The 144,179-nt window shown below is 36.7% G+C and overlaps 1 protein-coding gene across 1 annotated transcript; it reads right to left on the bottom strand.

Annotated features, from left to right (window-relative positions):
* Window positions 1-29,030: 29,030 nt before the first annotated feature.
* LOC145674170 (uncharacterized) lies at window positions 29,031-142,397 on the bottom strand. The gene is made up of 7 exons (XM_081744001.1): window positions 142,331-142,397; window positions 141,051-141,300; window positions 97,109-97,352; window positions 51,544-51,609; window positions 43,668-43,724; window positions 42,843-42,876; window positions 29,031-29,189 (listed from the first exon to the last, which is right to left on the bottom strand). The coding sequence occupies exons 1-7, from the start codon at window positions 142,395-142,397 to the stop codon at window positions 29,161-29,163; spliced, it is 747 nt and encodes a 248-aa protein (XP_081600127.1). The 3' UTR covers window positions 29,031-29,160.
* Window positions 142,398-144,179: the final 1,782 nt, after the last annotated feature.

The raw sequence follows: 144,179 nt of genomic DNA, 5'->3' as shown, positions 1-144,179 counted from the left end.
TCAGTTAGCATTACATGTAATTGCTATGCATTTATGTTATAAAGTACTATGTGGCAATCTGTCAATTATGTGCTTAATAGTTCAAAAGGATAATGCTTTTCACTAGCTGTGGTGCTTTGTATCTAAAATAAATAAATAAATAACAATATTTCAGGAATCATCTGTCAATCCTAATATTCTAAATCAATTAATTCTTATTATTAAAGCAATACATATCAATATATCTCTCAAGATCATAATAATTCATAATCGTAGCATTTCTTAGTAAAAACTATAATTCCAAGGATATAATAAGTCTCTACCGTACATTTTCACTGATATCAACTCAAAAAAACATTCTCCAGTGGATCATAATATTGGTCATAGTTAAGACTATTACTTTAGTTGATTCCAGTCAAACAAATCTAAATGACATTAATAAACATACCATTTATAAATTATTAAAAGAGTCGGTATCATCAATATTTGTAAATAATGTACTTCTATCTGCTAATTGCAATACTAATAAATTAAAGTTATATAAATAGAGTATCTCCAATCCAGTATAATAGCTGTCACTATTGTACAAATCAATTGTTCTTGCTCTTAAAACATAGTAACCACCTACTTCTTAAAAGTCTAGTAATTTCAAACCTACAAAGTATAGTGTGAACTTGTGTTCCTAGTAAACTGTAATTAGTATTAGTTATCAATAGTTCATACTTAATATTGTGTCATATTTCAATATAAAATAAATTCTAATCTTACTGTAATATCTACAAATAGTCATAAAAAACTAATTTATCCTAAAATGTATGTAATATGTAAACAGTAAAGTAGTAAATTAGTGGTGGTACCATAACACATAATTAAGGTTCTAATCAGTATAATAAGTAAATATTATTCATCGTTAAATTCAAGCATAGTTCTTTGTCTTCAATCTTATGTCAAATATAGTTACCAATTTTGATAAATAGTTTCTAATATGGCCTAATGTGATATTACAAACTAATTTGTAGTTATTTCTGGTAATGTCACATGAATATAATACATTAAACAGGTTTCAAGTTTGAATAGTGTAATTATAACTCAACAAATTTAAATCAACATCCATAAATAAACCAAATAACATCAACAAAGTTCTATCTTGCAATCTGAAATTCCAAAATCTTAATGGACACAAGTTTCCGTGAATTCTTTTCTAGAAACCAATAACCCGTATATCTAATATCCGAACAATAAAGTATCAATCATTTTCACCGTCATACATTAATAGCGTGTAGTTAATTTGTATCTCTATACAAAACTAATCTCGTAAAGGACCTAGTTCAGCAAAATATAAAGTGTAATCAATCAAATCTTCATATGATGATTCTGTAGGGTAATCTTTTACCACAATACAACTTACGTCAAATTCTAATATTATCGTGCATTGTAAATTTAAATATATCTACACTATACTAAATATCAATGTGCCATATATGCGTCACATGTCAATTTGTGAATCTCTGATTCCCAACTTCAATTAAAACCTATGTCAAATACTATGTCAATAACAATATATTCTAGTCTTAGATATAATTCAAACGCTGCAACAGGATTTCTAAGTAAATTCAACTATAAAGTTTCCCATTATAAAGAAAAAAATCTAATCTCAAAGCATAATTCAAATAAGTCCAATGTAAATCAAACCGCTAATATTAATTTCATGCAAACAAAACAGTTTAAAACCATTGCAAGTTCTAGTAAAATTCACATATACTCCATAAAATATTTTTTACGGTAAGCAACCAAAAACACAGCATAAAATTTCGAAACAAAAACAATTTTTACCTATAATAATTCTGTCAGTGATTTAAATGTATATAAAATGAGTCAAATAAAGCATATACATTAAAATATTGTTGTGCAGCATAGAAAATAAATAATCACCTACCACATCCAAGTGTTAACCAAAAGGCTTGTGAATCAAGCCCACTTGTAAGTACAAGATTAAATATCCGTAGTATATTTCCTTCAAAGTATAATAATACAGTCCTCAGCAAGCTTAAACTAAAAAAAACTCCCTATAAAAGGCATCAACTATAATCTTCGCCTAATCAATAGTCCCGGTACTGTATTCATTATAAGTCCACATAATATATAAATAGTTCTGCAACACTATCTATCACATAAAGTGAATAATTTTTACCCCTCATCAATTTCCCATTAAATTCGCTTCAAACAATGGAATACCTTCTATTCTTACTTATAGTGAACACACTTCGTAGTTAATATCGTCAATATTCTTAGTTCAATTCTGGACCATGTATGTTTGTAATGGACAAACATCATACATATGGAATTTTCTCATGGTTCTACCGTTTCCTCCTACTTTCTCATTCCATCGTTTCATTCATCTTAAAAGGGAAAGTCACCACAAAGTGTTCTAATACAAGTTATCTTAACATGCATAATCGTATAACGATAAACTTAAAATTATTTAGTGTTCGATTGTAACCTCTGGAGCGTAAAAATGTTTTGTTCAATTTCTGATAATACTATCAAAATCAAATATTTCTGTAATCATATCTTCATTCAGCAAACAAATATTCATTTCACCTACAAAAACAATAACTATCATGCTATAAACGTATATACCATTCAAACGCTGCAACAGGATTTCTAAGTAAATTCAACTATAAAGTTTCCCATTATAAAAAAATCTAATCTCAAAGCTTAATTCAAATAACTCCAATATAAATCAAACCGCTAATATTAATTTCATGCAAACAAAACAGCTTAAAACCATTGCAACTTCTAGTAAAATTAGTGCCATACATAGTAATTATAGTTTAATTAGTAAAATTCACGTTTGACTTGAAAATCCATAATGTCACCATTATTTTGAATACAAGCTGTATTAAATTAGTAATAAAATTATTAAATTCGGGTCTTATATCCCAAATGTCTATGCATTAATATTATAAATAAAAATGTAGCACCCTAAATAAAAGAATAAGTATCTAACAAAACAAAAAAATGGGTATCCTTAAAATCCACCCTCCAAAACATCTAAAAATACAATTTCAGTTTCAAGCTATGTATGGAATGTCTATTCTTATGCATATATAATATGAAAATCTAAACAGCACAAAATTAGGTTGTTAAACAAGACTTCTACACATTTTCAAATTGTTTGTTTGATCTTGCCGATTACATAACTGGTAGGATACACACACTAAACATTATAATCTGAATATCAACATCCAAAAGTAAACTAAAATCATATGTCCTCCGCAATTAGTAACAAAATAATAAGTGTATTATACATATCAAATAATTGTGACGTGTAATTTCACATTTAGATAATAGGGGCATACAATAAAAAATCAATCGCATCTACATGTTATGTACTGTTATTTCTATATCCAATTTCATATACAAAAAACGCAATCACATACTTATAATAATTTCCTACAACATACAAAAACTAAGTCTCTTCCAGTCATATATATCCTGACATAACGGAGTAATAATTCAAAGAGACTAAGTTCCAATTCTATTTACGTAAGATAATACTTATTTTCATAATTCTAATAATAATAATAATAATAATAATAATAATAATAATAATAATAATAATAATAATAACAGTAATACCCAAAAAATTCCAATTGAAACTGTATTATCAATCCAAATGTGTAAAAAACATAGTTCTGACTTGCAAGGTACAACAAATATCCTACAATCAAATGGTGTACCTACAATCAGTGTCAAATAAGGCAAAGTTTCGGAAAAAAAGCAACATAAAAGTACCAACATACAACATTAGCTTGTAAACATAGCTAGTTTCGGACATATGTCTGACACGTATCATAGAAATATTCGGTTAAATATTGCACTAATGTATACTTTCTCGTACTTTTTTTAAAAAAATTCTTCAATATATAATTGCACAATAATTAGGTTTTTCATAAAATTACAATATCAAATTTATATATTCACCCAATTAATTATTATTTTATTAAATTCAATAGTAACATGCATCAAATAGTCAAGCGAGGTTATAAATATATCCTAAAACTGGAAACTATAACTGCGGTATCGAAATATTTGTTTGCTTTCGTTCGCGCAACAAGTTCTTCTACGTCAAAAAAAAAAAAAAAAGTTGTCAACATCAATAAACCATCAGCCACAACCAGGAAATAGGCAACAACGGAAATGTTATCAAAGGTAAGTAAACTTTCTCTTCTTACTTAGGTTAAAATATTAGATAAACATACAAAGTGTGCCGATATCTATAAAGAAAAATACCATTAGCGTCCACGGCTACCGAGCGGCAAATATACAAAGCGGGCGGGCGAAAATTTCGCGACAGAAATGGCGCCAGCGCAAAGGTTAGACATACGTAATAAAATATAGAAAGCGATCGGTAAAAGTATAAAGGACAGTCGCAGCATAACCAGACAGTAAGGGCGCCAGCGGAAAGATCACACATACGTAATAAAATGTACAAGGTATGCTGTGAAAGTATAAAGGGAAGTCACAATGGATTCCAACAGTAATGGCGCCAGCTGAAAAATCACACATACGTAATAAGATATACAAAGCAAGCTGTAAAAGTATAAAGGGAAGTCACGATGGATTCCAAGAGTAAGGACAGCAGCGGTGGTGTTATCAAAGGTAAGTAAACTTTCTCTTCTTACTTAAATTAAAATATTAGATAAACATACAACGTGTGCCGGTATCTATAAAGGAAAATACCATTAGCGTCCACGGCTACCGAGCGGCAAAATACAAAGGCGGCGGCAAGTCCTTTGTCGTGTAGAAGAAGCGGCGATCCTACTGACACACACATAAATAAGAAAGAAACAATTCAATACGAGAAATCAAAATAGATCAACTTCTTTGAAGACACCTCATTTTAAAAACAAAAAGGTAGTGTTACGATACTCAACGTTTGAGGTTCTTGGTTCGATTCCATGATTCTGAGGCTCTTGGCTCTAGGTTCGAAAAAGATAACAAAAATGACCGTGTTGTCAACTTAGAAATTATTTCTATATAAAAAATACAATCTTTTTACGTGCAAAGCTATTCGTCAATTACTGTACATAAAAATTGATTTAGCATCTACTCTCCAGTGACGGTATGTCATGACCACTGAAAAACTAGAGGCGGTATGCCTTCATCATTGGAAAATCATAGGCGGTATGGTATATCACCGCATAGCGTCTCACTTCGATCACTGATAGTCATACAATTGTATCTAATGGATTTTTTTTCTTCTGTTTCTATTGGAATAGATAGACTACTGTTAATTTATCCAACCTACGTTCACATTTTTGCTAGCTGTAATTAGAAATATTCTGTGCTATGCAACATTTTCGATATTTTGTCCTAATCGTTTTGTATGTAACTGTGTATGCTTAATGCTGTGAACAAATTAAAAAGTCATTTTAAAAGCCAGAATGTTTACATACATGTGTGCATGAGGAGCGCCTCTAAGTTTCCATGTCCGCCTAGCTGTGATAACTCCAGTCTGACACTGCTATAGTGGGCTGGATTTGGATTTAAACGGCATTGAAAGTGTCACTGTTGATCTCAGCGACCCAAAAAACTATGGAATCGTTAGTAATATCGGTCATTTATATATATCCTCCCCCTTCCCTAAGTTGATTCGTCAAAGTGAAATGATAAAAAAACGTTCCAGGCCTAAATTGGATCGAGACCAGTTGGGTGGTTCAAGAGTTATTAAGTGACAAACTTAGTCATTTTCACTTTTATTTATACAGATTGTTTCTTGTTAGAAGTGCAGTGATTTCTTTGCGTTTTGCTGCAATAACCTCATACTGAACCTAACGATACTAATTTTATTCTTTTTTGTGTGGAATGTTTTGTAAATTATTTATTTATCGTTTGATACTTTCCTTTTTCTCCTTTCATTCCCTCGCTCATTATTTAGCAATATTCTTCCTTTAAACACCGAAGTACAATTTTCCTTTGTTAAGGATTGATTTTCGAGTATCAGGCAGTCCGTAAACCACTTCCTCAGTAGCATATGCTTTCCTACGCTTATAATTGACTCATTGTGTATATTTTTCGCTTATAAAAAATTTTGTTGGCGTGGAATTGGTATACGTGAAAAGTACCATATATTTTATCAGCTTCGACACAGATGACCTTTATCTCTTTTCAACAAATTAATGCCAAACAGTCCCACAAAATAGATTTTTTTCTCAGGTTGGCATCCTGACTCTACTTCTGAAGTCTGGAAGCAGATTAATATTAAGGGTTTGGCATTTTCTAATAGCTCAGGACGGCAAAAAGTACTATAAATATGTCTCGGAATAGAGTGTAATAATGATAAATTATATAACGAACAATTTCAGCAAATAGAAGAAATCCGAAACTGCAATTCAACAACTCTATTGCCAATCATGTCGTAACGAACTACATTATTCACTACGAACGTTTCTTTTGACCTACTACTCAAGTGCATTCAATCATAATAATGGTGTTAAGTTAAATATTTATTCAGTTGTCTATGGGTTATAATTACCTACCTCTAATTCTGATTGCATAATGCACATGCCTGGATATTATTTACTTATAGAAAGTAATGTGTAAGAACTGAAAACTGAGTTGTTAATTCACAATAGTCTTTGTTATCATGAATATGCATTCTTTGACGTTATTTCGAAGAAATATTATTTCTCTGTTTTGTTCTGACATACTGGATCATGTTCTAACATGATCTCAAGTGTACAAGGAAATACATTGAAGAATGTTTCTAAAAATCAAGGGAAATAAATAATTAGTCACTCCCGAGAACCAGATTGGGTTCCATCATAATATGATTCCACCATTACGTATGCAAATGACCAACCAATCATGGAAGACCTTACAGTCAATAGGCGTTATACTTCTTAGAGCGCTTTGAAGTACTGTATTTAGGCCCTGTATCTTTGTAGTTGGATTAGAGACGAAAATTCCTTGGAACGCAGAGCTCTACTAGAAAGGTTCATCCGTTAACAGAAACACACCAAGACTCCTGAGATCATAAGTGTGCATTGTTTTGCTAAACGAAAGAAGAGACAGTAATCTTGAAGTTGTTCAAGAATTTTCATTCAGCATACTTTATATCAAAAGAAGATTCGTCCGTTTCTGAAGGTAACTTATATTGAACACGTTTTAGCGATATATTTTTCACTTTTACAGGGTATTACAAACAACACTGACAAATTTTGGGAAACGAATCCTTACACAAAAACATGGACTAGCTATAGATCAATATTAGTGTACAAATACGTCATTTCGTAGCTGTTGCTCGCCGAATATTGTTTGTAACGACAAATAAAATATCACAGCTCAAAACCAAAATGTGGAATGAAGGTCGCGTAAAAGAGCGTAGTGATAATTTCGGGTCTAGATTTCGTTAATTTGAAACTGGATGCGAAATAAGGACTGAGACAAAGTTAGCCTCGAAATATGGATGGCAATTCATGGAGTTTTCTAAAATAAAAACAATAGGTAAATCAGGAGTTGAAACCTGTCACATGTTTCATATTGATTTGTATATTAATTGAATCTAAGCATAATTAATCATCACACTCTTTACCCAATCTTCATGCGAAATTTTGTTTTTTTCCACATCATTCCTACCAACTCCGAAATGACTGTTTTTTGTACTTATCTATATAGGGCTAGAATTTTCTTACAGGGGTGCACCAATAACTACCAGTACATTTCAATTAAATTTGAACTTTTAAAATGCCTTTAGTCATTTGGGTGTGAATAAGGAATCTCCCTGGAAATGCTCAGTTTCAGGTCTCGAAGATCGATCCCAGAACTTTCCGAATGCAACTCTTCTAAGTTGCTAATGACAGTTTTTTACAGGCTCTGACTGGCCAGGGCAGGATGGCAGAGATCCATGCTGAGGCCCTCTCGAAATATATATAATAATGAATATTGAATAACATGGAAAGTAAGATAAAACACTTCAGCTATATTGGAGCACATATATTCGTTGTAGTTTGTTCCGTTCCCAAAGTTCCGTGGCCGCCAGCATTGAATGTTAGTCTTAGGATCCCATTAGTAGAATGAAACTAACAGTATTATAAAGTCCTGTTTGGGGCCCTTTGTTTGTGCCCTAGTAAGAACATATTTCAACAATATGAAGAATAAGGCCTCAGCATCATATTATCTAAATGTGTATTGGGGCCCCATGAATGCTCCTACATGCTACATTGGAAGGAAAGATGGGGCCCTTAAAGTGCGACTCCTACCGGGGCCTATACCCCCCAGTCTAAGACTGGTCCTTTACGCCTGACAACGCTGATGCATAGAACGCAGGGACTTATTTTAAGCTGAGTTGCCAGTGGCATACAGGAAAAGGAAAACGTTGTTCTCTAGTTCTCGCTTATGTTTTCTTCCCTATTTCAGTAATGGTATAATATTTTGCTCAGCGAATCATTTTCCTTGAACTTTCAGAAAATCGATTGAACCTTTTTTTCTTTCTTGCTAACCTCTACTTTCTTTAAGCCCCAAACGGAAACATGATGGTAGAAATTTTCGGAAAGTGTTGTTGTTTTCGCTTCTCATTTTTAGATGGTGTATATTTGAGGCAAGGGGGAAGCATTTGTAGCAGTGCACTCCCTAAATCCGGGCTAAAGGCATATACAGGGTATTTCAAAACAACAACGACAACATTTGAGAGGTGATTCCTGACACCAAGATAAGGCAAAAAGAATAGACCAACATGAGTGCACAAATGCTTCCTTTCGGAGTTACAGGCTGTCTAAAACATGAAAAAATGAACTTTAGAGGTCCACAGCTTAAAACTATGAAACCTACCGTAGTAGGATCAAGACTTCACTTGCTCTATCGAAAAATCCATGTTTCAGATCCCTAAGGTACTCACGAAGCCATTTTTAAAGAAGGAGTTTGGCTACAGGCATGCAATTTAAAGTACTCTCGAACTACCTCTCTAAAAATAGTTGCGAAAGTATTGCAGGATTCTGAAACTTGGATATTTGTATAGGCCACATACTAGTTCCTAAGTGAAGTCTTGATCCGACTACGGTACGTCCCATAGTTTTGGAGCTGTGGACCTTTCATATTTCAACATTCGGACAGCCAGTATGTAGACGTACAGCCTCTGCTTTCTTCCCACTTCGAACACTGATTAGAATGTGATTATATTATGACAAATGCACTGACCTAGCTTTCAATCCAAGAGATACTATAGTTTCGATTAAGAAATACTTGTGTTGAAAATGAAAAATGAAATGAAATCTTTAAGTTTAACGTCCCACGTTTATGCCGGTTAGGCTAAAGGAGACGGTGATTATGAGAAATGAGTGAAACGGTGGAATGAAGAAAGTGGGAGGAAACGGGAGAACCCCGAGAAAACCCACGAGCACGGTGTTTGTCCACCACAAAGTCCACACGGCGTGAGCTGGGATCGAACCAGGGACCCCAAGCACCGGAGGTGAACGCTCTACCACTGAGCCACCGCGCCCCCATACTTGTGTTGAGTGAAACACTACCATACCAAATTGGAAATTCATTTATCATTGAATGTCCAACGGCATTCTCTCCAACTCAAGGGGTAGTGTACATCCACCCACAAAATTATCTCCCACAAAGTGCACTAATTCCGTTATTTGGGTTCCACATAATTTGGAGTTCGTAAACACGCCTGGCTAGATGCAACCCAACTAACACAAAACATTTCTAGGCCTTGACAGCAGTTGTTAGCGCTGAGTTAGGTCTTTAGGAAAGTAAAATTGTAAGTAGATGGAGCACGAAACATTTATCTATTCTCAGATGAATCTCTAGATTCAGAGCGTGTTTTCCAATGAACACCATATATTAATCTCAATATTGCTGTGTAGGTAATGTATTACTTCATTGCATACAGTATGCTCAAATAAATAAAAACACTGACCGCGCGGGAACCAGAATATGCTTGAAAGTAGGTAAAAATATCAACTCTGGAACAACTGTTGGAAATAAGTTTGTAAATCATTGTTTCAAATGACAGACCGTCTCCAATTGTTCTCATTCCAACTTTTTTTTTCTTTCTTGGGAGGAGATCTTGCTTGCGACACTGACTACATTTGAAATGAAAATTCAAATATTTGAAAAAGTTTGAACCTAGCCGGCATTATAAATTGGATCCACTGAATAGAAATGCAATGTGCTAACCACTTACCTACTGCTTTACTTCAGCTTCCACTCAAACTATTAGCAAGTTAAAATCGTTGCATGTAAGACTATACACAAGATACTAATGCTCCTATAAGGAGACGTTCTTTATGTGAGTGTTACAATGACTTACTCGACATTTCCATCTTTAACTCAAAAACAAGTTATATAGACTTTCGTCAATGACGAAAATATCACAAAACGTTCTTCAAGTTAAGGTTATCTAATCGTTTTTAACGATGGTCCCAATTTACGTTACTATTCTTCCTCACTCTAACTTTGGATTTCCAATGAAGAAAATACAGTAGATATTATTTTATTATTCTTTGAATTGTATCAACACGTGTAGAAATAGAAAGTTCTGTTTGTATCTTCCGTAAATACCACTTCATTTTCTTATCTGTGTATGATGAATTTGCGGCAGATTACTGACGATTATACGTGAATCCCATTGGGAAATAAAATGAAATCTTTAAGTTTTACGTCCCACGATTATGCAAATTAGGCTAAAGGAGACGATGATGATGAGTGATGAATGAAATGGTGGAATGAAGAAAGTGGAAGGAAACGGGAGAACCCCGAGAAAACCCACGCACACGGTGTTTTTCCACCACAAAGTTCACTTGTTGAAAATCCCATTGGGGTTTGAATCACTTTCAAGAACAAGGTCAGAATTTCAACTGTACTCGATATTTCTGTGTACGTATCCCTGTCGTGTTTGAAATAAGTCGAAAGGACGTAAGGTGCAGCTGGCGAACAATACCACGGTTAGGGCAAATTAAAAGAAAAAAATATTATCAAAGCATGAAACTCGTATGGCTGGGACCCGGGTTAAAATCGCGTCTTATCTCAAACATTTTTTTCTTTATTGGAATGTATTACTTACATAATTGTCATTGTAAGTTTGTTATTTCTTTATTATTATTATTAGACCTGTTATTATTATTATTATTATTATTATTATTATTATTATTATTATTATTATTATTATTATTATTATTATTATTATTTATATAATTATCAAAAAATCGAGACTAGACCATATATTTTTCATTTTATCAATTTCTTGATTCAATTTCAGGTCTTTTTGTTGGAATGGAACGTATATGGAAGGTATGTTAAATGGTAAATTGCTTAAAAGATTAATATTTCTAGAAGTGGGAGAAACTCACAAGCAATTGGTGCGAAACAATAACGTTTATCATTTATCAGTCATACTTTTGACCCATACTAACGATATGCCTTACGTATTCATCAAATGTTCGCTAAACAGTTACGTTTCCAGATAGTACGAGTCAAGGTTGACACAGTTGAGGTAATCACGTAGTTTTCTTTCGCAGTTCACTTTGATGTTGCGAGTGCCCTAAAGTTATTTGAACACTACAGTCGGGTGAAACTGAATATTTTGTACGTTATCTTACATTGGAATTATCAATATTACTAATGGTAAAAATTTCCTTTAATTACTCAACGGGAAATGAACCCTGGACAACGGGATATCAAACCAACGCTTATCATACTACTTTAGTAACAGTTGTTTAATAACATAATAAAACTCTGTGTTAAGTGTCTTCAGCCAAGTGCACACTTTTACAATTCTAATGTTATAAACTCTTGTATCCGTCATAATAAAATAAAATATGATGTAGAAGCAATAATCAAATGAATTCAAATCGAAATTTTCAAAGTAATTTCTTGAAAAGGAGTGATAGAAGTAGTGTTATTGGATATTGTTGAGCATCGAGGCTAAATGTTACGTAAAACTATAGTTTCAATATATCCATTTGAAATTGAAATGAAATCTTTAAATTTTACGCCTCATGGTTATGCCAGCTAGACTAAAGAAGATGGTTATATATCTTTCCATAATGGATGGAAACCTTTAAGCGTTGGCGCGCGAAGACGTGATGTGTATCCCACGAACTCAAACGTACTTTTTTATATATATTTTCTGTTTATTAATTTATTATGTATGGACGTTTTGTTTTTGTGAAATGTAGAAAAGAAAACATAATGTAAACAACCTGAATCTCAAACTACCACTTGCCGAAAAAGTCGGTGGACCAGCGTTAGGCAACTAGCGACCTCTTGGCAAAAATTTGATGCCCTGCACAGACGATCTGCTGTGACTCAACTTACGTTTTGAAATTTATACCATCAGCGTTCCACCAGCGGCATAGGCGCGACAAAACACCAATGAAGCGCATAATTTCTCTCCCATCTATGTTAAATCACCTATATGTGTGATTTGTTTACATTAACGTGAGCCTTTATAAACACTAGAGAATTACTCCCCAGTGTGCTGGAATCATAAATCTTGTGATCAGTAGAAAGGTGCTCTTACGACTTCGCAACGGAGGCGATGGAGGAGTCTTCGCATGTAGAATGATTAATCTTTGGGGTCCTTTTTAATTCGGCCAATCAGAGTGCTCCTTAATATAAACTACCGGAAACTGAAGTCACTGGTTTCTACAAACCAAATAAACCTAAAATAGTTTTAAAATAAATAGCATTTGTATCAATGATGTTCATTATGAGAAACATGTTAAAACAAGTATATTTTGAAATTTATCACTTTTACACATAGATTCCAACAGAGTAAAGTTTTAAATTCATTTTGCCAATTTAAAAATTGAGACAACTATAAAACCTCAGTTTGTTGGTATATAACTTATACAAAAACGATGTTCATTATGAAAAACATGTTAAAACAAGGATATTTTCAAATTTATCACTTTTACACATAGATTCCAACAGAGTAAAGTTTTAAATTCATATTGCCAATTTAAAAATTGAGACCACTATAAAACCTCAGTTTGTTGGTATATAACTTATACAAAAACGTTGAGACCTTTTTGAAAAAGTGATGTTTGAATGAACACTGCTTTCTGTTTTTAATTGTGGTCCGCAACGTTACACCCAACTGGGCAAGTGGCTCGATGGATTCAAGACAACTTTGTTCATTCCTGTACTAGAGAGAGACCATAGAGGCGGTTAGAGGAATCGTAAACCGTAATGAAAACCGGTTTCAAACGGTTAACCCAAACCAAACCGAACCGAAAAATGGTTCTATTTTCTATTGTTCATTCACGTGCTCTTCCAAAGTAAGTTATTAAAAGAAAGACATGGGGAATCCTAATTTCGTTCAAAATTGAAGTAGGAAACCCACAGTTACTTAACCTAAAAAGAAATCATTCCATATAGTTAGAACTTTGTTCTCAAAATGTTCAATCCAATATCTATTTCAAACTGAACAGAGCCAATTATGGTCTGATTTCTAAAATAAAATGACATTCAGTTTGAAACTTAAATCGTCGTACCCAAACCGGTTAACCGATTAACCAATATTTTGGAACATTTCTAGCGGTTAGACTGTACTTAGACTTTCTACTGTCTATTTTCATTCTGAATCCATCGGTCAGTTCACCAGTTGGGTGCCATATTATGGGCGACAATCAAAAAAACGAAAGTAGTGTCTTTCCAAAATTCACTTTCTTAAAAACATGTCAAACGTTTTGTAAATGTTACATACCAAAATCTTAGGTTTAGTAGTTCTATTAATTTCAAAAGTTGTTAATATTAATTTAAAGTTTTAATCTGTTAGAATTTATATGGAATAGTGACAAATGTGAAAATATCCTTCTTTATTTTTTTTTCAAAAATGGCGATTATTAATACAAATCCCATTTATTTCAGAACTATTTTAGCTTTCCTTGGATTGTAAAAGCCAATGGCTTCAGTTTCATGTTGTTTACATTAAGGAACACTCTGAGTGGTCAAACTAAAAAGGTTGGTGGCTCGCGTCCAGTCCGGCATTCCTTTTAGTGTTTTTACACTCACTTCAATGTAAACAAATTACACATATAACTGATTTAACATATTTGGATGAGTGATTTTGTGATTCATTGACGTTTCGTCGCGCCTCTGTCCTTGGTGGAACGCTGGTGATGTAATTGTCAAAACGGAAGTGAGGCCACAGCGGATCGTCGTTACAGGACAAGAGGTCGCTGGTTTCCCATCGCTGGTACACCAACACTTTCAGCATGGGGTAACTTGAGTTTCAGGTTTTTTACAGTATAAGTTTTCTTTTTTACATTTCATAAAAACAAAACGTCCATACAAAATAACACAATAAATAGAAAATATGTATAAAAACTACGTTTGAGTTCGTCAGCCACACATAAAGTTTTAGCGGGCCAACGGTTAGATATTTTGATTTCCTCAATATCGAGTATTCTGGATAAAGTGTTGAACTCGGCAATCTGCAGTGTATATTAATGGCTCGTGATAGAATATAATTATAAAGAAATACCCGAGGACATATACATATAACCGTTTCCTTTACCCTATCTGGCCTAATCGTGAGACACAAAAATTAAAGATTGCATATCATTTCCAAAAGGATACATATTTAAGCTGTAGTTTCACGTAACATTTAGCCTTGATGCTCAAGCAGGGCGTTAAATTTCCTCATATCTAAATGCTGAAACAACATCCACTAACACTACTTCTATCACTCATTTTCAAGAATTTATTTGACAATTTATATTTAAATTCTCTTGACTATTGTTTCTAAATAACACTATCTACCATATAATGACCTAAACAAGAGTTCTACAACATTGGAATTGTAAAAGTGTGCACTTTGCTGAAGACATTTAAAACAGAGTTTCCAGCTTTATTAAACCGCTGTTATTAAAGTAGTAGGAGAAACCTTGGTTTTATATATCCTTGTCCTGCGTTCGATTCCTGTTGGGTAATTAAAGGAATTTTTTATCATCTGTAATATTGAAATTTCCAATGTAAAATAACATGGAAAATATTCAGTTTCTCTTGGCTGTAGTGTTGAAATGACTTTCTTCAGTGCACTCGCAATAGAAAAGTGAACTGCGAAAGCCAACTACAAGATGAAGCCAGCCATATCAACTTTGATTCGTACTGTCAGGGAACGTAACTTGTTTAGCGAAAACGAAAGGCATATCTTCAGTATGGGTACAAAACACGAGTGATAAAACATAAATATTATTGTTTCCTGCCAATTGCTTGTAAGTGTCTACTACTGCTACAAAAATTAATATTTTAAGCAATTCATCATTTCAGATACGTTCCATAGCAACAAAAAACTTGAATTTCCATCAAAATATTTAAAAAAGATAACTTATGTAGCCAAATCTGGAATCTCAAATAATAATAATAATAATAATAATAATAATAATAATAATAATAATAATAATAATAATAATAATAATAATAATACAGAAATAACAGACTTACAATACCAATTACTTATACAAAGATAAGAAAATAAAGTAGTAGTTACGGAAGATAAAAATAGAACTTTCTATTCCACACATGTTGTTACGATTTAAAAAATGAAAAAAATAATGTCTACTGTCTTTTCTTCTTTCGAAGTTAGAAGCTTTGGTGAGTAAGTATAGTAATGTTGATGGGAACTTTCGTTATAAACGTGGAGATAGTCTCAATTTGAAGAACGTTTTGTGATATTTTCCTCATTGAGGAAGGTTTATATAACTTATTTTTGAGTTAAAGATGGGAATGTAGAGTAAGTCATTGTAACACTCACATAAAGCACGTCGCCTTATACTAGCATTAGTATCTTGTGTATAGTTTTCCATGCAACGATTTTAACTTGCTAATAGTTTGAATGGCAGTTGAAGTCAGGCGGTAGGTACGTGCTTAGCGTATTGAACTTCTATTGAAGTGTTTCGTTAGTCACCTACTTTGTAATTTCACCTTCATAAACACCTGGATAAGTGCTACCAACTGTTTCCAGTGCTGAGAAAATTTCGTGTAAGTTGGGTCGCATCTGTCTAGGCTTTCTCACAACTGCAATTGAAGTGGATCCCAAGTATTGCAATTAGAACAGTTAGAGGGGAGATACTTTAACTGGTTGCTTTACCAACAAGTGGAAGTAAGTAGCTTCCACTGAGATTATTTCTTAGGATGATTGACCCATGTCATTAACAATGGCAATAAACTTACAACGAAACTCATCGCTGGAACTCAGTCACGATAGTTGTACGTAAATACTGCAGAGCTCAATTGTATTAATTGTTGTTGTTGAGTGCATCACTCAACTGATAAACAAAGATCTCACAAATGATTTTTGCCTCAACACGAACGTCTCATAATTGCTCAAATGAAGGACTGAAAGAGCATTCGTACATCACGTGTTGGTAATTTTTTTCTCAAAGCCTAGACCTTTTCCGATATACACTCTTCGCTATTAAAATTGCAACACCAAGATAGAAACATTGTAGAAAATCAAAATTTCCAAAATAAGTAGAGCGTGCAAGAATAAACAATAGATTAGCACGACAAGGAGTTATGCGATTTAGTGAAGCAAATACAGGTCAGCCGGAGAACCACAGTATAGTTGACGATGAATGTGTGACGTGAGCATGTCCATACGATCAAAAGATGGCTCGTCGTTGAATACACGCTTTGTCTTTTGATCGCAGACGAATAGTGGAGTATTTATAGTGTAGTTTACCGATTGGTTCCTTTAGTACAGGTCCTGCCGAATACTACATTCCAGCAAAATAACACACATTCTCGTGTTGCACGTCCTTGTCCTACACATTCTGGTTGAATACTTATTCCCGCCAACCGAACACGCCTGATCGATAGTTGCACAAGGCAAGTCACACCTGCAAAACCTGCCAGTTACAGGTGACGAGTCGTGATATCGTATTGAAAACACATGTCTTGCAATTGGACGCACAGGCTCTGATCCTACCTTTTTTGCTCTGCTGTCATAATGTGTTCCACAGGCTCGTAAACTGAAGCATTTGCTACATATAGCCACCTGATCTCAGAGTCTACTTTTCTTCGTGTTTCACTTTCAATGGCAAGCAGTGTATATTCAAATGACAGTTCTGATACTCATGTCGAACCATGCCTTTTAGTTTTGTATTTTCCTATCATATACTTTATAACAATACTTTTCGTTTGCCTTATGGCACCAACCCTTGATGTATTATGATGATGTATTATGATGTATTATGAAGATACTAATCAATTGTCGGGTCAACAAATCGATGTTGACCATGAAGATACTATTTGAAACTGCCAAAGAAATGGTATCGTTACTGTAGCACATCGTAATTATGTGACGTATGTTCAAATAAGTGTCAGAAAGGAACATTACAGGTTGAATACTTATTCCCGCCAACCGAACACGCCTGATCGATAGTTGCACAAGGCAAGTCACACCTGCAAAACCTGCCAGTTACAGGTGACGAGTCGTGATATCGTATTCAAAACACATGTCTTGCAATTGGACGCACAGGCTCTGATCCTACCTTTTTTGCTCTGTTGTCATAATGTGTTCCACAGGTTCGTAAACTGAAGCATTTGCTACATATAGCCACCTGATCTCAGAGTCTACTTTTCTTCGTGTTTCACTTTCAATGGCAAGCAGTGTATATTCAAATGACAGTTCTGATACTCATGTTGAACCATGCCTTTTAGTTTTGTATTTTCTTATCATATACTTTATAACAATACTTTTTGTTTGTCTTATGACACCAACCCTTGATGTATTATGATGATGTATTATGATGTATTATGAAGATACTAATCAATTGTCGGGCCAACAAATCGATGTTGACCATGAAGATACTATTTGAAACTGCCAAAGAAATGGTATCGTTACTGTAGCACATAGTAATTATGTGACGTATGTTCAAATAAGTGTCAGAAAGGAACATTACAGGTTGAATACTTATTCCCGCCAACCGAACACGCCTGATCGATAGTTGCACAAGGCAAGTCACACCTGCAAAACCTGCCAGTTACAGGTGACGAGTCGTGATATCGTATTGAAAACACATGTCTTGCAATTGGACGCACAGGCTCTGATCCTACCTTTTTTGCTCTGTTGTCATAATGTGTTCCACAGATTCGTAAACTGAAGCATTTGCTACATATAGCCACCTGATCTCAGAGTCTACTTTTCTTCGTGTTTCACTTTCAATGGCAAGCAGTGTATATTCAAATGACAGTTCTGATACTCATGTCGAACCATGCCTTTTAGTTTTGTATTTTCTTATCATATACTTTATAACAATACTTTTCGTTTGCCTTATGACACCAACCCTTGATGTATTATGATGATGTATTATGATGTATTATGAAGATACTAATCAATTGTCGGGCCAACAAATCGATGTTGACCATGAAGATACTATTTGAAACTGCCAAAGAAATGGTATCGTTACTGTAGCACATAGTAATTATGTGACGTATGTTCAAATAAGTGTCAGAAAGGAACATTACAGAGGACTGATTGTTTCAAGAAACATGTAACGTTGACCGTTGTTGTTTTCCGATGACTATTGATAAACATTGTGACTCTTGCAATCAAACTATAGCAGTTTTCCAATAGAAATATATTGTAGGCTTTATAATTCATAGACTTTTAACATTGCAACACTAGAGGGCAACACGACTCTCATCCCTATTCCTGGCTGTCATTTTTTTTACAACACTGTTGTATGGTCTGGCTGACAAGTGCGTTTTAAATACCACGTCACTTTTTCATTTGACCACAATTTCTCTAATATATTCTCTTAATCATTGCAAAAAGTAATGTATAGCAATATGAGACAAAAGTGTTAGATGTTAAGTGTTGCACTAGAGTGCAGCGTTTTGCCATTTTTTTCTCGTAACGAAATGTAATACCTGGAAAAAGAGGCCAACCCAAGTGGACATTTCAGGTATAGATTTTTTTTTAAAAATCAGATATTATCTTCTGTGAGAATTATTGCCTCAAAGTTTCAAAATTTACCTGAAAATTACAAAAAATACCAAAGTTGTTCATTAATTTTAGTTATGTTAAAGTAAACATATTTTTGGTTAAATACATCTCAGTTGCTATGTAAACTGAAATTAAAGTATAAAAATGCCAGTTATATGACCTTGGGGGAATAGAGGTGCCTCCTCTGGGGCCAGAAAAGGGGGCAAATTCAGTACAGTTAAGCGTTTGTGCAGTTCCTCGCTCACCTGGCAATATAGCCTGGCCAAGTGACCCAGAGCCCTCCATGTAGATGTGGCTGCACCTAGGGCTCCTCATCTAGGCCTATCCAATCAACCAACCATATGTTGGGCCGCATGAATTGATCCAATTAGTCACTGTGAGGAAAAATTGTCACAAATTGGGAATTTGATTGAACTTTAGACGCAGTTTGCCTAGAAAGTAAGGGTGACCTGACTATTTCACCTCTAGCATCACTGGCACATACTCGGGAGGCTTCTTCAGTGTCTAATTTCACTATCCGTTCTACTGCTACCGTGTGTCAAGGATGGACGGTGAAGCACTATTCTGGCACAGTGTTGTCAATAAGTGAAAGTTTGACCATGAGCTGTTTGTTTGGTATCGTCCATAGAACTTACTGGTAGTACAGTCTGGGAATGATATTATATCTAATGGAGTTATGGAGATTCCCTGCTTCGTGTTTTTGAGCACTAAGAATCTTACGTAATGCATCTTGTCGGACAGAGAGTCGACCATCAGTCACCGTGGCGAGAAGAAAATTTCTGGGAGTACAAAGAATGCATTCATCTGAATGGATGAACGGATTACAGAATGATATTCCCTTGATAAGTATCTAGATCTATGAATGGTCTCAAAGACGTGAGAGGATTATCAGCCATGGAAGACTATGTTCTGATGCAGTATTGCATAACCACACAGACTCTAAGTATGAATATCGCAATTTCTATTAATTTCTTGGTAGATTTTTTGTTGCAATATACAATATTAAAATTCTGTTTGCACTAGTCAACCAGCTAGCTTTGTTTAGTTTGCCAGGGATCATAGAAACAAGCTCTTACGCGCATACTCCGGAGTCAATGGCTTGAGATATCTGGAACAAGCATCTCAGGTCTTTACTGAGTTTTCTGTGCTCTTCTGGACCATGATGAGGTAAATCACAGTTTATTGGTTTGAATAGCAACACTGAAAACTTTTCACAGTTAGATAGTTTTCAAAGTTGGGGGCCTGTGTAAGAATTAGGGGCTTGACTAAGCGCCGTGAATATGCGTGAAGAGAGCTCGGAACAGCAGTTCATTAAAATGCAAGAGACAAACAGCCCATTGCATAGGTTTTCCTGTTAGTTCCTCTAATTTTCGAAGAACAACTCCATTCAAACCAGTGTTAGTGTATGTTCCATCACAACCCAAGAACCTCAACTTTATCAAAGCCAACTCTCAGTTGGTTCATGATGTATTCGACAATAGCTGTGATCTCGTTATGTGCAGAGCCAGACGATGGTGTCACGTGACCAATGTATTGATAGTTAGGTTCAGTCGCAAGTGATAAGTGATCTCTAACGATGCCTGTGCGTATTTTAGTGTCATCCCTTCGATCATCAAAGTACAGGCTTTTAATGGGATCATTGTTTGTAGAACTTTCTTTTAAATTCCGAGCAATTTAAAGTTTCGCACGCCTTATTTTGTTCCTGTCCACAGTTAAAGCAGATGTTAGGTCGCTAAATTTTTGGGAAGCTATAATTCCAGTCTTTGAAGCTGCCTTAAGCACAGTTGTTATATGTGCCGCAGTCCTCTCGCTTACATTGTATCTCTGCGCAATCATAACAGTTTCAGTCAAATTTACGAAAGTCGTTCCGAAAGTAATGCTTCTTTTTTATGGAAACTAATGGAGATGCATAACTAAAAACAATACAGCTAAATAGAACAATATTTCAGCTATGGATTCATTTTCCCACATAGTACCCACCATTTGTTATGCACTTTTGCCAACGATGAACCAGAGCCTGCATGACGCGCTTGTAAAAATCGGCATTCCATGGACTATGTTTTGGATTCCGGTTCGTAGTGATAACACCCCGTATCATCTCCAGTGACGATGCTATCCAAAAAATTGTCACGTTCATCTTCATACTGGGTCCCGAAGGAAAAGGCAAGGAAAAAAAGCTGTAGAAACGCATAATTGTACTGAATTCACCCTCTTTTCCGGCCCCAGAGGAGGCACCCCTATCCCCCCAAGCGCACATAACTGGCATTTTGAGACTGGAATGTCAGTTTTGGTAGCATATGGCATATATAAACCCAAAAATATGTTTACTTTAACATAACTCAAAAATGAACAATTTTGGTATTTTTTTTGCAATTTTCAGATAAATTTTGAAACTTTGAGGCAATAGTTCTCACAGAAGATATTATCTGATTTGAAAAAAATCTACACCTGAAATTTCCATGCGGATTGGCCATTTTTGCCAGGTATTACATTTCCTTCCTAATAAAAAGTGGCAAAACGACCCACCCTAGTGTTGCACTGTTAGTAAATGACTGTTAGTTTGCTAACAAAATTTATATCTTCTAATTTACAGGATAAGAAGATTATAAGTATAAAATAGACTCAAGAAGCAACCAGAATTAAAACTCATCACTATTATAAAGTTAATACAACAGATTTGTAGTTATGGAACTATTAACAACAATTGGAATAGTTTGTAAAGCGTTGGGAATTGCGCTGTACTCACTGTCTTTTGCAGGCCACATGATCGATGGATTTCTCCTATTTACTACGGTTATTGCTTATTTCAAGATCTATTGTGATCGAAATGGCCTTGTCCCTGATGATTTGAAGTATGTTTTTGTTCAGATTATGTTAAGTGGAATAGTATTTTATATTGTTTTAGGACTTAATTTCATAATTTTCATTCATGTTTCCAACATGGGGACAATTGTGACATTTGTTTACTTCGGCATAACATTAATTTCACGCTTCTATATTATCACGACTATTAATCGTAGATTAAGACAGTTTCTTCAACAAATTCTACCCCTAATATAATGTTGCTTTTCAGATAATACATTATAAAAGACGTTCATTAAACAATTAAAAAATGTACGAAGAAATAAATAAGATGTAATTTGGTTATTCTTTAGTATATATAAGTTTGCTACGTTATATCTTATATGTCTCAGGATTCTAAGTCAAACTTCGCATCTTTTATGAAATTGAGAAATAAACAGTAAAATTCATATGAATCTTATCATTAATTTGTTGGTACGTAATTATTCCTGTATTAATTCACGTTTACACTTTTTTCTCAAAGTAATGTGAATTGATTTACTTTTCGCCTGTTCTAAGATTACCATATTTTAAATTTCCTTATGTGTAGCTTCTTCAGAACAACGACCAAGTGAAAAGTAAATGGTTATATATATATATATATATATATATATATATATATATATATATATATATATATATATACGCCCCGATATATATATATATATATATATAAAGCCCCGATTATCCGCTAGCACCGTGAAAAAGTAATCGAGATGCAGTTGTGTTAATTTTTTTTCATAAGTAGTCGCTGCGGATTCACACTCCGCATCGCATGCAAGTTAGTACTCTATGTTCTAAAACATAAAAATAAATTGCATTGTAACAATCAACATTGCCAATAATAGTAGACGGTTCGAAGTGCAACTCTACTCTAATAATCAGAAGCCGATTGTTGTAAGGTATGAACAACGGGAATTTGGAACAGTATTTTGTGTGGCAGTATATTACATACATTGTTCACTGCGGAATGAGAGTCCGCGGGTGAAACTGGAGCCTTAATTACGATCATTTAAAAAAAGACAAAAAAAACAGTTTTAATCTAAGCCAACAAGCGGAGAAAGTATAATATACCCTACAGTGCGAAGGTCGAAAGTTACTGTCAGGTTTATTGCGCATAGTAATCTTATAGGCTTTCCCGGAATTTAGGATGTGTGGCAGGCTCTTCCTCTTTTGTTTTCATTATGGCTTTCACATTGTCTGATCCTTGATCTTGAAAACCCGAGCAATAGAAGCAATCAAACATAGCTTTATGCTGAAATACTGTATTTTTTTTTCGGGTTATCCGCGATTTTCGTTATCCCGGTGCCATTGCCACCCAATTCTGAGGAAAATTGGATCTTTACTGTATATAGTTGAACTAAAACAAAACTTTAAAAACGTAAAAGACTGATGATGTTGGATTTTATATTCAAAAGAAAAAAATCAATTTTATTTGAAGATATAATATTGCTGGTAATTTGAATTAAAAAATGAAATTTTGATTTGGTATGTACGTAATTTAAATTTTGACGTAAAATGAAACTTGTAGCCATTAGATGACACAAGTTAAAACTATTAAAAAACATTGTTTTTTTATGTTGGAACACTGTTGTATTTTAATTGTGAGTGTGGTCTCTTGTGAAGTGTATATATTGTGTTCATTAGATCTTTTATTTTGTCATTTTTGCAGTAATAATTGCAATATGCTAACACTTAAAAAAAACGTATTTATTTGTATTCACAAACAGAAAAAAAACAGTCACATTATTACTATTAAAATACTAATTTACTTGTTTCTGTTAAAGAATTTTTATACTTGTTATTCAACGAACCGACGCCCTTAATGTGGGAATTGAGTTGGATATTACTGAAAGTTATCTGACAATGTTGTATTTGCACAAGTGTGATAAAATATTATTGAAATCAAGGAATGTGTATGTTGAATTTTATAAAGGGTAAACTTTTACAGTTCAAATTTATGAATGTTATTTTTTGTGACAAGACAAAGTTCTCACTGTTGCGCATTTGTGTTACCAATCGTTCTTATAATTGCAACTAAATTGCTCTGCCCCATACATTGGAAATAGTGTGGCGTAAAAGAATTAGGAGCTTTAAACATGTAACAAAAATTAGTGAGTAGCAATAACTGTATGTATGAGTCTAATAAATGAACACAGATAAATATGAATATATTTTTTTTATAATTACGGCTTTTTATTTTAGTTACCTGAATAGACAATTGTCTCAATCTAATACAGATATTAACTCAGAAAAACAGCAGTCACTTCTAGAAAGTACCTGTAGGTCATGGTAACGAGAGTCGTGTGTGCTATCATTTCTAAGATTCATCTACTTCGTGTTTCTTCTTCTTTCCATTAACACATCATTAGTAGGACATCATTTATGGTCAAGATTTGCAAAAGGGTATAGCCGGATAAGGGGGGTGAAAATTGTCCTTACACGGATTACTGTGATATTTATACCAAAGGCATATCATACCTAAAGATAACTTTCTCCAGAAAATCAATCTCAGATTCATTCGAATTTCGAAGTTATTGCTGAAAATTCGAAAATCAAAAACTGTTCACATCTAGGAAATGATTTAATTATTTAGTGTGAAACAAGACATAAATATTCTTTGCTTGACGTGCCTTACCGAAAACAAGAAACAATGTATTGTACCCTTCAAATTTCCAGAGAAAAGCGTGTCGACAATATTTAAGTTAGAATATTTTTGCTTTATGTTTGAGTAATTACCTGTTACGTTCCACCATAGAAGCGCATCAATCACCTATAATTTATTTTGACAAATGGTTTCATACTCACAGTGCAACTTGGTGTAAAATGGGGAAAACCAAAGTCGGATATATACCTGGAAGATATGCAATCCGTGTGTACACCATAGATGTTTTGGCAGGCATGAATACTGCCAGAGTAAAAGATGGTCAAGTTTGAATATGTAACTCGTCATGGGTAGGTCTACATTGCATTATAGCTCTCATGATCGTACCTATTACAGGTCTGCTAATAATCGAACTGTCATTTAACTACTGTTACGTTTTTTTAAACTGCGCCTTGGCAATTCGAATAGTGTTAGTGCTGGAATTCTAGGACTGGAAAAGGAACAGCAAGTTTCGGACATGCGTACACCTGTCATATGTGCTTCGAAAAATGAAGAATCATTTTACGCTATATGTTTTTAAAGTCACGTACTGTTCGCGAGAAGAGCTCACAACAATTGAAAAACTATTGTGGCATCAAAACTTCACGGAATTCCTGGTTTGATCTCCAGCGAAGTAAGTTTGCGGTGAATAACATGGCGTCCGTGGCTTTCCTCGGGGTACTCCTGTTTCTTCCCACAATTTGATTCCACTAATTATTCAATCATCTTTCACTTCCCTCAATCTTTCGTCCCCCTTAGTCTAACGGGCATAATTGCGGGATGGTAAACTGAAATATATATTTCCATTTTATACTTTTGTGTTGTGTACAATAACAAACTTATACTATGTAAAGTAGTTAGCAACTATTTCAAGATTATGCATTACGCAACACTATATTCACAACTACAATATATAACGTACGTTATAAAATAAAATCCACTTCAGAAATCACACAAAGAGTAACCAATTGTTTACATTCTGAACATGTATGGTACTTAACAAAAGAAAAATATTTCATATTTTACAATAATCGATCACATTTTTTAAACTATACCAAATCCATAGATGTATACACGTATTTTTCACGTTATTTCTCATGCAGTTGAAGCTTTAAGGAGAGATAACAAGGAATATAATTAATAAGACAAATTACAAAAGGAAGCGCTTTCAATCTAAAAACGATTGTTGCTCTATGTTTTTTCATCCTCATAGAAAAATATACTATGATAGACTTGGGACGCTTTGCAATTGTACGGTGCGAACGTCAACTTCGTAAAAACCCATATCTACAAGACCTTCAAGTCTTATAGTCAGAATATCCCAGCGTGTTTGTTAGAAAGTGGAGTGGAAGTTAGGAATGCACGAATGTCACTACATTTCATGCGATTCCCGGATACAGCCCTGATTAGAGATGCAAGGACTCGAAAAAAAACAGGCTTTTTTTGAAAAAAACTCGGTTTTTTCTGCTTCGCTTTTTTGCTTGGGAAATTTTGGGCTATTTTCAAAATACTGCTTTAAATTGATAAAACAGACTTTGTATCGCTTCTCTATAACACAAAATATCATTTAATTAGTGGTTGATGCTGATAATAATATAAAACATCGAAAATAAACTATGATTTTCGAAAAGATATTTCAAACAATTTTTCTTCAACATATTTACATTATGAATTCCAAAGGATTAACCAATTCATATAATAAGAATTTTTTAACCTCCTATATACAAAAAAGTAAGCAGAGTTGGCAAGAACCGTGGTTGTTTTTGAAAATGTCAACAATCCGTTTTTTGGGAGATGTTTAAACCAGGCTTTTTTGGTTTAAACCAGGCTTTTTTGATTTAGATTTTTTGCTTTATGTATTTATATTACATATTCACAGAAATAAGTTTGTTTCGCCTTGGTGTTATTATGCAACAGCGGGGTTATGCCGGAAGAACTCCCATAAGCTTAAAGAAGTCCGGCCAGTAAATTTCTTAAATTGAGAATCTCCCGCCCTAGCCATTGGGAAAATCCCGTCATTACTTGAAATGTAAGACAATAACGGGAAAATCCTGTTATTGCTTTGCATGTAAAATTTAAAGGTCAACGTACCATAATCAGTACGCTAAAACTGAGGTATTAAATTACAAATTTAGTACGTAGATATCATTGAAAGTCCAATCCAAGCTAATGTTGGAAGCTACGTAGGCAATCGATAAATTTTGCCAATTTCTATCAATATATTTAAGCAATCTTGGCTTCTTTATAAAACAACACGCATTTAGGCATGCAGAAATATACAATTTGGTTTGTTTCGTATATTTAGGCTTAACATCCTTACGAAATACCGAGATTATCAAGGAGAAGACTTTCGCTTAAACTGACATTAGAACCGCTACTTGGGTTACACATGAAAGAAGATTTGTGGTTCGACCGAGAATTGAACATGGGACACCTTGATTAAAAGGTGAAAGGGAAATAAAACTATTGCAGGTGGTTTGATATCTGGAAACGTCACCATGAAGTTCACACGATTCGCATTTTTCATTCTTTTTTATTTTTGTGGTTTAAACCAGTTATTAAAAAAAGTTGGTGTAAACCAGCCAACCCTAAAAGTAAACACTTCTTTTAAAAGAATACACAAATAACTAGCAAAATAGTATGTAGTATTTTTACTTCAAAATATTCCATACCCTCTTTTTGAAACAAAATAAAATAAAACATAAGAGAAATACTTAGATTTATATGATACACTTAAAGGCTGCACATCTAGAGCTTTTGGTTCTGTATATTCTTGAAATTCTACAGTTAAGTTTTATAGAACCACCATCACAGTTTACCCAATCCTCAAGTTTTCTGAATTTTTAACAAGAGGGATTCAACATATCATTACGGAACTCCCCCCCCCCAAAAAAGGACTACGGAATATATTTAAGTTAAGCTAAATACAACTGCTCAACAAACATGACTGAGTGATTAGCTTTTGCGCTTCTATCGGGAAGTCCGGGATTCAACCAGCATTCGACCATTCTGACAAAGCTTTTCTTCATTCCATCTGTGAATGTAGAAATAGTGCGTATACTGTGAGTTGGACGACTTCCTTTCTTATTGTTTTTAAATCGTTATTATTACTAATTACCAGGAGTGACGGTTTTGCGAAGGTTAGGGGGGCGGTCTTTCGGACTGAAGCCCGTTCCCCAAAGTTACGGAATGTCTGCAACAAACGAAATATCTATTATTTATGCCTTTACTCATAAACTTTAAGCTCCCGTCAAATAAAAATTACGAATGTTTAAAGAAACTAAACATTAGTAAGAAAAACCCTTCTCAAAATACTTTTCTAAATCCGCCACTGATTCTCAGTATAAAATGATTTAGAAAGTTGTATCCGGAAGATTATTGCTAAACATATAAACGAAACGAAATATTAGATATGCCTGTACTCATAAACTTCAAGCACCTCCCAAATAAAATTAGGACTTTTTAGGAAACGAAACAATCAGAAAAACCCCTCCTAAAGTACTTTTCTAAATACGCTACTGATTATTTGTATAAAGTGGTATTCAAGGTTGTGTCCGGAAAATTATTGCTAAATCACTTCACAGCTACAGTATAACAGAAATGTGGAAGTACGGTTTGACGGATATATTGAAAAACGTACGCTTTGACCGATAAATAGAAAAATGGGCAAGTTTAACTTTTGCGCTAGAAGCTAGAGTACTAAAAGCTCTTAGAAATGAAACACGGATGACAAACTAGAGAAGAAAAAATATGTCGATAACTCAAAAGTTAAAATAAAGTTAAATAGCCTCTAAAATTACCCTCAAATACTACATTCTTCATGTTAGCTTTAATTCGTAAAACATGTGCTCCATCCATCTTGATGGTGAATTTCAGAGCGAAATATCACATTCAGGTCATGGAATTCTTATCTAACTATAGAATATACTATAAGAAGGCTATTTAGATAGAAAAATCATGAAGTTGAAAAAAGCCAAAATTTCCAAAATTCTCGTTTTTTTTCAAAAAAGCCGGCTTTTTATGTAAAAAAAAAAACCATCGATTCAAAAAAGCCGGCTTTTTTGCATCTCTAGCCCTGATACAAGTCTAATGGTTTATGCCAGTACTGCTTTGGCCTGTTGAAAATACATGCTGAACGTTGGAGTTTGTGCACCCTTGCTGAAGTTTACAAAGTTTGTTGGGATAAAGGGACCAAATTATCTTGTCCGTGCTTTACCGGAGATTTCTCCAATGGATACTTGGATTTGGGCTATAGCATACAATGTTGAGAGTTCAATATGATACTATCGTTGATTAAGACAATGTTCTTATAAGGTGAGTGCATTTCAAAATCAATCTGATATAAACCGAGTATAGTTCTAACTACGTACACATTACAGTCTTCCAGGTGAGAAAACCCGTAATAACCATATAGTATATATACTATCCACATAAATGTTATGTCTCTGTTATTTCAAGAGTACCATTCTCCTAGTTTTAGAAATTTCCTTCATAAAAAGCAAAATTACGCAAAGCTTTCAGAAATTCCACCTAGGCAAAAATATATGAGTGAGTCCAAAACAATTACGTACTCATTATAGTTGCACACTTTATTTTCAACCTTTACAAATTTACAGATTCACACGAAAGACTACGAAAATGTTAATAAATATTTATTTCTCTTGTAGTTTTATTTCTCTCTTCCTTTTCTTATATCTCTCCACCATCTGAACAAAGCAGGTGTTTATTTCTTGTCCAGAGATTTCTTGCGAACTGAAAAAAAGAGCGTAACTTCCATAAGTATTTCAGAACCATTGTTTCACAGACATGGCTACAAATATTGTTAGTATTCATAAGCGTATGACCATATACAGATATCCTTGCTACTACATAGAGAGAAATACAATATACTTCAACGATAGATATAACAAAGGAAACAAATATTGAAAAAGTTGATTGCTTCAAGACATGTATAGCGCAAACAAGAAAATAAGCTATAAAATCTTAAAGTTATATTTCATTTTGTTTCATTTACATAGGATATTACTGTGTATGGTGAAACGTTATGTAAAATCGTACATCCTCTGATAGAAACCTGATTGACCTCACATACTTTGTAGTTTCCACTCAAATAACACAATTTCGGGATATTAACTTTAAAAGTAATATGTTGTACAGAAATGTTAGTTGTGCACGTAAGTGTTCAACCTAGGAAAAATTCTAGCCTATTTAACTAGAAGAGCAAGACGATGGCAGCAAGACAATACGACAGTTCTAAAGTAGCCATTTTTCATTGTGTGATACAAGGGTAGGTAAGTTCTAACGTAAATAATTCTGAGGTCTTATAATGAAGGACTATGTTGCTTAAGAGAGGTTAGAGATCAATTAGTAGGGGAAGGCGTTGTACCTTTGAAACAATGCACCTTTGAACACCTGTGCCTTTCTCGAATTCAGAGATATCTAGGTGCAGTGATTAAAATTCATTTGAAAGATTAAATGAAAAAAAAAGCACTACAAACGCGTTTGGCTGTTGTTTACTGAGTGGTGTGTCGAGTAATGTTCCTTTTAATTTTTTCACCCCCAAAACGAAGATTTTTTTGTAGTTACCTTTTGAGTTTTGTGCTCTTCGGTTTTTGCAACTTGTGATATTTATTTGTCCAAACTTGGGGTAGAATCATTGGTGAATACAGTAATATTTTTAGTTTTAACTTCTGTTCAATATTTAAGCTAGTGGAGAACTTTTTTTCGTAATGGTGACCCTCTTGCACCTATGAACATTAATGCATCGTGCACCTTTGAACGATAAATAATACTGTTTAAAGCTACACAATTAGTTAGCTAAGTAGTTAAAACAGTTGATATATTTTATATAGGTCAGGTTAGGATACAAAGTTATTAATTATAATTTTAAGTAGTTTCTATGTATTCGCTTATTATATAACATAATGTTAAGAGTTGTATATGCTAAACTTTATTGTTCACAAGTTTTTGTTAGAACTTCTCTTCAATTTTTAATTTAATTGATAAAATTTTAATTCTGGGGAGCTTTTTATAGCTAAACATTTTATTGCAATTTATAACTGTTAATATTTGTGTCTTCTTTTTATATTATCGCCGCAGAAACATTGTAATTATCACTGTTCAAAGATACAAGAGGGTCTGTTCAATGCTACACGACCATAATGTATCTGTGAACAAAACGGATTTGTTCTTATTTTATCTTATAAAAGCTATTGTAATTATGTAACACGTTTAAAAATCATCCTATCTGATAGCAAAGAGATGACACTTCAAATGTACGACAAAAATTGGGGAAAAGTGCTGAATATTAGCACCAAAATTTCGAAGACTGTAAATGTGTTCACAGGTACAACGCCTTCCCCTATGTATGAGTAACTTCTGTAACTATTTCAAGTTTGATTTTCCGACTAGTGAATTGTGATGAAATGTAAGTTGGAACAAGTTGTTCAGACAGCATAAATTTTCAAATATGGTTATAAAATTTAGATGTATGAAATATTGTTTAAAAATTAACATGTTCTTTCAGGGAAGAACCAAAAGAAGAAATATGAAGGGAAAATTCTAATTTGCAAACAATGATCGTTGATTTATTTTTATGTGAAACAGATATTTAAAATAATATATGTAATGTGTATTGTATACAATTAGTTTCGAACCATTGAAAATAAGTATGAAGAAAGGTCTAGAATAAAAATGCTATAGACATTGAAAGCCCAAACTACATTAAGTGGCATCACGTTTTGAAAGGTGGGAATATGCTTGGATTTGAAAGTGAAATATACATAGCAGAATCAAAAAGATTGCGTTTCTAACGCTAAAATAATTTAATTCATTGGTGATTATACCTCTTATAATAACACATTTTAACATTTAAGTTCAATAATGCTTTAAAATGCAAATATTGCCTTTGTGGTTTCAACAGCAACAAAAAAACATTATTTGTTCTGTAAGAATAAGCTAATTTCTAAGTCTGGTTTTCTAAAGTTTAAGGTTATTTTAAAATTATAACTTTCAAAAAAATATTTTGTCAATGGTCAGTGTTTAAAAATTAATGACACGAACATCTTTCAACAGGACGTGTACTGAAATTCAATGTAAGCTTCTTGTTTTGATACCGGTACACCTATTTTCTTCAGGATTTGTAATCACTCCCAAAGAGCGTGGTTTGCAAAACTAATCATAGTCTTCGCAAAACTAACGTATGTTAACGACACGAGTTTAAGAATTATGACAATTGATTATGGGCTAACTTCACATTTTGGGACAAATTTTATTTCTAAAATAAAATAAAAATGTATTTATTGTGAAACTAACTGAAGTTTTATCAAAACTAACGTAAACTAATAAAATGAGGTAGAAAATTATGAAACTTGTTTATGGGCGCGCTGATATCATGCTAGGCGGGAAACTTTATTTCTGGAATAAGAAGTGTACTTTTGCGAAACTAACGTAAACTAATGACAAGCTAACGATATAAGGTGAAGACATGTAAAAATTCGTTTTCGAATGGGGAAGCGTAAAGTTGGCATGCCCATTCTTTTTCCAATAAAATAGTGTATTTTGCGAAGCCAACGACAATTTCAGCAAAACTAACTTAAAATAACGTTAAACTAACGATATGAGATGAAGATTTATGAAAATTGCTTACGGGCGGGCTAACTTCCAACTTGGCTGAAAAACTTTATCTCTGGAGTAAAATATGTACTTTTGCGAAACTAACAACAGCTTTAGCAAAACTAACGATATGAGGTGGAAAGTTGTTAAGTTGAATTACTTCGAAGGAAGCCTGGAAAATCAACGTACCACATTAAAAAAAATCGAGAACAACAGATACTCTATAGCGGCGGGATTTTAGTTTAGCCGGAACAGTTACAGAAGGCCATCAAATAAAATGATGAATATTTGGTTTTATTATGTTATTCTTAAATGAAAATAAATGTATTCCCGATTTTGATCTTTAAACGCTGAATATTTTTTGTGCAAACTGATAATCACAAATTCTTATTTAAATATACATGATATTGCTTTTATGTTTCTACGACGCACTGTGCCATATTTGCTGCTGTGTTATGTTGCTTGGTTAATTAATTAATTAGGATTTAATGAGCATTTCGAGCACTATTTTTTTACGAGGAAGTGGACTTTATACTAAAATACAAAACAGTACTCGAGTTTCAATTCGATTCAATCACCTTCCTCTCGGCGGAAATCGGTATTACATACGGCAATTATAAAAGGAACAACGTAAATATTTCTTTATCCATTTCCACAGAAGTTATTGTTTCAGATTTAGAAACGCATAACAAGAAAAAATGAACTATTCTACAAAAGGCGTTCAATAAGTTTTGTACAGATGGTTTTAATAATCTTATTAGTTCTGACTTCATGAAATAATAGGTGAACATATTCGTATTTTCTATGTTCAAATTGGTAATAAACACTGTTACATATTGTTCACAGGTAAACCACAATGGCCACTGAAGTAGACATCAGAACTCAACAACGGTCAGTAATGAGACTTTCTGCGGTGACTCGAGTGTATTGTTTTGATGGTGTCATCACACAGGGTAAAACGTGGTTATTTCATTCAGATTCAGATAGCAAAACACAGTCAAAGGAATGACCTCATGCTGGTTCTTGTCGGCAAAATAATAATAATAATAATAATAATAATAATAATAATAATAATAATAATAATAATAATAATAATAATAATAATAATAATAAAGACTTCCCAGATCAGGACAGAAAATCAGGTCCTACTTTTTCAAGGATCAGTACGCTGTCATTTTCATAGACTTCTCGGAATATGGCAGTATTACTTACCCCACTTGGTCTAACTTTCGACTTTGACCCCGATCTTTGTGACGTCATAGGTCAAAGTTCAATGACATTGGCCCGGGGTCAATGACCTAGGGGTACATAGGACCACCCCCTCTAAAATATGGCAGGGGTATCTTGGCCCACCCTCTAAATTTTGGCAGGGGTACATAGGGTCACCCCCCTTAAATTTTGAAAATTGCCAAATCTAAAAAATTGGTATGTACCTCCTACGACCATAGTATGTACCTCTATCAGTATTTGGGGTCTAGGTCGTCCTCTTTCATGGGTAAAAAATTGCCAAAAATTCAAATTTCGGGGGGTTTTGACCTAATTTATCCCCTTTGATGAGGTGTTATTATCCTATATAGTTATATGGACGTATACAGGGGCCATTCCCTTTCATAACATATGGGTATATTTGTGCACCCCTTTAAAAATTTGGGAGGGGTACCTTGGCCCACCTCTTAAATTTTCGAAATTGCCCATTTTACACATTTGGTATAATAGCATAGGACTTTAATATATATTACTATAAATTTGGGTGATCCATCTCGTACCCTTTCATGGCTACGAAATTGCCAAATTTTAGTACAACCACGTGTTTCGTTTTTGACCTAATTTATTCCCTTGGATGAGGTCCTATTACCTTATATGGTTATATGGTCATGTATAGGGGTCCATTTCCTATCATAAGACATAGGTACATTTGTGCACCACTTTAAATTTTTGGGAGTTGTAACTTGACCCATCCCTTTAATTTTGGAAAATGCCCATTTTATATATTTGATATTATAGTATAGGACCCTAATATAGATTACTATAAATTTGGGTGGTTCACCTCGTTTTCTTTCATGAATACGAAATTGCCAAATTTTAGTACAACCATGTGTTTGGTTTTGGCTCAATTTATCCCCTTGGATGAGGTCCTATTACCTTATATGGTTATATGATCATGTATATTGGTCCATTTCCTATTATAAGACATGGGTATATTGATGCACTCTGGAGGGGTACTTTGGCCCACCCCCTTAAATTTTGGAAATTGCCCAATTTACACATTTGGTATTATAGTATAGAACCCTAACATATATTACTATAAATTTGGGTGGTCCACCTCGTTTCATTTCATGGGTACAAAATTGCCAAATTTTAGTACAACCACGTGTTTGTTTTTTGCCCAATTTATCCCCTTGGATGAGGTCCTATTACCTTATATGGTTATATGATCATGTATAGAGTTTCATTCCATATCATAAACCATAGGTACATTGATGCAATCCTTTAAATTTTTGGGAGGGGTACCATGGCCACCCCTAAAATTTTGGAAATTTTCCAATTTAAGCATTCGCTATCATAGTACATGACCTCGACATGTATCATGATAAATTTGGGTGGTCCACCTTGTTCCCTTTCATGGGTAAAAAATGGCCATAATATAAACATAAGAAATATGTTGTACCACGTGTTTGGTTTTAGCCCAATTTATTCCCTTTGACGCGGTCTTATTATCGTATATGGTTATATGGTCATGTATATAGGTTCATTTCCTATCATAAGTCGTGGGTACATTGATGCAATCTTTAAAAATTGGGAGGAGGTATCTTGGCTCATCCACTCACTTTTAGGAATTGTTTAATATAAGTATTTGGTATCATAGTACAGGTCTTCAATATGTACCACTATAAATTTGGATGGTTCACATCGTTCCCTTTCATGGGTAAAGAACTACCAAAAATCAAATTTGGGAGTTATTAACCACTTTGATAAGTATTTAGCACGTTATATGGGTATGTACAGAGGTTTATTACCTTTATATGTTTATGTTCCCTTTTAAATTTGGGAATTATAAAATAACAAAATTCGGTAAACGTTTTATAGGACCCATTGTAGATGTTGGTGTTCCTCTTATGGCCAAATATTCAAACTTTAAAGGTTATTGACCTATTTTTTTGATACGGATTTATTATTGAATAACTACAGGATTTATTACTTTTTCATAAGACACAGGTGTATTTGTGTACCAATCTTAAATTTTGGGGGGGGGTACATTTCTTATTGTCATATCAATAATTGGTAATTGTTCTTAAAATTGGATAGTATCTCATTCATTGGGTAAATCATTGTCAAATATTAGTATAATCACGTGATCAGTTATTGACCTATGATGCGATTAGGAGTCCAGGACATTGGTACATTTAAACTTTGTAGGATAATTTGAGAATTGTCAAATGAAATTGCGTCATTGGTTTTGATTATTACAGCCTATGGATCAAATATAAACGTAAGCAATACGATGTACCACGTGCTTGACCTTGATGAGGTAGTGTACAGGGATTCATTTCCTTTTTTGTGGTACTTCTTAAGTTTGAGTACACACTTGTAGAAAACAGTTGGTTCTACTCAGGTAAGCAATTGACGGACATTATTGACCTTATTGAACATATAATGATATGATTAATTCTAAGACTTAGGTATATCAAGAGAAGTATTCTTTAAATTTGGGAATTGCGATAAACAGAACTTTAACATAAAGCGCGAAATTTGAAACAATACTTTGAACTTTAGTCACAGCTCATAGTCCAAGATCGTTTGTGGTGATTGATTTGACCTTGAGCTTTAGAAATCTGATAGCTAACCTTGTTGAATCTTATGACTCGTAGTCTTAAGGGAATACATGCTACAACACTGAAATTTAGTCACAAGGCGATGTAATCTGACAATGGCAAAGTTATTATTGATGCAATTTGATTGGTTGATCACTATCTTTCGTGCAATCTGATTGGCTGATCACTATCTTTCGTGCAATCTGATTGGCTGATCACTATCTTTCGTGCAATCTGATTGGTTGATGATTTTCAAATCTTTGCCGTATTTAGTTTTAAGTTTTGTTTAACATTTAAAAAGTTTTTGAAATTTTTGTTTGAAAATTTTTGTTTCGAAATTTTTGTTTGATTTTTTTTTTAATTTTTGTTTCAGAATTTTTTGTTTGAAACTTTGGTTTGAAATTTTTAGTTTGAAAATTTGTTTTGAAAGTTTTGTTTGAATTTTTTTGACATTTTGTTTTTAATATTTTTTGTTTTGAAATTTTTGTTTCAGAATTTTGTTTGATTTTTTTCGTTTGAATTTTTAATTTTTTTTGTTTCAAAACTGAAAATTTTTTGTTTGAAATTTTAGTTTAAAAAAATTGTTCGACTTTTTTCTGTTTAAAAGCTTTTTCATTTTTGTTTCGAAATTTTTGTTTGGAAATCTTGATTCCAATTTTTTTAAATTTGTGCACTCATTAGTGAAGAACTGGAACTGCTTAGAAGAAAATTTGGTTTGAAATTTTTTCGTTCGAATTTTTTTTGTTTGAAAATTTTTGTTTCGAAATTTGTTTGAAAAATTTTTGTTTCAAAGTTTGGTCTCACATTTTTAAAAGTTTGTGTACTCATTAGTAAAGAACCGGAACTGTTTAGAACGAAAACCTCTGGCAACATTGTTTATCATCGTGCAATAATGCTCGTCAGAACATGATAATGCAACGTCATCAGCTTTGCATCATATATAAGGATCGTTCGAGTTAGTATTCATGATAACATCATCATGGCTACTTGTCTGCAGTTTCTAGACACGCGTGATGTGATGAAATCATTTACCAAGATTACTAATTTACAACAGAATGTACCTTATAGAATCTTAGCTAGCCAAAAAGTCCCTACAAAGTTTGGATTAAGAATCGTAGTGAAGCTTGAAAATGATAAGAATATAATTTTAACAGCAAGATATTTACCCATGGAAGCATCTAAACAAGAAGAAATGCTGCGTTTCTGAAATACTGGATCTGTATCTTTATGTTACAAAGGATTATTGGGTCGAAGTCATCAATTTGAATTTAGTACACAACCGGATCAGTGAATTTGGTTTCGTCAGCAATTGTGATGAAATTATGAATTCAAACGTCAGCACATTCCTTTGACATCAGACGTAGTTGTATGCTGAATGCGATCTATGAATTTGGTTGGTCAGCATGACGTCAGCAACTGTGATGAAATCATGAATTCAAACGTCAGCACATTTCTTTCCAATGACGTCAGCCTTAGTTCTATAAATCAGCAAATACAGTGTCATCCCATGAAACCATTTGAGCAAGTGCGTTTCAGCAGGAAAAATGTGTACTTCTAACGATAAAGAATTCATCTTCGCAAGCTATTATCCAATAAATATATTTTAAACAAAACATGTGATGATTGGTATCAGTGCTAGAACATTTGAACCTGTGATTCGATTGGGCAAAACAGAACAATTTGGTGTACAACTGACCTGTGAAGAATGGCAAATATTATGTTCACGAATCGACCAAATGAATGATTATTTTTATGATGAGCTAAATGTGACCATAGTCAAATCATTAGGCTCAAATCATGAAGTGGTGCTGCGTACAGTCCTCGAAGAGAAGATGGTGCTGCTACGTAAAAAGAGTACATTGCATGTCCCTCGCAACATCGTGTATCTAACGCAATCGGAATGGGCCATATTCATCAATGTATTCCAGTTTGTAAAACATTCAGTGGAAGTGTGCAACAAAACAAGTATATTCCTGAAAAAGTACTATTTTGAGAAATGTGTTATGCATATTGTACAACATGTATCTAGATGTTGTGATGGTTGTCAACATCGTTCGTAGGTGCATACCTGTATTGATAAACTGTTTATTTGTGATCAAATGGACATTCAGTTTCCACCAATTGATATTGCAATAGACCTTAAAAGACTTCAATTGGAATTAAAATTATACGCTAAAGACAAACTAGTGCAAGAAGTTCCAAATACATTGTATCGACAATATCCAGATCCTTTATCTGGTATGGATGTATGTGATTAACCAGTGCAGTGTAATAAAATGATCCATTTCAATCATTTGTGTTTTTTCATTTCAAGTACAACCCCATGTTCTGACGTGTACTATTGCACCATGATAAACAATGTTGCCAGAGGTTTTTGTTCTAAACAGTTCCGGTTCTTTACTAATGAGTGCACAAAATTTTAAAAATGTCAGACCAAACTTTGAAACAAAAAAATTTTCAAACACAAATTTCGAAACAAAAATTTTCAAACAAGAAAATTCAAACGAAAAAATTTCAAACCAAATTTTCTTCAAACCAGTTCCGATTCTTCACTAATGAGTGCACAAACTTAAAAATTTGAAACCAAAATTTTCCAAACCAAAATTTTGAAACAAAAATGTTCAAACAAAAAATTTTAAAGAGAAAAAAATCGAACAATTTTTTTAAACTAAAATTTCCAACAAAAATTTTTTTCAGTTTTGAAGCGAAAAAAAAATAAAAATTTCGAACGAAAAAAATTCAAACAAAATTTTGAAACAAAAATTTCAAGACAAAAAATATTACAAACAAAACAAATCAAAAAAGTTTCAAACAAAACTTTTGAAACAAATTTTCAAACTAAAAATTTCAAACGAAAAAATTTCAAACCAAAGTTTCAAACAAAAAATGTTCAAACAAAAATTTCAAAAAAAATTAAACAAAAATTTTGAAACAAAAATTTTCAAACAAACATTTCAAAAACTTTTTAAATGTTAAACAAAACTTAAAACTGAATACAGCAAAGATTTGAAAGTCATCAACCAATCAGATTGCACGAAAGATAGTGATCAACCAATCAAATTGCATCAATAATAACTTTGCCAGTATCAGATTACATCACCTTGTGACTAAATTTCAGTGTTGTAGCATGTATTCCCTTAAGACTACGAGTCATAAGATTTAATAAGGTTAGCTATCAGATTTCTAAAGCTCAAAGTCAAATCAATCACCACAAATGATCTTAGACTATGAGCTGTGACTAAAGTTCAAAGTATTGTTTCAAATATCGCGCCTTATGTTAAAGTTCTGTTTATCGCAATTCCCAAATTTAAAGAACACTTCTCTTGATATACCTAAGTCTTAGAATTAATCATATCATTATATGTTCAATAAGGTCAATAATGTCCGTCAATTGTTTACCTGAGTAGAACCAACTGTTTTCTACAAATGTGTACTCAAACTTAAGAAGTACCACAAAAAAGGAAATGAATCACTGTACACTACCTCATCAAGGTCAAGCATGTGGTAAATCGTATTGCTTACGTTTATATTTGATCCATAGGCTGTAATAATCAAAACCAATGACGCAATTTCATTTGACAATTCTCAAATTATCCTACAAAGTTTAAATGTACCAATGTCCTGGACTCCTAATCGCATCATAGGTCAATAACTGATCACGTGATTATACTAATATTTGACAATGATTTACCCAATGAATGAGATACTATCCAATTTTAAGAACAATTACCAATTATTGATATGACAATAAGAAATGTACCCCCCCCCCAAAATTTAAGATTGGTACACAAATACACCTGTGTCTTATGAAAAAGTAATAAATCCTGTAGTTATTCAATAATAAATCCGTATCAAAAAAATAGGTCAATAACCTTTAAAGTTTGAATATTTGGCCATAAGAGGAACACCAACATCTACAATGGGTCCTATAAAACGTTTACCGAATTTTGTTATTTTATAATTCCCAAATTTAAAAGGGAACATAAACATATAAAGGTAATAAACCTCTGTACATACCCATATAACGTGCTAAATACTTATCAAAGTGGTTAATAACTCCCAAATTTGATTTTTGGTAGTTCTTTACCCATGAAAGGGAACGATGTGAACCATCCAAATTTATAGTGGTACATATTGAAGACCTGTACTATGATACCAAATACTTATATTAAACAATTCCTAAAAGTGAGTGGATGAGCCAAGATACCTCCTCCCAATTTTTAAAGATTGCATCAATGTACCCACGACTTATGATAGGAAATGAACCTATATACATGACCATATAACCATATACGATAATAAGACCGCGTCAAAGGGAATAAATTGGGCTAAAACCAAACACGTGGTACAACATATTTCTTATGTTTATATTATGGCCATTTTTTACCCATGAAAGGGAACAAGGTGGACCACCCAAATTTATCATGATACATGTCGAGGTCATGTACTATGATAGCGAATGCTTAAATTGGAAAATTTCCAAAATTTTAGGGGTGGCCATGGTACCCCTCCCAAAAATTTAAAGGATTGCATCAATGTACCTATGGTTTATGATATGGAATGAAACTCTATACATGATCATATAACCATATAAGGTAATAGGACCTCATCCAAGGGGATAAATTGGGCAAAAAACAAACACGTGGTTGTACTAAAATTTGGCAATTTCGTACCCATGAAAGGGAACGAGGTGGACCACCCAAATTTATAGTAATATATGTTAGGGTTCTATACTATTATACCAAATGTGTAAAATGGGCAATTTCTAAAATTTAAAGGGATTGGTCAAGGTATCCCTCCCAAATTTTTAAAGGGGTGCACAAATGTACCTATGTCTTATGAAAGAGAATAGACCCCTGTATACGTCCATATAACTATATAGGATAATAACACCTCATCAAAGGGGATAAATTAGGTCAAAACCCCCCGAAATTTGAATTTTTGGCAATTTTTTACCCATGAAAGGGAACGACATAGACCCCCAATGCTGATAGAGGTACATACTATGGTCCTAGGCTACCATACCGAATTTTTAGATTTGGCAATTTCAAAAATTTAAGGGGGATGGCCCTATTTACCCCTGCCAAAATTTAGTGGGTGGACCAAGGTACCCCTGCCAAATTTTAGAGGGGGTGGTCCTATGTACCCCTAGGTTATTGACCCCGGGCCAATGTCATTGACCTTTGACCTATGACGTCACAAAGATCGGGGTCAAAGTTCAAAGTTAGACCAAGTGGGGAAAGTACTACTATGGCTCCACAATTAACAAGGAGAGTTGTTGTTTGTCACTCGATAAGGTAAAACATGCTCTCCGCAGTAAGAGACCGCAGCTGCAAGGTATGGTCATCATCAAACTACATCATGACAGCCTTACACAGCCACAATTAAACAACAGCGTAAATTCGTTCAGTATAACTGATGATGTCCCTTGACGAGCGCACTATTCGGGGAAGGGAAAAGGAAGAAATGAACGGGAAGGAAGAAAGCGACCTGAAAAATGAATGTTAGGTACTGTCCTGGTATTTGCCTAGTATAAAAGAGGAATACCTCACTCAGGATGGCTGGTCTGAAAAACGCTGTTACACCTTTTTGGTTGAGTGTCCCTACCGGGAATCGAATCCAGGATTTTTCACATTGCACACATTTTGTTACCCTTGAGATGTTTAATAGTTGGATTCACTTGAAATGTATTGAAGCTAGCTATCATTGGAGGGTACGTTCTTACGATATTAGTGCACTAGAAAAATATAACAATGTATATTTCTTAAAGAGCTTCTCATTAGCTAACTCTGTGTTAAAGAACAATTTGTGAACTATTTCTCTCCAGTACTTCCCTCAATTTCAGCCTCAAGTAATAATGATACAAAAATCATGTAATGAAATGTGGAAATGTAAAGTTCAGCAAATAGCGCTGATATTTTTGTTCGGAATATTCGACAAATGGGACTACGTGGTTCTTACTGTCTTTATAAAGGTTGTTAAGAAATTCAATTTCTTTTTCCTGAGAAACGACTTATTGCTTTTCTTAACTCTAAATATTTCATAATAGATGGAAAATGTCAGAGCAAAGGAAGCTGAGAATAGTTCCAAAGAAGCCTAATATCAATACCTAAAACCAAAAGGCAAAGCGCCCTATTGCTAAAGGCATTTATCACTCTCCTTGTAGAGACAACACGAAGTTACTAGGGCTTGATGTGGTGGTAAAGCCTCTACATTTCCTTAACTTCGGCACTCATTCATGTGATGCAGACAGCACCACGCATGAGCCTTATTCACTTTGTTGGAATGCTATAGGTGATGATCTTAAAGAAGATTAATGAACCTCACAGACTCAGTAGAACGAGGGTAGAACGAAAAAAATATCCCGGCACATTGGCTGGTACTTCGGGTCACGTCGTCGTTATTTCTGATTTCTAGAACGAAGTTAGAAACTCTTATTCAACTATGCACTCTATTGTTTCCTACCATATGGTTCAGTGCCAAAAATGTGTGCATTCGTTAGAAATTAAAACCGAAATCATGCACAAGAACGGTGTATACAGTAACAAGCTAGTTATACGTCAGGATGTATTCTTGTGAAGAAAAAACATAAATATGTAATATGTTGAAGTTATTACTGGAATTATGAAATATTCCGGAAGTCAAAAATTTTGGCAACCTCCAATAATGTAAATATCCATCACTTTCCAAATCCAGTTGGAAACGTCCAGAAAGAACACAATATTGTTGTAATGCTTATAAGATTTGCTAGAGATATTTTGTTTTTCAAAATCATTAAGAAAATAAAATGCATCTTACTGACTAATATATTAATTATCATATATTATTGTAATAATAATAATAAATTAATAACTGTTTATTCACGAGATTGATACTTCAATTATTAAGTCCATTTTACTTTTATTTCATGATAGCGGTATCTAAATACTAGAAAATCTTACTAAACTATATATTTTAATAACTTTTAAATATTACTTACAAACTACCCGTATACTTTTTCGTATGGGACAAATCTGAAAAGAAAGATTCAAATTTACTTAAGGATTTGATAATTTTAAATAATTCTTTTGGAAAGAAATTTAGTATAAGAAGTAATCATTGAGATTTATAAATGTCTCTACTTATGTAAAATATTGGGAAGTAGACTAGGATAATTACATTTAGGAAGGAATATCTTAATTTAGCTTTCATACAGGAGATACTTAACGCTTGAATTTACAATATATTATACAAAGCTTTCAGATATTTTTCAGTTATGTTCTAGATGTTTCATCCTAGAATATACTTAGGTATTCAGAGTTAATGTTGCATTGTAAAACTGGATTGTTCATATTTCCTATTCTTGAGAGATTTACAGAGATAGGAATTAGGTTTATAGAATAATTGGACAGCCTTTTCGTACATGTGTACATTTTTGTTCAAAATTCCTAGACATACACTTGTATTCTCAACCATACGTAAGATAGTTTAGTACTTTAGCTGGCAGCAAAGATTTCAATTGTCCTAAGAAGATAGCTATTAGTTACATTTGATTGTATCTACGGATAATGAAATAGAGCTTTCAAAAGAGAAGCAGGTGGTCAGCTTTTTTTCTTTTTTTCTAAAAGACTGTACACACTGATATACCTCTCAATACTTTATTAAAAGAAAACAGTTTTAAATTTAATTTTAATCCTGAGTGTGATTTCGTAAGATATTTTAATACTTTAATCCTAGAATTACTTTTAAGGGACGTTTTGTAAATTCGAAGGCAACGCCTATGAAAATGTAATACATAACCCTGCAAACAAAGCATAAGTGTCACCTTAATTTCAGCTTCTTCTTCAGATTCCTCTTCATATAATGTGTCCCCAGGAGAAACCTAAAAAAAAAAAAATAATAATGATAAAACAAAATCACAGTTAATTGAAATTTAACATTAAAAATGTCTTTACTGAGGCTTAAGTTAGAAATAATGAGTTAATGAAAAAAATCTCAGATTAAGTAACGTCAGTAATTTGCAATTCCCTTTCCAAGTCTTGTAAACTGTTGTATATACTTGTAAATGTTCAATGGGAAAAACGGTATCTCAGAAATAACGTGTAGTTAGAAAATGTAAACTAGACAATGTCAAAAGTTAATTACATAGTAAAGAACCAAGAACTATGCTAAGAAGAAAACACTGTAGACAGTGATAGAGTATATTCATAGTGAAATGTCTTGTAAATGAACTGTAACAGCTGTATGTTTTTAGTCGCTACAATGAGTCTATATATTTTTCACTTACAGTCTGTTATGCTTAGTTCTGTGAAGAATTATAGCAAAACTCAGGCCTCCTACAAAATCAATAAAATATAGCAAAGAATCATTTTTGATATGGATTTAGTGCTCGTTACAATATATTCACAATAAACATGGTCTGTTGTGATGTATGGTTGCGGAACATGGTCGCTTGCTCTGAGGGAAGAATGCAGACTGAAAGTATTTGAGAACAAAATCCTGAGGCGAATATTAAAACTCAAGAGGAACGGGAATGGGGAATTGCAGAAACTTCATACCGGCGAACTACATAATTTATACCATTAACCAAATATTGTTAGGGTTATCAAGTCTAAGAGGCTGAGGTGGGAGGACATGCAGTCGGAATGAAAGAAGGTAGGAATGCTTTCAAATTTTTAACTGGAAATCTAATCTGAAAACGACGATTACGACCTGGGAACTGATGTGAGGATAATAGTATTAGGGTGAATTTTGCAGAAAAAGGAGTACACAATAGAAATTGGATCCATTTGGCTAAGGATAGAAGTCAATGGAGAGCCCTTTTATGAACGCGGCATTGATGCTCAGGGTTCCATAGTCCATAAAGTTAGTAAGTTCTAGAATATCTTCCACTCATGCTTGTATCTCGTTATTGAATCCTAAAGTGGTAAAAAAGAACTTTCTGTTTGTATATTAGAGACGATTTGTTTTGCTAATACATTGATTCAGTGTTTTACGAACATATTCCATCTTTATTTATATCATTCTTTAAAAGCTCAAGGAATAGAAATATACCACTAGTTCTTCTTCAATATTAGTCCATATGGAGATAAAACGGTAACAGATAGTAATAAACTATATTTTAGTATAGATTTAATGTGACAAAAAAAATCATTTAACGTATGTTTTTTTCCGCTTATTAAAACTAGAAGCATGAACTACGCCGTGGCTATATGGTTAACGAACTCGCCTTCGGTGCAGATCTCGGTTCGATTCCCACTAGGAGCTCATGTGGCCCGGATCCTTCGTTAAGATGTAGATCTACGTCTCAAATAGCCTCGCAACTGAAAGGAAGACTGAACCCCAAATGAATCAACCAACCAGCCGAACCTCAAAGTGGTAAAAACTCTACAATATTTTGTTTCAATATTGACCACCATGGAGCAAAAAAGGAAAAAGACAGAAAAAAACATATAGTTTCAATAGTGTCTATTTCCATTTCGACGGTTTTAATCAACCCAGAAGAAATAGTAACACTACTACTTCTGGTTTCAATACCAGTTTTCATAGAGCAACAATTTTAAAAGTTAACGAAAAAAAAATCATATGAATTTTGCCTCTCAAAAAATAGATTCCATTCTAAGCCTTTACATTTCCACTTATTGAAACGGAGTCGATATAAATTTACTATGGATTATGGTTCTAACATTCATTCACATAGCTAGCAAGGATTTTTTTTGCATGAATTTAGCGTCTCAAAACTATGTTCCATATTTGGTTATTTCCCTCTAATAAAACCATGAAATGTTGAAAACTACCGCGTCCGGTTTTAATATTGATCATTGTAATGCAAAGGCAGCAATAGAACATTTTAGAACGGATTCAACAAGGATATATTCCATTTTCGTCTTTATTTCTCTATTGAAATCCAAAGTAACAGAAATCCGCTATCACTTCTAGTTTAAATATTGGCACCCTTAGAACAACATTGGAAGCATACTGTATAGAGTGCCCGAGAAGTCTCTAGCTATTTCTGAGAAAACGCTAACTGTTGTCTCTTTATTGCAGAGACGTTAACTCTTAAAGACGTTGACCCTACAACAACGAATAGACGTCGTGAAGTGAAGACTCGATAGAATTTGATCTAAGGTGTATTCTTTGATAATATAAACACTTCATTGGAATTTAACTGCTCCTTCCCAGAAATCGTTTGGCACTTTCCGGGCACCCTGTATAGCGATAAATAGTACTTTCTTTTTATATTCAGTGTTCCACGAATATATACTATCTACGCTCTTACCTTTATATTGAAATCAGAATGTTAGAAATATAGTACCGCTTGGAGGGTCGATGTTGGTCTCTGTAAAGCTGAAATATAATTAGATACAAATCAACATTTTTTGATATGATATGGATTCAGTGTCCTAAAGACATGTTTCATAGGTGCCCTAATTATCTAATGATACTGAAATGATACCGTTTTCGCTTTTAATACTCATATCACAAACGAAAATAAAAACCAGCTTGAGAAAGCGAGAAATATTTATTTACATAAACAGATTCGGTGTCTCAAGAAAAGATTCTGATTTTGCCCTTGTATCTGGTTTGTTCATTTGGGGTTTAGCGTTTAGTTCATCACTGATGCTATGTGAGAAAGGACCTGAAGTTTACATTCGGATCTGAACTATGCCAGCTCTCACGGGGAATCGAACTTCAGGCTCCCTGTATTTGAATTGAACTCAAACGCCACTTCCAGCTTCAATATTGACCCCAACAAAGCAAAAAGCTAACGGGCAGCAAATGGTAGTTTATAATACGGATGTAACATGCAAATAACATGTTCCATCCCTCGCTTTATTCTGAGACTGGAAGTAGGATTCTATCATGCCGGTTTTAACACATTCAGCTCCATGTGTATCTAAATTGATACACACATGTTTTCCTTTCTGGCCACGTGTATCATTTTACATACACAGTCGAAACTCTATTGAGGGCCAAAGAAAAATCATATTGTTTACTCACTCGGGCCAAGTTGACCTTGAGAAAGATAATTTATTGTTGTGTCTGTTGACGCTTACTTTTTGTCTCAAAACATTATAGAGCCCAACAAGAAAAAACGATGTGTATCAATTCCAATACACACGGCCTGAACGTGTTACCTTTTGAAAGTACATCTTGGCCCGGGCGGGAGAACCAATAGAATTGTCCTTGCCGCTCAATGTGTTAATATCTGATTTGTGCAGGTTGGAAGTATAACTTAGTTTCATATTGTAAAACTTAAAAGTCACATTTCTCATTATTTTTATATGCACGTAAATGGCTGTTTATTTATTTTTATACTTAATTAATGAGTAGCTCCGAGGAAACATAACGGTATGTCACATTTTATAACTTTCGATTAAACTGGGAAACAAATATTCAACATTCGAATGGATTTCAATGAAATGACAAATACCAAACAACCTTCTCCTCCCGTCTTTCGAAACTAATCTACATTTTCGAAATTAATCTACATACATACTATTCTTTGGCTCGATCTACAGCCATTCTACCTAATAACTCGATTTGACCAGAATTCGTACTTATCATTATGTTCTGCCGAGCTGATAAAATATTTGGTCATTATATTCAGATATATGTGTGCAAGAAGTACTATTTCATTGTATGTTTCTAATGTTTATTGTTATCAGAATATGACCCGAATATTATAAATTTGTAAAGAAAAAAAAACATTTGATGATGGTGAACAGTCTCCAAAATTTTAGTGAGTATTCACCAAAATGCTCGTATTCGTTATAGTTATTCCTTTCACAAAACGAAAAAACAAAAGTGTAGCTCCTGAAGATTCGAAGAGCAAACTTGTAGATAAGAACGACACTCATTATGTCAAATATTCAGGTGCTGCATTCTTGCGATAAAACTTAAATATTGAAGTGCTTTTTATATTGCTATTCTGTGGAAATTAACATACAACAGTTTTTTTCCTTGTTTCTTAGGGTAAAGAGATACCAAAGAGATCTCGCGATCGAGGTTGAGGCTTAAGCCGCAGTCGCTACCTCGATGCCTAGGTCGCGATGGATGAAGGGCGCACATAGCGAAGGGGTCGCGTCCTCGCTGTAAGTTTTCAATTTGAGGAGAAACTACTTCACGCGTGTGAAATTATTCCGTCAGTGCAAAAAAAAAAAAATCACTGCAAAACCACATTTTGAAATTGAAAGAACCAGTTTATAAATAGGAATGGACGCGAGACAAGATATGAGAAATGCCAAAGTCTCCTCTCTTGTTTCGCAAAAATATTTGGGTCTTATCTTTTGTTCATCTCTATTAATAAATCAAAGACTTTTACATTTTTTTCAGTTTTCTGTGAAGAAATGCACTCTTTCAGTCTCAGGCAAGATATCATTTCCCAGTATTTTTTTAAAGTATGTCTTTAGATTTCGAGGTGGAGGGGGTATTAACTTCATCAAATGAAGTTTCGTCACTGCAATTCCGTTATTCGACGTGTCCTCCCTACGGATACGTGCATGTTTTTACAGGTATTTCTTTACCTTATATCAGTAACGAATTTAGAATATAAACTCTTTTTTATTAATCTCGGAATTGCGGGGGGGGGGGGGTGCGTGGAGTTTATAAGCATACATATGATTGGCAGTCGGTGCTTTTTTAACCTTAGAAATTCCACAATTTACGAATTTCAGCCCGAAAGCTCCCTCCCTGTAACCACCACTGCCTTATATAATAATAAGCTACCGTATAATTCTCAAGTAAATATGAATAACTTATCTGTCATTCCCATTTCAGTTGCTATTTTCTTCTATTCTCTATTTAAAACGTGCCTATAATGATGTTGTTTGTGTTTCTTATCCCGCATTGTTGAAACATTTCTCACTAGTTCTCTTGTCTTTCGTAATCAAATTTAATAGTGCAGCAAAGCCTCTCCAGCATAGACACACACAATCTTCTGCGGACGAAATTCTAAACAAATGAAGACTTTATTCCGTGCAGCACTTTAGAGAGAGCCAATGAGAACACGAGCCACAGCGATGCTTCCGCTGAACATCGATGTAAAAACAAACTCAGTTGTTCACCATCGCGAGCACTAATTCACCCTCGGGGTCGACCTCTAGGTCGCGATATAGCGTACATCTTCGGCATTTGCTTACTCATTTGAATATATGGGTTTGTGCCACCGCGTGGTATCAAGGGTGCGACCGCGACTTAAATCTCGACCTCGATCGCGATGCATCTTCGATATGTCCCTACCCTTATACTATTGTGTTATATGTTACGTAAACGGTACTTTGAAACGACATATATTTTGATTCTTTTAAATCAATATTTACAGTTTTAAATGTTTTAATAATGCCAATCAAATGTTTTAGTAATGCCACCGTTATATTTGATAGTGATTCGAAATGGCTCTTCACTAGTGCTATTGGATCTTCCGGAGCAGTTAATGTCTATTCTATTTGTTTGTGTTTTCAGTGAACCTGTCCTTAAGAGAAATTGTTATTTTTGGACGATTTTTATATAATATTTACAGTACTTTGTGACTATCTTTCAAGTCGAACGCACTGTTCCCTCCTATCACTGTGCGATTTCCCGCAGAGAACGACTCTTCTATCAAAATAACCAGTCAAATATGTGTTTCAACTCCTAGTTAACAGTTTCTCTTCCACATTTTATAGTATTTGTATGTTCTCCAAACTATTCAACTGGTTTACGCGAATGAAAACAGTAAGATCGCATGTCAAGACATGAAACCGTTCGTTGAAGTAAGGAGATAACAACTGACAAGGATTCATACACAAATAACTAGGTATTGTTGAAATGATGCATCATCAAACAAACAAAGACGTTAGTTGTCTTTCGTTAGTTATATATTAATTGCCAAACAGAATTCCCCAATAAATTTCTCTCGATGTGAGCAAGACCGTGAACTTTCGTATCCTTATATCAACAACGATGTTTACTTTCGAAGACAACATGTTTTTATACACATAGTGTATTTTATTTGGAAAATCCTGAAGAAAACAATGGTGTTCTCAAACTTCTGAAAATGACTGTATATCTAAAGCTAATTTCACAACGGTTTTTTTTACTTAAAAATAATATTATCAATGCTATTGTAATTGAAAATTTGAAATGTGAACAAAACGCTTAATACATATGTTGGTTAAATTAATCTTTTCGATAAATAATGTTATTTCACATTTAGAGTTGATTTTAACATCCCCTTCAGCAGCGAGGCTATATGAGACGGGGCCTACTGATTAACGTGGAATCCGAACCACATGATATTTAAAATTGAGAAAAAACGCTGTTTAAAAATGAAGTGAAATCTTTGAGTTTTACGTCCCACGTAATGCCGGTTAGGCTACAGGAGACGGTGATGATGAGAAATGAATGAAATGATGGAATGGAGAAATCGGGAGAAAACGGTAGAGCCCGGAGGAAACCCAAGCACACGGTGTTTGTCCACCGCAAAGTTCACTTGGCGCGAGCTGGGATCGAACCAGAGACCCCATGCACAAGAGGTGAATGCTTTACCACTGAGCCACCGCGGCCCCTAAACGCCGATCTACTCTTTATACAACGCTCATAATATATATGAGCACATATACAGGGTGTTTCAAAACAACATGGACAAGGTTTGGGATGTGATTCCTGACACCAAGATAAGATAAAAAGTATAGACCATCCTGGATGCACAAATGCTTCCTTTCGGAGATATAGGCTGCCAAAAATATAAAAAACGAACTTTAAAGGTCCATAGCTCTAAAACTGTGGGACGTATTGTAGTTGGGTCAAGACTTCGCTTAGGTACTAATTTGTGCCCTATCCAAATATCCAATTTTCAGAATCTTCTGGTACTCACGCAACAATTTTTATAGAGGGAATTTGGCTTCGGGCACATAATTTGAAGTACTCACCAACTATCCCTATAAGAATTATTGCTTGAGTGCCGGAGGATTCTGAAACAGGGAATTTTGGATAGGGCACATATTACGTCCTAAGTAAAGTCTTGATCAGACTACGGTTGGTCCCATAGTTTTGGAGCTATGGACCTTCAAACTTCATTTTTTCATGTTTTCGGCAGCCTATAACTCCGAAAGGAAGCATGTGTGCACCGAGGTTGGTCTATACTTTTTGTCTTTTCTTGATATCAGGAATTATCTCCCAAACGTTGTCGGTGTTGTTTTGAACCACCCTGTATATGCGGTTGCAGTTAAGATGTACCACATTCACATTTATAAATTTTCAAATATTCACTTCTATCATCACAAAGCACTCTGTTCGAGATTATATTATAAGAAGGTTCTATCCGAAAAAAAAAACTTATTATCAGGATTCTTCTTAGAAATGAACTACAATTACATATGATTGCTAATAACATAAGATAAATTAATGTTTTGGTAATTTCTTCAAGTCACCAGTAAGGGAATAAAAAATGAGAAAATTGAAAATAGGACAGATTCTAAATAATTATGGCGACACTAGGTCGTAGAAATACCTGGATGGACGAGAACTACTAAAATGATCACAATTTAGTGAAAATACATTAGTGTTTTTTTCTCCAAGAAGCAGGTAACAGAATAAAACTTTATGATAAGATAAATAATCATTTCTTCTCGATGTACAGGATCTTCATAACATTGGCTGCCAGCCTAAAGTAACACGAACGAAATTCTACTAGACAACGCTATCAACAAAATACTTACTTCTTTCTGTTTACTTTCAGCTCGATCAGTTTCCTCTTCGTATGGCGTGTCCTCGGAGTCAACAACCTAAATAAAGAGCACCGCTATATTATCAGTTAATCCCCAAACTATAATACAAAAACACATCTTATAAGAAATGAGTAACCGAAATGTAAATTTAAATAAAGTTCGCATTAAAAACTTGAGTTATTTTACATATTTTACAGTTAGAGACTTTTAATTATGATTAATTCATGTCTCAATAATTTTATAGTCATATGTATAATATCTTCATTAAAATATGCATCTTAAAAACTTAATTCTCTACTATAAGCTCAAGAAAAACATTCGTTATATTTGTCATTTTTCGGTTGAAACATACCAAGTTTGACTTACGTAGTTTTATTAAAAACTCCTTTTATCACATGAGCAACCGGAAATATTTTAACATGCTAATTTCTCAGATAAGAAAATGCAAAAATATTATATTCTATTACAAACTACTAGTCACTAATATCCACAAAATGTATATGTAATAATCTTTGGCAATTTGCGTTAATGTTGAAGATAACTACCACGTAACAGAAGTGTTGGTGTGTGAATATCCACATGAATCTCAGTAAAATAGTTATATCAACTCAAAAATTGTCGTTTTTAAAGCAAATTTAAAGTGTGTAGCTAGTTTTCATTATTCATTAAGGAATTAATTGAAGTATAGTCGTATACCCTCTAATATTCGAGTTATATAAGAGCATGCTTATTTCCAGTAGAACAACACACAACTTCACAAGAAAATGATATACGTCTCATAGTGCTTTGAATTGGATGAAAATTAGTTCAAGATAGCTAATATCATGGTCACTTCCAGTTGCAGATTTATTTTTCTCGATTAGTTGTGTTGGTCAATTGCCCTCGAGTTGAGTGGCAGACGGTCATAGAGGTATTCGAAAGAGTCCCGCTTGTGCATGATCTACATGGATTAGCTCTAATTGGCGTTAGATGCTATCATGGTGAGCATAATCTTCTAATTTGCAATGTCCTGTGTCATATCGGTAAGTATAATATTGCGAGAGCCATTCTGCATAGCAAGCCCTTTCCACTATTAAGAACTTACAATAAGCTCAATAGTGACTGCAACGTCATTGAAGTTCCAAAATCTAAGGTCATGACTTTTCCTCAGACAACTCTGGACTCCACAGTTCAACAAGATAATGTCTGCTCACATATATTTTAAAACCTGCGAATTTTCTTCGAGAAATGAAGGTGCAGCTGCTTCCCTGTCTGCGCGCTTCCAATTTTTGAATGTCTTGGAAATGGTTGTAAGGTGTATTGTTAGTCCTCCAGCAAAGAATCCACATGTTTTATGCTCTCCTACAAATATCGTAGCAGACGACTGAACAGGGACTCATTCTATACCTATATGTATCATCGTCCCCAAAAGTGCCTTTATATCGCCGTGACGGGTATGTTACCGCGCAGTACTCCAAGAAAGGGATCGTTGCATAAGAAATTGTGATTAATTTTGAAGAGCTTTTATTTTGACTAGGGAAATAATGTAGGTATACGAAGTAAAGGCACAGATTTGAAGCACCAATACACTGTCATCTCTGAAAAGATTCGTATTCTCAGTTTTTCAATTTATAATCTTATATGTTAAATTAATAACTGCTAACAACTGCTACTAGCGCCTTTCTCTCTCCAGGAATTTACTACGACATGTTCGGAGGACTTTCTTAGTCCTAAATATGTGCGTGAATTATTTAATTCGCCTCACTGTCCTTACTTAAGAATAGAAACTGATTACGCTGAACGAGAATATGTTTCGCTGTCGTAATGCAAGGGCCGCCATAAATGAAAATAAGGTTCTTATTATTCAATTAAACACAGAAGTATTTATTCTGTGTATAGCACAATATAATACAGTAACTAAGCAACATGATAATCAAAAACACCAGCGGGATTTTTTCCAACGGGAGAGGGGACAAAAGGACGATATAGAGGTTTTCGATTTATTGTGTATATATTAAGTGAAAATTCATAACATTTATAATTGATAGCATATATCGTCTTACTTTTCGAAATCGCCGCTGTAGCCTATTAGTCAGAACATTCATCTCCAGACATCATGTAGAGAGATTTTTTTAAATATTTTTTATTGCTCAGACGCGCCTCTTCGGTTTCGGCACCTGAAGATTTGAACCGAAACGGGCTATCATCGTTGCAATATTCTTCAATCTTTATTTCATCATTCATATTTATTTCAGGAACGGGGACAAGAACAAGGACGAGGACAAGGTTGGATTTGACAAACCACAACAATGAACAAGAAAACAAGAAAACAAACAAAACAAAACGAGCAATCATGTAGAGAGAAGAGAAACAAAGAGATATGACCAGTAGCGTAACTAATTTTACTGCGCCAGGGATTGTTTAATAATCACTTTACTCACACCCGTCGCCTGCATCAGGCATTTCAGCTGCTGCGTTATATATATGGTTCTATGTCAGAAGGGCATTACAAAAGGGTGGGGACAGAAAGGCCCGAGTCAAAACGGCAACGGTCAAAAGGTACCGCGGGATAAGGGCTCAAGGTAAAACGGACCCATGTCAAAAGATCCCTACGCCAAATGGACCCGTTTCAAAACGAGCCCCGCTACCAAATTGCCCGAGTCAAACGGGACCTAGACAAGAGATCTCCGCAACAAAATTGCCCGAGTCAAAATGGCCCAGCTTGAAAAAAGCCCGGGTCAAAAGGGTCCTGCGTCAAACGTTCCCGAGTAAAAAGAGCCCCGCGTCAAAAGAATCCAGGTCAAAAGGTCTCCCGGTAAAAGGCGCCCGGGTAAAAGGCCACTGCCGACAAAAGTCCTTAGTAAAAACGGTCCCGGGTAACAAGATCTCCGCGACAAAAGGGTCATGTGCGAAAAGGGCCCGAGACAAAAAGTTCCGGCGTCAAATGGTCTGGCTAAAAAGGTCTCGGATTAAAAGGACGCTGAGTCAAAAGAGCCCGTGTCAAAATGTCCCCGCCTCAAAAGTCCACATGTCAAAACGTTCCAACGTGAAAACGGCCTCTTTTGTCCCTGGGTCAAGAGAGACCAGAACAATAGGACCCGCCTCAAAAGGGCACGAGTCAAAACAGCCCCGCAACGAAAAGATCGAGTCAAATCGGCCCGCGTCAAGAGAACCTGTGTCAAAAAGCCCGAGTCAAAAGTTTCTGGCGTCAAATGGTCCGGCTCAAAAGGGCTCGAGTTAAAAGGACCCTTGAGTCAAAAGAGCCCGTGTCGAAATGACCCCGCCTCAAAAGGCCCCATTTCAAAACGGTCAAACGTGAAAACGGCCTCTTTTGGCCCTGGGTCAAAAGAGGCCGGGACAAAAAGGATACGCCTCAAAAGGGAAGAGTTAAAACAGTTCTGCAACGAAAGAGCTCGAGTCAAAACGGCCCGCGTCGAATGGGCCTAGGTCAAAAGGCCCGAGTAAAAAGGTGCCAGCGTCAAAATGGTCCGGCTTAAAAGAGCTCGAGTTAAAAGGACCCGGAGTCAAAAGAGCACATGTCAAACGGACCCTGCCTCTAAAGGCTACATGTGAAAACGGTCCAACGTGAAAACGGCCTAGGTCAAAAGGTCTACGCGACGAAAGGGTCCTTGTCAAAACAAATGCACGTCCAAAGGGCTCGAGTTAATAGGGCTCTGCGTGAAAAGAGCCCCGGTCAAAAGAACCCCGCCTCAAAATGGCCCGTTTCAAAAGGCCCCCGAAAAAAAGACACAAGTCAAAAGGGCATCGTGTTAAGATAGGTCGAGTCAAAAGGGCCCTATGTCAAATGGACCGACCAAAAAAAGGCCTCGCTACAAAAAGAGCTGGGCCAAAAGGTCTCCGCAACAAAAGTGCCCGAATCGAAACGGCCCTACGTCAAATGAGTTGGGGTCAAAAGAGTGCCGCGCAAAAAAACCCGAGTCAAAACGGCCGTGCGTCAAATGGGCCCGAATATAAACGACTACGCGTCAAAAGAGCGTTGATAAAAAGATCCCACGGCAAAAGCACACGAATCTAAACGGCCCGGGGTTATAGGATATCCGTGACAAAAGGATACGATTCAAAAGGGCCCGGGTGAATGTGTCTTCGCTACAAAAGAACCCGAGTCAAAATGACGCCTTGTCAAATTGGCATGGGTCAAAAGGGCTCGAGTTAAAATGGCCCTTTGTCAAAAGAGCCCGGATCAAAAGGATCCCGTCTCAAAAAGGCAATATGTCAAATGGAATGTGTCAAAACGGGCCCCGCTGCAAAAAAGCCTTAGCCAAAGTTCCGCAACAAAAGTTCCCAAGTCTAAGCGGCTCTGCTTCAAAAAGTCCCGGGTCAAAATGGTCCTGCGTCAAACGGGCCCGAGTAAAAACGACCCCACGACAAAAAAAATAAGGTCAAAATGGCCTGGATAAAAGGACTGCGCGATAAAAGAATCCGAGTAAAAACGTCCCCGGGTCAAAATGCCCTGGGCCAAAAGGGTTTGAGTAAATACGGCCACGTGTCAAAAGGAGAAGGGTCAAAAGCCCCAGCGAGAAATGGACCCTAGTTCGTAAGAGGCCGCGTCAAAATCACCCGCTTCAAAAGAGCACGGGTCAAAACAGCCACGCTACAAAACAACCCGAGTCAAAACGGCGTCGCGTCGAAATGGCCTCGGTCAAAATCTCCGCGACATAAGAGCCCGAGTCAAAACGACCTCGCGTCAAAAGAGTCCGGGTCAAAATGGCTCTAGTTTAAAGAGCCCTGAGCCAAAAGATCCCGGGTCAAAACACCCCGCCTCTAAAAAACCCAGTACAAAACAGAACGGGTGAAAACGTCACCGCGACAAAAGGACCCGAGTCAAAAGAGCCCGGGTCATAACGGCACAAGTTAAAAGGGCCCGGGAGAAAACGGCCCAGTGTGATAAAGTCCCGAGTCAAAACGGTCCCGCGACAAAAAAAACCCGAGTCAAAATGTCCCCGAGTTAAGAAGAGGCGTGTCGAAAGGCCCTATGTCAAACGGACCCGAGTATAAATATCCCCGCGCAAAGAGAGCCCAGGTTGAAAGGTCACCTGGTCAAAAGAACCCGGGTAGAAGGTCCCAAAATCAAGATAACCCATTTCAAAAAGGTCTCCGCGTCAAAAGAGCCCGAGTCACAACGCCCCCTACAAAAGGGGCCCAGTCCAAACGGCCCGTGTCAAAAGGGCCCGTTGAAAGGATCGGGCGACAAAAGAGGCAGAGTCAGAAAGATCGCGCGTCATAAGGGCCCCGTGAAAAACAGGACCTACGAGAAAAGATAATGGATCAAAAGAACCCGCCCCTCGAGGGCATGTGTCAAAACAGCCCCTCTACAAAAGGGTTCGAGTCAAAACGGCCCCGTGTCAGAAGGTCTTGGCAACAAATGTTCCCGAGTCAAAACGGCCTTGCGACATAAAAACCCGAGTCAAAAGGGTCCTGTGTCTAGTGGCCTGACTAAACACGATCCCGCGTCAACAGAGCCCAGGTCAAAAGGTTTCCGAGGCAAAATGGCCCCGCGAGAAAAATGCCCGAGTCAAAACGGTCACGGGTCAAAAGATTTCCGCGACTAAAGGGACACTAGACATTAAGGCCCAGCTACAAAAGGGCCCTTTTCAAAACGGCCCAACGAAAGGGTCACCCACAAAAGGGACCAAATCAAAAGGTTTGCGCGTCTTAAAAGCCCCGCAACAAACGGGCCCTGCGTGAGAAGAGCCCAGGTCAAAGGAGCCCGGGTCAAAAGACCCGCTTCTAAAGGGCACAGGTCAAAAGAGCTCCGCTACGAAATTGCCCGGGTCAAAAGGGCTCGAGGAAGAAGTGCTCTGCGTCGAAAGAGCAAGCGTCGAGAGGACCCCGTCTCAAAAGGGCTAGAGTCAATACGACCCAGCGTGAAAAAGGTCCGGGCAAAAGGGCCCCGCGACAAAAAGGCGCGAGTCAAAAGTGCCCCGCGTCATAATTGCCGCCTAAATACGTTTCCACGTGTAAGAAGCCTGTGATCAAAGCAAGAGTGGAAATCTCGCATCAGAATAGTATCCCCTTAGTAAGTTGAATTGTTTGTGCAAAAGAAGGAGAAATATATGTAGTTATTAGTAACAAATAGGAAATTTGAATGCTGTTATTAATTTATTTAGTTGTTGATTGTTCTGCAACAATCGCTATCGCCGAAATCCTTCTCCATTAAAGTTTGATTGCACTTCCGAATTTCTGAGTTTATACTCATTCTCGTGACATACCTAATCAAACTTTATATATTATTGACTTTTCCCTTAATCTACCCCCTTAATTTAATACCATTTCTACCCCTGGATCAAAGTGTAGAATGACAAAAACTCTGTGGAAAAGATTAATTTAATTTTGCTGTGAGAAGAAATATGTGGATCTGTATACAGGGCATTAAGAAAGAACAATGATAACGACATGCGTGGACGCATTGATTTGGAGTTAATTTTTTTCCTTCTGAGTACCCATATCTTTATACGGAATATATACTTGACAGAGCGTGTCAATTAAATCTACGCATTATGTGCATTCCGCCATAATGCATATCACACAATATTGTTTTAAATATAAAAGGTTATGATTTTACACTTCAACCTAGGCTTGAATATTCCTACAAATGAAAATGTGACCCTTGTGAACCTGGCCCCCCCACCTCTCGGTACAAACGATTTCCGCATATCAATAAAAAGTACTTCGTTTGTACCGGTTTGTACCGCAAATATTTTTGTTTGTACTGTACTGCAGTATGAGAAATTAAGAAAACAAAGTGGGGGGGCCAACTTCACGCAGCCCCCCCACATTGTCCTAGGATCGATTTAATTGGCTCATTTGAAAGGTTTTCGTTTGTACCGGATTGTACCGTAGTTTGTTTCGTTTGTACCGTTCTGAATTATGAAAAATTAACGAAACAAAATGGGGGCCCAGAACAAACAGGCCCCAAATCACGACTTAATACACCTGGTACACATGATTTTTGTATGTCATATGAAACTACTTGGTTAGTACAGGATTGTACCACAAAGAGTTTTATTTTAGCCGTAATAGATTATGAAAAATTAAGAAAACAAAATTGGGGGGGCTGTGTGAACCTGGCCCCCCCACCACGTAGTACAAACGATTTAGTTGGCTCATTTGAAAGATTTTCGTTTGTACCGGATTGTACCGTAGTTTGTTTCGTTTGTACCGTCCTGGATTATGAAAAATTAACGAAACAAAATGGGGGCCCAGATCAAACAGGCCCCCAAATCACGTCTTAATATACCAGGTACCCATGATTTTTGTATGTCATATGAAAGTACTTGGTTAGTACAGGATTGTACCACAAAGAGTTTTATTTTAGCCGTAATAGATTATGAAAAATTAAGAAAACAAAATTGGGGGGCTGTGTGAACCTGGCCCCCCCACCACATAGTACAAACGATTTAGTTGGCTCATTTGAAAGATTTTCGTTTGTACCGGATTGTACCGTAGTTTGTTTCGTTTGTACCGTCCTGGATTATGAAAAATTAACGAAACAAAATGGGGGCCCAGATCAAACAGGCCCCCAAATCACGACTTAATACACCGGGTACCCATGAGTTTTGTATGTCATATGAAAGTACTTGATTAGTACAGGATTGTACCACAAAGAGTTTTATTTTAGCCGTAATAGATTATGAAAAATTAAGAAAACAAAATTGGGGGGCTGTGTGAACCTGGCCCCCCCACCACATAGTACAAACGATTTAGTTGGCTCATTTGAAAGATTTTCGTTTGTACCGGATTGTACCGTAGTTTGTTTCGTTTGTACCGTCCTGGATTATGAAAAATTAACGAAACAAAATGGGGGCCCAGATCAAACAGGCCCCCAAATCACGACTTAATACACCGGGTACCCATGAGTTTTGTATGTCATATGAAAGTACTTGATTAGTACAGGATTGTACCACAAAGAGTTTTATTTTAGCCGTAATAGATTATGAAAAATTAAGAAAACAAAATTGGGGGGCTGTGTGAAATTGGCCCCCCCACCACATAGTACAAACGATTTAGTTGGCTCATTTGAAAGATTTTCGTTTGTACCGGATTGTACCGTAGTTTGTTTCGTTTGTACCGTCCTGGATTATGAAAAATTAACGAAACAAAATGGGGGCCCAGATCAAACAGGCCCCCAAATCACGACTTAATACACCGGGTACCCATGAGTTTTGTATGTCATATGAAAGTACTTGATTAGTACAGGATTGTACCACAAAGAGTTTTATTTTAGCCGTAATAGATTATGAAAAATTTAGAAAACAAAATTGGGGGGCTGTGTGAACCTGGCCCCCCACCACATAGTACAAACGATTTAGTTGGCTCATTTGAAAGATTTTCGTTTGTACCGGATTGTACCGTAGTTTGTTTCGTTTGTACCGTCCTGGATTATGAAAAATTAACGAAACAAAATGGGGGCCCAGATCAAACAGGCCCCCAAATCACGACTTAATACACCGGGTACCCATGAGTTTTGTATGTCATATGAAAGTACTTGGTTAGTACAGGATTGTACCACAAAGAGTTTTATTTTAGCCGTAATAGATTATGAAAAATTAACAAAACAAAATTGGGGGGCTGTGTGAACCTGGCTCCCCCACCACGTAGTACAAACGATTTAGTTGGCTCATTTGAAAGATTTTCGTTTGTACCGGATTGTACCGTAGTTTGTTTCGTTTGTACCGTTCTTGATTATGAAAAATTAACGAAACAAAATGGGGCCCAGATCAAACAGGCCCCCAAATCACGACTTAATACACCAGATACACATGACCTCTGTATGTCATATTAAAGCCCTTGGATAGTACCGGATTCTACGGCAAAGAGTTTTACTTTAACCGTAACAGGTTATGATAAATTAAGGAAACAAAATTGGGGGTCTGTGTTAACCTGGCCCACCACCATGTTGAACAAACGATTTAGTTGAATCATTTGAAAGATTTTCGTTTGTACCGGATTGTACCGTAGTTTGTTTCGTTTTTCCCGCCGTAGATTATGTTAAATTAACGAAACAAACTGGGGTCCCAATTCAAGCAAGCATTCTAATCAAGTTTTAAAACACAGGATACATATGACTTTCAAGAAATTTGAATTTGTCATGGCAAGTCAACCTGGCCCGCACATGTTTGTTTTCTTTCCAATTCGAATCAAAACGTCACCAAAAATTTGTACCCAATATGTATCAATTTATTGCATCAAAGTTAGAATTTGTACCGCCATCAATTTCGAGGAATTTGAATTTTTAATGGCGCGTCAGGCTGGGCTGGAGAACTTATTTTCCTTTTCAATTCGAAGCAAAAAACTACCAAAACTTGTACCCAATATGCACCAATCTGGGGCCTAGGACAAATCTGCCAATTACCAAATGCGCCAATCGTGAAAATGGACAAATCTGCCAATGGACAAATCCGCCAATGGACAAATCTGCCAATTGACAAATCTGCCAATTACCAAATCTGCCAATTACCAAATGTGCCAAACGCGAAAATGACCAAATGCGCCAATTGTGAAAAAGGACAAATCTGCCAATTACCAAATCTGCCAATTACCAAATCTGCCAATTACCAAATGCGCCAAACGCGAAAATGACCAAATGCGCCAATTGTGAAAATGGACAAATCAGCCAATTGACAAATCTGCCAATTGACAAATCTGCCAATTACCAAATGCGCCAATCGCGAAAATGACCAAATGCGCCAATCGTGAGAATGGACAGATCTGCCAATGGACAAATCTGCCAATGGACAAATCCGCCAATTACCAAATCTGCCAATTACCAAATCCGCCAATTACCAAATCTGCCAATGGACAAATCTGCCAAAGGATAAGTCACCGAACTATCATTTTATTTTAGATGTATTCTTCAATCATCATCCTACAATATTACAAAAAAGAAGAAGAAGAATTATTTATGAAAGAAAGCGGAAAAGGGTATTTTAATTTTGATGTGTTCTACTTTAATTAATTCGCAATTATGTTTCAAAATGAATGTTTACTGATGTTGGTTGTTGGAGTTTAGTATCCCATTGCTGTACATAGGTTATATGAGACGTGAAGTAACGCGTTTGAATTTTAATGCCCTCTTACTAGGAATCGAACCCGAAAAGACTAATGTTTGTTGTAATTATTCGATAGCCAACAAATAATTTTCAGAGTAAGTTTCTCTTTATGTAGTTAATACGTTTAAAGTGGATTGAATATGATCCAAGATTAGTTCATATAAAAGGAAAATTAGTATAATTTAGTTTACTTCGCATCTATTAGTAAATACACATTAGTAACTGGTGTTTTGTAACTTGTATGCTTAGTGATTTTGTAATAATTTTGTGATCCTGATTACAGATTTCTAAAGTGAAAAATATTAACTGTTAACAATCGGATTGTACCTTTTGTTACTTGATTTCCTCTTAACACTGACACACATATTTCCAAGATTGAAACGCGTAGTTCTAACAGTCTTCCAATGACGAGACATATATCATTCCATTGATAATATTGAGGTAAACAAAATGTTATACATGCGTGTAAAAACCCATGTAAACTTTTCTAGAACATGTAGCAAAATATCGTATTCGTAGATATGAACATTGATGCTCTGTTACAGCTACTTACTGATATAAAAGTGAAATTGAATTACATCGTCATTAACCATGCACACTGATCTTGGAGATTGGCCTCCCTGAATGTAGATATCTTTATTCGAATTTGTGACAAGGAAATACACATATTTCAATGCCTCCCCAAAATTATACAGAAGTCGTCGTCGCTGTCATTAAGATCTTTATTACACCAATTCTAAGACTACATTACTCAGTTAATGAGATATAGTCCACACTGTTGATTGATTTTCTTCCTTTAAAAATAACATTGTCAAACACATTATATATGTATAAATCGATAAATCACATCGAACCAAATAAAATGAGATGCTCGAATACAAGTTTAGTTTATAAAAAAAATATATGCTGCACTAACAACTGTATCTTTCGTTGCCAATAATCAGTGACAACTTCCATTCATTGTCCTGGCAGTAGTGAACTAGCAGTTTCCTTGTCTTTTCGTAAGGTGACACATACACTTTTTCGAACATGATAGCTAGTTGTAATCGTAGGTAATAACAATCAAGTTAATTAAAAAGTCTTGGTAATAAGTATTTTCAAATTGGTTAAAATGAATACGAACCTGTTTTCGGAACGGGTAATTTGAATAGGGACATCAAAATATAAGCCGTCACTTTAGAATGTTTTTAAAGAAAATTACAAAAGTGTTTACTTAAAATGTTTACTTTATATTTTACAAGGCTATGAAAATATTTCTTCACATTCTTTCAAATATTCACAACTTTCACAATTACAAACTAGAATTTCTCACCAAGTACAAGATCGTATAAAAAATAAATACCAAAATTTATAGTTGTAAAAGAATTTTTTCTGTTATAACTTTCGATTTTAAAATTCACGACGGTAAATCAGGTCAAGAGGACAAAAGTTACTTGTAATATGGGCAAAGTTCCTACAATCTAAGAACCCCGCAAACCTGACTTAATAAATTATATATAAAAAAACTATATATTCTAAACGTTCTAAATAGAGTACTCAAAAAAGATCTCAAGATACGTGTTTGCAAACAAGTCATGATTATACTAACTACTGCCTACTTATTAACGATGTTATTATTGCTAAAATAATTGCGTTTCTTCTTACTTTCCTTATTCATTTTCTGTTAAAGATTATAGCTTCTTGTTCAAGACTTTTTATTATTAACTTTTACAGACTGTATTTTTCTACTTATAGTAAGGAATACCTATATTGGTTTATTTCGAAAATGTAAAAAAGAAGCAGACATCCGCTTAATGAATTAGGTCAGCCATAGCTAGTAGGTTTCATGGTCTTTCACACAAATTCTATGCGAGGTCCAACCAAACTTGTGAAATCTCCATCCCCGTAAAGGTCGTCAGCACAGTTGCAACTTCGTTTTTGTTGAAATAGTCAAGTAACAATATTTATATGGTTCAAGTCCTTTTTCTTTATTATTTCTTCTACTACTTTTAAATTTGAAAATTGAAAGAGCTTTTGTGTAAAGTGTATCCCTCTCATAGTGGGCTACTTACATGATGATGCATCACAGGCACTTCGTCGGTAACTTCAAACTTGAAATACTCATAATGGAATAAATTGAGTTGAGTTGATTTTAGTCTTTGAAGGCCAGTCGTCTTCCATTTTACCCTCTTCTTTGGTAATTCATCTCGCTACTCCTGTTTGATGCAGTTGAAACCATGGCCTCATCCTTTTGCAATGTCCATCCACAAGGAAGGAGGACAGGTTCAGCCTTTTAGAATTTCAAATTCGAAGCTTCTGTCAATTTACTCGTTCGTGTCTCTTTCTGTAATGTTGGTATATGAACGGGTAAGTTGCGAGGAAACAAAAGAGGCTAGCAAAGAAATTGAATCGTAAGATCACCATAAGATGAAAGTCGCATACTCCAGATACTACCTGATACGTAATGTTGATCAAAATAAATTAGGAATTCTTCAGTTTCTTCTGGTACGATTTGCTGTAAGCAATCCATCCCTTCTGACCCTTGTCAGAGAGAAGGAAAACAAATCCGTCCACCATTCCATAGAAATCGGACTTTCCCATTCTCCCTGTAAACATTCGCCAATCCCAACTGCTGCAGTATGTACTTCGTGTTCGTGTGACTTGTCTGGAACGCTTTGGCTTACGACTTCTCTCACTAGCCACGTCTGGTTGTGAATTTAATTTACACATTCCAATATTTGTTTGTTTTATCCCTACCCGCTGGTCTAGTGGCAAGTACGCAAGCCTTTGGCGTATGAGCTTCAAGGTTCGATTCCTAGTGGGAGAACATTGAATGACCAAAGTGGTTCGGATTCCACTATAATCAGTAAATTCATGTCTTCCCTAGCCTATCCGGTAAAACCAAGGGACGTAAAACTAAATACAAACCTTTTCTTTTTTCGCAAAAGGAAGGTTTTACAATGAAGTAAAACACTGTTCAGAAATATAATATTGAAATTTGCAAGAAGGAATCTTATTTCTGCGTAACAAATTTTAAAAATTGATTAGTCACAGGTAATTGTTTTATTGGAATGTAACGAGTTACAGTATAATTTCCCAAAGACTCTTCTCATACAATTCTGCTGTTCTCACATGTAACACTACCCAAGTGTAACACTCCGATTTTGATAAAATTTAGCAGTTAGATACTACACATGAAATAGACGAATACATGCCTTAATATCTGCGCACAATTTCATTCAATTTCGATAACTTCTTCTTGTCTCTCGGGCCTCAAATTTCTCCAAATTTTGGGTGGGGACTTTTACCCCTTAAAACAGTTTTCCCCCGAAAAGAAGAAACATGTATTCGTTTATTTCATGTGTAATATCTACCTGCCAAATTTTATCAAAATCGGAGTGTTACACTTGAAAAATATTACATGTCAGTACATTCATGTAGCTTGCATTTGCGGCAGAAAGTTCTTGTTTTGTGCTCCCTCTTTGCTGAAGAGACTTTCTTAGGCTGTTCCTCTTCAGTATGCTGGGAAGCTTCTATTCTCTGTGATATCTTCTCAACGTTGGCGAACTGCTAACCAGACGAAATGAAGAATTTACGGTATTTCAAACTTTTTAACGTTTGTTTTTCGTTTGAAATTACGTTTTGATGACACAATACCATAAGTGTTGAGTCCATTTACAACAGTTATGTAAAATACTGTCATAGGCCATTTTATTTATTGTTTTGTGGTGTAACAGCGAGGCATATGATTGTTAGTGTGAACGTCTGATTTTGTTGTGCTTTAATATAGGATAACTTTGAGTTTTTACCTCCGTTCTAGAAGTGACCACTTCAGGATAGTTGTGCATTGTGTTTTGCAATTGTAAAATAGCTGATCTTACTGGGTATATATTGTCAAAAGAGAGAGCACACCCAATAAATGAAAAGTCGTTCGTCTACAGTCATATTATATGTAAGAATAAAATTATATTGCAGTGTGTGTGAAGAATCTGCAACTTCACGAATTAGGAACAGTTCGTCATCAGGTATTCTAATAGCGCCGATGTTGTCATCAAAACATAAGACAGCCCTTGTAGGATCGCTTTTCTTCGGAGTTTTGCTTTTTGCATTAACACGTGCTTTTTGCATTAGCTATAGATGCTACGCTTCAAACTTCTAACCCATCCTCTGGATAAGAAAACTACTCAACGTCTCATTTCAATAGCGGTACCTGAACAAGAAACTTCAGTTACATTTGCATAGAAGTCTGTTAATATCTTATCGTCTGTCGGGAATCAATTTCTTCATCGTTTATTGATTTACCAAAAATATCCCTCCTCTACCATCAATAGTGACGTGTATTGTTAGTGATCTGTTAGTGTACCACCACAAATGATCAAAACACACTAACAATAAACAAAACTTTACATACAATCAGTGGCAAAGCCAGGATTTCTATTCGGGGGGTCAGTGTCCTACTCCGGAAAACTCCTTTTTGTCAATGTGGAGACTGAAAGCGCAAATTTAGGTTTTATTCTAGCAACTTTTACAAATTTTGGGGCTTGGTAGTCCAGATCCCCGGAAACTCCCCCTGGATACGCAACTGCATACAATGGAAAAATTAATACAGTTTGATAGACAAAAGCAACTATTATGCTTCCGACAAGGGACTTATATAAGTGAATGAATAAAGAAAAGCTGCTACTAAAATAAGCAAAATTGCAAATAATTAAATCAATCGAACTACATAACACATAAAGTTGCAATATGTTATATCTGACTTCATTGGGACAGTTAGAAGATTATCAGAACGTTAACTCCGCTACGAGCCACAATCTCAATCTATACTGAATCTATCCTCATATTTCTTCATTAAGGCTCGAGTTTAATGGACCTACTCAGTACCCAATGCTATAAATTTTAAAAGCTATCCTTGACTCAATGAAATGAAAAAATACTTAAATAATATAATACAAGAACACAACCAGGGAAATGTCATAGAATCTCAATACTTACTGAGCCTCAGTAATTATTAAAGAAAGTATGCGTACGAGTGCAATGGACCCATCTGGTAGTCCTAGGGTTAAAAGTGTATTCTTGTGTGGATATTTAGATAGAAGAATTAACTAGTTCTTGCCAAATTTCTTTAATTACTTGCGATATGTTCCATTATTTTCAAACTAGGGTTTAAAATGTGACTAATTGCTTTTAGGACGGCTTATAACACTGAAAGGAGTCGTTTTATAACATGTTTATTAGAACGTTTTATTTTCATTTGATATAAAAAATTACCCAGCAAATTTTAGCAGTTGAATTTCTTGACACCCTGTATTTACGATAGGAAATGAAGTTATGCAATGTGCATAAATACTTGTTGTTTTCCAGGCAGTAGTATTTGCATTAAGGTGCGTGTAATTATTATTATTTAAAACTATATAAATTTTAAAATAATACTGGCACATGAATTCACATCCATATATGAAAATCTCATTGGGGATATGGTAATGCCCATAAGTCGTAATTAAATTGTACGTAATTACAGATGTACATGAAAATTCAGAGTTTTAGAGCTGAGACGGTGGTGAACAGAAGAGGAAGAAAAGAACACATTTCTTTCAACTTGCCTAAGGGGTTTTACAAGTGACATGACAATTGTGCAGCAAGAATAGCAGGATTTTTCAAGTGAAAAATCATTGTTCTTTAGGCGTCAAAAGAGAGGGGTGAGGAGAGAAGTACGAAATTACATTTATACCTATAAACTAGTTCTCACTTTGGTCAACCCTAGCACACTGATAAGCATCAAATACTTTCTGGGCGCTAAGTATACGATATTATATGCGGGCGCTAAATCTACGGGCGCTAAGTATACTCCACGGTGAAGAGTATACTCTTCTATTGAGCGCAAACACACGCAAAAATATCCATTCTGTGGTTGTTCCATCTGAAATGTTTTGGAAGTTGACAATTTCTCGTTTAACATTTTACTCTTCTCTCTTTCTTGCACTTCATTTTTCCTTTCTAGACCACAATTTACATTACTTCACGCTTGATTTGTCAGAATCTCACACAATAAACCGAATTTACAAAGCACTTCCACATCAACATACATTTGCACAATAAAGCTAGGCAAATACTAACGTGTTTTCCCGTGCGTATTTTGCGTCCGTAAATTTCCGACCGAAATGTCTATCCGCATTATGGCCCTTACACCTAGCGTAAAAACACGTGCGTAAAGAAAAGAAGAAAAAGTAGCGGTCGCTTTCCAGTTTCCTCTTTCTAGTTGTTTGAACGGGTGGTTATTTTCCAACGTACTCAAGTTGTTTGAACAGGATAGATCGATCTAAAGCCATGCTTTTAAATACATGTGCTGTAAACATTATGCTATTAAGAAAACGAAAACACATAAGGAATAGTACATAAAAAGATGTTAATTAAGAGCTAACAATTAAAATAACTTAACGGCGGTTTTCATTTGATAATCAGACAAAAGTGTCTAGGATAAGCGCAGATTATAATTACACATGACACTGGATTTCAGACAGGTCTAGTGCCTAGGTGATGTCTGCCACGCAGGAAGTCCCGGGTTCGATTCCCAGTGGGAGAAATTTTAAGTTTAAGCGCATTGTGGTGGTTCGGATCCCATCTCAAACTGTAGGTCCAAGTTATATATAGTCTCGGTGCTGGAAAGAAACGCTAAACACTAATAATTAACTAATTCGATAGATGCTTCAAGGATCAAAGATTTATAGAGGATTTTAGGTTGGCGTTCAGTACTCATAGAATTTTTCGCTGGAATTTATTTCGAAATTTATCCACTCTGATGCCGATCGATGCAGGGGAGAACATGATTGTCACCTTAATTGAACTTCACCAATGAATATCACTATTTAATTGCACGAATCACTCTTAAAACGGTAGTTACAATCAATCCAGACCCACTTTCCCTCTACTGTTTGTATCAGGCGCATACGCAGCAATTTCTTTCTAGAGCGGGGATCCAATTTCAATTTGAGGATAAAGAATTTTAAAATTTGTAAAATCGCTCCTAAAATTGGACTAAATTTACAGAAAACCATTTTTTTGGGGGGAAGAGGGGAGTCCGGACCACCAGAACTTATCGCTTGTGTATGTCTCTGGTTTGTATTTTATTGGTTAAACTAGCTGAAATGCCCGTCCTTCGAACGGGGAGATCAAGTTTATAAAAATATTTGAACTCCCAACTACCCTAACAATATACATTTCAATAATTGATTACACGGTTCATTCCGACTATACATGTCATCCCCCATGTGACCCCGAAGGGTTGATAGGGGTTTCTTAGCCATATTTGGACGGAAACGCCATCGGAAGTCACCATTCATCTCCACAACCCCGAAAACCATGGATTCGAAACAAATATCGCTAATTTTCGAGTATTTGTACGTCATTCTCCCTGTGACCCCCTTAGGGATGGTAAGGGTATCTGACCTCCACTGGGACTGAAAGGCTATCGGGTCTGTCACCATTCATCTCCGTGACCCCAAAAACTAAGAATTCGACACTAATACCAGTCATTTTCGATTATTTGCATAAGTCATCCCCCTATGACCCTCTTGTGAATGATAGGGTATCTCACCCCTACAACATTTTTTCCTGGTTATAAGTAATATGTGTACCAAGTTTCGTTAAAATTGCTCCGGGCGTTCCAGAGTTATGCTAGACAATATATAGACACATACAGACACCTACATACATTATTTTTTACATATCATCCTCCTGTGACCCTCCTAGGGATGAAAGGGGTATCTTTCGCCCATAGTGTTTGTTTCGAAGTAATACGTGTACCAAGTTTGGTTGAAATTGCTCCAGGCGTTCGAGAGTTATGCTCGAACATACATACATACACTAATACATACATACATACATCCTATTATATATATATATATATATATATATATATATATATATATATATATATAACGTCTTAACAAGTTTGATGTTTTTAATCTATATACAGTACAATCTCGTTTATCCGGCCCTCGTTCACCCGGATCTCCGGATAATCCAAACCAGATTTGAAGAAACCTTTTAAAATTTAATGTCCCCATAGATAATAATTTTTAACTATGATAGCAAGAACGTAACCATAAATACGACAAACGTTTCCTTTTTTGTTTTGATTAAATGTACAGTTCGTGTATAGATTTCACAGTAAATTATGGTAATACTGTACATAAAATGCTTCTTATCGAGTTCTAGAAAGCTTTACTCACCAGACGTTGAAGTCAATTGACCCAGGATTTGTTTTGCTTATTATCTATATTATCAGGATTATTCGAATTTTTGATTTTCCAGATTGTCTTTGGTCTCAGATAGTCTCTATAAACGTGGATGTACTGTATTGTGTATATATATATAAAAAGACGTATGTATAAAGGTATGTAGGCCTTATGTGTATGTGTGTATATGTTCTAGCATAACTCTGGCACGTCTTGAGCAATTTCAACCCAACTTGGTACACGTATTACTTACAATGAGGAAACAAACACTATGGGCGAAAGATACCCCTTTCATCCCTAGGAGGGTCACAGAAGGATGATGTGTAAAAAATAGTGTATGTATGTATCTATATATTGTCTAGCATAACTCTGGAACGCCCGGAGCAATTTTAACGAAACTTGATACACATATTATTTATAACCAGGAAAAAATGTTGTAGGGGTGAGATACACCTATCGGTGTCCCGACAAAACGTACCAGCGACAAAACGTACCACTTTTGACGACCTGTCATAAGTGACAACCTATCATGGATTAATTAAAGCATTTCTGATATTTATTCCACGACAAAACGTACCACTTATATAATTACAACCTGTCATGGACTAATTAAAACATTTCGGATATTTAATCCGCGACAAAACGTACTACTTCATGTTAAGAAACTACTTCCTCATGAGCAGGTGAAAAAACGGCAGTATAAGGTTGAAAAGAACACACAGGTAATGTATCGAGTTGTCAAAGTGCAGAAACTCATTGGTAAAAGGGGGATCATTTACAGAGGAAATGTAGCAGCCTATAAACTGAAAGACACAGCTATAGATCATGGAAACTTTTTGGATATTATTCCTTTCTTAAGCAAATTTGATCTTCTGCTTAAAAGTAATTTAGATAAGGTCACCGAGAAGAGTCATATACGAGGAAGTAAGCAGGATAGTGGTCGCATAACTTTTACTAAACACGGTGAATTATGTTTTGAATGCTATCAGCATACTTATCAGAGAAGATATTTCGAAAGAAGTCTCTCAAGCTTCAATATTTTCTGTTCTATTAGACACTACTCAAGATATAGTAGTTTCAGGCCAGTGCTCTGTTGTTTTACTGTATGTTGTTAAAATGGTTGTTAAACAAAGTATTGTTATCATTGTAAAATGCATAACTACCACAGGCCAGTGTCTTTGCGGTTTACTGCTGGAAATTCTGCAGAAGTTGAACCTTGATATTAAGAAGTGTATTTGAAATGCAACCGATGGCTCAAGTAACATGCAAGGACAATATTCGGATTTTTTAAATTCACCTATGATCAGTTACACGTGTGATTCAGTTGATTTTGAGTTTAACGGCCCTTTTAGCAGCGAGGCTATATGAGAAAGGACATACTGATTTACGGCAAATCCGAAGCACATGAGCTCCCGCCGGAAATCGAACCCAGGTCTCCCACGAAAAGGCGCATACGCTAACTGCTTAACTACTAAGAAACTCAGTTACACGTGTGGTGTTACGCTTATATACTCAATCATGTCATATGTGATCTGACAAAAAATTGCATTGATTCTGTGTCATTGTTCTGCTGAATGACTGTGCGATATTTATACATGAGTCTTATCACTGAATGTACATTTGGAAGGTCAAATGTTAACAAAGGCGTCTTACAGTTATTGCGGAAACAAGATGGTAGAAAACACACTGTTTTTCAGAAAAAGTTTGGTCATTTTCCTAATCCAAAAAGTGCTTTGTATATAGAGTTGACCATAACAATTAAGGAAATTGCTTCTACAGAAAATATCAAACCAAAAGCTAGGTGTAAAGCGAAAGGATATATAAAAGATCTTCTCAAGTTCAAAACAATTCGGACAGCAGAAATGTTCCTTAAGATATTTCAAGTGACGACCTCTCTGTCAAACTATCTCCAAATAGAGCGTGCTGCTAGTGTAGTCCTATCGGATGGTGCAGACTACTCTGTTCCAACTGAAAGAGTAGAGGGATGATTTTGAATCCGTTAAGAATGCAGCATTAAGCTTTGCAGAATGGGCCAATAATAAATTTGAAGACTTAGAATGTGATTTCTTTTTTTCTATTGACCTATCGACAATTCGCCTTCAGAGATGGACAAAGATTTTTCCTGTGAATATGAAGATGAAGCTGCTTCTATCCAATGACCAGGTACTGCATCGAAGCATTCAACACAATATTGGACATGGTAGTTTTGAGTATTTCTTCAAGATTCAAGAAGCAATATACTTTATGGATTATTTGGACCCTAGCCACTTCAATCAAGTAACAGAACTTCCAGACGTGCCTTTCGATAAACTTACATATTTTCTGAAAAACTTCAGTTAAGAGGTTTCCAAGGATACTATAAATGTATTCTCTTGGGTTTTTGAAGGAAGTGGATATCCTTGAAAGGCAGTCTTGATGACGAGCACAACCGAGGTAAAATGAATGTGCTGATGGTGCAAGTGACTCAGAATTAGGAGAAAATACATTTGTTTACAAGGAAAGCGAATGCAAAACGTGTTGCAAAATTGTCCAATGTGCTGCCTTTTTAATTTTGCAGAATTGTAATTTGTGCAGTAATACTTATCCAGGTTTCCAGCATACAAATTTTTATTGACTTTGCCATTAACTCAGGTAACATGTGAAAGAAATTTTTCAAAATTCAAATTAACTGAAATACATTAAAAATAGGCTAACGAGTACCATGTCTCAGGAACATTTGAAAACATTTATGCTGATGTCTATTGAAAAAGATTTATTAAAAAGTATTTCGAATGCAAAAGTGATAGATACAGTAGCATCAAAAACTAGTACACTAAAACATCTGCTAATTTTGTAATATAGTATAGGTTCTCCTTGAACTTCATATAATATTTTTGAACAATTCAGAATAATATACTGATGAAACAATATCAGGTTTTAATTGTCAATTGTTAATACTATTGACTTACTGTAGAAAGAAAACTGTGCAATTGATTTGTGACATTGAGATGCTGGTGGCCCTTATGGAAGAAAGCGCCCGCACAGCTCTAATAATGCCTATCCGTCTCTGGTCCAAAGCCTGGATAAAGTGTGATGGAAATAAGCAAATATTCAAATATTACATATGCAAGATTCTTGCTGGTCTTGGTCTGGCAAGAATCTTGCAGGTATGGTCTTGGTGTTGCGAGAATCTTGCAGGCATGGTCTTAGTCTTAGCCTTAGTCTTAGTCTTGGTCTTGCATCGGTACTTTTCTCAGCACCAATCTGTTCAACTTTTAACCTTATTTTGGCCGATATACATATACTTATATACCGCCCTATCAAGTGGTACGTTTTGTCGCCTGACATTATTTGATTTGATGGTTGATTGGAAGACTCTTCGCAAGTAGCCCTCCAGGCAAGTGGTACGTTTTGTCGCTTGTCATTATTTAAAGTGTTTTTCGAAAACCCTTCACAAGGAGCCCTCAAGGTAAGTGGTACGTTTTGTCGGTGGTACGTTTTGTCGCTAGTACGTTTTGTCGCGTATTCCACACCTACCATCCCCAAGAGAGCCACAGAGGGATGACATATGCAAATAATCCAAAATGACTGATATTAGTGAGGAGAAGTTAAAAATAAAAAAGTCACGGTGAGTATAACATGAACAAAGAATAGATTCAGTCGAGATAAACCGGGTAATCAAACGTTGAAATGAGCATTGTATGGGAAGTTGGGGGATTTAAATATTTTCACAATCTTCGTCATCCTGTGCGAATGACTAGCATTTTAGCTAGTATAAAACGGAAGGCAATGGCTCCGAATTTTACTCTAAGGAATAACAGCGATAAGGACTCTGAGGAGTTTCAATTATAGACAGATTTCCATTTTATTCAAGTTCCGGTTTCTACAAGTACAACTGGATATACACTTCCTCTTCTGAATGGCTTGTGGTAGGCGCATACACTTAAATCACTTGTAGTGTATATCTCTGGGAGAGTTTGACTACAAGCCTTGCTACTCGACTAGATATACTATCTACCTCAAGGACCTTGTTTTTCAATTTTTCGTTGATAAGAAATCCCACTCCGCCGATCTTGCCACATTCTGATCCTCTGTAGTAGAATAAGTGTCCGTTCTTCAATTCGCTTAATTCTTCTCCCTTTCTTCTTACTTCGCTCAATCCGACGATCTCCCAGTTGATTTTCTGTAGCTCTTCTTCCAGCTCCTGGAATCTTGTTTCTGAAGCCAGGGATCTTGAATTGTATGTAGCCATTGTCAGTTTTAAATGGTAACCTAGTCCGTAACTCCGGGGATTCTTAGCACCCTCTGCCTGCATGTGATTCTGAACGTTGCCTTGCCCAGACACACTTCTGCTTCCAGAGAATGAGGGCCTTGGCTTACTGTGTCCTATGATGATTGTTTAAAGAAGTTGGAGGTATTTGGCAAAAATCACCGTGCCGGTCAGGCATGTTGGTGATAGCCCTCCCTGTTCGCCTTCCTATCATTACGGAAACCTGTAAGTTTCACCGTAGACAGGAAGTTACCAGTCTGCACCACTAGGAGGTACGGGTGGTTCCATACATCGTCGACTAATTCTCAGCGTGCGGGTCTTCTTCCGGTTTACTACTAGACACCATTTCGCACATTATATATATATATATATATATATATATATATATATATATATATATATATATAGAGAGAGAGAGAGAGAGAGAGAGAGAGAGAGAGAGAGGGTACGTCATTTATAATGTCCAACCTTGATAACAGAAAAACGAGAAGAGGGAGGGAAGAGAAACCTTGCATGAAGAAACTGTAGGAAGGGTGACACCTAGCCACGTATTGGTTAATATCATCGGATGAAAAGTGTTGCCAACACTCAACACAAAGTTGTATTTTTTTTTAATAGCACTACGTTAAGTTATTACCAATTTTAAGTCTACATACAAATCAAAAACAAACAATACCACTTTTATTGTTCAGTGTTTCAAACTAAGGATACTATAGTATCACAAAAATCCAGAAACTTCCCAATTTTGGAGGCCTCTACAACAGTAAGGACGCAAGTGAGACGGGTGGAGCATCGCACATCGAAAGCAAATTAGTATCGAATACTATGGTCAGCATATGATGTATTTCTATCAAACAGAAGAAAAAAGCTACAAGGAATTCAAAACTTGACTTCTTGCAAAGGGCTTTGTTTCGAAAAAGAGCTGAGATAAGTATCACATCTAATTACGTAGATTATTTTCAAAAGATGTAATAATCATAATGCCGTTTACAGCAATTTGGGTGGCATGTTGTTTGCAACGGTGTTGTTTGCCACGACTCGATTTTCGAGTTGTTTGCCACGAAGTATTTGCATTCCGATCTTATCATATCTTATTATCGTGAAAATTTACACACATCTAGAGTAAGAGGAAGGGTTGCCAGGCACCTCTGTTTTTGATCCTCTGGAACAAGTGGTAAATGTTCTCGCCTTTGGGACGAGAGAGATCTCATTAGAGTCGCTGTTGAAAGAGACTCAAAACAAACATCAAACAAGAGACATTAAACAAAACAAGAGACATTAAACTCAAAACAAATGAACACAGAACATCATTAATATCACAATAACTTAATAAATTGATATAATTGCATTTTCTCTTCTAACGGAGTTTTAATATTATCTCCTGTTGTATAATTTTCTGTTTTCAATTTCAATTACGCCCTACCACTGGCGCAAATCCCCGGGGGGACGAGGAGGACATGTCCCCTCCAATCTTGGAACTGAGGGGGACTGTCCCCCCAATAATCTGACAAAAAGTTCTTTGTGGGAAAGTGTGATGATTTGTGTCCGACTTCCACAAAGGAATGTAAGATGAAATTGATTTCTCTTGGCTTTTCCATTTTTTAAAAAAGAATCGTATTCTGTAGTATTTCAAACTGAACTTCGTGCTGTAGTGCGTTTAATAGTCTCATCAATATGTATTAATTCCACTTCCGCTACTTGGGCACAAATTGTAATAAATGCCAGAGGAGGATATGCCTCTCTCCTTATGCTTGAAAGTTGTCTCAGCTGTAGGCACGGGCACAAATTCCGGGGAAATGGGGAGACATGTCCCCCCCAACATAGGAACTAGAGACTCTCCCAATAATCCGATTTGAAAAGTGCTTTTTGCAGATAAGTGTGATGATTTGTGTCCGACTGCCACAAAGGAAAGTGAAATGAAGTTTGTTTCTCTTGGCTATTCCATTTTTAATGAAAATGAAGGCGTGCAACTGTGTGTGACGTAACCTGATATGAAATCTTATCTCCTCCTCTCCCCTAGGCCCTAGCACGGGAAGAGTATAGACTATCCAATGTCAGTAGAACCCATCTTTTCAGTAAATGCGTATTTAATCTATTTCTAGTATCAGCCTAGGCATCTACTCATGCTTCGTAAGCTAACTACCTCTGTAGCCTATGGAACCCGGAGGTTCAATGCTGCGTTCACAAAAGCTCTCCACTGACTTCTATCCTTAACCAACTGGACCCAGTTTCTACTTTGTATTCCTATTTTTACGAGAGACATCTTAATATTGTCTTCCCATCTGTGCCTAGGTCTTCCTAATAGTCGTTTTCCGATTTGTCTTACCGCTAACACTTTGAAAGCGTTCCTACTTTCTTCCATCCTGGCTATATGTCCTGCCCACCTAAGCCTCTTAGACTTGATGACCCTAACTATCTTTGATAAGCAGTATAATTTACGTAGTTCCTCGTTATGAAGTTTCCCATTCCCATTCCTCTTGGGTCCGAATATTCGTCTGAGCATTTTGTTCTCAGATACTTTACGTCTATGTTCTTCCCTCAGAGTAAGTGACCATTCCTCAACAGAATTCGCGACGACAAGAGATTTTGAACTGAATAATAACACGAATTTCCTGTTTTTAGTCGACATTTAATTTCTTCGTGAATAGATTTTCGTCTGTTAATATTGATCCTAGATATTTTAAAATATCCACTCTATCAAAAGTATTATTTAATATTTTAACGCATTCATAATTTCCCGTATTACGGTCCCGACGCACTTTCATGTATTTAGTTTTCTCTGCATTTACTTCTAAACCCTTGTCCCTGCAAGCGTTTAATAACACCTCTGCATTTCTTTCTATTGTTCTCCTATCATCAGCGTACGCATAACCTGGTGAACACCGTTCAGCTCTAGGCCCTGGTTGCTATTTTTGATTTTCCTTGTAGCGTATTCCAGGACAAAGTTGAATAATAATGACGACAACGCATCTCCTTGTTTCAGGCCATTCTCGACGTGAAAGCTCGTGGCCCAAAATTTTCCTATCCGGACTTTATTTTGGGATTTATTTAAACATGCTTTAATTGATCTAATTAGCTTTTCCGGCATTCCGAATTCTGTAAGAACGTTGTACAATGTTTCTCTCCTAACCTAGTCGTAAGCCTTTCTAAAATCAATAAATAGTTGATGTATTCCCACTTCTTTTCGAGTATTTGGCGAATGGTAAATATTTGGTCGATAGTTGATCGATTTCTTCTAAATCCACACTGATAATCTCCAATAATTTCATCTGCGTATGGAGTCAATCTTGCTAATAGAATGTTCGAAAGGATTTTATAGGATGTTGACAGAAGAGAGATGCCTCGATAATTATTACAGTCAGTTTTGTCGCCTTTCTTGTGGATTGAAACAATGATTGATTCTTTCCACTCTTGTGGCAATTCTTCCTTGTTGTAGATAAGGAGAATGAGTTTGTGTATCTTGTTCCACAATTTTTCGCCTCCAGCTAAAATTAACTCAGCCGGAATTTCGTTTACACCCGGAGATTTGTGTTTCTTTAATTTCTTTATAGCGATTTCTACTTCTATTCGGTTGGGTTCTGGAATATACGATTCTGCGGTGAGTATCTCCCTTTCTCCACGCACATTTGTTTTTGACTGGGTGTTAAGCAAATCGTCAAAGAAACCTTTCCATCTATTTAAAATGCTATCTGTATCAGTGAAAACTGTTCCATCAGCTTTCCTTAATGTATAAGCACGAGGTTGATAGCCTTCCTTAAATCCGTTGATCTCTTTATACATGTCTCGAATGTTTTTATTTTTACTATTATTTTCAAGTTCTTAAATTTTAGCTTTCAAAAAATCGCGTTTCTTTGTTTGGAAGTTTCCCGCCTGATATCGACGAAATTTTGTGTAGTTATTTCATTCGGATTTTTTAGCCAACATAATTTTGCCTGTTTTCTCTTCTCTGCTAGATCGAACCATGGTTTGTTCCTACGTATTTCCGTGTACCAATTTTACTTTTGAGAGAGGATGCTTCGTAAGCAAAGAAAATAATTCAATTGCTAAAATATTTTTCTCCATAATCTTAAGGTTACATCTTTTAACTAAAGAGTATATGACATGCGTCAGATTTCTGTAACGATACATGTAGTGTTATTGAGATTATCATCATTTTGCTCAAACAGTATTGTTGCGTCATACATAATTGATATTCTTTCTTCATAGTTTTGGGGAAGTCATTTATATTATTATATTATTATAAAACAATTTTAACGTTGATCTTTGTGGATGCCTAATTAGAAATATACCAATTATAAATATGCGTGTATTCAGATTTAAGAATGTGTTCACGGCAGTGATTTGTAATACTGATATGTACAACTACTTCACCTATATCGCCTAATATATAATATACTCCACAACAGTTGATCAGATTCATCTACCGTAATATGAGTTTCATCTCCCTTCTCTAGAATAAGGCGTACTTAGTATTTTGTTTCGAGGGGCTATGCCCAACACAAGGAAGGAAGTCGGAGTGCAATTGCCCATCTGAGTTTGAGAATTAAATATATTTTAATTTATGCATAAATTGAAGTTATAGTGGCAAGAATTGCAGACCGATAAATCCTATATATGATATGATACAAAAACTTACGAGTGAATCTAACCCTTTATTCTATTCATACAAGAAAAAGGAAGCATCCTCTTGGCCTTCCTAACTTCCTTGACTAATTATTCCCCCGGTTTGATTTTCTTTAATTCAAATATTCCCTTCTTTTAAAAATAACTAAACGATATATTTTTTCCTTTATTATAATAACTAAAGTCCTGTCATGTTGATATCCGCGCATGTTGGTGTGGAACACCAGTTTCGCTTATCAACTCCTCTTAGTTTTGGTGTTACTGATGACGGTCCACTTGAATCACAACTGACAACGGTCGATAAAGTATGATAGGCGAAATGAAAGAAAATAACGTCCAGAAAAAGAAACAGAAAAGTAGAAAGGACGAAAGAAAGAACAAAAGAACGCAGTTCTTACATGGAATGAAATTTGACAAATACAGTATTATTTCTGAACAAAGAGCATAAGAAAATGGAAAGTCAATTGCATTCTTAGAAATGGTAAGAAGGATTATTGTTGTACGTGGAATGCGAAAAACTAACAAATTTATTTCGGGGGGGGGGGGGACTTGAGCCCGATAGCCTCCTAAATACGCCACTGAAGACAATTCTGCTCCTCTGATTCTTCACAGCATTGTTTTTCAACTTCATAAATATTTTGAACATCGCTTATATATATATATATATATATATATATATATATATATATATATATATGAGAACGGTCTTACTCGTCCCAATCAATGTTGAAGACAGATTTGCGCCGATGCGTCCTACCCTTATGCCGTGTAAGCTAAAGGATATGGTAATGATAAGAATGAATGAAAAATAGTGTAATGAAGAAAATGGGAGGAAGAAGAACCCCGAGAAACCTCAGACACACTGTGTTTGTCCACCACAGAATCCACTTCGCGCGAGGAAATTCTGAAGTTCAGGAAACACAAATATAACATCAATTTATAATTTTTATTGTGAAGATCCGAGAAAGTAGCTGCACAGAGACTGACTTATATACTTGTTTCTCTTTGACAAAATTACAACTGAAGTCATCAGAGTAGATTGTAGTTAATTTCTTAATTGTGACACTGTCATCCAAAGTGTTTACTCTGAGAATTGCTTGAAAAGTCAAGTAAATATATCTCATTTCTGTACACCGAGAATCCACCTGAGATACGATCTTGTGTACGATTACATCAAAAAGCCAATATTTTAAATTGTTCTTCTCTGATTTCTTCTCGGAGTGGTTCAGTATCAAATGAGGGATTCAATTTCTTACATTGATATGATCTAGATTTTATCTTCAAACGTCCGGAAGAATTAATGGTTGTAACTTAGAGAAATGTAACCTACCCGTTTCTTCTGCCATAGGTTTTATAGTCTTAAATCGTACACAGGGCTCCCTTGTGGCTATGTGGATAGCGTACGCGTCTTTGGTATGGGAGACCCGGGTTCGATTACCGGAGGAAACTCATGTGTATCGGAAACTATGTTAAGTTGTAGGCCCAAGGCTCATAGTCTTCTGCTGAATGGGATGCTTAACTCAAATCCACTCCAATTCGTGTACATTCCATCTTGTTTCAGAAATGCTATGGAGGGATTGCCGACCCTTGTATTTTAATAATCTCTGTGGGACAAATTTGATTTTCAGTCTTAGCGTCCCGTTCATCATCGAGGCTATATGAGACGTGGACCTACAATTTAATGTGGAATCCGAACCAAATAAGCTCCCGCCAAGAATCGAACCTGGGTCCCTACGCTAACCGCTCATCCACTAGGGAGCTCTTTGTGTGGACTTGAAAATACTCCAGTAACTATACATAAGTCACTAAATTTTTGTATTACCAATAGACTAAATTTTTCTCCCTTCACCAAAGGTGTTTAAAAGATCGCTAAATCCAGATTTTTAAATCTAATTTTAACTTGATCTCTAGAAAGGTTATGAAATATATACATATATATATATCGCGTATCGCGCTCCCTCTAGAAGGTTTGGGTCCCCATTTATCGGGATTCCTATATCCCCTTATTGTTAGTCCTGATGATATGCCTAGATTTAACGTTGGCTACACAGTCGAACACAAACAAATTGTAGGCAATATCAATTTTGAAAATGCACTTGGAGAGTTTCTAAGCAAACAAATTATTATATTGAGTGCTTGAACTCACCTTGAATAAATTTAACTGTGGCGTGAACAGCTGATAGCGTAGTAACCCAATAATGTGCTTGGGACAATTCGTATTGTATGCATTCTGTTTATAATATAATAGATTTGATTATTATAATATGCTCATCTGGCAACCCTTAGCTTATAAGTCGATTTTGTATAAGTCTTCACGATTGTGGTATAAGATAAGCTAGAGAGAACAATACCGTGGCAAACAACACCAAAATGGAGTCATGGCAAACAACACGTAATAGCAATTTGATATTTTACATGGTTTAGGAGATGTGATAATGAATGTTAATGTTGGCAATACTGCTAAAAGTCGTGAAACTAGGAGAATATGTAGTAATCACGACTCCCAAAAACTGTTGGTCAAGTGTCAAAAGTACGAAAACAAACAACGATCGTTTTAAAAATTTCTCGCAACTACGTCATTTTAAGAAGTATTGCCAACTGTAACAAGTATAGTGTAATGTCCAAGAGGTCGGGCATCCGAAAAATATAACCTCAGTGCAGAAAGGGGGCAATCACTCCAGCAAATAACAAGAACATTCATTTTTAACAGTTATAAATTCATCAAAATTAACATATAAAAACAAACAAATTATCTCATTGCGTTAGAGCATGTACGATTTATTGAACTTTTACATCATGTCTCTCCGGTCTTCATAAAATAACCAACCTTTTTTTTTTTTTAACATATACTGAGTAAACGTTAATGTTATTTTAAATGGTTACCTCGTTCAAATCCTCAAATATCTGGGCGATGATTTGATTACTTTCTATTAATTACTTTTAGTTTGTTGCTTGATATTCATAAATACTTCCTTTCTGTATGCTTTTTACTAGACTATCCAGTTATTTGATGATAATACAAACAGAGTTCGGTGTTTTCCGTTTGGCAGATTTGTCAATTGGCAGATTTGGTCATTGGCAGATTTGGTCATTGGCAGATTTGGTAATTGGCAGATTTGGTCATTGGCAGATTTGGTAATTGGCAGATTTGTCAATTGGCTGATTTGTCCATTTTCACGATTGGCGCATATGGTCATTTTCGCGTTTGGCAGATTTGGTAATTGGCAGATTTGGTAATTGGCGGATTTGTCAATTGGCAGATTTGTCCATTCTCATCATTGGCGCATTTAGTCATTTTCGCGTTTGGCAGATTTGGTATTGGCAGATTTGGTAATTGGCAGATTTGGTAATTGGCAGATTTGGTAATTGGCAGATTTGGTAATTGGCGGATTTGTCCATTGGCTGATTTGTCCATTTTCACAATTGGCGCATTTGGTCATTTTCGCGTTTGGCGCATTTGGTAATTGGCAGATTTGGTAATTGGCGGATTTGTCATTTGGCGGATTTGTCCGGGTCCCCCAATCTGTACCACAAAAATTGAAAATTGTACCCCGAATATTTTTTGAGAAAATTGAACTTTTGTTGGGAAGTCAATCTGGACAGCACAAGTCATTTTTCTTCTCAATTCCAACTAAACCGTTACCAAAATTTGTACCCAATATATACCAATTTGTAGCACCAAAATTATAATCTGTACTACCACCAATTTCGACAAACATGAATTTTTATTGGCGGATCAAACTGGCCCGCACAACTCTTTTTCCTTCGAATTTGAATCGAAACGGCACCAAAAATTTGTAACCAATATGCACTATTTTTTATTACGAAAATTACAATTTGATCCCGCATGAGTTTCGAGAAATATTAATTTTTGATGGTGAGTCAAACAGGCCCACTCAACAAATTTTTCTGTTCAATTCGAATGAAAATATCAAAAAATTTGTAAGAATTTTTACTCCCACCAATTTCTACAAATTTAAATTTTTGATGTGTCACGCTGGCCTGCACAACTTGTTTTTCTTTCCGATTCCAAGCAAGGCGTTACCAAAAATTTGTACGCAATTTGTACCACAAAATTTAGATTTGTACTCCCACCAATTTCGAGAATTGTGAATTTTAGACGGCGGATCGAAGTTACCCTCATAACTTATTTTTCTTTACAATTCGAATCAAAACGGGACCAAAAATTTGTACCAGATCTGTACCAATTCATACCACTAAAATTAGAATTAGCACCCGCATCAATATCTAGAGGTTTGAATTTTTGATGGAGGATCATGCTGGCTTGGGCAACTTATTTTTCTTTCAAATTCGAATCAACACGGTATCAAAAAATTGTAGCCAATATTTACGAATTTGCAGTATCAAAATTAGAATTTATATCCCCACCAATTTCGAGAAATACGAATTTAGATATGCGGGTTAGACTGATCCGCACAACTTATTTTTCTTTAAAATTTGAAGCAAAACTGTACCAAACACCTGTACCCTATATGTAACGATTTGTACCGTCAAAATTATAATCTGTACCCTCACTAATTTCGACAAAAATGAAATTTTCATATATAACGGGTGAAGCAGAGCCGAACAACTCTTTTCCCTTCCAATTCGAATCAAAATGGCACTAAATGTCGGTACCTAATATGTACCAATTTGTACGACGACAATTAGAGTTATACTTCAACTAATTTCGTGAAATTTGAATTTTTGTGGAGGAAAAATTTCTCCTCCACTGCTTTTTTTCATTCTAGTTCGAATCGAAACGGTACCAAAAATTTGTACCCTATATGTAGAAATTTGTATCAACAAAATTAGAATTTCTACCCCCACTAATTTCGAGAAATTAGAATTCTTGATGGTGGACCAAATATTTGTACCCAATATGTACCAATTTATACCACCAAAATTAGAATTTGTACCTCCACCAATATCGAGAAATTTGAATTTATGTTGGCGGTTCAAGCTGCCTGCATAACTTGCTTATCTTTCCAATTCGAATCAGTACAGTATCAAAAATTTATACTCAATATGTACCAATTTGTACCACCAAAATTAAATTTGTATCCCCAGTTATTTCGAGAAATTTGAATTTTTGGTGGCAACGTCAAGCTGGTCCCCACAACTTATTTTCTTTTCAATTCGGATCGAAATGGTATCGAAAATATGTACCTAATATGTACCAATTTGTACCACAAAAATTAGAATTTGTGCAACTACCAATTTTGAGAAATTTGAATTCTCAATGCTCGATCCAACTTGACGTCGAAACCTGGCTCGGCCAACACATTTCTTTTATTAATTCGAATCAAAATGTTACCAAAAATTTGTGCCAAATAGATATTAGTTTGCGCCATTTATAAACACCGAAGACAAAATTATTTTAATATTTTTCTACGGTGTACCAAATGTTAGAAAGAATAAAGGAAAGCATTATCACAAAACAACTTGGTTGGGGAAGAGAGAGTCAAACATCTACATAAGTTGGGGACTCCAAAATATTTATGAGTGGGTGATTTTTTTCTCCAACCATTTGTGATCATGGATAATATTAATTTTTATTATAGAACTCATTCAGAGGATCAGTTCTGTGAAATCGTCTCTATCCACTCATATCTCCGTTTCGAAAACAGAGTCTAAGTTCTAATTTTGCTTATACAAATTTTTACAAATTCAGTTACCATCAATAATACACTCCAGAGTTAAAATGTTTAATGGAAATAGTAACAAATTCATTTGCGAAGTAGTGATGTCGAATTTTAAAAAATGCGTTTCTCTGGTTTACCTTGAGATCAAATAGATACACACATTTGAGTAAGCATTTCAGATTTATTGAATTGGTGCAGGTACAATGTAATATTTTTTTGTTACAAATTGTCTAAAAAATTTGGACAAATTCATATGAATTCTGAATAAGCCTTTGGCCTGGAAGAGTTGACTTGGTGATAAATTGGCCCTTCGTTGAATAACAATTTCTAATCTTTATTCGTACATGATTTTGCTCATGCAAATCATAAGCAAATTTCCGTTCCGTTTTTATGAATTGCGGGGAAATTTGTTTGCACGTTCTCGTTCGAATCGAATACTATTTTGATTGAATACAAAAAAAGGATTGCCATGCCCAGGAAGATTGCAATGAAAATTTAAATTTCTAGAAATTGGTAAGGTTGGAAATTCTAAATTTGAGAGTACAAACTGGTACATACTTGCCACAAACTTTTGGTAACATTTTAATCCGAATTCATAAACCAAATGTGTTGCGCGAGCCAAGTTTCGACGTTAAGTTGGCTCCAGCATTGAAAATTCAAATTTCTCCAAATCGGTGAGGGTACAAATTCTAATTTTATAGGTAGAAATTGATACATATCGAGTACACATTATTGGTACCGTTTTCATTCGAATTGCAAAGAAAAATAAGTTATACGGGCCAGTTTCACCCGCCACCAGAAATTATAATTTCTCGAAATTAGTGGGGGTACAAATTCTAATTGTGGCGGTACAAATTGGTACATATTTTGTTCAAATTTTTGGTGAGGTTTTGATTCGAATTTGAAACAAAAATAAGTTGGCCGGCCAGTTTGACCTGCAATTTAATTCATATTTCTTGAAATTGGTTGCTGTACAAATTCTAGTTTTGGTGATACAAGTTGTTACATATTGGCTACAAGTTTTTGGTACAGTTTTGATTCGAATTAGGAAGCAAAAAGTTTTGTGCTCGCCAGTTCAAGTCCTTCGAAAGTTCCTCAAGTTCCTCGAAATTGATGGGGCTAGAAATTCTAAGTTTTGTTGAAAAAGTTGAACATATAGGGTACAAATTTTTGAAAAATTTTGATTAAAATTGGGAAGAAAAATAAGTTGTGCGAGCAAGTTTGACCTGCCAACAAAATTCTGTCTGACGTGACTTGCCACGCTCCACGAAATTTCTTGGGATATAAATTCTAATTTTGGTGTTACAAATTGGTACACATTGGGTACAGAATTCTGGTACCGTTTTGATTTGAATTGGGAAGAAAAAGTGTGCAAGCCTACTTGACTCGCCATTAAAATTTCAATTCTCGCGAAATTGGTGAGGGTGCAAATCATAGTTTTGGAGGTACAAATTGGTATATATTGTTTACAAAGTTTTAATACAGTTTTCATTCAAATTTAAAAAAAATGTGTTGTGTAGGCCAGTTGTGGTCATGCTGATCCACTGATCCTTCATTACATCCCAATTTTGTCGAAATAAGTAGTGTGTACAAATTCTAATTTTCATGGTACAAGTGGGCGCATAATGGGTACCGTTATGATTCAAATTTTTCGATACCGTTATGATTCGAATTTGAAAGAAAAATAAGTTGTGCAATCCAGTTTGACCCGCCATCAAAACTAAAATTTCTCGAAATTGGTGGAAGTACAAGTTCTAATTTGGTGGTACAAATTGGTAAGTATGGGGTACCAATTTATGGTGTCATTTTGATTCGAATTGGAAAGAAAAATAGTTGTGAGGCTCTGCTCCACCCGTTATCAAAAATCCAACCTTTTTCGAAATTGATGAGGGTACAAACTTTAATTTTGGCGTTACAAATTTGAACATATCGGGTAAAAATATTTGATACCGTTTTGATTTGAATTTTAATGAAAAATAAGTTGTGCGGGCCAGTTTAACCCACAAACCTAAATCTAAATCAAACTAAAACTCATTGTGTTACAATCCGCTACTAAAAAAGTACCTTCATAAGACATACAAAACTCATGTGTACCCGGTGTATTAAGTCGTGATTTGAGGGCCTGTTTCATCTGAGCCTCCATTTTGTATCGTTAATTTTTCATAATCCAGGACGGTACAAACGAAACAAACTACGGTACAATCCGGTACAAACGAAAATCTTTCAAATGAGCCAACTAAATCGTTTGTACTACGTGGTGGGGGGGCCAGGTTCATACAGCCCCCCCAATATTGTTTTCTTAATTTTTCATAATCTATTATGGCTAAAATAAAACTCATCGTGGTACAATCCTGTACTAACCAAGTACTTTCATATGACATACAAAAATAATGGGTACCCGGTGTATTAAGTCGTGATTTCGGGGCCTGTTTGATCTGAGCCCCATTTTGTTTCGTTAATTTTTCATAATCCAGGACGGTACAAACGAAACAAACTACGGTACAATCCGGTACAAACGAAAATCTTTCAAATGAGCCAACTAAATCGTTTGTACTACGTGGTGGGGGGGCCAGGTTCACACAGCCCCCCCAATTTTGTTTTGTTAATTTTTCATAATCTATTACGGCTAAAATAAAACTCTTTGTGGTACAATCCTGTACTAACCAAGTACTTTCATATGACATACAAAAATCATAGGTACCTGGTATATTAAGTTGTGATTTGGGGGCCTGTTTGATCTGGGCCCCCATTTTGTTTCGTTAATTTTTCATAATCCAGGACGGTACAAACGAAACAAACTACGGTACAATCCGGTACAAACGAAAATCTTTCAAATGAGCCAACTAAATCGTTTGTACTATGTGGTGGGGGGGCCAGGTTCACACAGCCCCCTAATTTTGTTTTGTTAATTTTTCATAATCTATTACGGCTAAAATAAAACTCTTTGTGGTAAAATCCTGTACTAGCCAAGTACTTTCATATGACATACAAAAACCATGGGTACCCGGTGTATTAAGTCGTGATTTGGGGGCCTGTTTGATCTGGGCCCCCATTTTGTTTCGTTAATTTTTCATAATCCAGAACGGTACAAACGAAACAAACTACGGTACAATCTGGTACAAACGAAAATCTTTCAAATGAGCCAACTAAATCGTTTATACAACGTGGTGGGGGGGCCAGGTTCACACAGCCCCCCCAATTTTGTTTTCTTAATTTTTCATAATCTATTACGGCTAAAATAAAACTCTTTGTGGTACAATCCGGTACTAACCAAGTACTTTCATATGACATACAAAAATCATGTGTACCAGGTGTATTAAGTCGTGATTTGGGGCCTGTTTGTTCTGGGCCCCCATTTTGTTTCGTTAATTTTTCATAATTCAGAACGGTACAAACGAAACAAACTACGGTACAATCCGGTACAAACGAAAATCTTTCAAATGAGCCAATTAAATCGATCCTAGGACAATGTGGGGGGGCTGCGTGAAGTTGGCCCCCCCACTTTGTTTTCTTAATTTCTCATCCTGCAGTACAGTACAAACAAAAATATTTGCGGTACAAACCGGTACAAACGAAGTACTTTTTATTGATATGCGGAAATCGTTTGTACCGAGAGGTGGGGGGGCCAGGTTCACAAGGGTGAAAATGTGAACTCATTTTTGACACGTTATCAGTTTGGAACAGGGTGTGCTATGTTTCACATACTGTATCTATCTAATAGAAAAAAAATATCGTGAAAGGGCAGTAACAAAGATACGCATGGATGGAGAAAAAGAAAATGTTACAATTTGCCATTGGTGTAGAAACAGCGTTAAATGATTCAGTCTACATCATGGAAGCCATATTGAATTATGTATATTGTATACCACACAATATTTTGAAATAGAGGTAAATGCGTATCACATAAATTGATGCTAGAATCTTCCTTCAAACAACCTGCATCATCCGTTTCAAAACCATCGGAGTCTACATTGCTTATTATTTCTGTAATCCTCCGGGCAAAAATGCGCCACTATCATAAGAACTACAAATTGTCCCGATGTTATTCATAGCCGAAAGCTAAACTACTAGGAGGAAGTGAATCCTTAGCAAACTACAAGAAGGATGTCGAAAAGACATACACACTTCCACTGGCTAATAGAAAAACGAGAACAAAAATAGCTACATGTTTTTTCCTCCTCGGTACTCATATCTTTATAGAGAATATATACTTGACACAACATGCCATTTAAATCTACGCATTACGTGACCTGCACGCATGAAGGTGATAAATATCCGTGAAAAGTAAACAGAAGTGGGCAGTTTTATGTTGCTGCTCTTTTCTTCCCTCGCAGAAACTAACCGTGATAGGTGCGCGGCAACTAAAATTGTCTCCCTGACTGAGCGCCTTGTAACAAGAGAGCAACTATAGTTGTCCATGGGTCTCACGTCTCATAGTTCTAAGTATTCGCAGTTATATAGCGAGCTGTGTGGGTTGTGTCACTTCCTCTCTGCCTCTAACTGTGGAGTGTTGGCGAAAATATTGTTTCCTTTTCATCTGGGTAAGGCACGACAGTTTCAAGAGAAGCCCTTGGTCGTAGCGAGTGACGTCACACAAAGTGGTGACAGGCAGGCCCAGAATGTGCCGGGCAGAGTTAGCCAGATCAACACGAGAATTTTTTTAAAAAAAACAAGCCATTTTACAGAAATTTTTGTGAATCACTATATATATATAGGGTGTTTCAAAACAACACCGACAACGTTTGGAAGATGATTCCTGACATCAAAATAAGACAAATAGTATAGACCAACCTAGGTGCACAAATGCTTCCTTTCGGAGTTACGCTGTTGAAAACATGAGAAAATGAACTTTAAAAGTCTATAGACCCAAACCTATGGGACCTACAGTAGTCGGGTCAAGACTTCAGTTAGGAACTAGTGTGTACTCTATCCAAAAATACATGTTTCAGAATCCTGCGGTACATCCGTAACATTTTTGTAGAAAGAATTTGGCTATGGGCATATAATTTGAAGCACTCACCCACTACCTCTATAAAAATTGTCGCGAAAGTACTGTAGAATTCTGAAATTTGGATATTTGGATACTGCACATATTAGGTTCTTGGTTAAGTTTGGCCCGCGTACGGTAGGTCCCATTGTTTTGGAGCTCTGAACCTTAAAGTACATTTTTCGCGTTTTCGGTAGCCTATAACTCAAAAGAAGCATTTGTGCACACTGGTTGGCCTATACTTTTTGTCTCATCTTGGTATCAGGAATCAGCTCCCAAACGTTGTCGATGTTGTTTCGACACACTCTGTATATAATAATTTTGAATGATACGCACTAGGAGCTAAGAATAGAGGAAGAGAGAGAGAGAGAGAGATCTTAAATAATATCACTATAAAATTGTTATTGGGTAATAATGGTTATAAGAAAAATACGTATTATATAAAAAAATTAGAAATTATATTTCTGACAGAAAATTCAAGAGAATAATAGGTTAGTAGGATTTAAAACTACTGGTTCTTTTAAAATCTTTGCATCATGCTAGATCGCATAGAGAAAAAACATATCAAATTAGAAAGAAATTATACTTTAAACAGAAATATTTAAATTCAGCTTAACTTTTAAATACTTGATGAGTCAAGCAAATGAAAACAAGTCGCATGAAAGGTGACTGAGACATTTAGTATTTGGAGAAAAAAAGTAATGTGCAGGACATAGAAATTTCTCGTTTCGTCTCGCAAACTAGACGAGAAGTGTATATTCTAATAAGAGTTAAGACAAGAAGTGTATGTCCAAGTTAGAGACGAGACGAGAAACGACAATTCTTGTCTCATTTTCGAGACAAGATATTTATCAAGTCTCATGGACAACAATTCACTAAAGTCTTAGATAGCAGTGTTTTAGTATTACATGATTCATAGTAAAAGTTCATAAATTATTACAATGAATATACGAACACAATGAAGACTAAAATGAAATCTTTCAGTTTTACGTCCTTCGTTTATGCCAGTTAGGCTAAAGGAGACGGTGATGATGAGAAATGAATGAAGTGCTGGAATGAAGAAAGGGACGAAACAGGAGAACCCCGAGAAAACCCACGAGCACGGACAATGAAGAGTATTTATCAAAATGTTTAAGATACGTAAGTTATTATATAATATACTTCAAAATAAATATGATTTAAATGTTTATGTATAACACTCTTACTAGACCTCTCGTGACTCGGAAGCATTTTCATAATTTCTATATAAAATTAAGAAAGCCAAGGCATAATTTTATAAAACGAGAAGAGAAATAATTCTTCAATAATTAAAACGAGACTAGAATCCAACACTTAATATAAGAGACGACAGGAGAAAACTTTATTTCTCGTCTTGTTTCGTGAGCAAAACTACCCAAACGTAGCGGTAACTAAATCGAATCTTCCGTGTCACTAAGGAGGGAGAAGATTGATGGCTCAGTAGTACACTCTTTACATTTGATGTGAGGACCATAATACAATCCCAAATATAGTAGTGTTCCTCACGAGAAAGACGAGAAATAAAATCTTCTCGTCTCGTCAATTTTTATAGAATTCTCGTCTCGTCTCGCTTTTCGAAGGATTATTTCTCTTTCGTCTCGAATATCTAAAAAAAATTCCCGTCTCCTCTTGTCTTGTAAAGTAATTTCTAGTCTAGATTCAGAAGAAATAATCTGCTAATTTTTATGTTGCTTGATGGTAATTGAAGAGAGTACTACAAATCTGTTTTGAGATCAGCCCTATGTAATTGGGAGAGAGACAAAGTCAAATCAAACAAAACATGAATTTTAGCTTTTTTCTTGAGAACCGAGATTTTATGAGATGTAGATGGTAGATCTACAGTTTAAAGTGGAATTCGAACCCGAGTTCTCATACAGAAAAGGGTCATGCGCTAGTCATTAGACCAAAAGTTAGGGCTAAGATAATAATAATAGCAATTATATATATATATATATATATATATATATATATATATATATATATATATATATATAGTATATAATAATATATATACAGATATTCATGATTATCGTGGACTTTACTAAGATTGTGGCTTAAGTCAATAAAAATTACATGATGTAACCAACACTCTTAACAATTAGTGCGAACAACGCTAAATTATCATAATCGGATTGTGTGTAGGCCTGAAAAGAAAGAAAAACCTTCGCATTGGAATATTTTGACAGAATCCACATATATGAATGTTCGTAACTATTGCCCAATGTGGAATTAAATATACAAAGTTGTTACATTGTAATCACCCTTTTTTGTCTTTACACTGTGGAGTATGCAAGGGAAGTTTTGGGTTTAACTACTCGTAAGATATTATGGAAAAATAAACATGTATTATGTTAGGATATATATTTAAAACTCATACTTTGTGTTTCACCATTGAACTTACTATCATACGAACTTCCAACTTTATTATGTATAGTATGTTATCTGTCTTTCCTTTCCGTCTTACTCTTATAAGTTATCCTAGTAGAAGCTGCATACACACGTTTCGTTCGCAATGCCCTTCCACTTTTCATGCCCTAACACGTTTTGTGATACCCCGAGTTATGTGGAAGTTAAGAATCAGTGAAAACACCAGAGGGGAATAGGAGGACGAGCATCCGTCCCATGTGACGACCCCTGCCCCCTGCAAACAAATTGTATTATGAAATAGGTGAAGTAATATCAAATTACCATTTTCGTATAGAAAAGTTTGCTGTCTCTCGATTTTTTCTGTTCTTCCGCTTAGTCCCACCTAATTAATTAAAACTGGCATCGTCACTGTTAAGAATGCCTCAAATAGTTCCTGTGTCAATGTATCCGAATTTAAAATAGTTTTCACACAATTTCACACAATTTTTACAGGTTAATAAATAGTAACTGATTTAGTGACAGAATCGATGCAATTTAGTTCACTATTGTTGACTGCGTAGGTACTGAAGAAATGACATGGAAAAAATGAAATGAAATCTTTGAGTTTTACGTCCCACGGTTAAGCCGGTTAGGCTAAAGGAGACGATGATGATGAGTAGTGAATGAAATTGTAGAATGAAGAAAGTGGGTGGAAACGGAAGAACCCCGAGAAAACCAACGCACACGGTGTTTGTCCACCACAAAGTTCACTTGGCCAAACCCGGGACTCCAAGCACCAAAGATGAACGCTCTACCACTGAGCCACCGCGGCCCCGACATGGAAGCTCCTTCTAAATCGTAATGAAGTATGCTAATATGAAAGGTGTTCAAATACATATCCTCACATGTTAATGTCTGATACTAGCATAAGAATTTGTGATTAATTTTGAAGAGTTTCTATTTTGACTAAGGAAATAGCGTAGATACAGAGAGTAAAAGCACAGATTTGAAGCATCAATGCACTGTCATCTCTGAAAAGATTCGTATTTTCAGTTTTTCGATTTATTGTCTTATGCGTTAAGTTAAACACCACAACACCTACTACTGATAACGTAGATCGTCTTACTTTTTGAAATTGCCTCTCTAGCCTATTTGTTAAAACATTCGTCTCCAGCCATGATGTAGAGAGAAGAGAAAGAAGGAGATACATCTGTAAACTTTATATGATTCACTAAGGGAATATAGGAATTAGAACATCCGAGTTAATCACGCGTAAGAGAGTGACAGTGAGATCTAGAAATCTCAACTTTTACAAACGTCCTAGAGAGGTGAAAATATAGATAAAAATTGGAAAAGGAATCACGTAATATATCTTTCTTTTCTTATATTCTAACACATTTATTTCAGCATCCAAACATCTACATCTAGGATTACGAGATAAAGGGAAGATATAAACATTTCCGTTTTAAGAATTTAATCAGAAAAAATCTATTCTACCTGATCTAGACTCGAACTCACAAACTTTGAACTTGAAAATCAGAGCCCTACCTACTGAGATAGTAAGTGCTACTAGCGCTTTTCACTCTTCATGAATATGCCATCGATTTACCATCGATTCAAAAAAGCCGGCTTTTTTTTGCATCTCTAGATTCTACTGACACCCGTATCATAACACAATTTTTTGGGCCGGAGGATGCAGAATGCAATTGCCGTTGGAACTGCTGCCATAGTATGGCCAGACAGTGAACCCTTCATAATTCTTCCACGAGAAGACTGATTCGACTGGGAAGTGGATGTTTTTCTACTGGGATCTTCATATGCGACTTAAGCTGCACCATTGTAGCCGTGCATGTATACGATGTGTAATCAGAGAAATTTGTATATATTTGGGCTGAGGAAGTATTTTTCACCTCTTTTTAGTTCTCAGGGAAACGTTATTTGCTGCTCAACAACCCAAGATTCGCGGGTTCCTGTTTGGGACGTGACTATTTGATCCGCCATAGCCACACGCAGAAGAAATCTATTCTCTCGATCCGTGGTACGACGTGGCTCATGGGTTTCATTAGTACGTCGCTGTTTGGTTGTTTTCCTGTAGTACGTCGTTGTTGGCTGCCTTTCTGGAGTCCTCGATTTCATATTGACTATCAACTTCCTCTGACACACCAATGTCGAGGAAGGACAAATCGTAGACCACAAACACTTAATGAGACTATTGAGATTGATAATGTCCAAATAATCTGAGGTGTTCGGAGACGTCATCAATTGCACTCCAGATACCAATAGCCAATACCAACTCTACATTTAAAAGCAATATTTTGATCAACTTGGAAAATAGTTCCCGTATGATTTGATTGTAGTTGAAAATTGATCCATGTTTATTTAATCTCTCTTCATTGAAATCATTTGCTTCTGGTCAGAGCACTGACCAGTGATGGGAAGTCAGTTATTACTAAAGAACGGGATTAATGGCAGAAAGCAATAAGTGCCATTTTTGCAATTTTCATTATATTTTCAGGAAAAGTGATGGGGGCACGGTGGCTCTGTAATAGAGTGTTCACCTCCGGTTTTTGGGGTCCCTGGTTCGAATCCAGCTCGCGCCGTGTGTACTTTGTGGTGGACAAACACTGTGCTCATGGGTTTTCTCGGGGTTCTCCCGTTTCCTCCCACTTTCTTCATTCCACCATTTCACTTATTTCTCACTATCACCGTCTCCTTTAGCCCTACCGGCATAATCGTGAGACGTTAAACTTAAAGATTTCTTTTTATTTTTTTCAGGAAAAGTGCAATTTCACAATTTAGAAGCAATTTGTTGCCATTGTCACAGATTTCCTCTTCAACTACTCTTTATTTACTCATATATGACAGCATACCACAGATCTGAGTCGCTCTTATCTGGTCATGCGATCTTGGTGTCTGATAATAACTGGTCTATTCCCGTTGAAATGTGACTAATGGCGGGGCAGGGATGCTAATGCGTATTCAGTTCTTGGAATGACAAACGAAGATGCTTACTTCCAAGAAGTAGCCAGGTGGGCAGTTATTGTGAATCTTAGTTGTGCGTGATACATAACTGGTATTTATGTGCATTTCAGTATTTCAAGATGCCTAAAGTTGGTCTTTCTAGGCAACAGAAGTTGGAAAAATTTGTGAGTGAGTTCGGGGGTACTGTGCTTTCAACAGACGGTTCTGTACTATTTTGTAGGTTGTGTGAAACTGTGGTTTCCGCTGAAAAGCATTATTTTGTAACACACCATATAAGCACTGCAAAAGACAATTATGCAAGGACACGCAAATCAGCTGGTGAAAGAGTTCGAACTCTTCTTGGAACAGTCACGAATCCCGCTTCGCGTACTACCACTTTTGCGAATGATCTGTGTGAAGCTCTAATTAACGCGGACATTCCTTTATGGAAGTTAGAAAATGTTTCCTTTAGAAACTCTCCCGAGAAATACACAAAACAAAAAGTTTCAAGTGAATCATCTTTAAGAAAGACTTACGTTGATAGTGCGTACAGCAGAAATATTAACGATATCCGTAAAAGTTTTCCTGACAAAAATATATGGATTTCAATGGATGAAACTTGTGATATTCTAGGAAGTTCCATTGCCAACGTTGTAATTGGAACTTTGGAAGGGGAAGAAGGAACACAAACATTTTTGGTTGCATCAGAAGTTCTCTAAAAAGTAAATGGCACGGCAATCACACAGGCTTTTTACAAAATCGCTGAGTATTCTGTGGCCAGAATGAGTAAAATATGATGAGGTGCTTCTTTTTGTCACAGACGGAGCTGCATACATGAAAAGTGCAGCAAAAGTCCTTAAGATTCTATTCTCACGTAAGCTGCATGTCACCTGTCTGGCACACGCGCTACATAGAATTGCAGAGGAAGTTCGTTCTCATTTCCCTGACGTTGGCCTTTTTGTGTCAAATTTGAAAATGATATTTCTGAAAGCTTCCTCGCGAACAACTGCGTTTTGCGAATTAGCCCCTCAACTTCCGCTTCCGCCAGAGCCTGTCTTAACGAAATACATGGATTACAGCTGTTCTCTATAATGCTAACAACTTTGAGCCCATTAAAAGAATCATTGATACTTTTGATGAGGATGATGCGTCTTCAATTATGGTTGCTCAAAATTTGCTTAAGAGAATTCTTTGTAAGAGAACTTAGTCTTCATTGCAAAGTTACCAGATACTATTGTCAAGCTTGAAAAAAAGAACAGACTCTCCTTACTTCTCTGAAAATTTTCAATGATACTCTCAACGATCTGAGTATTGTACCTGGTGACAAGGGCGAGTACATTCGGTGTAAGTATGGTCGTGTTGTAACTGCTAATCCAGATTTGGGAAAATTGAAGGACATCGCTAGTGTTATGGAAGGTGATGCAGGTTGACAGTGATATAGATCTTTCCCAAACTACTTGTTTCAAGTATGCTCCAGTGACATCGATAGATGTGGAAAGATCATTTTTACATTTAAAGCGAATTCTTTCTGAGAGGAGACAAAGTCTTTCGTTTGAAAATCTTAGAAAGTTGTTAATAATTTCAGAAAACAACATTATGAAAAACCTTTCGTAAGTGAAAATAAACTGCAAGTGTAGTGTAAAATGACTTCACTTTAGTATTTCTTGTGCTTTGAATGTTTGTACTACTGTAACCGCGTGTGAATAAAATGTGATAGTGTTTTTAAGTTATTGTTTCATTGTTACTACTGAAGAATGGCAAATGAATAGTTAGATGTCGTCCCTTCATAAGTTGCGCAACTTTCCAGAATTTTAAGTGGTAAGTCCAAAGTGCAAAATAAAACATTTTATTCGATTAGTAAACAAATTATAGCCTATTATAGCTTTTACATATTTTAGTATCTATTTTTTCCCTCAAAGTTCGTGGTTGGTTGTTTATTTTATTTTGCCAATTTACCTGCCATTTTTGGGTGTTTGTTTGCTATTTTGCAACCCATTTTTGTGCTTTCGTTTCGCCATTAATTTCGGGCTTTAGTTATTACTATATTCCACCGTGTCCTCGTCGTTAGTTGTCAACATACAAACTTAATTCGAAACAACCTTTAATATCACTGTACCTACATAAGGTTAATATCTGTGTTAAGTAGACTGTTCGCAGTCGTGTGTTGCGAACTTCTGGTATCTGGCCTGATAGTTAATGTAACTATGTGTCGCGACAATTGGAAACAGTTGGACCAATGCCTGCAAATCGGCCGTGAAATTAAACAACTAAAATTTATTTTCTTTATAGTTGTACAATCAGTCTATAATTAATTTCTTACCTGAATTCAAAGTTCATTTTCTTACTTTTGGTACTACTTTTATCCCTCAGAAACTTAACTAACACATTCTCTGCTCTCGTATGATAACTTAAGAAAGCAGAAGAAAAATACAAACGTTAAACTCAAGCATTCTTTCACTTACAGTTTTTCCATTGCAGCCCTCACCCTCTTCAGTAAGTTCGTTTACTCTCTTCTGAATAAGCAATGCTATGTTCTCTAATTCCAAAACATTCTTCTTTGCTTCACGCGTTTTAAATCCTTGTTTCTTCATTCGTTTAAACATTTTAGTAATTTCTATTAGTTCTAATCTAAGAGCATTAGCTTCAGGGCTTAATTCACATTCATCCAAACTCTCCTCTTCATCATGTTTTCTGTATGATGCCATCCTGAAAACAACGTAAGATTAATTAAACATATGTCGACTAAAAACAAGAAATTCGTATTATTATTTAGCTCAAAAACTTTTGTAATCGAGAAATCTGTCGAGGAATCTAAAGCTTAAAATATATAAAACGATTATCATGCCCGTTGTTCTGTGTGGTTCGGAAAAATGATCGCGTACTCTGAGGGAAGAACGCAGACTGAAAGTATTTGAGAATAAGACCCTGAGACGAATATTCGGACCCAAGAGAAACGGGAATAGGGAATGATGAAAACTTCGTAACAAGGAACTATGTACATAATGTACATATTTACCGAAAATTGTTAGGGTCATCAAATCTGGGAAGCTCAGGTGGGTGGGTCATGTAGCCACAATGGAAGAAAGTTGCATAGGAATACAAAGTAAAAACTGGATCCAGTTGGCTGAGAACGGAAATCAATTGATAGTTTTTGTGAACGCGGCATTGAACCTCCGGGTTCCATTGGCCATAGGGTTAGTTAGTTTCTTTTAAAGTAATAGGAATCAAAATATTCAAATATAAATGAAATAAAGAGTTTGTGTGTTTGCCTGTCTGTCTGTGTGCGGTCTAGGGACCAGACGAGTGGACCGAGAGTTACGAAATGTGGTAACGGGTACCTTGATCCAGGCCCCAGATCAAGACGAAGCAGTTTTTTTAATTTGGAACCAAGTGAGTCTAGTGGAGCGTTTACCGAGACCGGCCTGGGGGACAGACAAGTTAACCGTAAGTTACCAAATTTTGGATACGGATACCTTGGTCCAGGCTCCAAACCAAGGCGAAGCGTTTTTGTCAATATTCGAACCACGTGGGTCTCAGGGGGGCGTTTACCAGGACATGTAAAAGTAATAGAAAATGACAAATACTTGTGTCGAATTCATAGTTTTCGCGGTCGCTGAGATCAATGGTGAAATTCAAATTGCGTTAACTTCCAAATTGACCCTATTCGGCTGCGGGTCGATGGTCAGCGGGAGGATACCGAGACATGTAAAAATTGCCCAAAGTGATTGATATTAGTGTCAAATGCATCATTTTCGCGGTCGCTGAAATGAATGGTGATACCCCCACAGGCGTTGACTTCCAAATACATCCCCCATGCGAAGAATGGGTATATTCAGCTAGTATTTAACAATATTTTCAGTACTGAAATGTACATGATGTTATTGCGCGATTTATGCTGTTAGAGACACACACTTAGAATTTAGAAATGCAACACCAAGAAGGAATTTTTGGATTGGCTGCCTTGTTCAAAATGTATGAACAATAAAAGGACAATGTAATGACCAGCATTGCAGATCTGATACGCATGAAGTGCAAGGATTAAGCTCAATAATAAAGCGCATCCGGACGCAGGACAGCGAACCAAGTTTAGTAGTAGCTAATTGTAAGCGTGGTGTGAGTTTGTGTGGAGGAGAGAAAAATAAAACTCCGCTGAATGTGGCAGCCAATCTATGAGGTTATTAATTTTATCCGGGGATGAATTATGGTTTATCATAACTACATATTATCATTCCGCAACATTGGTGTCCATGTGTTACGGAGTGCAGACATAGTGATGCGAATATCAATTGTGTGGCTCCAGAAAGGGAAACCAGCACAAAATGCACGATTCCAGTTCTCATAGCGCGGACCGAGAGAACGAACTTGTTGTAGACATAGGATTATTGGACAGGCACCCCTTGACACAGATGGACAAAATCGCGGTTGTAGCGCTGAGATCACTGTGAAAGCGGACGTTTCGACGTTGACTTCCAAACGAAGCATATTGAGATGGCGACAATTACTGAGATTCCCTTTATGTGCACAACACAGGCACCTTCGGTTTCAACTGTAACGTGAGTGCCGTTCATAGAGAGACAAATGGTTCTCATCCATAAGTTTCATTTTTGTCTGCAGCAACAAAGCTGTGTCAGCACATATCGTCTCAAAAGCTGAGCGACTCTTAAATTCTGTATTCTCATATAATTTTGGTACAGGGGAGTGAAATAGTATTTAGTACACTTTAATACTCACTGACGTGCGATCAGCCAGACCTTGGTACGTTGATGAAGAGTTAGACTAGAGTGTGATTCCTTCACTGTAAGTCCTGCGCAGATGTAATTTTCAACATAATAACGCATGACCGCTTGTCTCGTAATAAGCACGGCACTTACAGGACCAAAAACTCGCGTGGCCAAAACTTTGCGGGCCAAAATGTGACGGGATGAAATCTCATCTGCCCAGAACTTCGCGGGACGAAATCTTGCCTAGGACAATAACTTGTTGTCAAAAATCTTACAGGACGAAATTTTGTTATGAGCTCTTTAGTGTAGAATGTTCAAAATATATATACACTAATCTGTCCATCTATCTACGTCTATATCTGTATCTCTATGTTTCATATATCTATATCTATCTATCTATCCATATCTATACCTGACAAGAATTTTAGGAATGATCCAAAAATTGGATCAAAAGATTGCGATCTTCACCAATTATTAATTTTTGTGTCAGAGGTCACAAAATTTTTGAACGGCCCCTAAATAGAGTTTTCGTATTTTCTACGGAATAAGCACATAATATTGAGTTAAGTGATAGTTTGGATTTGGCTTCACTATACGTAGTTCTCCAGATATAAAGCCTACAAAAAATTTTTTTGATTGAAATATATTGGATCTTTTGATCCAAAAATATTAAGCAAAATTTGAAAACCCATAACTCGGGAACCGTAAATATGCCTAACATAATATTTCACACGCTTTCGTAGTAGGCAATGTTCTACCATTATTACAAGTTTGATCTTGATCAGTGAGTTCGGTTTTTGTTTCAGAATATATGACAAAATTCAACCGGCAGTAACTCAGGAGCCGTAAGCATGCACACCATAATATTGTATACGCTTATAAAGCAGATCAAAATCGACCAACATATTAACTTTGGTCCTGATTGAATGAGATAGGCCGAACTCATAACATATATTTAGTATCCTAGATTTTTCAGGGCAAATCAAATGTTGAAAAAGTATGTTTGCAATATCACGGTTAACATATAAACATTAAAATGATACATAGTAATCACGATCTTGTAACCGATTTATCCCAATTTCCAGGGAACTATAAACTATTTATAGTCTATTTGTGAGTTCTTGGTTTGAGTAATTAACACAGGAAGCAATGCAGTACAATATTTAACAAAAAAAGAATGAATTTCTACTTCTATTTCCTGCATTATGCTCTTTAGGCGGATGATTAATGAGAGTAAGTAATTACGAAAGGAATTATGGAATGAAAATATGGAAGAGAACAGAAAAATCTCAAGAAAAGAAACAAACACGATGTAGTCCGCTACAAAATCACATGAATTGGGACATAGTCAGAGATTCTGGTATCTGACCAGAGACCTCTATCACAGAACCACCGTTCCTCAAATAAATTAAATTCTACGATACTGTGGCAAATAATTCTGGCATTTCGCTGGAAATAGGAAATACTATTTTGCTCTAAGAGCACTAAAATAGTGGGAACTGTGCTTTTTGGAGTTTTTAAAGGGTAGGGTTTATAGTATTATTTCCATCTGGTTTTCATTGTTCTCGTTTCCGTTGTCCCCTTGTTTAGGTGCCCCTGTTTCGAGTTTAAGTTGAGTAAAAACTATCACGACAATAGTGCTTCGTGTGTGCTTTAAAAGTATATCCTATTTACATATTCTTAACTTTGCTACTGTATAGTGCTGTTATAAAGTCATTGCTATAAAACAAATGCTTGTAACTTTCTTTTTTAAATAATGATATTGCAGTGAAATGCGTTTCAAACTGTGCGATGATCTGTAAAGTGTTGGTTGGCAACACTATCACAATCATGAGGTTTGCGAAAACTGACAGAAGAAGATCAAGACACCAGACTGGAATTCTGGAAACTGATGCTGAAACGACTGGATGATGACAAGGAAATTCTGCAGTTACTCATGTTCTCAGATGAGGTAACTTTCCATGTTTCAGGGAGGGTAAAGACGCACAACTGTCTTGTTTGAGAACTGAACATCCTCAAGAATATGAAGCGCACGAAAGAGACAGCCAGAAAGTGAATGAGTGGTGTGCCGTATCAAAAGATCACCTCATAGGCCCGTTTTCCTTCGACGAAAACATTGTGACAGGGAGGCATATCTTCAAATGCTTGCAAATTTCCTGATCCCAGAATTGGTTAGGATGGGAATCAAGAATCGCATCCACTATTAGCAAGTAGGAGTCCCCCACCCCAACTCCACACATTTTGAAGAAGTTGTCAAGGATTACCTTGACAGTGATCAACCTGGCAGGTGGATTGGGCGCAGAGGTCACACTCTTGGCTAGTGTTGCCACGAGACGAGACGAGACGAGACTTCAGGCTGTCTCATCTCGTCTCGTGCAAAGCATGTCTCGTCTCGTGTCTCGTCTCGAAAAAATGTGCTCGTCCCGTCTCGTGTCTCGTCTCGAGAGGTTCTGTTCCGTCTCGTCTCGTTTGTCTCGTGTTGTCTCGTAAAAAATATAGCAGCATACCATGGGAACGAAAGTAAAATGTAGCACGCTGCACCATGCTAATCAAGATACAACTAAGTTACAAGTATTACCCAGAACACACAAGACAAGAAATGTCACGGTAGCTACACCGTGAAGCTTTCACCTCTGGTGTATGTGGTAGTCGGTTCGATCTCGGTTAGTGCCATGTGAGTTTTGTGGTGGACAAACATTGAATGTATGTGGGGACCGCGGTGGCTCAGAATTAGAGCTTTCACCTCTGGTGCTTGGGGTCTCGGGTTCGATCCAAGCCCCGCCAAGTGAACTTTGTGGTGGACAAACACCGTGTGCGTGGGTTTTCTCGGGATTCTCCCGTTTCCTCCCACTTTCTTCATTCCACCATTTCATTCATTACCCATCATCACTGTCTCCTTTAGTCTAACCGGCATAAGCGTGGGACGTAAAACTCAAGGATTTCATTTCATTTTTCGAATGTGTGTGTTTTATCTACTAGTATCCTACCACTTTTTTCATTCCACTAATTTTCCGATCATCATCCATTCGGCCAAAGTTGCCTAAAGGTCTTAAAAATAAATTCAAATAAGCTCACAAGGCAAGGACAAATAGTTTACAAGATAATATATCTCTGCTGTTATTTGCCCGAGGGTTCTGGAACCTGGCTTTTTTTTTTTTTTTTACATTCTGAAACATTGAAATTTGTTTCACCAGTTTCAATACACGAATATACAGTAAATTGCTCATAGGTACGTCGAAGATGAAGACACTAATGTCAAATAATGTTTACACGACAAGCAAAGTTCGATGTAAAGGTGTCACCATCCCTGACACTATCGTATACTATCAGTCCACTTGCTTTGTGTGCACTTTGATTTCATATATTCCAGCCTTTAGGTTTCACAGTGTTAACCCATAACAATCCAAAAACTACTTTCCATTTTAGCATGTTTAGATTTGTTGCATTTTTTTAAAAAAAAAAAAAAAAAGCTCGGAACCAAATAATTTTATTGAGTAATGGAAAGTATTTGATTGAAATTTTATATGTTACTGCACAGTAAGCTCCACTTAGAGTGCCATAGTAATGGGAGCTGAACGACACAGCGGACGAAAGAATGCTTGGGGCCAGTCTTCACCTCCATCGTTCAAATCTGTTCCCATAACGGCGGAGTGTGTGCTACTATGTGGTGGTTGCCCCGTATGTGTAACAGACTCATGACAGTACACCCAGATTAGCTAGTGGCTAAAAAAAGTTGATTTTTGGGTGGCCATTTTGGATTAAAGTTTCTTATATTGTCGTGATTTATTTGCAATCATACAACGTACATCTTCATGCCAAGCCGAGCGGTCTGCGGCGATAGACCATGGCTTGAAGGCCCGGGGTTGAGTCTTGGAAGGGTCATGTGTATGGATTTTAACAACATTTGTTTTTTCGTATTGTGTCAGGGGGGAAGTCGTACGGGATAAAAGGATTTCAGTCTGAAAAAAATGGAGAGAATATACTCCCCAGGATACTTTCATGGGAGTAAGGAATTAGTAAAAATATAGGATATACATTTTATAGCAGGTTTAAAAATATGGTTTGGGTATCCTATATCTTTTCTGTTAGTTATGTTCTTCAATGTTCGAATTTTGATCATTCTCATGATATTTTCTGCTTTTAACGGAGTTCTATGAATATTATACCAAATGTTCTTTAAACTTATCAAGTTCCAGAGGTTTTATATGCCTTTAAGAAACAATTTCTGAAGATAATTCAGGTCCTAATGAATATTATTCACTAGGAAAGGGAAGTATTCCCCTCCTCTCAACATGGAAGCAGAGGGCAATTTTGCACTCTGGTCAGATCAAACATTTCCGCCTAACAAAACGAAGGTCCCCCTGTAAAACCTCTTCACCTAAAGTGTTATTATTAGTATCATAAATTTGCTAAAAGCAAACAATTTGAAGGGTTCGTCGATAATATCTTTGCTTTCTTTGTCCTTCGCCCGCCTTCCAAATGAAGAGGTGAATTTTACAACATGACTGCTGTATAATAAGCGAGCGATTGGTAAAATGGTAAAAGTCCGTTTTTATGTGTAGATGTGTGTGTGTGAGAATGAGAGAGAGAAGACAAAATTTTAGTTGCAAGATGACATACTTCAATTGCCGTTTCCGGTTCATATAGCAAAAAGAATAACGCCACCAGAGAATAAAGACAAGTGTTGTCTGTTTTGTTCTCTTCCGCCATCTCAGCCAGAACTTTCAACTACAGCCTGTAATGAGTGTAGACCTTACCCAGTTTTCAAATTGAATAGATGGTGGTGGTAGTTCGGTTTCTTGACCTTGTAAAAATCTTCCCTGTCTTTGATTTTGTTTGTCATCATTCCAGCCAGAAATAAAAAAAAATGAGAATTCCTCAGTTTACAGCAAGGGGAATTAGGGACAAGACATTAACGATGATATTGCTGGAAGCTCATGTATCACGATTGTTTCATTCAATAGACAGAGGACACTTTTCTATGAAGGCTTTTCAACATGTTTTCTCACAAAGGGGCTTTTCCTTTTGCAATCTATATGACCAGTGGCAATTTCAATCTTGGCCATTCCCGCCAGCGTTTTCATTTTCGAGACACGAGACGAGACGGGACATTTCACGAGACGAGACGGGACATTTCACGAGACGTCCCGTCTCGTCTCGTGTCTCGTCTCGTTTCCGAGACGGGACAAGTAGCCTGTCTCGTCTCGTGTCTCGTCTAAAAGGGTTCTGTCCCGTCCCATGTCTCGTCTCGTTTACGAGACGAGACGAGACGAGACACAAGAAATGTCTCGTCTCGTGGCAACACTACTCTTGGCCTTCCAGGTCTCCCGAATTGCACCCTGTGATTTTTGGTTACGGGATCACGTTAAGACAAGGTGTATGAAGAGAAACCAAAATATTTGTAGGACCTCAAAACTAAGATTAGTGAAACGATCCGTGACATTTCTGACGACGCCAGACGGAATAGCATCGACGGATTTCGTCGAAGGTTACAGTAATGTATGGATGTCAACGAAGCCCAGGTAGAGGTATGGCGATAATGCGAGCGGTGTATCTCTGGATAATGGTACAAAATGTAAGTCTCAATAAAGATTTTAACATTTATTTCACTGCAATATCGTTATTTTGAAAAAGTTATAAGCACTTGTTTCATAGCAAGGACTTTATATGTCTTCAATAATTTATCAACATCATTTATATATATATATATATATATATATATATATATATATATATATATATATATATATATATATATATATATATATTCATCCTCACGGCATTGTCAAGGCTCTATATTTGTATTTTACATTTATTATTGCAACCGGGTGTTACTGACTTCCGTATACGGTAGCCCGATCATCACCCTTGTTCTTCGCGCGCACAGTCATTCGAAGAACTGAAAACGTACTCTGTACACAAACAGTTTATGGTTGTGAACTCGGAAAGCCTGGTACTTCTGCTTGTCAAGGTCAAAAAGTGGGAGAAAAAAGGGTGTGTAGAATGTAAAGAGGGTGCAACAGTGACTGATGCTTGTAAGGGAACATATTCATTTGTAGTTCGTGCACATTCCGCCTGTAGCGCTACTGTGGCACGACGTATATTGTAACTGTATAACTCTTGTACACCGCTAGTAGGTCTATTCGCGTTAGTGACGACCGAAACTATGTTGTCAGCTCTGACTGCGATAAGGCACTGCCGTGCTGCTTTTCCTTCTCTTTTTTCCTCCTTTTCCATTTGTGAGACGCCAAACATGTTGTTTTTGCTTGTTGCACGCGCTGAACGGGTTTCGGCGAGCGAAGTATTTAAGAAGTTGACTACATATTCTTGTTTGCGATAGTTTTAAATTGGTTAACTGTTGAAAAATATACGAAAATAAAGCTGTACTTGTTAAGGTATATTAGTCGAGGACGTAGCTACTGACAGTGTTGATTACAGATTTTCTCGAGGAAGAATTTAATTACAGTAGAGGTGAAAAGGAGACGTCCATTTAGAAAGCTCCCCCCCTTATCGGACTCAATCGGAAATGGTCTCAATCGTTTGTACACAAATGTGCAGGCGAAATTTTCGTTTGTACACAATTAAGGGCGCCGTCAGAACGAAAACAAAGTGGGGGCTGTCTAAATGGTAGCCCCCCAACAACATGTCCTATTCAAGCACAAATTGTCGCAATCATTTGTACATCGTTTCTACAGAAATGTGAAGGCGAAATTTTCGTTTGTACACAATTAGGGGCGCCGTCAGAACGAAAACAAAGTGGGGGCTGTCCAAATGGTAGCCCCCCTCCCACCATGTCCACTTCAAGCACAAATTGTCGCAATCGTTTTGTACATCGTTTGTACAGAAATGTGCAGGCGAAATTTTTGTTTTACACAATTAGGGGCGCCGCCAGAACGAAAACAAAGTGGGTCTGTCTAGTGGTAGCCCCCCACCATGTCCAATTGAATCACAAATTGTCGCAATTGTTTGTACTTCGTTTGTACAGAAATGTGCAGGCGAAATGTATGTTCGCACGCAATTAGGGGCGCCGCCAGAACGAAAAAATTGGGGGCTGTCTAAGTGGTAGCCCCCGACCATGTCCTATTCAATCACAAATTGTCGCAATAGTTTGTACTTCGTTTGTACAGAAATGTGCACGCGAAATGTTTGTTTGAACAAACTTAGGGGCGCCGCCAGAACGAAAACAAATTGGGGCTGTTTAACTGGTACCCCCCCCCCACCAACATGTTCTATTCAATCACTAATTATCGCAACCGTTTGTACTTCGTTTGTACAGAAATGTGCAGGCGAAATTTTTGTTTTACACAATTAGGGGCGCCGCCAGAACGAAAACAAAGTGGGTCTGTCTAAGTGGTAGCCCCCCACCATGTCCAATTGAATCACAAATTGTCGCAATTGTTTGTACTTCGTTTGTACAGAAATGTGCAGGCGAAATGTATGTTCGCACGCAATTAGGGGCGCCGCCAGAACGAAAAAATTGGGGGCTGTCTAAGTGGTAGCCCCCGACCATGTCCTATTCAATCACAAATTGTCGCAATAGTTTGTACTTCGTTTGTACAGAAATGTGCACGCGAAATGTTTGTTTGAACAAACTTAGGGGCGCCGCCAGAACGAAAACAAAGTGGGGAGCTGTCTGAGTGGTAGCACCCCCACGATGTCCAATTGAATCACAAAGTATCGCAATCGTTTGTACATTGTTTGTACAGAAATGTGCAGGCCAAATTTTCGTTTGTACACTATTAGGGGCGCCGCCAGGGCGAAAACAAAGTGGGGGGCTTTCTAAGTGATAGCCCAATCACCATGTTCAATTCAATCACAAATTGTCGCAATCGTTTGTACATCGTTTGTACAGAAATATGCAGGCAAAATTTTCGTTTGTACATAATTGGGGGCGAGCTCAGAACGAAAAGAAAGGGGGGGCTGTCTAAGTGGTAGCCCCCCACCATGTCCAATTCAATCACAAATTGTCACAATCGTTTCTATATCGTTTGTACAGAAATGTGCAGGCTAAATTATTGTTTGTACATAATTAAGGGCGCCGCCAGAACGAAAACAAAGTGGGAGCTGTTTAAGTGATAGCCCCCCACCATGTGCAATTGAATCACAAATTGTCGCAATAGTTTGAATATAGTTATAAAGAAATGTGCAGGCGAGATTTTCGTTTGTACACAATTAGGGGCGCCGCCAGAACGAAAACAAAGTGGGGGGCTGTCTAAATGTTAGCCCTCCCACCATGTTCAATTCAACCACAAACTGTCGCACTTGTTTGTACGCCTTTGTACATAAATGTGCAGCTGAAATTTTCGTTCGCACATAAATGTGGCCCCGCCAAAACGATAACAAACTATGGGCTCTCTAATTGATAGGCCTCCCACCATGTCGAATTCAACCACAAACTGTCGCACTTGTTTGTTACGGTTTTGTACAGAAATTTGCAGGCGAAAGTTTCGTTTGTACACAATTGCGGGCGCGCCAAAACGATAACAAAGTATAGGCTACCTAATTGGTAGCACCCCCTACGTCCAATTCAAAAGAAAATCATTTCAATTGTTTGCACATCGTTTGAGCAGTAATGCGCAGGCGAAATTTTTTTTCTAAGCTATCAGATGCGTGGACAGAACGAAAAAAAGGGGAGTTGTCTAAGTGCTAGCCCCACCATGTTCGATTGAACCACGAATTGTCGCGATCGTTTATACATCGTTTGTGCAGAAATGTGCAGGTAAAATTTTCGTTTGTATTAAAGAATATACGGATGTGAGTATTTTTAATATCTGCGATCAACATTAACCGGTTTGAATAACGGTTGATGAGTTTGAAAATGGTTCCTATTGCACTAGTTGAAAAAAAATTCTTTTTCTCTGGCACACGGAAGAAAATGCCTGATTCTAATAGAACTTTTCACGTAGAATTCGAATCTGCAATCAGTTTTTCTCCATCACCCTCAGTTTTCCCGTGACAGAGGTGTTTTCGGAAAATTTCCCCTCAAATTTCTGTTCTTTTTCTTTTTTTCTTTTTTTAAAACCATTTTCATACTTGTAGCTTGGGTACCTTAGGTATATAAACGCACAAATTATATTGTATGTTAGCCTGATTTATACTTAGTAAGCCCTCTAAGTTTCATAAGAATAGCATTATTCTATCTAGAGAAATAAACATATTTATATAAAAAATATGCTATGTGTACTGTTCATTTTACAGTATTCATTAGTGCAGATAAAATCACATATAACTTCCACGAAAATTACAATATAAGCACGGTTTATATCTTATTGGATTTGAAATAAAACATATTTTCAATGATGTATACACCGTGTCACCATTTTATATCTACTTAATAAATAATACAAAAGAAGTGAGTGGTATCTTCTTAATAAATGAACACTTACTTACCTCAACTAATATGTTTTAGTTGTCGACTTTCTTCTGTGTTTGGTTTCTGGAACATCTCTTTTAAGTGTCCAACAGTAATCAGCCAGCATTTTTGAACTACACTGTCACTGGTACCTCTTCTCCATGGAGGAAATGTCCTGATGAAAATGTTCCCCATACTCATCACTAACAGCACCAAGCTTTTCAGGAAAGAAATGCAGGTGGGAGTCTAGAAAGTGAACTTTAAGGGACATGTTGCAACCCTTTTCATTGAATGATTGCCGGAAATCACTCACAATTTCACGGTAATTTGGGGCTTTCTTGTTTCCTAAAAAAATCTCTGTTAAACATTTAAATGGACACAAGCTGCTTTCTCAACCAGAGTTAAGAGATCCTCAAATTTTTGGTCACGAATCAAACATCTTATTTGGGGGTCTACAAAAATCCCTAGCGTCACTAACCCGAGGAATTTTTTCCTTGAGGTAACAAGATCCTGCATTACTTTTGTCCATTGTCCTGACAAAGTTTTTGAAGAGCCCCAACTTTATGTGAAGAGGAGGAAGAATTATCTAATCAGGGCTCACCAGTGAGGAATAAACAGCATTCTTCTGTCCAGGAGTTAATACATGCGTTGGCCATTCCTTCTTGATGTAATGTTCCGCTTTGTTCCTGCTGTCCCATTCGCAGAGGAAACAACAATATTTCGTATAACCAAGCTGCAAACCCATTAACAAAGAAATGACTTGTAAATCACAGCAAACGGTCCACTTGTATTTCTCATACTGAATTTTTTCTAACACTATTTCGATGTTTTCATAGGTTTCCTTCATATTAGTTGCATAAGCCAAAGGCACTGAAGGAAATTTGTTGCTATTGTGCAAAAGGACAGCCTTATAACTAGTTTTCAAAGAGTCAATAAGCAATCTCCACTCTGTACTTATATGTGCATGTCCAAGTCTATCCATCACAGCACAGACATTATTACAATACACTAAATCATTTTCTTGAGAATAGTAGTTTTGAAACTCTGTATGAAGGTTTCGAAAAATACACACTTTAGTGTCACGATGGAGCAGATTCCAGCCTTAAGTTTAGAATCAAGAAGTTCTGTCTGTGTATTGGAGAGTTTTAAATCCCGTATGAGGTCATTTAGTTCACCCGGAGTTATCAGATGGGAATCCAATGTAGATGTGCTTCCTACATAAGTAGGATCATCATCTTCATTTGGAACTTCAATAGTTGCCTCAAGTACGTAATCCTCATTTACCGTAAGATGAGGAGGAGGTACCGGTACAGGTAATTCTGCACTGTGTGGAACTGGCCTAATTGCTGATGCAAATTAGGGTACTGTACTGTGTGGTTAGATTTACTGCTTATTTCTTTTATCTGTGTCATACAAAAGTAGCAGTCTGAAGAATGATCTTTTGGTTCCCTCCAGATCATCGGTACTGCGAAGTTCGTGTTTCGTCCACCATTTGCCCACCCAGTCAGACGTTTCACGCAAGTACAACAAATGTAGTGAGGAACCCAGTTCTTATCCTGGTCTCCTACACAGCAACCAAAATATAACTGATAACACTTCCTCACAAGTGGAGTAAAACATCGACGTTGTGATTTAAATATCAGCTCCCCACATACATAACAGAAATTGTCCGGTTTATTTACATACATACATACACACACACACACACACACACACACACACACACACACACACACACACACACACACACACACACACACACACACACACACACACACACAGAGGAATCTACACTCCATCAAATTCCCACAAAATCCCTCTAGACATTCCCTCATACAAAAATGGTGACATGGTGTACACATCATTGAAAACGTTTTATTGGAAGTCCAATGAGGTATAAACCGTGGTATATTGTAATTTTCGTGGAAATTATATGTGTTGAAGACCGACCCGACCCCACCCGTGACCCAAATTGACTGACCCGACCCGACAACACGACCCGAGCTGACCCGATTGGCCCGACCCAAAGTGACCCGAGTGAACCAACCCGAGGTGACTTAACCCGACAACCGACCCGAGTGACTTGACCTTACAATCTAACCAGTTTGAGAGAGCTAGAACTTTACAAAACTGCCACCAGAAAAAAAATGCTGACCAATTCTTATGCATAAACCATTGTTTCGGCTTTTTTTACTTGTAGTATAATTATCCTCCTCCTCCTCCTCAGTGTTCTCCCATTAATAAACAGGCCAGTTTCCGTGAATTAGGTAAGAAGCTTCCATTTTTGCGATTTCCCGCTAATATCTGCCTCGCAACCCAACATAAAGTACCACCCTCCTTATTACAAACTATCAATTCCAACCTTCTTACACACTCTCGCTCTCCTGATATCACCCCCTTTACTACATCCCTCAGAATGCAATCCCTTAGCAAGATCAAAACTTGTGATCCGTCCATTTTTCGCTTCCTTATATCGTCTAATATTGCTCTCGTCTCTTGCATTTTTTCAGCATTTCCTAATTCGTTTTCCTCTCTACCCTGCTAACCTTCTTTATTTTACTCCACATCCAAATTTCCAAGGTTAAAATTTAGGGAATCAACTTCGAAAGTCAAAATAAAATTTGAAGTTCTGAAGACAACATTATTTTCTAGTAAGGAATGTATATAGAACTTCTTTTAATATTTTTTGCTGCGTAATAAACAAAAATTTGATAACGTCAACATTTTGATTTTTCTATTTAAAAACAGCGTTGCTGTCTGATAGAATCATAAGGAACTAATTGCACTGAAATATCATTCTGTAGGGAATTACCTTTTATTTTTTCTTGATTAATTTATCTAGAAGATATTTGCAACGTTATATAAAATTAGCAAGTATTTTATTGCGGAGAAAGTCAAATCACTACCCCAGCAATAATAATAATAATAATAATAGTAATAATAATAATAATAATAATAATAATAATAATAATAATAATAATAATAATAATAATAATAATAATAATAATAATATCCTGAAGGTGACCAAGAAAGTTCTGTCTCTTTGTGGAGGTCTGTGTTCAATTGGCCCTCACACCGTGAGTTGAATGCGAATGGATATAAGGTGAAGGTCAGTTGTTGGACGAGACGAGACGAGACAGAATTTTCATGAAAGGGTACGAGATGAGACAGAGCTCTTTCAATAGAAACATATGCACTTTTCCAGACGAGACTACCTTCACGACACATTTTCGAAACGAGAATGCCCCAAACCAGGTCTCGTGAGCAACACTAGTAAGTATATCCAACATACTACTTGGTTGTGGCTGTTCAGATACACCGTGAACGTGCGTAAGGACTGAGTGAACATGGGGCCTTCACAGAGCGTCATAAGGGCTTGTTTGCTGTACGAGTTCAAATTGCTGCTCCGCGGAGCGGAAGATATGACAGGCCTTTGGTGAGGGTGTCGTGACTACGCGGAGAGTGCAGTGCTATGACGGTTTAAGGACAGTGACGAAACACTCGAAGACGCACCACGTGCCGGAAGACAAACAGATGTTCAAAATAAAGATCTTCGGGCAGCAATTGAGGCGAAGACAGACATGTGAGGAACTGGTACTACCTTTCAGTGTAAGTGGAGAAACCATTCGGCACCACCACCATCAACTTGGGAAGCACTGCAAGTTGGGTTGATAGGTCCTACATTATTTGACTTGGAGCCAGAAAGCAACGCGAGCAGACACCTGTGTTTCTTTGGTGTCTCGTCTGAGGAAGGAGCAATTTCTGAACAGGGTGTTGAAATGTGATAGGAAGTGGGTCCTGTACGAAGCTCCACGGCGCCGTCATTGTTGGTTAGCATCCCATGAACCGGTTCAAAAACAGCCCAAGCCAGCACTACGCCAGAATAAGGTTCCCCTGTGCATTTTGTGGACTGCTCGAGGCATAGTCCATCGGGAACTGCTACCAGCTGGTCAGATCATCAATGCAACTGAGTACTGTCACTGTGTACTGTCTGGATCCAGCAGTTCTGAATCGCAAAGGGGTCCTCTTGTTACAAGGCAACGCTAAGCCCCACGTGGCTAAAATGACCCAGTACATCATTCTACGCCTTGGATGGAAAACACTATTGGATCCGCCATACTCCACGGACATTGTGCCGTCCGATTATCACCTGTTCCATTCCTTGGACAATCACCTTAGAGAACGCCAATTCAAACAGCTAGTAGAGGTTCAATATGCACTTGATACCTTCTTCACTTCACGTCCCACCAAGTTCGACTGCGATGGAATCCATGGCCTTCCAGAACGTTTTCAGAAGGTCGTCGAGGCTGATGGAGACGATTTTTGATATTCCAGGTACGTCTTAGGTTACATACCAATGTTCGAAGGTGTTGGTGAAAAGGCGGCGGAACTTTCTTGGGCACTCTTAAAGTTATAATAATAATAATAATAATAATAATAATAATAATAATAATAATAATAATAATAATAATAATAATAATAATAATAATAATAATAATAATAATAATAATGTGTCCTGCCCAAAGGCAGATGTTTGACCCGAAGGTCCATGGGTATTGATTCCAGCTCGTACCAAGTAAGTTTTCTGGTGGACAAACCCCATGTGCATGGGTTTTCTCGGTGTTTTCCCATTTCCTCCCACTTTCTTCATTCAACCACTTCAATTATTTCTCATCATCACTGTCTCTCTTAGCGTTGGTGCATAACGTGGGACGTTAACTAGATATTTCCTTTCAATTTCACTTAATGTGACATTTAACTTGACATAGAAACGCAGAAAGGAAAAAAGTCAGTAGTAATATTAATTACAATTACAATACCAATTAGTTAATATAGGGTAAAATTAAAATTTTATTACTATTTCACCTTCAATTAGTTACAATTATCATTCATTCACCAACTTCGAATTGAATTCCACAACAAAGCTCTTTATAGTATTCCGTATAGAAAATAAGTGAAGAATGTGACGACCCGACCCGAGTGACCCGACACGAGCTAACCCGACTGACCCGACCAGACAACCCGACCCGTAACCCGCCCCGTTTGAGAGCACTATCAGAGGGGTACTATTTACAGTACAATTTATTTTGTATGGTTTAGCATACTTTAAGGCTACCATACTTTTTGAAAACAGAAAAAACGGGACATCTTACAAATTAGTAGTAAATATTGCATTTTGTATTAATTTTATCTTTCGAATTTTACTACAGTATCGCACTAGTTATACAACTTAAAATAATGTATTAATATAGTCCACACTCAGTGGCGTATTTAGGGGGAGGGCTTCCGGGCTCAAGCCCCCCACCGAAATCTTACTTACTATAGTAAAGTATATGAAATATCTTGCAGAATTTTCATATTTTCAGGCAAAGCACCCCCGGAAGTTAGCAAAGCCCCTCCCGAAACAAAATCGTAAATACGCCACTGTCCATACTTAATCAACAGTGCTAAAAATTATTATAGAAGCTAGAAGCTGTTATACAATATAAACGCAATCAGTGAACATACAATATTTGGGCAAAAATTATATTTTCAATATTATTACGCATACCACCTTTACATGCTCTACATGTCTATAAAGAAAAAAATCCAGATTTATGAAGTTGTTTCAAAATTTCAATAGGCTGATTTATTTTTGTTAACCTAAAATGCGAACTAAAAGAAAGCAATTTGCATAATTGTTTTTCTGAAGCAGAAAAAAAAATGTGTTTTCGGGGCTGGTCTGCAACGTCACAAGAATTTGTTGCCACCTCGGGGTATACATTCTTACTTTTAGTGATAAGAGTGCTACTTAGGAGGATTTGAACATTGCATGTTATATCCGGGGAAGCAGCGATTGCAATAATAATAAAGACTAGCAGCGTTCACCCCGCTTCGCTGGGGTCACCCCGGAACGCAATAAACTTTGTTACTTAGATAATTTTTACTTTTTCGCTTTCAAGTGATATGATAAAAACCATAGAAGAATGGAGTAAATGTTAACATTATATCGCCTGTCATTTATGTTAACCCGCCGAGTGACACGGTCATGTGGGTTGCATATAAATACGGTTAGATTTAGCTATGATGAGCTAACAAAGGATTTGTACGTTATGGACACTTGAATGGTCAATTATCTCAAGACACTGGTAATTGAAAATTAAAGTGATATGATAAAAAACATCTAGGGTCCAAATCCTAATAACCCCCCAAAAATGAAAGAAATTGGTTCACCCGTATTAGCGTGATGAGCTAACAAAGGATTTGTACGTTCTCTTTTATATATATAGATTAGAATGAAATTGTTCCTATAGTATTGTCGGAATTGAAAGCAAAAGGAATAAGTCGATTTTATTATCTTTTCAGAAATTTTGATATGTAATTAATAATAATAATAATAAAAAAAACAGGACAAGAAGGAAAATTTCTGCACACCGGGACAAATTTTAAGAAACCGGGGCGTATGGTAGCCTTACATACTTATTTGCATGCGGAGTGTCAGTACGGAGCCACTACGTAGCAGAGTTGAAACAAAACCTCGTAAATAGGTTGCCAACTCAGGAAAACAAAATTACCGGCACACCCTCAAAATTCTCTGTACAAATGAGAAACTGAAGACTGTATTGATCGTTATTGTATTTACCAGCAATTGCCACTTGTTTAAAATTATCGAAACAGATGAATAATACTGGATATTAATCTTTATGTAACAATAGTTGATTCATAAAATGAAATTTATTCTATAAACTTCACTTCAAACAAAGGAAATTGCTTTAAAAAGTCATTTTCTACTCTCAATAAATGAATAAAATTCTTTTACAATAAAATATAAGTGTTATCAAATTTGTTATGTTAAATAAATAAAAAAACTGCCATACGTTAAAAAAATATCGATAATGTATAATACAACGGAAATTTGTTTTTGTAAAGGCACTGTTGAAAAATTTCGATGTTCAATGTTATATTCTGGATTGCAGATTCCAAAATACCGGTCATAAGGGGTCTAATAAGAAGTTTGTACCGGTCACCGGCCTTAATCAAAATTACAGCAAATACCGGCCAGTTAGCAACTCTACTCGTAAATCAGAATGCTGAATGCACCAAAATACTTCACCATGCATTCTATAGTTTCTGCAAAATGAGTTTAATGAAGATGATCAAATAAAACAAAATACTGTGTTATAATTTTCCCTTTAACAGTCTACTTTGTGCATTTGTTATATCTTCCACTTATCAATTTCCTGTAAGAGATGAGAATAACGGTTTCTGCGCAAGATAGAAAGAAAAAAATACATTTTTCTCATAAGGATTCAGTTCACGTAAGAAATAATGAATAAGTTTAATAATAAGAGCCGAGGAGTGAAAAACTAACTCAGCAATAATGATTGTAAGTATAAATATAAATATAAAAAAACATAAAAAAACATTTAATTCCATCATCGTTAGGATAAGATCAATATAGTGAATCACACGATAGTGTGAACAAACCAAACCACACAATAGTGTGAACAAAGTCCTGTTAGAAAAATACTCCATAAATGTGACACATTTTTTTAATGCTTCTACCATTTATACAAACCCTCACATTGTTTTCGTTCTGGCGGCGCCCCTAATAGAGTACAAACGAAAATTTCGCCTGCACATTTCTGTGCAAATGATGTACAAGCGATTGATATAATTTGTGATTGAATTGGATATGGTGGGGGCTACCATTTAGACAGCCCCACTTTGTTTTCGTTCTGGCGGCGCCCCTAAGTTTGTTCAAACAAACATTTCGCCTGCACATTTCTGTACAAACGATGCACAAACGAATGCGACAACTTGTGATTGAATTGGTTTTGGGGGGGGCTACAACTTAGACAGCCCTTTTTTTCTGTTCTGGCGGCGCCCTTAATTATGTACAAACGAAAATTTCGGGTGCACATTTCTGTACAAACGAAGTACAAACGATTGCGACAATTTGTGATTGAATAGGACATGGTCGGGGGCTACCACTTAGACAGCCCCCAATTTTTTTCGTTCTGGCGGCGCCCCTAATTGCGTGCGAACATACATTTCGCCTGCACATTTCTGTACAAACGAAGTACAAACAATTGCGACAATTTGTGATTCAATTGGACATGGTGGGGGGCTACCACTTAGACAGCCCCCATTTTTTTCTGTTCTGGCGGCGCCCCTAATTGTGTACAAACGAAAATTTCGCCTGCACATTTCTGTACAAACGAAGTACAAACGGTTGCGATAATTAGTGATTGAATAGAACATGTTGGTGGGGGGGTACCAGTTAAACAGCCCCAATTTGTTTTCGTTCTGGCGGCGCCCCTAATAGTGTACAAACGAAAATTTGGCCTGTACATTTCTGTACAAACAATGTACAAACGATTGCGGCAATTTGTGATTTAATTGGACATGGTTAGGGGAACTCCCTCGAGAGGAATCACTCTACTTATTTATTGCAAAAAGCAGAATTTAAAAATTCGCATTCGTCCAAAGTTATCGTGTGAAGTAACAGCCGTTTGTATGTACGTACTAATATTGATAAGTTCCACTACGCGATCCCAATTAATAGTTCATATACCCGTGCCACACACACACACACTAGCATTTGTACACACGAAAGTATACCTGGTAGTATCCACACGCTTACGCCGGAAACTAGAAACAAACAAACAAACACACACACACACACACACACACACACACACACACACACACACACACACACACACACACACACACACACACACACACACATACACACACACACACACACACACACACACACACACACAGGGACAGAGAGAGAGAAAGAGAATATCTTGTTGTACCTTTATACTGAATGCACCATTACTCACAAAATCAGTTAAAAAAGAAAAAAGAAAAAAGTTGTAAATGAAACTTTCAAAGATTGGTACCACTGCTGCGTGTCACACATGAGATTGTTCCATAATGATTGATTCGTAATATGATGTATATGGGTTTCTTAATGGTAGTATAACAAAATGCCTTCAAATTGACCACTAAATACAAAGTGAAATTTATTTCTCAAATTTTGTAAAATCGAAGTCGGTGGGCATTATGGGAACAGTCTACAATAACAATATATGCAAATAAATATTAATATACTTCACGTTTTCCAGTGGGTGCAAGAAAGCTTCGAATAGTATTTGTTGCCAGAAGCATTAGCTGATGTAAATATATATATATATATATATATATATATATTTGTGTTTGAAAGAACTATTATTCTGTTCAAACGTAACAAAACTGTGAATGATTGTGTTTGCTTATTTGCTATTCGTAAAAGTCATAGAAAGATTAGTAAGCCATAAGCAGTTTCCAGTACAAAGTATCTTGGAGATTACCAGAAGTGATTTACTTCTTCAGCTTCCGGCAAACGAGCGATAGTTTCTGCTATTTCTTTCGCCACCAACCAAATTGATCTTTACAAACATTTGGTAATGTTGATCTAATATAATAAATTAGTATTAAAATAACGAATTCGATCCTCAATTTTTTTAAAGCTGATCCTGTACCTATACCAAGTCATCTGCAAATTCTATCTGCAACAAAAAAATTTACACTCTTAAAAACACACGTAAGTTTTCAGTAAACATATCTTATTATGAGATACACTTTCAAATTGACAGATGTTTCAAATTGTAATCTAATGTTAAATTATTGATTTTTTTAGAATGAAAGCTGGAAACATTCATAATTACAATGAAAATTTGGGCTATTTAGCTTTTTTTTTTTTACTGAATTATCATGGATATTCTTGTATATGAAATTAATCTTAATTGGAGAAACAATTAATTTGTCCCTATTTAAGCTGAATTATAATTAACACTTCAGAGGTGCTTATTGGTTTGAAACGTCGAGAGCTTTATTGTGCATGGTTCAGTTAGCCTATTCTTAGAAAGGAGGTTACGAAAAAATGTGGTCTTTACTTTAAAAATTAAGAGGAAATTAAATTGAATATATTTGCGCCAAGAAATCGTTGGCCTCCACAAAAATAACAAAATATATGACCTATCGTCGGTCTAGTTTGAAGCATTCACCGTCGTTCCCAATACCATCAAACAGCAAACTTCGGATTAGTACTGCTCATTTGTAGCCGCAACTGACATCAAAGAAAGGAGCGATTGATTTTCATAAATACTCAGCAGCTACTACTAGTAGTAGTTTTTCCTCAATCTACTGAACGAAAGAAGGGGCGGGGTAAAAATAAACATTTTTCTTTGCTGTTTCATTTTCTTTCAGATAAAAAAGAAAATTGAAGAAAATTTGTTAACAGGAAAGGGTAGAAAACAAAAGTCAGGATAAATTTGTAGCGTATGAGCATATCACAGCAATCCTTGATCATTTCGATACAACCGTCACTTCGGAAATATTTGCTTAGTAGTGTTTAACTCTTTGGGGATTTATGGTACGAATCGGTACGATAGAGTAGTGTTGTGGTAAAACGCTTATTAAACTCATATAACACGTATTGAACCCGGTTTATTTATTGGTCAAGTCAAGCATGGACTATAGAATACCCCAAATGTGTTTTGGAATCGAATATTAAACTTGGCAGTGCCAAGTGGGGGGGAGGTGTGTGACTTTTTCTTTTTTCTTAAGGGAAATTTTTAAAAAATCCACCCTTAGTTTTTAGAATATCAAAATTAAAATTTTGCATACCGTGTGCACCTTTAAGTATTTCTATTTTTTGAGATCCCTAATTGAACCAGGGCCCTGGCCCGAGAGACGCAAATATTCCGAGAGGGTGATTTTTCAGAAAAAATCCGGTTTTTCTCGAATTTTCGGATTCATGTGTATGCTACATATATGTACCGTTGGAAAAGGCGCGTAATACTGAAGAAAATGACGTTTGAACCATGATCCTAGTCCGAATAGTAATATTATTGGAATTTTTAGAATATATGCACATACAGGGTGTCCAAAAAGTAGGTATACAGTCTAGCGTACTGACCGACTTACAGCATTCTATATAATATACTTATCATTATCCATAGAGATTTAACTTAGGCTAGTTTTTTTATTTATATTCACTTATATCCTAAAGTAGGAATAGACCGAAACAAATAACCTCATTATCTTAATAAACTTTCATACGTAATCAATGCAGGGTTGTATACCTACTTTTGGGACACCCTGTATATATATATATATATATATATATATATATATATATATATATATATATATATATATATATAATGGATCACGTTCAGATTGAAAAAAATTGCTCTTTGTTTTCAAGATATCAGATTGCAATTTTGCACACCTATTGTGTACATAACAACATATTTTCCAAGAGATTTCCAGATCCATACGTGAAACCAGGCCGGGCCAGAGGGGCGAAATGTTCCGAGGGTGTGATTGAAAAAACGGTTTTCCCCAAATTTTCCGGTTTAGGTGTACGATATGAACATGTCATTTTACCGTTGAAAATGGCGCGTAATACGAAGAATATGAATTGCATATATAGAGGGTGAAAATGAACTACATCGACAAACTTTAAGAGGTGATTTCTCACATCAAAATAAGAGAAAAAGTTCATATGGACCTATGGCGAATAGTGCTTATTTTCAGAGCTAGGGCTGCGCAAAATTGCGAAAGAGCCAAGTTTCAAGATGCCCTATTTCGAATTCGAGAGACTGTGGATGGTGATTCTTATCAGCGTAAAGGAAGTCATGCATACGCAATCCAAGAATGCAAATTTCATTAATTTTCAATGGTGTGCAGATTAATCGCTGCACGGTGAAATTTCCCTACATGCCACCAACCGAATTTTGATATATGCTCTGACGATGATCGGTCCAAAGTAGTCAAACTATGAGCCTTGATAGCAGTGAACATCCTTTGGCGCGATGTCGGAAGTGTTAAGGATCGTCAGCAGCAAGGTCTCTTGTACTCGGGAAAACGCATGGTGCGATGTTTTCTTTCACGCTTATAAGTGAAGAAAACGTAAAATATACCGTGATGAAATACATTTCATCAAACGTTATTCCGAACACAAAGAAACATGAAGCTGCAGGTTCCTTACACTTGCTCCTTCCTTCAGAAGCATTGGATGTCCATTGCTGTCAAGGTTTACCTCTTGCCTACTTTGGACCCTTCTTGAAATCAGGATATCTGAAAATTCTCAGCATATCTGAGAATTACATCCTGTAGGGAATACCCTTTACACCTATTGACAAGTGATGAAATATTCACTTTTGTTTCGTGTATGCGTGGTTTCCTTTACGATGATAAGAACCACCATCCACAGTTTCTGGAATTCGAAATAGGTCCCATTGAAGCTTAGCTTATTCGCGAATTTGGGCAGCCCTAGCTCTGAAACTATGCACTTTTCGTCATAGGTCCATATGAACCTTTTTCTCTTATTTTGATGTGAGGAATCACCTCTGAAAAAAAATCGAAAACTCCCGGTTTTCCCCGCTTTTCTCGTTTCTGGTGTATAATACTGACAAGCGAGTAGTGCCGTTGGAAAGGATGATGCTCTATTCTGAAAAAAAGAACAAGGTATAAACCGTTATCCTACGATATATAGTAAGGAAGCAGTAACTGTTTCAGTGAAAGTCTAAAATTGACCTCAAAAAGTGAAATCCCAAAAGGTTTAAACTTTTTTTGTGGGTTGACGAATTAAGAGTTGCTTCGCAGTTTGCAAGATGTCTAAGAAGGCGTTAGAAAATTAGTTAAAAAGGAAAAGAGACAATAGCTGTGTAAATTCCATTGACGAAAATGTGAAAGCAAACACAGCGAGAAATAGTGAAGAAAAGTCCAAAGAACACGTTAATTTGTCAAGCACTACTTCAGAGAAAGACATAAGTATATTTATTTATTTCACATTGTAAATGTTGTTATGGCACATCCGGATTGATGACGAAGATGTCAGATGGATAACATCCTTCGTTAAGGTGTTGGATAGGAGAGTACTTTGGGCCTGTAAGTTGGGTACTACTCCGTCATTTGCCTGGTGCGAATGAAGAAAAATCTCTTATGACAGCTGACCTGCAAAAGCGTTTTCACACTCTTTTGAACGAATTATTATTATTATTATTATTATTATTATTATTATTATTATTATTATTATTTTAATCATATGTGTGAAAGACCCCAGGGTTTAATTTCGCTGGAAACAACTGTTCGAGTGATTCTACTCTTTGGAAGTCGATAGCCAGCCATCCTTATTGGTCTTTCCAAGCTTTTGACAGATTAAATGAAATGAAATCTTTGAGTTTTACGTCCCACGATTATACCGACTAGGCTAAAGGAGACGGTGATTATGAGAAATGAATGAAATGGTGGAATGAAGAATGTGGGAGGAAACGGAAGAACCCCAAGAAAACCCACGCACACGGTGTTTGTCGACTACAAAGTTCACTTGGCGGGGGCTGGGATCGAACCCGGGACCCCAAGTACCAGAGGTGAACGCTCTACCACTGAGCCACCGCGGCCCCTTTTTTGACAGATTAAGTCAACTGGAATAGTACATCAGCTTATAAGTCCAGGCAGCATCCGTTTCAAATTCTTTTGTCTGACAATATACTCGTAACACCTTTCAAGATCTGAGAAAATGTATGACCACGAAAATTGTAATCTAATTAGAAGAGCTAGACCTGCGGGTTTTCTTATTCACTTCCTCGGTTTTCATAAAAAAGAAACTTAGTTTACAACTTTTATTTCTTTTAGGAAATACTTTTAGGAGGAGAGCACTTTTTGTCTTTATCTAATTTTTGTTTTCTTTCTTTAGTGTGCGTATTTATTTAATTTATTTAACAATCATCAGATAGAGCTCAGAGGCCATTTTATATTGCATATCTAACAACAAAAACAATAATAATAGAAAGGATTTGGGAAGGTACCGGCCAGGGCCTGTTTAGTGGGTACTATCCCAGCATTAGCCTCTTAGGGCTGAGGAAAATCCCAGTCAGGATGGTTGGCAGCGGGAATCAAACCCACGACCTACTGAATGCGAAGCCACGCTCTACCACTTGAGCTACTTCTCTCGGAAAGACTGTCGTTTGTGATTTTTTTTAAATCGCTCCTGACGGGAAACCTAAACCTCGAATCGAAAGACATTATTGGACTAAAGTTTTAGATAGGTATACCGATACTACCCAACTCTAACTTCAGTGCCGGTATCAAGGCTTAATTTAACCATCAATTGGCCTCGAAAATGTTCTCCAAGGTGCCTATTTGTTGTTTGGCCGAAGCGGCTCTTTTGCATCGCTTCTGATTAAAAAGAAATTAAAAAAAACTAAACTTTTATTTAAAAAAATAATCGGACCAAGTTGCAAACACGAAAAGTAATCGATCATAGCGCCACCGCAGGCGTCATATGCTTAATTCGATTCAAGTTTGTCTTGAAATTGGCATCTAGAGCAAAAGAAAGCTTCGTGTCTGAAGATCGCAACAAAGATTAGATTTGAACTTATGACAGTGGTATAACCTATGTTTATTTCTGCTTTTCCCAGACATCTAAAATTCTAAGTTCTAGGTGTGGTAATTCATGAAAACAGCTTGTCTTAGTATTATTGTATTGTTCATGTATTCCTTATAGTTAGCTATTAACACTTCAAGTCATTAATTTTTGCTCGTTGGGACATAGCTATTATTGTTTTAATTGAATAGTTGAGTGACATAGTAGACTAAGTACCAACAGCAATAAGGCCGATATTAGTATTAATACGGATACAGGGGCTGCGGTGGCTCAGTGGTAGAGCGTTCACCTCTGGTGCCTGGTGTCCCGGGTTCAAACCCTGCTCCCGCCAAGTGAACTTTGTGGTGGACAAACACCGTGTGCGTGGGTTTTCTCGGGGTTCTCCCGTTTCCTCCCACTTTCTTCATTCCACCATTTCATTCATTTGTCATAAACACCGTCTCCTTTAGCCTAACCGGCATAACCGTGGGACGTAAAACTCAAAGATTTCATTTCTTAATACGGATACAAATTTCGACATTATTGTTGTTGGCACTTAGGCTACTGGGTCACTCAACCTATTAATGCTAAAACGGTCATACGCCTACGAAACCAAAATTAGACTTTTTCTATTTTAATGCAATTATGATCCGATAAAAGAAAGCTAAATTCTTCTCCGAGCAAAAGAACAACAACTAAACACAATTTGGGAGAGGGAGGAAGAGAGAGAGGTTGTAAGGTGCAGGACGGACAAATGGCCATGGTTACCATAACAACCAGTAGGCTGTGTTTCGCGACCGATTTACAATTTTAAAATTCAAAATTGAAATCTTAAATTACTCCAAATGTACTCAATATTTTACATCAAACGAGATATGTGTATTTCTGTGTACATTAACTACATCCTTTGAAAGTGTCATAGTGATAGATAGGACCAAAGGAATGAGCAGGGTGACTGAAACAACATTGGTCCAAGTCATTTTTTTTTTCTTATAGTTATGTCATACAAGTACTATACAACCACTTCTACACCCTGACCTACTTAATGCAGAGAACTAAATTAGGTCTTAAGTTAATCTATAAAATTATAGGTAATCTTTTTCTTAGTCTGGTTGATAGGTTAAGTGGTTCAGTAACTGTTCTCCAAAACATAGCTCTCCATTCAGATTTCTCTTGTTACTTCATACGCATATCCTGCTTGTTATGCAACCGATACGCGCATAGAGCCAGCGTGAGCAGCCTATAAGCAAGGATATTTCATAACTTTCTTATGAACTTGAAATATTAATAGTGCTGACTAATAAAAGAAATGATATCTTAGTTTTACGTCCCACGTTTATGCCGATTAGACTAAAGAAGGTGGTGATGATGAGAAATGAATAAAATGGTAGAATGAAGAGAGTGGGAGGAAACGGGAGAGCTCCGAGAAAACCCACGCACACGGTGTGCATTCACCACAAAGTTCACTTGGCGCGAGATAGGATCGAACCAGGGACCCTATGCACCAAATGTGAACGCTCTACCACTGAGCTACCGCGGCCCCAAAAAGACTAATAATATTGAAACACCCGATATATATCTATATCTATCTATCTATCTATCTATCTATCTATATATATATATATATATATATATATATATATATATATATATATATATATATATATATATATATATATATATATATATATATATATATATATATATATATATATATGAGTGTGTGTGTGTGTGTGTGAGAGAGAGATAAGGAATGGAGCGTATACCCACCTTAAAAATTAGCATTACATCACTGGAAGTGAGAATATACTTTCTTCCTTATTGCGCGTATGGTGTGCGTAAATGAAATCTTTGAGTTTTACGTCTTATGATTATGCAGTGTGGGCTAAGCAGGACGGTGATGATAAGAAATGAATGAAATAGTGGAATGAAGAGAGTGGGAAGACACGGAAGGATCCCTAGAAAACCCATGCACAAGTTGTTTGTCCAAGAGAAAACCCACTTGGCGCGAGCTGGAATCGAACCAGGGACCTCATCCACCAGAGATGAACGCCTATCACTGAGACACCGCGATCCCAAATGTCGGTGTGTGTGTTTGTGTGCGTGAAGCGCTATACGGAAAAAGATAGCTACACGGGATATCACAGCACAAACGCGAGAACCAAACAAAATTAAAACTTCATGTTTCTCTTATGAGATATGTCAAAGGTTAAGAAAAAGAGCCTCTAAAACTATAATAACAGTAATAATAATAATAATAATAATAATAATAATAATAATAATAATAATAATAATAATAATAATAATAATAATAATAATAATAATAGTAATCTATATTATAAAATTGAAAGTGACTATGTTTGTGACTCTTAATCTCTTGAACCGCCCGACCGATCTCGTTCAAATTTTCAACGTGTATGCGGTTCTGGCCTGGGAATGTTTTTAGCTATTTACTTTGACAGTAGAACTTTGGGTAGGGGGAGGAGGGGTACAGAAAAAATAAATAAAACTTAATAACTCTTGAACCACCCGACCGATGTCGATCAAACTTTCAACATAGATAAAGTTTGTGCGTGGGATGTTTTTCTCATTTCACTTTTACAGTGCAAGGAAGGGAAGGGAAAGATGTATGTAAAAAGAAGTAAAAATAAAAGCGACTGTCTTTGTGACTTCATCACGGTTAAACCACCCGACCGATCTTAAAAAAAAAAGTCAACATAGATGAGGTTCAGTTTAGAATCAGAGTTGAATCCAACTCGAGTTCGCTATCCTGTATGAAGCTCGTACTCGATTATGAACGAACTGGACTCATTATTGTTGTTTTCGTTATGGGATCAACATCATTATACTCAATGAAGCTCAGACTTTCGCATTATTGTTCCGCGTTCGCTAGGGATTAGGCTCAATCCTCAATGAAGCCAGCACTTACTCGATTTCCCACAAGCTGATATTATAATCACGTTCGATAACGTGACAGACTCCCTATCCTAAATGAAGCTTACATTTACTAGATTTCGCACAAACTGACATCAATGTGATCATGTTCGTTAAGAGATAAGGTCTACTATCCGGAATAGAGGTTGTATTTGCTCGATTTCGCACACACTGACCTCATTGTGATGGCGTTCGTTATGATCTAAAGCTGACTATTCTCAGTAAACTTCGCACTGACTCGATTTCGCATACACTGATGTAATTGTAGTCACGCTTGCTAAGGCTCAAGTTAACTATTGTCAATGTAGCTTGCACTTACTCAATTTCACACACACTGACTTCATTGCTTTAGCGTTCGTTAAAGTCTCATTCTTACTATGCTCGTCAGATTTGCACTTCGTGCTCAGATCACGTCGTGCTCACTCACTAGCCTCATCAGGACTCGTGCGTGCTAGAACTCGATCTCTGAATTGAAATCCACTAACAGAGTCCGCATTCAAGATCGATGGGCCAAGAGATTGCGGTTTAAAACACGCGTATTCACGTCCCGTTTCAAATCTATAAGAACACAATTACCTAGCACCTATGCAACCATCGCAGTAGCAAAGGAATGTGTGTTGCCTGTAATAGAAGGATATTAAACTTTTCTTAGTTTACAATAGCTTTTGCAAATATCCGATACATGAACTAGTGCGATTCTCTTTGTTTTCCTTGGCAGAGTTAACTGTAGTTTCATTGTTTTATAAGAGCAAAAAATAAAGGGTATCTTCCATATGTGGCAGGAAATATGAGGCCCAAGGGGTTGGTAGCCGCAAAGCTTTTAACTTCATAGAATTTCAGACATTCAGAAGGAAATACAGTTAGCACCATTCTCTGGCAACCTACAGTCCCATGTTTTAGTAGGTACTAATTATACAGAAACTGTATAAACCCTTAATCTACGATAAATGAGAGTGAAACGATAAATAACTCTCACTTCTCTCTGGAATAGAATTCAATACTTCAAATTGGTAGGTAGACACTGTACTTTCTGTACTACTTGTGGGCAGCGGTGGCTTAGCGGTAGAGCGCTCATCTATGGTACATGGCGCTCTTGGTTCGATCCCAGCTCGCGCCAAGTGGGCTTTGTGGTGGAGAAACACCATGTGCGTTGGTTTTGTCGGGGTCCTCCCGTTTCCTCTCATTTTCTTCATTCCATCATTTTCATTCATTTCTCATCATTACCGTCTCCTGTAGCCTAGCCGGCATAACCGTGGGACGTAAAATTTTAAAATTGCATTAATTTTTCTATGCCTCTCGGCTCTATTTTATACCATTACTGAGCGATTTTTTTTATAATATTATTAACGCCATCTATCATTAACTGTTCACGCTGAAAAATTTCGATTGCCACTTACAGCATACACTCAGGACATTGTAAATGGGACGCAAAGACCGAGCTCCACAGGATCCGCTTTCCTAAAACTTACTAACTCAACATATATTTATACATTTTTTTTCAATAAAACTACGTTTATTTAATATCAAAATGATTGATGTAGCATGAAAATTTGATCTTACAGTTCCCCTGTACTCTTTATAGTATAACCAATGAAGTCCTACCATTTTTTTTCTGAAAATATAGGTGGGAGTATTTTACAATTACTTATCGTTTTTTTTTTTTTCATGTGCTGAATAATATCCGTTCAACATTATAAGGGGCGATCAACTGAAACCCATTCGTTCCATGTATTATTGGTATACTGTGTAGGAGGATATTGTCTGGTTAATAGTATATAATAGCTAATGTCCCTGTGTGTTGGGTGTAGGAATGTTGTTGATACGTGTTTCCGTTTTGCAGGTATAACGAGTGAAAGTTGGCGTTCAAGATCCGCAATCCATCCAAACAGAACCAGCGTGCCGTCATCCAGTTTCTGAGTGCCGAAGGTTGTCAACCAGCTGAAGTGTTCCGGTGTGAGAAAGACGTGTATGGTGATGCATGCGACTCCAAAACAATAATGGTGAACTGGGCCAGAATGTTTCGGAAGGAACGTGAACAAACCACTGTTTATCCCCGTCCTGGTCAAGCCCATGTTATTGCCACAGAAGACACGCGTGAAAAGGTGAATATGGCTATAGCTGCGGATAGACGCATTAGTATTCAATCCATAGCGAACGGGTTAAACATGAGTTATGGTACTAAATCTTCAGCTGGCTGACAACCTTCGACACTCAGAAACTAGATGACGGCACGCTGGTCTTTTTTGGACGGATTAGGGATCTTGAACGCCATTTTTCACTCGTTATACCTGCAAAACGGAAACACGTATCAACAACATTCCTACATCCAACACACAGGGAGATTAGCCATTACACACTATTAAACAAGCAGTATCCTCCTACGCACTATACCAATAATACATGGAACGAACGGGTTTCAGTTGATCGCCCCTTATACAAAGACGTAGTGGCTTGTAGTATTGGACCCCTCATCCCAAAGCTTGGGCCCCTAACAAAAAAATTCTGGGTGCGCGCCTGACATTGTACGTGTGGGTAGTGTCCAATATAAACATATGTACACAATTCTTTCTTCCTCTTTAATTTATTTTCATGTATATAATATTTTATTATTTATTTGTCTTTTCCTGAATAAAGTGAAAGTAGTATAATTTCTCATTGAAAAGCTTTACACGAAGATTTGTATAACCTTCGGTCTTCAAAAAATACTAGAAATAATGTTTTGCAATATATATTGGCGACCAGTAATCAAAATGTATATTTTGTGTTGCATATGCTTGCGTGCTTTTTTTTTTTTTTTTTTCAATGAGAGTGATGTGTAGGAAACCAAGCAAAATTGAACCTTCAATAACTTCAAGAAAATTTGCCAATCGCTATTTAGTAGTTCAATCTATCCTATGTTTAATCTTGTGTGTAGTATATAATTGGTGCAGTATAATTAGAATTAATAACTAGAATGTATCTTTGTGCTAAAAAGTGGTTTTAAAATTTAAAAAAAACAGTAAAACCAAATAATTGATACAGAGACTAATACTTAAAAACCCATAATTATTGCATTTTAAAAGTATCTAATGATCGTTGAAATTAAGATATTGCTCAATTAGTGCCAAAAGTTATTTCCGTTTGGTAAACTATTTTGGGAATAATTGTGGTATGGCTGAAACGTACAGAAAATTACACTCTTTTTAATTTACTGAAGACTGTACTCAAATTGCCCTTCTATTCTGAAGTTATTTACGAAACTAATTTCATAAATAAAAAGAACTTTTGTCGCTGACTGTACAAATTATTTAACATGTTGTTAAGAAAATAAGATCACTACATTAGGACAGTTTTTACCAGGAACGTTATTAAAGGCTGCAATTACTCCTCTGAATTTATCTATCTATCTATCTATCTATCTATCTATCTATCTATCTATATATATATATATATATATATATATATATATCTATATATCTATATCTATATATATATATATATATATATATATATATATATATATATATATATATATATATATATAAAGAGAGAGAGAGAGAGATCAAAATTCCATTCAAAATCATCAACTATTCAGATGAGGAACGTATAAATGACAAAATCCTCCATAGGGGAAGAAAACATGTATATCTTCACTTGCTATGTTTTCCATAAATTTCTCCTAGCCTTTAGAAGGATTTTCAACATTTGATTTGACTTTTAGTTTAACATCCATTTCAGCAGCGAGGCAACATGAGACGTGGACCAACAACTTAATATGTGATCCGTACCACATGAGCTCCACCGGGAATCAAACCCGGGTTAACAACACCAAGGGTGCGTACGCTAACCGCAGGAGGATTTTGAAAATAGATATCATGTTTTAGTAGATAAAGGTCATTTTTAAATTGATTTACTATTTTATCGTATATATATACTTCTATCGCATATATAATTGTATACCAATAAAAAGTGAAATTCTGTAATTCCGTTTATGTAGAAAAGCATTGTTCCTCTCCCTCCTCTGAGTAAAACTTGTAATGACCCTTCTTATTTTCGCGTGCGTCTTAAGGATTTTTTTCATATATGCACACTTTGAGTTATTAGTTAAAAAAATGTTATTTAACAAATGTTAGTGAAACAATCAATCAATTTGCATACCTTATTCTTTTGAAATAAGTCGTATAGGGTTGCGAGAACTCGAGTATTGTTGTGTCTCGTTGCAAAGCTGCCTGAATTCTGAGAACGTAAAACGCTAGAGTTTAATTCTCTACTAATAAGCATCTGTCTCGCACCCCTTTCTTACCGTTTGGTCACGTTCAATCGTGCTCTCTTTTGGTTTCTATCAAGAGGAAGGCAATCGAGGAAATTAATTCCAATATTGTACCAAAAAGAAAAGAAAAGAAATAAAGCCACATGCATGGCTATTTATTCCTTGGATGTCGTTTATATAATGGTTTCCACTGGGGCATTGATTTCGCGGGTGCTCCAATGCCCGAGAACCTCCTGGAAGTGCTATCGAAAAGAAATTAAGAAAAACAGAAAAGAAACACAAGAAAACAATGAAATACAAAGAAACAAAAGAGGATAAATTCTAATGTATCTCCTGGGGGACATATGGCTCAGTGGTAGAGCGCTTTCCTTTCATGCGTGGGGTCTCTAAATCGATTCCTCGCTACGTAAGTTAGTAATGGGCAACATCGTGTTCGTGTGTTTTCTCGGGGTAATCCCGTTTCCTCCCACAATCTTATTCCATTATCATATCAAATTCTTCCATTTACAATAGCTTCATTCATCCTTCTCCCTTAGCTTAAAGGGCATATTCGTGGGACGTTAAACTTAAAAATTTCATTTCTAATATTTTCTTCAGCATTTCTTAAATGATAGTACTCCTCGATATTTTCATAGAGCGGAGAGGAAGAGGGTATAAAATTTGTATTGACTTTATCACGGAAGAAAGCACATGAATACCGGAGTTGTGTCACTGAGAATTTTCTACGTGGCAAATTGAACTAGCGTTTCTGCGTTTTATTTTCAGTCAAAAATTTTAACGTGGCAAAATTCGTAAAATGTTTTTTCATAACAGTCTACAGTACATAGAGAAAATTCAGACACTTCTTTCTCCGCTTCGGAAAAATAATCTGTAAACTTCAGCCTTATTAACAACCTGGATACACAGAGAGCATTTAAGTAAACATTCAAGCTTCAATCTCCAAATATAACATTCCGTCTTTGCTACGGCCTAGGATACAAGGAGAATATTTTCACATAGGATCTATGTGTAACTGTTTCCGAAATCTGAGGGACAACTTAAAAAGTATTGAAGCCATAAATGTTCTTAGAGGTCAGAACTAGTTAAAGCAGATCTGATACAAGGAAAATAATTATACAAAATTTCAATTTTCAATGATGTGGCGAATGACAAAAAAAAAAAAAAAAAAAAATCATCCTCCCTTCTTCCCCTTTGGGGCCGCATTTTGCTTAATCCCATATTTTACAAACCCTACGACTAAAGGAGAAATTCATAATATTTGCAATGTTCTGATTGTCAAAAAACGTTGAAATCTACCCTCTTCCCTTCAGGCGTAATATTTTTATTTTCTAAATATCATGTTATCTGCAACTTAGGTCGGAAAAAAGTAGTACAAAATTAGCATTGATTCAAAATTGCAACGTTCTACGCCTAACAGTTTCGGACATCTCGTGAATGTGAAATAAACATTAAACTACATCCAGTCCCATAAGGGTGGCATTTCGCAAAATCCCATCATATGTGCAGCCCAGCATCCAAGGAAAATATTTGAACTACGTTCAACGGTCTACATCTAATAGTGTCGGAAAAGTCGTGAATATAAAATAAAGATTCTAATCCCGTTTTTCTACCTTTCTTCTATTTACGTATAGATTAGCTTTCCGGCATACGGACAAAATCTCGTGGCTGAAACATCGTAGCCCAAAATCTCTCCGCTCAAAATCTTGCGCGGCCAGAACAAGATCTCACGGAACCTCACATACCATGGCCAGAAACTGGCCACCCAAAATCTCGCAGAACGAAATATCGCCAAGGCAAAATCTTGCGAAACAAAGTCTCCACATAACAATTCACTAAACGATATTCTGAGATCAAAATAATAATAATAATAATAATAATAATAATAATAATAATAATAATAATAATAATAATAATAATAATAATAATAATAATAATAATAATAATAAGAAGAAGAAGAAGAAGAAGAAGAAGAAGAAGAAGAAGAACGAAAAGAAGAATTATACAGAGAAATGGAAGACAGATTAAAGTTAAACGGGACTCGCAAATGTTTACTTTAGACAATAGAAAAGTAAGAAATCAACAGGTTCAATATTAACGGATATGTAATCCTAAAATAAATCCAAATGAAGACAAATCTTATCCGTCGAATCTAGTTTCATTCTTCGTTTTCTTCCTGAAGAATTACGGATACTATGTGTTTTACAAATTCAGCCGAACTCCTTCGACCAGGATCAACGTTAATACGGTTGTAGATTTTTACCTTCTATGAAATATTATGTATTGCAGAATTACGGTTTCCGAGCTGTGAGCGGTCAAATTTTGCGTCATATATTCCAAAACAAAAAACAATACACACAACCCTTTGGATCGGGATCAAGCTTGGCATACTAGTAGACCCTGATCGGTTTCTTAGCGTGCAAAATATTACGCAGTGCAGGATCCCTAGTGAAGCACAAGCGAAGTTTGAAATCACTAGAAATAACAAAATCATAATGAATGTCATTTTAATAGCGATCAAAGGTCTGTCTTGGGCAGGAAGAAGGTCTACATATATATTTTACTTGTAATATAATTATCTATGTGTTCATTTTAAAATGTATATATATAGCAATATAAAAAAATAATATACTTAAAAGTCGTTGTGGCGAAGTTTTGTGCTGACAAAACTCATTCCTACGTAAAATTACGTTCAGTGAGGTTTTGTGCAGGCTACATTCTATGCAGCGAGATTTTAGTTAAGGTGAGATTTTGGTCCGCGAGGTTTTTGGTCACGTGAGATTTTGAGGTCGCTAGATTTCGACCAGGTAAGATTTTGGCACGCTAGGTTTTGAGCTACGATGTTTTGCCCAGGGGAGATTTTAGCCCACGAGTTTTGGGCGGCAAGTTATTGGCGAGGCGAGATTTTGAGTCGTAAGGTTCTGGTTGCGATAATTCGGCCACGAGGTTTTGTACTAAAACCTAGTTTTGCTAATAACGTGCACAATATATGTGTCTTTTGTTATATACAATATAAAGAATAATTAATTTTTCAGTTGAGCATAACTTACGTATACAGATCCACTTTTAAAATATCTAGGGAACGCGTAACTTTAAAACTCAATTCATTGCAATTCCTCTTCTTGTTCACCTCAACCATAGGTTAGTGGGCAACAGTTTGAAACTTTTCTCTATCTTGGGGAATATGTTTTATACTTTGATAAGGCATTTTCTTCGTAACTGCTTCTAGATATTATATCCTTGGTATTCCTCTTCTTGGTTTTCCTTCTGCCTTTCCCTCTATCAGCATGGTGATCATATCAGAGAGCCGAATAGGATGGTCAGGCAGGTTGTTTCTTATTTGTCCTATTATCTTCATGATCTGTGGTCCTTCATTAGCTTCCTTTAGTGTGTCTTCATTCCTTTTCCTTTCGGTCCAAGATATGCGCAACATTCTGCGCCAACACTATATTTCAAATGCTTCCAGCTTGAATATTTCAGCTTTTCTCAATGTCCACGTCGCTGATACGTAAAGCGTCACGCTCCATACCAGGGTCTTAATACATTATTCACGAACGTCCAATGATTGCAATTAAATCTCCAAATTCTATTAATTTGATAGTCATCTGTAATCGGAGGAAAAGAAATATCAAAGTAAGAAATTAAAAATCAGAAAGTACATTTTGTGAAGTAAAGAATAAAGGAATTGCGAGAAATTACTCATAAAGTATATCGTGCGGAGAAAAAATGTGTATGATGTAAGGAATCTAAGAACATCTGGAAGTATTTGAAGTGTATGTGCATCAGGGAAGAAATATAACGGTAGTTTGAGAGTCAGGAAATGTTGCAAAGATTGGACAATATGGAGATAACTTAACAGAGGCAAAAAATACGCTTAATTCTCGTCCTAGCAACGGGAGGGGGTACCTTGTGCCCACCACAGTATGTTTTTGTCATTACTCTTCTAATTGTTTCTTTATTTATTTATTTTTAAGTATTATTCTTCAACATGTTTAGCTAAAGCGTATACCTTACGGTGGTGCAAATTGAACGTTAGTATGTCTCATGAATTTACTATTTTAATTTGGTTGGCACAAAATACCCCGCTCCCATTGGTAGGAGACGTTAATGACATTTAGAAGTGTCACTCCTAGATGGCAGTGTAATAAATAGCTGTGTCCCGCCTTTTCTGAATTTGGCGGTCAGTCTTATCCCTTGTACTGTTAACTTCAGTCACTGTAGATTTTTGTGAGAATTTCTAATTCGTTTCTTTTGTGAGATACATTTAGTTTTAACAAGTGGGTACAAAATAATCCCCTCTTGGTAGTTTGCATTACAAAAAATGCCTAGGTAGTGCAGAGATTAAGACATTGTTTAGTATAAATTACTTTCTAAGATTCGTGTTAGAAGATATGGTAGGAGAAAGGAGAATAAGAAGTTAACAAAGACTGCAATTGATGAGCGGTAGAGAAACTACTAACTACTAGATTAAAATAAAATGGTTAGTAGAGAATCATAGTGTTCTGTAACGTGTGAGAGCTTCTCTATTAACATTAATGAACTACAAACGGTGACATAGCACTTGATGATGATAAAGAAGAAGGACATAATGACAATATCATTGCATATCCATATTGGTACCATATTCACTAACTTACACTTAAACAGAATTTACAGATGTCACGTCCATTCATGAAATATTTGAACGATAGATTAGTTCCTAACACCAGAGTGCCTTGAAAATATACATTTGTTTAGGCTGACCAGTTAACAGGTCATACCTAGAGTGTAGTAGTCCTTTGTAAACTTTCAGTACCTATGGAACGTTAAGGTCGTGCTTTGTCGTCTTCTGACGTAGACGTTTAAACTTTCGCCGAAATTGTGTAGCGGGAATACACGGTTCAGTGTCATTATTGTTCTTGTTTTTATTTTTGAGGAAAATGAGGATAATTTAAAGATCATCCGCAACGTTTTTATAGCTATAACTATTTTTGCAATACGAATAGGAAACTCACCTTAGCATCTTTTTTCAATATAGTGCTCTTGTTTTACAACGCACTTGGTCCATCGTTGCACAAGTTTCCTGATGCCCTCAAACAAGAAGGTTTTTGGCTGAGCAGCAAGCCACGCATGTACCGCGTCCTTTACTTCTTGGTCCGAGGTGAATCTACGGCCCCTTAATGCATAATTTCCAGACCAGGTGCCACTTCATCAATAGCCACTTGTCTATCTAACAGAACCATGTCATGTACACGCTCAATGTTATCATTTGTGGCCGTAGATTGTCGTCCAACTCCTTCCTCGTTCCCAACACTTGTGCGACCATTTTTGAATTTTTCAATCCATTCCTAGACACTCCGTCGTAGGAAGACACTGTTCCCGTATTGTGCCGAAAGTCTTTGATGGATTGATGCCCGTGATATACCTTTCGACCACAAAAACCGGGTCATTGATCGTTTGTTCCTGTTTGGTGCAAACATCTATTGGAGCTACCATGATCTACCTACAACAAAAGGAAGATAAATGGAGGAATTAGGATCAAACTTTCATAGCATGACCACGGCAGCACAACAATAAAATAAACTAGGACAGGGGTCGGTATGAACGATGTAAGAAGAGTTACGTCAACATTGTTGATAATTTTCGATTTATCCTCGTACTTATCTTAAAATTACATTGCCGTTTCATGTATCGTAGTACCATTCTTCGATCAACTGAGATACTTTTGTGGATATTAAATTGACAGTCAGTTAGGCCTGGGCAATACTCAACAATACAGGTTGTTTCGTCTCGAAAATGTCTAGTAGTCTAGAAGTAAGACTAGAAAGTCTAGAAAAAGAAGTAAGTCTAGAAAAATGAATGTTTCTATTTCAAGTGTTCTGTCTCATCTTGTAAGCAACTCAAAGGTTCATAAGATGAGTAAATTTGCTGTTTAGTGTCCTTGATTATATTCAATGGGTAAAGCTTCATTTAACATTTCTTGCACTGGATACAAGACATATTGAATCTGCTTTAATTTCTAATATTTACACTGAAAGTACTAGCCTGTGCACAATTTTCAAGTACTCATTCGCACTAACTAACTAACTAACTCTATGGCCTATGGAACCCGGAGGTTCAGTGCCGCGTTCACAAAAGCTCTCCACTGACTTCTATCCTTAGCTAATTGCATCCAGTTTCTACTTTGTATTCCTATCTCTGCGAGATCCATATTAATATTGTCCTCCCATCTGCGCCTAGGTCTTCCTAATGGTCGTTTTCCTATGGGTCTACCAGTCAAGACTTTGAAAGCGTTTCTACTTTCTTCCATTCTAGCTACATGACCTGCCCACCTAAGCCTCCTAGACTTGACGACCCTAACAATGTTGGGTAAACCGTATAAACTATGTAGTTCCTCGTTATGAAGCTTCCGCCATTCTCCATTCTCGTTCCTCTTGGGTCCAAATATTCTTCTCAGGATCCTGTTCTCAAATACTTTCAGTCTATGTTCTTCCCTCATTCGCACTACACTATATTATGTGATCGAAACATACACTTGAAATAGTTCAAAGTCCTGTCTGTACTGGCATCCTACTAGATTAACAGTGTGACGCATGACCGAATTTTCTTACGCAAATGCATAACATGGGTCACTCAGGCGTGCATTTACAATCAATGGAAAATATTGTACGTATTCATATTTTGTATTACTTTTAAGTTAAATAACAAAGCCAAATCACTGGTTCTAGTTTCTCTCCGCATACGTACATATACAGATACCTTACAATTTAATGGAAACGTATCAAGAGGGTACAACTTATCAGATTAATATGGCGTTGAATTACCTTTCACCCTCAGAACATCTCTAATGCGACGTAAAATGGAAAAATAGGGGACGTGAATGATGGCAAGATGAATATTAACGAGTGATGCAGCAAAATCTGGACTGCACGCAACTAAACATATCACTAGCAGGTTGCTAACAGAAAAGAAAAAGCAAGGGAGCAATAGAAAGGGTAACACAAGTACTACGAAACACACATTTATTCAACTCTCAACTGCAACATTGCGCCTAATCTGATCGATCCTCTTTTTAGTGTCCTCCACCAAAAGCTATACACATCTGATGTCCATTTGTCGCAGACATAAATTGATGCGATTCATGTGCTGTCGAGTGTTTTCGGCTCTTCAGGCATTGGCATAGACTCAGGCTTTCAACAGAGATTTGAAGTCCTTAGTGCATCTGGAGGTTAGCAGGGTTGTCCTCCTTGACGACGAAATGGATGCCTTCTTGTTCCAAGTGTTCCACCACTATTTTGGCGTAATGCAAACTGGCTTTGTCCGGCCAAAACACGTGGTTGTTTTCATAGTGTGCTCTAATGTATGGTATCAGATACTTCTTAATGCATTCCTTCAGGTAATTCCTGCCATTGATGGTAAAATTGGACTCCATGATTAGCGGTTCTGACCATCCGTGTGCACCGATATCAACCCAGACCAGAACTTTCTTAAACTTAGTTTTGGGATAAAATTTCACTCTAGGTGACATATCGTCTCTGTTCGAGGTGTAGAAGGTGTTGATGTTAATGGTGGAGTGGGATAGCATGAAGTAGGGGTCGACAGCGAAGATCATGAAGGCCTTTGAAAACATTCGCTACAGCCGACCACACAACATCTTCGACTCGAACTTCTGCCTGTCAGTGCGTTGTAGGATACGTTTCTTCTTCTATGCCTTCACATTCACCTTCTGTATCCCCCGACACTTCATGTTTTGATGACATTAGAGCCGCTGAGCTGCTTGTCGCTGCGAAATCCCGTCCTTGTGATCGAACTAACGCTTGAGAGGGTCAATTTTCTTCCAGTGATTTTGGCGTTGGATCCACCTGAGCCAGGCCGACGAGACGGTGGTGTGTTGTCCTGAAAACGCTCCAAAATACCATAGGTAGTACTTCTTGGCACTTCTTCAGCCATAAGGTGTCGTAGAGTGGACCATTTTCCGGACTGGATGTTGGCAGAGTAGAACTTGTACACTCGAGAACGGAGGGTGTCTTCGCTTGAGGCTATTTTTACAGTTAATGATTCTTGTTGAAGACACAAACAAAAACATATCAATACTAGTTGAAACGTTCTACATATTACATATTCTAATAATGTTTATGATACCTAGCATTAAATGGCACATTGCGCAACACATAGTCCAAATTTTGCTGCATCATCCGTTATTAGACCATTCGCCGTGCACTGCATCATTCAATTCAGTGAGAGAAAATAGAGACGGAAATCTGCGCCGGAAGAGTTATTCAGCTTCTTCCGATGTTCCTCAAGCCACTCCGCAGCAGTTCTAGTTAAAAGGATTGACTCATTCGTATTCTAGAATATGGCGTCATTGACCCTTAAATGTTTGAAATATAGGATGTGGATAATCCCTTAAAATAGCAACATAAGTCACGAGTAGTGACCCAGAAAGAGTCAACACAGAACTCATTTAAAACTACGATATTGCAGCTGACGGCATTACAGAGGGGCCGTCATGTTTCATGGTTGGGTAGAGACAATGTAGAACATGCATTTGTTTGTGAGACCATCACACATTAACACGGGACGTGGTTTAAAATAAGGTGAACGATGAGTCATCGAAGCATAGCACACGTTCCAAGTCATCAGTGGTCCGTATTTCGCATTCGCAGCACTAGTGGTGCTGTACTAAAACGTTTTAGTCCCTTATCAACTATTTCTCTGGGCCGATTCAACACCTTATACCAATGTCATATAACTCGTGGCAGACTGTCATTGCCGGTACAGATTGTAGGGTGTTCTACTTAAGTTCCTCCTTCACTGGCTCAGAAGTCGCACTACAGTTCTAAGTGACAGTCCGCTTTAAAGCTTGGCGGAATCTGTCACTGAAAGTTTTCTTCTGATCACTATTTCTTTTACCTTTGCCCAGTGCAGTGCAGAGACTGGAAAGGAACCTCTTGCCCGATGCATCGGATAGGTAAGATTAGGGAGTCTTTCCCGCCCAAAGAGCTTGGAGAGAAATGTAGGAAGTGATTATTTTGAGATATTTCTTGCGTTCGTTTGTTGCTGTTTTGATCGGTTTTAGTGCTTCAAGTTCCGAACATCTGCTCTTACCTCGCATTTCTGGTGTTCTTTTGTCTTCTGCGTGCTGTGCATGTGTTGTCTTAGGGTTGCAACTGTTGCAGACCCTCGATTTATTTTTTCTGGGTTAGGGCGTCCCTACTGTGGTCGTGGCATCATGCATGCTTCTCGTCGTGGCCGGACTGATCCAATGGCTGCAATGCTGTCGTTCGTGTGGATGTCGATGGTAGCCCAGAATCTGGCTGATAGCTGATTACGGACTTCTTCCAGAAACGCGAGCTCTAGGTCCTTGTGGATTTGGGCAATCCATGTACCTATCTCATGTCGTATGATGGCCCGTACAGTCTTGTTTTGCACGATTTGAAGCTGCTTTTGTGATAGGGTACAGCATGTTCCCAGGCCGGGTGAACACACAGCAGAAGTGGTCGTATGTAGATGAAATGACATGAAATGAAATCTTTAAGTTTTACGTCCCATGGTTATGCCGGTTAGGCTAAAGGAGACGGTGATGATGAGAGATGACTGAAATGGTGGAATGAAGAAAGTGGGAGGAAACGGGAGAACCCACGTTTGTCCACCACAAAGTTCACTTGGCGGGGCCTGGGATTGAACCCGTGATTTCAAGCACCAGAGGTGAACGCTCTACCACTGAGCCACCGCGCCCCCCGTATGTAGATGAAGTAGATGTTCCGGTTTCGTGGGAGAAGCAGGCACTGAGGAGGATGGACATCAATGCACCGAGTCTTCTCAATGCTTTGGTTGCAGTGGCAGATAGGTGTCGTCCAAACGTCAGTCGGTGGTCCAAAATGAATCCGAGGTACTTGGCTTCATTGGCCATTTGCAGCTTGTTTCCAAACTTCGCTATGTTGTATGCTCTGACGCTCTATCTCCGGGTGATGTCAACCAGAGTCGTTTTGTGTAAATTTGTTTTGATTTTCCACTTCTGTGTCCACTCTTCCAGTTCCGTGATGTGGCATTGCCCTCTCCACATATCGGACGTTTTGCTTCTGTGCGGAGACTGCTCTGTCATCCGCGTAGATGGCAAGGAAGGTCCTGTGGTCCGTAGAGATGTCTGCTGTGTAGAGTGAATACAGACATGGAGAAAGAAAATACCCCTGTGGTATTCCTGCTTGGATCGGTCTACTATCAGTGAGGTGACCTGCTCGGTAGACCCTAAAGCGGCGATTCTTCAGGTAGCTGTGGATGAGTTGGACTCGGTATCATCATAGTCCCTCTTGGCGCAGTTTGTGGACGAGTCAGTAGTGCCACACCCTGTCGAAAACTTTCTCGATGTCGAGAAATAGATCCAGGGTGTGACCCCCTTCCTTGTATTGGGGTGTGATCTTGTCCACTACTCGAGCCAGCTGGTGGGTGGTGCTGAGGATCTGCCTGAATTCAAATTGGTGTTGAGGGATTAAGTTGTTTTCCTGCACATGCTGGAACATTCTTCTGTGAACGACTCGTTCCACTGTATTCACCAGGTAGGAAAGTAGACATAGGCTGGTAGTTCTTCGGTTCCATTCTATGTCCTGTGGCCTAGGGAATCATAATAACCCGTGCTTCCTTCCAGGTACGCTGCAGGGAAGTTTCCAGTCCTCATGATCCCTTTGATGATTTGTGTAAAGAATACCACAGCCTTCCTTGGCCCATGCTTCAATGCAAACGGTGGTATTACATCAGGGCCTACTGCTCTGTGATTTTGGAGCCTTTGATTATGCTCGCCACTTCCCTCGGAGTGGTCAGAGCCGTTGGGGGAAGGTCGTATTCCTGCTGAAGGTTTCTCAGGATGTCTTGTACTGCTGTTTCTCTGGTGCTGTCTGGTGGGATGTTGTTTATCCGAAACGTTTTCTGCAGATGGTCTGCGAAGACGGTTGCCTGTTCTTCTGGGCTGTACACTAGTCCTTGCTGGCCTTTTATCGGTTGTGTGCGGGGTGAACCTGGAGGACGTGACACAGCTCTCAATTTCTGTCAGAAGTCCCTTGATGATGCATCCGTGGCTAGATGCTTCTCATCCCTGACAGTATATGTCAGGCGCTGGAGTCGGTTTTTCACCAGTTTCGTCAAGGCATTACCCAATGCCTTGTACTGTAGATGTTGGCTTTTCTGCCATCGCCGTCTGGACCATCTCTTAGGTGTGATCAGAGCTGCTGTGCGGGGTCCTTAGACGGCTGTTGAACATGTTGCTGGTGGACGGTTGTGCCCAATCTGTATGTTGTTTTGGTGGCTGTGGTGATGGTTTGCACAGGGTTGTCGATGTCTTCCGGATTGTTCACTGGAAGCCTAGTGTCAATCATAGCCGCCAGCTGGCGAGTGTATTCATTCCAGTCGGTGGTTGTTTGCTTTGGGAGACTGCTAGCAGGTATGTGGTGTCGTACTGCTACAGTGAAAAGCACTGGAATGTGATCCGATTGTAGGTCGTGCTGCACAACTGGTCCGTCCAGTATTGCGGTGCTTGCAGAGATGGTTATTTCCACCACATCGGGGAATCTCCCGTTCCTCGGGTAGAGTGTGGGTTCCCTCGGGGCCGCCGGGATTAGATCTATCTGCCTTCATCGTGGAGAGCTCTGCCGTTCTCATTCGACACACTGGAGTGCCACGCCAGGTGCTTACAATTGAAGTCACCAGCTAGGAATACTCTGTGTCCAAGTCTACGAAGCAGGGTGAGATCCGGAGGATGAAATCTGTTCTATGGAGCTCTGTACACAGAAACTATGTGGAGTGGCCCTTGAGTGTACCGTGACGCCGGTCGCTTCAATGGACTGCATCGCTGGAAGCTGTAGATGGTCGTGTGGTATATGGGTTTTGATCAGGATAGCCGTTCATCCTTTTCTGCCCAGCGGTCGTTCCTGTGGGTGGTGTAATTTCTGACCCTTAGGGAGAGGTGGGGCTCCAGGCATGTTTCAGAGAGCAAGGCGACACCTATATTTTCACGGACCAGGAAATATTTGAGCTCCGTTTTCTGGTTACTGATGCCTTCAGCATCCCAGCAGACTCCTCGAATGGCACAATGTACAGCAGAACTATTGTGCGCCATCATCGATAAGGAAGGCAACGACGTATAGGACCGTGGTAAGCTTCGTTATTGGGTCCTTCACTGCAGTGATCTTCCTGAGTCCCTCCTTGAGGTTCTGGAGGAAGCTCGAGACTTTGAAACCCCCTGACTGAGGATCTCCTTGATCGATGACGCCAGGCTGGAGTTCGGTGCTGAGGTGTCTGTGATTTCTTGGGATTTCTGAGCGGTCTGGATCTCTGGTCTGCTGGTTTCAGCTTCCTTTGGCGGCGTTGGTTCTGGTGGCTGCGTTGTTGCAGATGTGGATGGTAGTGCTGCTGGCGTTGGAGATTGACTGTTCGTGGTTGTCTGTTGCGGGGCTGCTTTGTGGTCAGTCTTGGCTTGCTCGTTGCTGGGAGCGGAGCTGAACTGATCGGCAACCGGAGCACAGTGGTCCCAATTACCCTAAAACGCGGTCAACATTATTTTCACTACATTTCGTGTTCTGGTTGAATATATTGTAACTCATTACTTATAGTACGAGATAAAAACCATAATGAGGTACTTATACGTGCATAAAATCTCATTAGAAGGACAGACAGACATGTACTTGTTTAACTTTATCACTGTCGTGGCTGTCAGTTTCAGGGATTGAGAATATCTTCTGTGGCTTGGTTGCTGAATTTAGAAGACCAATGACCTCTTGAGGAAGACTTCGGGTTTTAGGTTTTGTCTGGAGTTGCAACCTTAGTCAGGGAACATGGGCTCTGTTGTTTCTAATAGGCGATGCATGATGTCAATATTTGTTACCTTTTTTGAAGTTTTACTGAAGTGAAACTGCCTATATTCTTTAAAATGTTTATTCCTGGCATCTTGTGATTCTTCTGACATCTGTCCCAAGAGGAGCTCTGCTGCAGAAACAATGACTGCACCGTGAACTAGAACTTTGTGGACAGAGGTAGGCATAAATTACCAATACTATAGGGAAACGAAGAGTTCGGCTGATTCATTACAGTAATTATTAAACGCATCAACTTTGACGGAAAACCCATTTGATAATATGCCCAACATAACACCGAACCTCAGAATCAGTTCATGATCTGTTAAGCTGAAACTTATTTTTTCTTAAAACAATATCCTGGCAATATTACCGTCATTTGAAGAACCACTTCCTCCAGGTTTTGGTTGGTCAACAATGATACCTAGATCTCTTTTGAAGTTTTTTTTCTGAATTGCTTGTTTTCGTCTATGAACTAGGTGTTTCCTCTTGCTCGCTACTGCTTGACCTGCAGTCTATATGAAACACGAGGTAAATATTCTAAAAATCTTATCCAAATATCGAAAGTGGACATTCCAAATCTGAATGAGAATTTATCTATGTCTTTTCCTGTCAAAATACCCAATTGGTTCATCATTTATAGCAATTCTGGGTGGGTGTTGAAGTTTGGCACTGCATACTTTTCCATCCAGCATCGTTAATGAAAGTTGATGTTCTATTTGCATTATTTTGCTTTTAATTGCATATTCAGTTTTACTCAGGTTCTTAATTTGCTGTTCGAAGTTGGAAGCTTCTTTTCTCACGAGATCCTGGAACTGTTTTTGAAACTGAAATTTAATAGGTTGACAAAACATGTGTGGAAGATGGTTGAAGATTGTGCCATCTTACTGTTGGCTCAAATTGGTCATTCGTGAAGTATAGTTGTAGTAGAATAATGACGTCAAGAATATGTCGTTATCTGAAAATTCATCTTGTTCTGCCATTTGTGTGTACTCTGACTGGCCACTATTTCCATCAAATCTCCATTTGGACAAAAGTATCAGTGACTC

The sequence above is a fragment of the Thermobia domestica genome, chromosome 17 (assembly GCF_964235325.1).
Source record: "Thermobia domestica chromosome 17, izTheDome1.hap1.1, whole genome shotgun sequence".
Lineage (NCBI taxonomy): Eukaryota > Metazoa > Arthropoda > Insecta > Zygentoma > Lepismatidae > Thermobia > Thermobia domestica.
Note: the sequence above shows the minus strand (reverse complement) of the source record. Positions and strands in the feature narration are given on the sequence as shown.

Coding starts and splice junctions, on each gene's coding strand:
- LOC145674170 (XM_081744001.1), bottom strand. CDS start 142,397: ATGGCGCACAATAGTTCTGCTGTACATTGTGCCATTCGAGGAGTCTGC. Junction 141,301..142,330: donor CTGGGATGCTGAAGGCATCA/GTAACCAGAAAA, acceptor CACGTCCTCCAG/GTTCACCCCGCACACAACCG. Junction 42,877..43,667: donor AAGAAGAAGCTGAAATTAAG/GTGACACTTATG, acceptor CTTTCTTTTCAG/ATTTGTCCCATACGAAAAAG.